The following is a 125931-nucleotide window of genomic DNA, read 5'->3' as shown; positions in this document are numbered from 1 at the left end:
ATGGGCACGGGTTAAGAAAAAAGGAAAAACTGTCTGGGTCCCTTATGGTTTTAGTAACAAAGGGTTGAGGTAAGGAGGAAACACGGGGAACCTGGAACAAAGCCAAGAGTCACAGTCCCTGTTTGATGAATACATCCACATATAAATGCTGGATGGGGTCCTCTGCCAGTGTTTTCTTTGTTTCTGAGACTTGCACCTTTAGCTCTTTGTCTTCAGTGGACATGAGAAGCCTGTTTTGTTTGAAATTAACTTTAATGACTAGGAGGAACCACAAAGGCACTACAACAGAAAGCTTCAGAGACATAACAAGAGCAGGAAGGACGGGGTTAGCGCGTGATCATGAACCTGTACCGCATTTGCAATTATTTATAATTACACACAAGAAATGGATTTATCATGCATTCTAAGAGATCAAATGAGGCATCTTACATCCCAAGTGCAGCATACACTTTCTTGAGCATTTTAGACTGCAACATATTCTTTAATGACCAAAGCAGGATTTATTCCACTATGTTTTCTTGTGTTCAGCTTGCATTCCTTGTAATCTCATTTTCAGATTTTTGGACAACACTCTTGACACTCAGTACATGCAGTTTTAAATTGAATCAGTGCGTTGGCTGTGGAACAAAGTGCAATTGTAAATCTCAATGAATGCCTTTTTCTATTGTATCTGAATAAAAGATATATATTTTTTTTTAATCAAAAGTGAGGTAACCATTGGAAACTAATTCAGGCAGACATCACAGGCTGCATTCATGCTCACTTTCAACCCTCTGCATGGTTCAGTCCAATACTTTTATAGGCTGATATTAGACAAAAGGGGTCCTTGTGTCTCCACCTGATGAATCTCGTCCACCATGCCTCTTAAAAGTGCAGCTCCTCCCCAGCTGCCACCTGTAGGCTCTGATCCGGTGCAGGGGGTTAAGTTCCTCACCCTCAATATCTCCACTTCAGCCCAACAACGGGGATTGATCTGAGCATAGATGAAACTCAAGCATGTTTTAACATTCAATTATTTTAAGTCTTCACTACATTAGTAAATACAAATAGAAGATGTTTTATTCTCCTAGAAGAGGGGTATGAAAAATAAATAATGATATTAAATAATTGTGACTCATCATGTTACCCCGGCATCATTTTAATGGTATTGGTGATTAATGCAACCTGCAGGGTGCACCCCTGCTTTATGCCTGAGAGAGCCAAGAACTACCAAACTATCAAAAAATATCAGAGGAATGTTCACAGAGAGAGAAAGGGGCTATAATCTAAGGGGAGAACTACATTTTAGAAAACATAAAGTACGAACAACAATGAAAAGCATGTGCATATCGAACTGTGGAGTGACTCTGTGGAACAGTTTGGAGCAGGAAATGAAACAAAGTATTAACATAAATCTGTTTAAAAAGAGATACAAAAATGTATTTATGAACAGATATATATGGAAGAGGAAATGGGTTAACGAGGAGTGTGAGAAACAAGCAAAATAGGAAAAAAGGTATATTATACTTGCTTAAGATATGTTTAGATATTTATGTGGATATTTGTTTAGTATATATTATATGTTGAAAGGGATAGTTATAATTATGTAATATATGTTATATATTTATTAGGTATGTAGCATATATATATATTTATAGGGATATTTATGTAGTTTATATAGTGTATATTTATATAGATTTATATAATATTTGTATTTTCTATATATCAATATAATATTTATGTAACATTTATATTTTCTATATACTTATATGGATAATTATGCTTAGGCATGTGTACGTAGTATTTATATAGACTATACGTATATGGATATTGTGTAGATATAATACTAACAATAATGTAAATTCAGAGAGTCATAAAGGGGTAGGAACTAGGAAAAAGGGTATACTTCTTCCTACTCCTTTTTTCGAACATATGTGAATATGAAGATGTTACAGTTTACTTTTTTATTTTTATTTTTTTGTTCGAAATAAAAAAATCATTCATTCATTCATTCATTCATTCATTCATTCATTCATTCATTCATTCATTCATTCATTCATTCATTCATTCATTCATTCATTCAAGAAAGGCTTCAGCACACCCCTGTTACCTTCAACAGGCGGAACTAAGAAAGTGAAGCAATCCAAGCTCAAAGAGGAAAATGAGAAAAGAATATAACTGCGGGGGAAATTTGGAGGTTGTCAGGAAACATCTGGAAGACCAGAGGGAAAAACTGCAACTGGAGAAAATAGAAATCTGTGAGACAAACAATAAAATGGAGAAAACTATTCCACAAGAAAAGCTGCTGCAGCCGTTCTTACGTTTAAATGTGGGAAAGAAACGAGAGGAAGAAAGAGAGAAAAACCTTGGAACTGAAGAAATCTCTAATGAGCAATCTGGGAGTGGAGGAAACCACGAAAAGTTAGTTAAACTTACACAGGAAGAGGCTGCAGTCACAAGTGAAAAGTTTGAAGGACAAAGAAAACAATTGGAAGACCAGAGAGAACAATTACACCTGGAGAAAATAGAAATTTGATAGACATATCATGAAATAGAGAAAGAACTTCAGACAGAGATGGAAAAGTTGCTGCACCAGCATTGAAATTTGAAGGAGGAAGAGAAACAAGTGGAAGAGGAAAAGAGAACCTCTGAGAAATCTCTAACAGCAATCCAAGAAAGGGAAGAAATCAAGAAAGAATTCAAATGACAAATGAATAGTCTGCAATAGCAGATGACAAACCCGGGAGATGGCAGGAAACAACTGGAAGAGGAGACAAAAATATTACAGCTGGAAAAAAAGGAAATCAATGAGACAAAAATGGAGGAAAATCTCTCAAGAACTTCATGCGGTGCTGCATGTGGTACCGGTCTGCACGGCAGCAAACCTGAAGATCCAGGATGTGCTTGTGGGGGTGGGGGGCGGTGTGATGATGAGGCTAAAATCGGAGGTCAGCTGACCACCTGAAAACTCTCCACTGAACACCAGGTTTTCCAGTCATAAATACTTTTTCTCACTCCGAGGATCATGTGATCAGTTTGACACATGGATGGATCAGCAAGAAGGCCAAACCTTAAATCCAAGGAGAGTCTTTGGGTTGGGCTGCAGAATATTTCATCATCAATACAAGATTTTGCAATAAATAAATGCAACTCTGTACGGAAATAAATGTGACATTAGTTAATTGAAATGATGCGGCTAGGAATGTTTGCGTTATAAAAGCTAAAAGTGGCCCAACAAAATATTATAATTTGTTAATTTAATTATCTTTAAGAAGTTGTGACATTGCTAAATAAAATCTGGTACATTTTAAATCATTCTCATAATTGAGCTTGTCTGTAAGGAACTTGGAAATGTACTCCTCGTAAACCTTTGCATCTCAGCAGTGAATGAACAGGCTCTTGATGACCTTTCTCCACTGCACCTTCCCTCACGGGAATTCTCCTGAAACCTCTGATAACTCCAGTGGACTGCAAGAATCGTGCTGTGGGATGAGGCAACGCCACGCTCAGTGGGCAGTAAGACGGTGCTTACCGTTTCTGCCCAACATGAAGTAGGGGTTTGTTTGTTTTTTGGCATGTTAAACTTTTTAAATGTAAAAGCTTTTTGATATTAAAGGGCATATTATGCTTAATATAGCCACATTATTGCTTCCCAATGTATGCTTCTTTAAAAAAAAAAAGATTCTCAATAATCATTCCACCTTGAATTCTCTTCAGTCAATCAGCCACGGCTCAATAATAACTGCTGGTCTTCGCCCCCAAGAGTCAACGGGTGAGTTAAAACCTATCCCCACACCTTGGGACTGTGAGTTTAGTTTAGTTTATTTGCACATAAAAAAAATATACAACCACCAAAAGTTCAGACGAACAGTATGTAGAAAAAAAAGGAGAAAAAAAATAAATATATTGTAACAGAAACAAATGTGCGGGAGGAACCAAAAAAACCCATAAGGGCTCGTCGAGTGGTCCTCCTATAATGAAACAAACAATATCTACAGAGATATGTAAAACATAGGACAACTAAGGAGAATGAGCTAAATTACTAGAAAAACAAAAACAGGAATCTGATGAGGGTGTGCAGAGAAGTTCTGGAAATGAGTGGTTAAACTTTGCTAAGCTGGGCTAGCAAAAACGTTGTGATTTGTTTTTTGAAATTATTTGTGCTCGAGCATTCTCTAATATGGTGTGGTAAGGTGTTCCAATAGAGAGGACCTCTGAACCTAACTGAAAATTGGGAAAAAGTAGTCCTGAAAAAGGTGGGATGGAGATTGTTTGCAGACCTAGTATTAAAGTGATGAATTTGGGAATTAAATTGAAATAAAGAATGAAAACAGGTTGGAAGTAGCTTGTGAATGGATTGATAGACAAAAAGACAAATCTGAAAAACATTTTCAGCAGAAATAGGGAGAATACTTAGGGATTGGAACAATGGGGTGGATCTAGTAAGAGTGCTTCAATTAGAGCCAAAAAAGGTTGAATCCATCAGCCACAAAAGTATAGTGATTTAGAAGTGATAGGTTGTCACAGAATGTCACTTCTGATTGTGTCTCAAACACAAATCCATTTTTAAAAGCCTGCTCTAATCATTTCTGACCTTCAAAACCAAAATCAGAGACGTCTTGAATGGCAAGGAAATTGTAAAATATGTACAGTATATACTGCTAAAAAAAAAAAGAAAAAAAGGTTAAAGGAACTGCTTTTAATCAGAGCATAATTGAACTTCTGAGTTATTGATCCGGTCAGTTAAGTACCTACTAGCTGCAGTCTGAGGAGGAGAATTATGCTTCACATTCATGTTGTTTGGTTTTTCTTTGGTGCTCTGTCATCATTTCATGTTGCCTTTTATAAAGTCAGAAAATCGTTCCAGGCAATCTTTGTTCTTTGGTCGCTGTTACCAAACTATTCACACTGAATAATACAGGACAGCTAAGTTGGAGTTATGATGAATTATAATGCACTAGTGATTTCTGGATTGTCATCTTATCGATGCAGCAGCCCAAAATCGTGCCGTGTGTACCCATCATAAATCTGAGGCCACAGAGCTCAACTGGAAAAGGTTGCACGGCTCACCTCACTCTGGGTTGGGAGTGAGTTGATTTACGACACAAATGTATGAAATAATTCATAATAACATTGCACAAATGTCCAGTGAAGCATACTTCATTACCAAAAGTATGCAGTTGTTTGAAAAGTACAAGTAACATCATATCTGTGAAATGGAGCAAATTGTCTTTGATTTCCACATTTATTTACCTGTGAGCATAAGTACCGCTTCTGGTCGTAACCGTTTTAGAATATTAATGGCTTTTCTTTTCTGAGCCCTCATCAAAAATCAGGGTTTTTTTTTGTGTGCGCCTCTTAGAAGTGGATTTATTTCAATCAAAATTAATTTATTAAGAATCCCCAAACAGCAAGAGCACTGCAAAGTAAGATTGTTTTTCCTTAGAGCCGTGTCACATTCAGTTTAGGTCTTCCAGGCCTTGTTACCCACAGAAATTCGATACTATTACAGAGCTGTAGTTTCCTCAGGCTTTGTCACCATGATGAATGGTTTACTATCCATCGTCAGACAAACACAGAGGAAAACTCCTTACGTTGGGAAGGTTCACAGCACATCAGGAGGGTGAGAAGTGGACACAGTGGGATGGATCTCAGTTGTGGAAATGAACTTTATGGAGTGACACAAGAAACCAACCGGAGCAGAAGCCAGCAACAGGATGCAGCCAGGTGGTCAAACTTCTGTATCATTATGCAAATTACTGGAACAACAGACCTCTGAGTCCCTTAAAACAGCCATTTACCGCATAAGGGGCTTTGTTTGTCAGCTCACTCACAGCTCTCATTGCACCAGCCCAGCAGGGTGCATTTTGTTTAAATTTCTTCTCTCTGTGTACCCCTTATGAGGGATGGCTGCAAATGGGCTCCAACTTTTGCAGGTAGTTTAAATCACAGGAAATATCCCTGGCTCCGTCTTGACTGAGGCTATCACTCTGCAGGACCGTGAAGCACAGGCACCATCCCGTCAGGTAATGTTCCCATCCATCCATCCGTTTTAATTACCCTGTCCTCCTGCTAGTGCTTCACTTTCCACTTCCCACTTCTGCTCACTAAAAGATTGGCTATCAACATTTCATTACCATGCCTCCGTGGCTACTATTTCACCACAGGTGAAGCTCTGTGAAAGTGAGATGAAATAAAGCTGCATCCGCTTTGTTTCTAACATTCTGCAAAGAGAATACATGCATAACTTTCTTTAAAGATTGACTCGCTTTTGAAGCCAGATAATAGCAGCCAGTCGAGTAATCTTGGTTCAGCATGAGCTTCAACTTGGAAGTGAGATGGTTGGGGCTTAGTAACACCAGACTGGGATGCAGCTGTCACTCCAAAAGCCATATCCCAAATGTTTTCATATCTTTGTGGCTTTATGCAATTTCACCTGATGGAATGTATATACAGTAAATAAGATAAGATCAAACTTTTTGATCCCAGAGCAGGAACATTCAGCCCTATTCAGTTCTCATGAAGGTCAAATAAAGCGATGGAGACCAGGCTGCAAATAGTTATTTCTGCTGTAAAGTTGGATATTTTAACGTCAGGGAAGCCAATCCTTAGTGGTCATTTGAGAAACTGCACCCTTTATTAAGTCATAAACAAACGCAATGCACTTTCAAAATAACATGAGGTAAAAGTAAAACTTCCTACTACTGCATATATAATGTAGCACACAATTTAAATGTTAATTTTATTTACCTTCATTTTTAAATGGAGAGCAACAGCATAATTCAAGAGGTTATAATTACAATTTCCAATCATTTCCCTCCTATCACACGCATCCACCATCCACAGGACAACAACAACAGGAAACTGATGGCGTAACTGTTACATCTTTATTCTCATTCTGATCCACGTTCAAGCCTTTTTCAGCCATCAGTTGCTATTTTTGTGCACTCATTTCATTTCATCCCAAGACTCTAGAAACACAGTGTAGGTCACTATGACCACTGTCACTAACTCTGCGTACATGCATAAGTTGAGCTGTCATGTCCATGTTCACAGAAATGTGCACGGATGTCTTTTTGATGCCTGGATATTAAAATGAAACAACATCAGAGAATTAAAGAGAGATAAAAACAGCTGCAACATACATCAGCTGTGCACCATTGCACAAGAAACTGAAAGAAACATGCAATTCTAATTGCTCTTCTGGTATCTCAATTGAAAATTATGGTAACATCCATGTGTATTGCAAGACTTTGACCTCACTGCTAGGGCATGCTCTCCATGACATCTTTCTGGTCTTATTAGTGTTGTATTTCGCTTAAAAGTGTTTTAATCTGGGACACAGTCACATGCGAAGGGAAAGCTTCTACAGTCATGGAAATCATTTGTTTTTTGTTTTCTGTTATGTTTACATTTTTATTCATAAAAGAATAGTTAGGGATATTAATATTCAGCATGTCATGTGGAGTAAATATTCTATGCACAAAACCATTTGAACAGAATCATTTAAAATAGTTGTACATTTTTCCTTTAAACCAGTAACATTTCTGAGTAAAACCAGAAAGGTGTTGTCCTATTTAAGAGGAAACAACAATGTAAATTTGATGCATGCCTGTAAATAAAACAGAATAAAATCTAAATGAATAAAAGCTTATGTAATTGCAAATTTCAGATTTCAGGTAATTATTCAGTGCCATGTTCAGATTAAAGGGGAAAATGATATAGAGATTTGAAAAAAAAAGAAAAGAAAAGAAAAGAAAAGAAAGCAATACGTGAGACTGTTACTCCAAAAGTTATAGTTCTAGTTACAATACCTCATAGAGCCAAACACAACCAAAAGTCAATTAAACACCGAGCACACTTGAAGGTCAAGAATCATCCAGAAAGCTGGTCAAGACTACTGATCTGCAGAAATACTAGATTCAGTCTTTATTATCATTTACCATAACCTTTTCAGATATCAAAACATAATTATTCTGCTCTTGAGACGATACTTCAGTAGCAGCACATCCTGAAGTGTGGAATTAGACTGAGCCATTATGGGACCTGTTTATTACTACGTGCCATTTGAGAGCAGAAGCCTTAGAACAGGCTGGAAGTAAAGGGCCAACCAAGACCAATGTTTATCTAATAGTGGTGCTTGATCATTTCATACACTGTAAATGTAAGACAACAATTCACATGCACTGTTTGTAGTTGATTTACAACATACCAGGTAATTCTGGAAATGGTTTTCAATCTCTATAGGTAAGCAAATTCAGAAAAATAATCTAGTCTAGTATATTTTCCAAACCTGAGCTCTTCTCGTGCTCTTTATGCAGTGCGCCTGCATTAACCCAGTCTCTTTGTTGCTACGTTGCCAGCTTTGTTGACTTTCTTGAGAACAGTTTGCAGCAGAAGCAGTAGACACCATTGTCTTTTTCTTTTTTAAATAATATTTTTATCTGGTTTTTTCCCTTTTATCACCCAGTGCTCCTACCTAACAGTCCTGGGCATTTCCATCCTCTACCAACCCCGGGAGGGCCCCGCACTGAGCTCAGGTCTCCTCCTTAACCTGAGGAGTGAGCAGGCCGCATCTTTTCACCAGACAGGGTGGGGCTTCTCCGGCCGGACGTAGCGTGGGGAAGGATCACGTTATTCCGGCCGGATCCTCCCCACCCCATCTGGCGCCCTGGTTGGCCAGAGGGGGCATGTATAGCCCAGGACTGTTGCATGTTTTTGTGAGGGTAGCTCCCATTAGCTACCCAAGGGAACACGGGGAGAACATGCAAACTCCACACAGAAAGGCCCTTTCACCAACCCCACCAGGGTGTGGGCACTGAAGTCATGGGGGAACTAACACGCACTTCAGCGCCCACAGCGTCCCCGGCGGGAATCGAACCCAGGACCTTCTTGCTGTGAGACGGCTGCACTACCAGCTGTGCACCATTGTATTTTTCAATAAGTGAGCCAGCTTCACTGGATTTTCTTCCCTGTTTACCAACTGTCTATAGAACCGTAAGTACCGTAAGACTTTTTTCAGGTACCTTGAAAACTTTTGTAGTCTCACGCTGAGCGAGCAGCCCGTGTTGCCATAGTACCGTAGGTGTAGTGGTAGTGGACGCTTCAGCCATCGGCAATCTTTAGTGATGTTTTTAATTACAGGCAATGTTCTTCAGCTCACCGGATCAGTCAGACAGGATATAGGAAACCAGTGAGCTGGGTCATCAGGAGGAGCTGCTGATCCATGCTGATGACTGGAGCTTGATGTGACATCCATACCAATCGATGCAGAAGCAAAAAGACCTAATTGGGTTTTCCATTCCAGTCACTCCACTCCCGACCTAAATGGTCAAATTCCATTGATGAATAATTAACCATTTCACAAAATTACATGATTTAATTATTAATAATATACATTATTTATTTATTGTCTAGTAAGTTTCACTGTTAAAAATCACAGCTTATGCCAAGCAGGAAGTTGGTGTAACCGTAGGCTGTATCGAACAACCTTCCACCTAGAGTAGCAGTCGTAGCTAGTGAGGCGAGGTCAGTGTTGTAAACGTAGCAACTTTGTTGTTATATTTAGCATTTTCAGGCCCCGCTTTTCAAAAAGGTGACTTGCCACTAATCTGCCGACTTTTTTCAGGTACCATTGAAAACTTTTATAGTCTCACGCCGAGCGAGCAGCTCGTGTTGCCGTAGTCCCTCCCCACACCAATGTGCTCTCATCGGCATGTTCACCTCTACTGTCCAGACTGCAAATGCACTGCACATGCCTGAATCCAAATAATAAATTAACTATTTATGTATCATTCTAAATAATATAATGATTACAATAAATACTCATTGGTGCTGCACTGGCCTGTAGTTAGGACAAAGGACGGCTGGAATTGTGACATAAAAAGGAATCAACAAAAGAAAGTTAATTGTAGTTCTAATCCTATTTACAGTGTTTTTTACTGTATTACAATCACATACAAATTGTAAAGGCATTAGCTACCATCCTTACTGAGGAGTTGGCAACACTGGCTGACCCACCCTAAAAAAACCAGGTGCAGACCCATCTGACCTCAATCACTACACGCCCATCTCCAACCTTCCCTTCATCTCCAAAACTCTGGAAAAGGTGGTTGCAGCACAATTACAGTCCCACCTCAATTCAAATAACCTCCACGAACCCTTCCAATCCGGTTTCCGCCCCAATCACAGCACTGAAACAGCCCTGGTTAAAATCACTAACGACCTCCTCCGTGCAGCTGACTCTGGCCTACTCACCATCCTCATCCTTCTGGACCTCAGCGCAGCTTTCGACACCATTTCTCACCCAATACTCCTGGACCGCCTGGCTGGCATTGGGATCACTTGTGTTGCACTCTCCTGGCTTTCATCTTACCTCACTGACCGTCAACAGTTTGTCCAACTACGGAACCATAAATCCGGGTGCACGGGTGTCACAATGGGTGTCCCCCAGGGGTCAGTACTAGGTCCACTTCTCTTCACCATCTACCTCCTACCCCTAGGTTCAATTCTCCGTCACCATGGGGTCCATTTTCACACTTACGCCGATGACACTCAGATATATATCTCCTCCAACCCCACCGCTGCCATTCCTCCCGCTTCCCTCACCACCTGCCTACACGACATCAATACCTGGATGAGCAATAACTTCCTAAAACTCAACGGCAATAAAACTGAGGCTCTTCTCATCGGCTCCAAATCCACCCTCACCAAGTCACAACCCTCTCCCGCCCCTCCCATCATCATCGTCGGCTTCCCGGTACCCTTTTCCCCCCACGTCAAGAGCCTCGGCGTCATTCTGGACAATACACTCTCATTTGCACCTCACATCCACAACATCACCCGGACTGCATTCTTCCACCTCCGCAACATCTCCAGACTCCGTCCAGCACTGTCCCAATCCAGCACCGAAATTCTGGTCCACTCATTCGTCACATCCCGTATCGATTACTGTAATGCTCTCCTCACTGGCCTCCCAACCAAACTCACCAACAAACTACAACTCATTCAGAACTCGGCCGCCCGGATCATCACCCGCATCAAGTCATCTGATCACATCACCCCCGTCCTTATCCAACTCCACTGGCTCCCAGTCCAATACCGCATCATCTACAAAAACCTCCTCCTCACCCACAAAGCCCTTCGCAACCTAGCCCCCACCTACCTCTGTGACTTACTGAAAGAATACACCCCCTCCCGTACCCTCCGCTCAACCTCTGCTGGACTTCTTTTCACTCCCACCTCACACCTTAGCAGCATGGGTGCCCGAGCATTCAGTTGCACGGCACCCAGACTCTGGAACTCCCTCCCCCCATACATAAGACAAATAGACTCCATCATCACATTCAAAACGCAACTCAAGACTCACCTGTTTAAACTTGCCCATTCACTTTGACCGGTCACCACACACTACTTCCCACCATACTGTTGTGTTATCTGTACTGTTGCTCCTCGGTTGTCTATTGTATGTATTGTGTATGTGTGTATGTATTATAATTTCTATTGTATTACTATTGTATTTCCTGTATTGTATTGTTTTGTTTTTATTCTGTAAGGTGACCTTGGGTGACGTGAAAGGCGCCGCTAAATAAAATGAATTATTATCATTATTATTATTATTAAATACATAGAGTAAACTTGAAGTGGGCTCTTCAGCATTTCAGAAACATCTGTAATTTGGAAATATTTCAAATTGGACAATGAATGCAGCTTCTATTGTTCGCAGTTTGGGAATTGTCTGTCTGGTCTGTTTTCTTTCTTTCTTTCTTTCTTTCTTTCTTTCTTTCTTTCTTTCTTTCTTTCTTTCTTTCTTTCTTTCTTTCTTTCTTTCTTTCTTTCTTTCTTTCTTTCTTTCTTTCTTTCTTTCTTTCTTTCTTTCTTTCCTTTTCTTTTCTTTCAGATTGCCAAAAAATCTGATCGGTCCTTGAAACTCAAAATAAAATGACTCAGACTCCAGAGAAAAACAAATGTGATGTAGAAATCCCCTCTGGATACTTCTAATAAATGCAAGGAAAAAAGGGGAACAAGGTTTCACTGTGTTTTGCAATGTAGACAAATTAGAAGATTTGGGGAAAAAATAAGATATAAATCTTAAAACATAAATGTTACGTGCCATAGTGCGTGTGTGTGTGTGTGTGTGTGTGTGTGTGTGTGTGTGTGTGTGTGTGTGTGTGTGTGTGTGTGTGTGTGTGTGTGTGTGTGTTTTCTTTTTCTGCTTGTTGCAGGAGCTGCTGGGACGGAGCCTCGCAGCTGCTGCCCATCAGCAATCAGGAGGCTTCGCAGGTGTGACAATCAGGAGGCTGCTATAAAGGAGAGTGGACTGGAGCTGCCAGTTCTGTCCTGCGTGGACCGTGCTGTCTGCTGTGGTTGGTGTCCATGGACTGCGTCAGTGCTCCCCAGAACTGCTGTCTCACCACCTTGCATTCTGCCAGTGTTATTTGACTTAGGCGTATCCTACAAGTGTGTAGCGAGTTTAATTTGGTTCCTAGAAACTGGTGTCTTTTCCTGAGTTTTCCTTATCGTGCTTGGTTGTCCTTCTTGAGTGGATTGTTTTTTGTTAAATGGTTCATCCTTGTCACTTTTTTTGGAGGATTGTTTTGTGTTTATCAGTTTAAGTCCTCGTTAATAAATTACCTGAATTTTGTTTACACTCCCAGCCGTCATCTTTTTCCCTTCCCGGGTAATTTTTTCTACGATTGTTACTCCTGAACCTCCTGACTGTTTGGTGCGTAACACATAATTTCAAACTCAAGATATCTGGATCCAAGGTTGCTCCTGCAGGTCTACATACATATAACCACAGACACAAAAGGAGCCAGAAACTATTCTACTACTCAGCGTGTTAAATGGGTTGGATTAAGTGAATATAACATGTAGATACTAAACCCCTATATTTTAATTATTTAGCGTTACAATTAAATCATTTTACATACAATTAAATACTTTTTTTAATTATTTTTAAATTAAAGTGCATCTTGGGATACCATGTATCCCAATCTTAACATTTCTTGGCCTATTCTTCTATTCTATTTTTCATTTTAGAGCAACTAAACTATTTTTTTTTATTATAGTTAATTAAAATCAATTAAAACATATTATTGAAAAATAGAATGAATAAAAGTGGTGAAATAAACTGAACAAACACAAAGGTTGTGCCAAGAACTGACCTGGAACAGCACCTGGTCGAAACTGCTGACTGCGACTCGTTTTCAGGTGCTGGCAACTCTGCAGAAAAATTATGAAATAAAAGTTAGCCATGTTAGATGTGTCAGATATTCTTAACAACCTCACATAGGGTATGGTTCAAAGTTCAAAGTTCAAAGTTTATTTAGACGGGACAATGCATATTATTTAACACTACATTAAGCAGTGTAAATACACCGGGTTTTAGCAGTAATGCTAGTTTCCACCCGCAGTCCCCACAAACAACCAGACACACTCACATTCACACCTACGGGCAATTTAGAATGATCAATTAACCTAGCATGCATGTTTTTGGACTGTGGGGGTTTATCCATGATCTGGGTGTACTTTCAGTTCAAATTTCAATTGCTACACTGTCATCAACTGAAGAGGCATTGACCCCTGTGGTGCTTTTCAATTACACAGTTTTTACTAGTACTTGTCTCTACACAATTGCACTCGAGTAGTTTCACTCTTGGTCCTTTACCATTAAATGTGTGACCTTGAAGAAGAGTGGCTATTGCACTGTGGAAGGTTGCTACCAGCTCATACTACCGGAGTATTGGAAATGTTTTTGGAGGTTCTTGAAACCGTTCCATGACACTGGACGTCTGGCTTCGGCAGGTTGAAGGAAACGCTACATTGCCTTCTAAGAAGGAATGACTGATATCCAACTGGGGATACTTCTGACTTGTGCTCCCCATAATCTGTTTGAAATTCATGGAGAGACTTATAAAGCTTTATGAAATGTGGCTGCACCTGGCAGTGACACGGGGTATTGAGGAGGATGCAGTACTTGTGGAAGACTTCAAATTCGTATTACTTTCCAGGTAACATGCCTGCACACACAACCTCTAGGTTTATCTCAGTATGATTTCACGACAATACCTTTTTCCAGATACTGTATGTCTCCTCTCCTCTTTGTTTAATTTTAATTTGTCATGGCTATCAGGATTTAGTGACAAATCCATTATTAAGTAATTACAAAAAAACGTTAAATAATCCAGCAGAGTGATGAATCAGTTTTTACTTGGTGGAATTGCGTCAACAGAGTTAATCAGAAAATAGTTTGTGTTAAAGCATGATAAATCCCATTATACAATTTCCCATTATTAGAAATGACAGATGCTGGTGCACCACAGAACTACTTAATATACTGGGGCTATCACAAAAGTGGGCAAAGTATTTTGCTAACTTTTTTTTGGTTACTTAATGACCCACGATTTAACAAAATGACCCACATTGCCACAGATAAAATGTCTGCTCATGGTGTTTAATCTTTTCCCACCAGTGTCTTAACAAAAAAGAAAAATCCTGATTCAGTCAAATCAGTCAGGTTTATTACAATCCACAGCAAAACCTAGAATTTACAATGTGTAAAAACTATTTTCTTTTACATCCATTATACTTATTATTTCCTACCAGCGATATCACATTGCTGTCATGCTGCTATCTGAGCTGGCCAGCTGCTGATCCAGCTGCTGGGGCAGAAGCAGGTAGCTCGGGGGATTGAAGAAGGCAGGCAGACATGGGGGTCAAGCCGGCGACTGCCAGAAACTGAAAAAGCACTCGTTAGCTCTGGCTGTTCTGGTGTTTGTAAGTGCAAGAAACACGAAAGTTAAAGAATGTTTTCAATCCTGTGGGCCGTCGTCAGCTTTGGCACAATATCTGCCAGCTTCTCAGGATAAATGTCCAGCCCGTCCAAACCTAAAGACAGTCGAGGACGTGTCTAATGCAGTGGGAGACCAGCCCAGGCGTGCTAGTCATTAGCCTCTCCAATGCTAAATCACATCAGGGAGTTGCTGAGTTCGAGACCAAAATTACCTAAAATTAACTTGTGTAGTCGCCTTCTGCAACAAGGAGGTAGACACCGCCAGTTACGCAATAGTCCTCATTTTGGCCCTTATTCCGTGCCATGTGATTGTGGTACAGATTGTCAGACGTGTTTTTAATGTGGAGCTGGCTATATACGGTATTCATATTTTACTATTGGTCATTTTATTTCAGGCTGCTTGAACCTGTATGTTTTTGTCTTTTTATATTGTTTGCATATTCCATTTTAACAGATTGTGGTGCATGGCAACACAAGTGCTTGTGTTTAAACAAGTGTAGAAACGGGCTTCATGTGTGATTGTGATGCTGTGAGTCTTGGACACCATGAGGAAAAATGAAAATGTACTTATCAATGGAGTATTTACATTTCCTGTATGATATGTGAAGGTAAATGACTGTTTTGCTGTTTTGCCTGCTTCCTCTTGCCTTGTCTTGTTTTTGGCCGCAGTATTGCAGTGTGGATGGCTGCCCCAGCGAGTGATTGCCACTAAGATTTGTATGCTGAGTAACTCTCCTTTTTGCTCTTCTGCCCAACAGAACGGTAACTGAAGCTGTTCAGGCTTGAGTTGCAGGATTTGGGTCCTGTTCTGGGTGTACTGCGCACCATATTTGTAATGGTAATGTGCACTTCCCCATTTGCTATGGTCACCATGGGTTTGCAGTGTTTGTCTGTGTGCATGTGTGGGTCTCTGTGAGTCATCGATGGCAGGAGGAACAGGTGCTGTCAACCTCTCTCCTTTTCCCGAACAGGTAATAACTGGAAACCTGAGTTTGGTTCAGCAGTAATGTGGCAACCATTACTGCCTCTCCATTGGGTTTATCCATAATTGCCCAAAGAGGGTACAGCAAATGACTGACTTCTGTTATATTTCTTATTATTAACTCAAACCTCCTTCGGCTGTTACACTGAAATAACAGTTCTGTCCGGACCTGGAAAACCGTTTTCTCTGAAAGGGCTCTAAGTGGCATAGCCCAGTATTGTTGGAGTTAAGACCTACATCACCAGTCTGGTCACATTTAGGAAACCTTTGCCTGGATTCACCTCTATTCCTACCTGTCTTGTACAATAAAACTCCATGTGAACTGTTCTACTTAAAAAGTGGAATGTTTAGTACAAGATGTTGTATCTTAATAAATCAAGCCTAATTAGAGACAAATATTACTTAGAAATAGCATCAGCATGGGGCTTTCACTGTGCTTTAATATATTTGTCTATATGTGATACATTTCCATAATTTAATCAAAGTTGTGTGTGTAGTTTTTTTTATATGTATACAAATTTAAACAAAACAAAACAAAAAAGACAAAAAGACAGGCCACAAGCCTGAATGCTCTTAGACTGCAACATTTTTTAGATCCTAAGCTTTAATTAGCAGAAAAAATAACTATTCTTCATGTTCAATCTTTTTGCAATCAGAGGATGGGAAACATCAGCCACTCTGTCAGCCTTAAAGTTTTAATTTAAGATTAAGAGCATGTGTTCAAAGGGTGGGAGTAGCACTAACACTCCCTTAGGATGATGGTTTTCCATTTGCAAATTGTACCATTTGAGCTCATTTTCCATGTAGATGTTTTTCCAATTTCTTGTGATTTTCCTGTGAATGACTTCGTTTTATGTGACGCATTACACAAGACATCTAAGTAACCGGCTGCTCCACCTACACATTGGTAGCTACCCTATTTTTTTGAAGAAGCCTATGATGAAACTTCCTGTACAGTTGAACTATATGTACTTTAACACAGGAAAGTGAGCTTTAAATGTCTATTTATGGCTTCTGTGTGTGTGTCTGTTTTAGCACACTGACAGACCTCACGAAGGTTTCATCCTGACTTGGCAACGCCGTCTCCCTGACTCTCACGGTGAGGACAGATGGCGAGGACTTACCCTGCAAAGATACCCTCGGACACACACCCTCGGACACACACCCACACACACACACACACACACACACACACACACACACACACACACACACACACACACACACACACACACACACACACACACACACACACACACACACACACACACACACACACACACACACACACACACACGCACACACACACACACGCACACACTCAATAATAATGCACAACACAAGAACCTCCTTGCACCCAGTGACACATCTCTCAATCCAGCAATGAGTCATCATGCAGAGCATCTTCTCCCACTAAGTGTCTGTATTATTGCGTGAATTTGGGCAGCAGCATGTTTTTGAGTCAGCAAGTCAGACAAAAAATGCCCACTGCTCTTTTATGGTCATACACTTCCCCTTGCTCCCGGCCGACTTCAATCCAATCTGGAGTCTAAAATCAGCTACAACTTCAAACAGCTACTTGACTTATACCAACCTGAAGCAATTTGCACTATAAAAACGATTCATGTCTGATGGCACATTATGTCTACACTGCTGATCAAAGGCTCTGATCTCAAATCCACTCCTTGTTTCTGCCCTGAGCACTGGTTTTTCAAACAATTTACAATATCTGGGAAGTCAATTTGTACTCTCTAGAATAAGTGCTGTCAGATGTGTGGATGAAAAGTATCCTGCCAGGCCATTTTGTTTGGTTATTTTACCATCACTTGTGACAGTAAGGCGTGCCTTCAAAATAAGACCCAGCATGACACTCGGCCATACACAGAATAACTCAATGATCTCACCGTGTGGGTGGGTTTCTGACTGGTACAAATGCATGCGTGAGAGATTGTGTAGGTGGACAATTTTTGTTGAATCTGCAAGACCAAACAAAACACAAACTATACCACTGTGCAGAATGCATTAGACCTGCAGCTATTAGACTTTATGTCAGAACAGGGGGCTGTAAATGCTTGAGGTTACATTTTTAATTAAATGAAAAACTGAAATGTCTGAGTCAAATTTGAACCAGCAATCTTACAATTTTTAATCTGCATAAATGTTCCCTGCTCTTGGGAGCAAATTTGAAAAGATTACCCTCATACAGCTATTTTGACAGGTACGCTCATGTGAAAAATAAAGTGCTTCTTCTTCTATTTAACACATTAGGTCATAAAAAGAGGTGTTTTGGGTCACGGCTGGGGGAGTGGGGGCAATGTGAGGTTCAGTGTTCTACTCAGAAATACTTTTTCACAAGATAGGTCCACGAATGTGTTGCTTTCTTTGGGTTTGCAAGAGGGAGTCTCTCTCAGCTTGGCTCCAGTTTGCACAGTTAGAGCTGAACAAACCACAACACCTTTGGCGAAAAATAAAACCTGAGCATATACACAGACAACACAAATAGCCCCAGCTCTGCCCAGCTGGCCTCCGGCAGGAGGGTCCCCCATTATGAGCCAGATCCCGCTCAAGGTTTCTTCCCTCCTAAAGGGGAGTTTTTCCTTGCCACTGTTTGGCTTAAGGTTTTTACCTGCCATTGTTTATGTAATATTTGCTTGGGCGACATGTTCTGAGTCTCTGGAAAACGCCTAGAGACAACTTCTGTTGTAATAGACGCAAAATAAAATTGAATTGAATTGAAATAACCCAGCACGGTGGTGGATATTTGATGACTTGGGCTTGTGCTAAAGCTACAGAATCAGGGCATCTTGCAGCCGCTTAGTCAACCATGAGCTTCTCTGTGTGCAAACATATTCTAGAGAAATATTTAAAGTCACCTGTTGATGGCTAGAAATTGGGTGTGAATGGGTCAATCAATGGGGCAATGATTTGCAACAACACCAGAAAACTTACAACATCGTGGCTAGCATCGTGTTGCAGTGGTCCAGTAAAACATTAAATTAACTGAGGCCAAAAAAATCTTCACAACAATGTGAGAGACTGGTGAGTAACATTGTTCAGGAAACTATCGATCCATCCATCCATCCATATTCTGTACCCGTTTTATCCTTTGCAGGGTCACGGGGGTCTGCTGGAGCCTATCAGCTCATCACAGGTGAGAGGCAGGTTCACCCTGGACAGGTCACCAGTCCATCGCAGGGCCACATATACATACAACCAGACACACTCACACTCACACCTACAGGCAATTTAGAATCATCAATTAAGCTATTATGCATGTTTTTAGACTGTGGGAGGAAACCTTCTTGCTTTGAGGCAACAGTGCTAACCACTAATGGCGCTTTTGCACTAGTCCCACCTCAGCTCGCTTCTACCCACCACGGCCCCGTCTTGCGCTTTTGCACTAGGGGCTGAGGCGGGTAGAGCCGCTCCAAGCAGATACTTTTTCTGTAACCATTCTGCCGAGGTTCTAACCGGGCTGAGCCGGGACTATTTCCGACGTCATCACATTACAGGCAGCTGATTGGTCGGGGGGCGGGGCCGGCAGACGTTTGAATCAGGAAGCGGGAATCAGCGCGAGAGCGACCCGCGGCTCGCTGCGATTTTATTATAAAGCGCAAATGTCTGTTTGGTGATCCAACTCTGAGGTGCAGATGTTCATAAACCTAGTGGCTGACGAGAAAATTAAAAAAGGGATGTAGACGGGCTGTTTTCTTCTCAGCCGCTCGCGGCTCCAGCTGATTTCTGATCAGCGAGCGCCGAGACAAACAAAGGTGTTGCGCAATCGAGTACGTCACCGCAGCTTCACCCCAACCTGCCCACTTCTCACCTGGGGGTGGAAAAACAAACGAGGACAAAACGGGTGGAGCCGCGACGAGCCGTGTCGGGCTGATTAGGTACCAGTGCAAAAGCGCCATAAGCCACCGTGCTGCCCTGGGAAACTATCACTTCAAGTTATTGTTGCTAAAGGTTGCTCCATAGACTCTTTCATTATAGGACATTATTAGCTTTTCACAAATGTGCTTCTGCATTTTGGCTTAATTTAAATGTGTTGTTCTTCTGAGGATGTAGTTTCCCATTTTTGATACCTGATAAGAAACTAATGATTATTAAACAAAACAGGTAAATTAAAATGACTTACACTATTTCAAAATGAAATCATGTGTTTAACTTCAATACACAATGAACAGCAAAAGTAGGACAAACTACAGTACAGACCAAAAGTTTGGACACACCTCTTTCAAACAGATGGGGAAGTGTGTCCAAACTTTTGGTCTGTACTGTATATTGGCAAAATGTTATGAGCTTCTTTAGCAGAAACAAACTGCAAAATTAAAAAAAAAAACTTAATGGTTGAAGTATTTAGTGGAAAATGTCCTATTAAATTACAGAATTTTCAGAAGACAACATGAGACCAGCCCTGGAGACTGCATCTCTAGTAAGAATATCAGTCAAGCTACCATTCGTTGGAGGTCACTAACTACAACCAAAAGTCTTGGGGAGACATTCAAATCAGTCTCTTGGGCTTAACACGATGACAGAGTGGCAACATAATCTGGACGTAAAAAGGGGTAGATGGTTTAAATTGAGGATTAATACTTGTTCGAGCAGCTTTAGTATCAACAGTTAAAATACTTTTTTCACTAGAGCAAAAGACGGCATTCAAGTCCTTCCTCTGCCAGGTAGCTGTACTTGACTTTCTGGCACTCTTGTGGCATGTTTGATTTCCTCTTCTCCATGCCACCCTCTGAGGCTGAATTCCAATCTCCACCCTAAACCCTCAAGCCCTGAACCCTGACATACTTTAGTGACGTCAGCTGGAACGTGATTAAGTGTGAGAGGGTGTGAGGGCTCCAAATGGTAGAAATAAGAATGGGACAGCACAGCAGAAACCGGAAACACGTCAGATCAAAATGTTTTTTTTTCTTTTTTTTCATAAACTTTAACATTTCAATTTACAAAATTCCTAGTCAGATCAAAATGTTACGTATCGGTATTATAAGTTTGGGAATTATCATCCTACGGATGTTTGAAAACAAAGTGGTAGCCTAAGAACAAAGAACACAATTTAAACATGCGCACAGTACAATATGTATTTCCTTGTTAATGTAGTGTATTTCTTTCAATCTACCCATACCAGCGCATCCAGTACGCCAGGCTCAATCGCCGAGTAATTTCATTTTTGTAAGAGCGTGTAAACTGATGGGATCCTGTGTTATGACCATCTAAGATTACTTTCCATTTTGAGCATGTCGTCATTTCATTTTTGTAAAGAGAGCGTATAAATTGATGGTAACCTGAGCTAAATATTTCAGTTATATTATCACTATTTACTGCAACGTTTTTGTTCAACTTGCTGAAATTGTTTAAATTTTGTGGTCATAAATAAATGAATAACCAAATTACTGCCTGACTTGTTTGTGTTGGATCTAAAACTATCTTGCTAGTATTTACATGTATGCATTTCTGTTAACGTAGGGAATCTTAATTCAAACACTGTACTCAGATTAAAGAAAAGCAACTCTTGTTTATTCAACACAGGTCAACTGAGGATTTGTCTAATATAAAATGAAAACAAAAGAAATTGAACCTCAAATTATGAATAAAAAAATGAAGAAAACTACATTGTGTCCACCATCTTACTAAAAATGTCAATTGACTTAAATAACTGGTCATCCCTCTGAGATGCAGACTTACGGTAGGTGAGCAGTAGGGGGACAGCCCTAAACCCTTACCCAGGTCGCGGGAGAGCGCACACAAGTCTGTGAGTCTGGAGATTGGAATTCAGCCTGACTCATTTTTTTGTTCTGATGTCTTTCTAATTTTGGCTTCACTGGAAACTGTCTAATGGACCGCATTTTCACGCCACGATAATTGGACAGAAATCTACAATCCAAATCAACCATTTGATTTGAATAAAGCCCCCATTAACGGCACTGATGAATCGCTCAGATTCAAAAAATGCTAATTCCTCCACGAGAGGATGTGGATTGATTTGATGAGTAGGAATGTGATATGGCTCTCATAATGAATTACTTTAAACTACATGCAAAAAAAACACTGAAGCAGCTGTCTCCGTCTCCCTCCCTCTGGGTTTAAAGTATTTCTGATTACATACTACCATACAGGTTGAAACAGGATTGACAGCACAGATACTTGCTTTCTGAGAAATTAGCCATCACTTCCAAAAGCTTGTAAACAAACATGAAACAATCAAAGTAGAAAAGAGAAACTTTAATCAAAAGGAGGCTTTGAATAAAACTCGATCATGTAATACAAACATTTGACATGACTGTGCACCACATCTACACATTTTCCGTTATCCTCTTAGGCTAAAATTATGAACATTAAGCTCTTGAAGTCTCCTCTCCCATTTTCTGTGAAAACTGTAATGGGTAGAAAGTCCCCCCCCCCCCCCCCCCCCCCACCACTAATCCCGTAATACAATAACCATTATGTGTCATTTCAGTGGGTGATGCAGTGTCTCTGTTGGCAGGTTCCATCAGCGATGTTGAGGCAGCTCTTATTAAATGACCAGATTTTTTTTTTAACTCAAAATGTCCACTTAAATCACTTTGCTGTGAAGAAAAAAAATTCACAGCTCACTCCGTAATAATTTAAGCATCATCGGGTTTGTCTGCTGGCGGCCCGCACGGTTGAAGCATCTTCTCCATCAGGTTAAAGCGAACTCGAGCTTTGCTCTCATTCTCGGCAACGGAGAAGTAGTTGAGCAGGTCAAAGTGGCCCATGTAGGAGCAGTAAGAGTCACGGTGCTGGTTGACCAGCCATTCCCACTTGGTGGTGTCAGCATGACCCGTGCCAATGTATTTAGACTGGAGATGTTCCAGCTGGCTGTGGATGTTGTATCGGTCCGTCATCCTTGATGAGATGAGTCTTAAAAGCTCTGGATGGAAAAAGGGAAAGAAAACATTAAAACAGATACATAATCAGAAAGCCATTGTGAGTTTGCCATAGAGACAAAAGACTGAAGCAATTAGAAGACAAACGACATTTCAGCATGTTATCCCGTGTTTGTGGCCCAGTATAAACAAAGTCACATTATCAAATAATGTCAGGGAAAACCGAGGTGTGCAAAGGCACAGAGTTACTGTGAATGGCTGCTCATTTGACAAAGTATGATTCAAACCACTTGCTACAGTCTGAACCTTATGCAGGTCACTCTCAAACAGAGATAAAAGTGATCCAAAAATGTTAAAATATCCAATTTTGTTCATTTAGAGTAAATGATCATTCAGAGATCACACCTGTGGAAAAACAGAATAATGGACCGCCGTTTACACCTGGAATAGGCAAATAAGGCTTTCGTTTGATTTTGAATTTACGTGATTTAAATGTTCACTTTATCCTAAAAACATTTCTGAAATGATAAAAGCAGAAACAGAAACCTCGCAGGTATTAATATTACCATGGCTGCTATGAATGGAAATAACACATTTTCTATTGTATGACCAATAATATCAGCAAGAGGATGTTTATCAGTGCTCAAGAATAAATACATAAATATAAATAAAAGCCTTCCAGCCTTTGTTAACTAAATGCTAACGATGCTAAAGCTAAGGTAAGCTTTGCTGTTAAACCAAACATCAGTGGATTCAGTTCCCTCGTGGCTAAATGTCACTTTCAATATCGTCTTAAATCTTTGTAGTAGCAAACATACTCACATTAGATCTCGAGATTTCAGGAACAAAGTTTTCAAATGAAACACGAGACACACAAACCGAGCGCAGTCACTTCCGTCCCGTTCCCTCCGCAAAAAGTGCAAGGGCGGAAACAAAGACTAAGAATGGTTCCGCTATGTCATCAGCTTGATTGGCTTGATTCATAAAACCGAATCTGAGGTTGAAGAAATTGTAAATCGTGGGCAAAGGAAAATTCAGATTGTGGAATAAAAAATAGAATACGTCTGATAGAGACGTCTGAGAATAGTGTCAGAATCTATTTTTCATTTTATTTTATTTCACTTATTTGAGGTGAGGGGTTGAAAAAGAGGGGATTAGTAAATACAGTAAAAAGAATGTGAGTGTTGTATAACTGCATGCTCTTTACTGGTCAGCCCTGGATTCCTTTAAAGTGCGATAGAAATAGAAACAAAAGTTACGTTTGTTTCTTAAAAACATAATTGGGTGCTTCTAGAAGGTGAAATCACAGTCACAAAATTATAGCAAAGTTCTTGCTGACTCAGCACTGAAACCTTGAAAACACTTCTCATTTCATAGTTTTAATATAGGGTATATACAATATCTGAATTATCTTTACCTGTTCTGTGTTTCTGCACCCTTATTTGAAAATATTAGCAGTCAAGTGGTGTTAGTTTTACTCGACTTGATAAATAAAACAAATATTAATTATATAAATACTGATGAAAAGACTACTTTATAACCTGTTATGTTTAACAAAAAGGACACTCGGTTATACTGTGAGAGATATGAGTGACCAATCATAGCAGCCTCCCCCAGCAGGTCAGCAGTGGGACCCATAAAAGGCTTAAGAAGGAGTTACAATACAATACACTGAGGATCCTGACGGGTTCAACCAGCATCCAAACTCTTCATATTGGATATAATGTCATATGTAAAAAACAAATCCACCGCAAGAGACTTTTACTAACAATGTCAAACCAGACACTCCAGGACCCCTCAGACCTTATTTGTCTGTATCCTGATGGGTCAGAGCTCGTTTGGCAACTCGAGAAGGAACAATAACTGAATTGGCAGTTTGTCAAAATGTAATGGCTGATCGGTGTATAGTTGTGAAGTTAAGTGTTTATACAAAGGTAAATTTGCACACATACACATCCTCAGATATATGTAACTGTGATCTGTGTAGCATTAATAGTCATGACATGAAATCAACAATTTGCATAAAATGTGCACTGCAGAGACTCGTGGTCCTTTTGGACTTGCAGGACACCAGTCCACCCTTTTGCTGGCCTGGATCCACAGTCTTCTTCTCTTGCCAAATGGATGTGATCCCCTTTGAATATTGAACAATAATCAGCTGTCTTTTTTGGGGGTTGGTGCTCTTAATTGCCTCGTCATCTCAGGCTTGGGAGCTTGGCTCTGCCAGGCAAATCGAAACGAGCACTGGCTTCTGCCCCTTATTGTGTATTCATCTCTCTGATGACTTTGCACTGAAAGCCTTTATTAGACAGAGCTGCAGGAACCTTTTCTTGTTTTCTCTCTCTCTCTGGCTGTCTGCCTGATGTGTTTCTGCTAAGAGCATTGGGGCACTTTCAAATTCACCATGATTTTCCATTTCTAACTTATAGATCTATTAATAGCTATACCTTCTAAGAGGAACTGTACGTTTTATGATTGTGCTGCCTTTTGCCTGACATGTATTCAATATTATTTTAAGTTCATCTTTACATACTGCAGATAATTCCAGCAATTAAATTACAGTTTAAGATCCACTAAATAATCGCTGAATGGAAGAAGCAGAAGGTCTGTGCTGTGTTATTTTAATTTCAAACACAATCCATTTGAAACAAAATGTATTTTAATGGGTTTTGGTCATTTTTACAGTGGGCAATTAAACTCCTAAGTATTTATTTATATTCTTATTATCTCTCTTTCCACTAATTTTTCCAAATCATCCTCGCTCGTAAGAGCAATTTCAAACCTTTCAGGTCTTTAAATAGTTTCCTGTGCTGTCAAATTTAATTTCACTGTCCATTCGTGCAATCCTACGGTCTTTTGACCCTAATTGTCCTCAGCCCTGCTTCACAGCATATCTAAATCCCATTCTGATGCTGATGTCACAATGAAGTATAAAAACGACAGTTCATTGCTCTGCTCAGTAAATAGACTTGCCGGACATTTCACAGACCACAACCCAAAGAAATCAGTTTAATCCCTCTTGGCAGCTCATTTTCACGTCACCTGTGTGTGACCATTCAGGACCCCGCGATGTCTTCACAGCTGTCGCAATTAATTGACCTCCTTCTCACACGCAATTTTGTAATAAATCCTGCAGTTGGACCGGAAGCTGCACTGGCAGTGGCCTGCGTTTGCCTGCACAGCAACACAGTGAACATCACCTGTTAATCACTTGGCCTTTCACTGGTCATGCTGATCTGAGCTCTTCCACTGGCCCAGCACATCTGCCCTCTCTTCTCTTCTCTTCTCTGGCGACACAGCAACTCCAGGCCAGATGGTGCAGAGGCCCCGCAAGCACATTCACCCCCTTCAAATATAAAAGCCCTCAAGTTCAATAATCCTGGCTCACTTCTCTGGCTATGAAGGTATTGTCTGCTTCTTTTCCCCCACTCCTCCTTATTCGCTGCTCAGATAGCAATGGGATGGAAACAACCAAGACGAAAAGCAACACAAAATGACCCTGCAGGGCAGAAAAACATTATTATTATGTGATGATAATGGCACATGGAAGATTGAAGTGAATGAATGCCAGACTTTTTAGAGGCCACTTTATGCCATTAAAAACATGATTCATAACAAATCTGTTCCTCATACATGTATTTATAACCCACATTTCATACAAAACAATGGAATTTGGTGAAAAGCCTGATTTTCCTTCTTTATTAATTTTTCACAAGCTTTCCAAAAACGTATTAGTGGAAGTATGACAAGGCAAAAACCCCCCACACAAATAATCACGCTTCTTGCAACCTCGGGGGGGTTTAAGACCGATGACTAACATCGACTTGTGTCCGACTGCGTACACGCTTCCATTACGGCCAGCACCTCCAGGCGGTGTGCCAGGAACGAAACAGCCTCGCTGTCATGTGTGGGGGAAACTTAATTAAAGCTTCAAGGGTGTGCACTTGTGCAAGTTTTACGACTGGAACGACGAGAAAGTGGAAACCTTTTCTGAGCCGATTGTGTTTTGGGACAAATTCCTTTTAGGTTTAACATTTAGACTTCACGCCAGAAAAAATGTGGATGCGGCAAAAAACAAGACAAAGACGGGTATTTAAAGGTCAAACGTTGGTTTCTACAGGTGACAGATGTGGGGTTTATGATCGCTGTAACTGAAATATGAGCAGCATGCCCTCATTCACTCCATAAAACAGATTATCTTCTGCGCTCAGAGCTATATATATTTATTGACCAAAAACATCAATTTGGGCTGTCACCAAGGTTACGCTGTGGTACATCAATTTCCCCCAACTTGGCCTGAAAGTCAGCAGGTTATAACAGCCCTGATGCACCCAGGCTTCTCATTTCCCATCATCCCCTGTCTCTTTCCACATCCCTCTTCAGTCCTTGTCCTCTTCCATTAGTGGCTTTCATCTCGCTGCTCACTTCAGGGCCAACTGCATTACACCCACATCCTCTTTAAAGTCCTGCAGCTTGTCATGGTAGATGCAGAATTCAATCTCATCCACACGGAAACCTCCTGCAACTCACCCAAAGCTTCAGAGATGCTTGCTCAGATTGCTGTTAAAGGGGTTTGGCTCTCAGTGCTGAAGCGACCCCTGCTATTTCCTGTTGAACCATGACGGTGACAGCATGACGTGTCTCTCACTCAGAGAGAAACTCCACTGAGATGAAATCGCAGGGGAAGAGCTCTGACAGATTTATCAGCCTGACGGCCGTAAACAGCTTCTTCTGAAAGATGAATATGTGTCGTGATTCTTCCTCTTGCTTTTAAACATCTAACATGTCACTTTTTGCCCCCGTGGCCTTGCTGTGGAGAATATCAGATGTGCCGCTTGTGGCGCATCAATCTGGATTCAACCATGAGACTGAAATGTTGAACATAAGGGATACAAGAGTTGACAACCACTAAATACAATGTAGCATGCCATTTTTTGAGCTCAGGCGTACTTTTTGGAAGCTTGTCTGAGAATTACATCATCTGATCTTGAACTAACGTGGACGTCCACGTCCAAATGTCCTGGCTGTTGCCCAGTTGTGAAGGATCCCCTTCATATTGCCTGGAAACGCTGACGTGCAGAAGAGCTAAAGAGCTGCTTCTTTATGATCATTGCTGATATCTTTCATCCTTGACATTTGTTAACACACAATCCCTTTATTGCTGCTACGTAACCATGACGACAGACAGCATAAAGTTTCAATATGTCAACACCTTCCTGAAATACTATATAATGTATGTATAACTCTTCTTCACTACAGTTGACTTTGTTTACATTGTAGGCGTCAGTGTACAATCCTGATTTTCTTCCATATTTTATTTCATTTTCCCGGTGACTCCAGCGTAAAATCCTCAAGGCCCTGATCAATCCCTGATCCGACCTGTACCATTTGTTGTTCATCTTATGTCGTATACATAATTTAAAGACCAGCTGAGGACCATCAGAGACAGAGTGGAAAAAAACCCAGGATTCAATAAACATTACTTTGATTAAATCTCAGTTTAACCTAATTTCTTTTACATCCTGGATGCAGACAAGAGCAACATTTATGGGATTTTTGTAGCATATTGTACATATTGATATTAATATTTGCATGAAAGATCAGACTAGCTTTATTTTGTAATGTAGATTTCAACCTTTGAACTTTATTGATCCAATGATATTGAAGAAAAGGTGTTATTAAATATTTTAGATGATTAAAGAAATGTTACACCTTCGAGCTCCCAGACAGGTTATACATTTGTGTCCATTAGTAGTTGAACATAAAACTCTGAATGATTCGCTTTTTCCATTTAGGACGCAAACTTTGGAGCTCCGCTGCTCAGATCTGCCTGCAGCGTAAACAACCTCTCCAGGGATGCAGCTGACAATAACACGCAGCTGGAAAAGGGGGAAAAGGTGCCACTTATCTTACTGTTTTCTCTCCATCATGTACTTGCTGGGAACAGACATTACTTTAATCTATAAAATAAAAATACCCAGAGCAGTGCTGCTACTCGATAGATTTCCATCAAACGTGCCTATGTCTTATTATTACCAAGTAAAGTGATTAAATACTGATATAATGGGGGGAAAATGGGTATTTGGGTCTTTAGACAAGAGAAAAAAACACATTAAACACAATTAAGTTGTGACCGTAGCTATTTCTTTTAGACATACTCTATAACATTATCATTATTTCAAAGTAAAGATTTTTGTTCCAAGTAAAATAAAAAAGAAATGTCTTCAAGCTCAAAATAAAAACATTTCTCTGGATGTCATTAAATTAAAAGGTCTACAGTCTGAGGAAAATGACCATAATTAGCATGTCCTTGACAAGAGTGCATGTTCAAAAATCAAATCATCATCAGTCTGACTCAGAGGGCTTGAATCTTCGGTGACGCTACAAGCTGCAAGCACAATCATTGCAGCACATTTTCTCAGTGGAAACATTTTCATCGACTGGAAGAAGCCGGCAGCGCTACACGAATAGTGGTCTCATTTCCCATGTAGAGGAGATGCAACAGACAGCGGCAGTAAATGTTTTTCCAGCACCCTGACTAAAGGAATCCTTATAGTCACATAATAACACAGCACATAAGGCAAAACTGTGATGTTAGTGAGCACTTAGAAAATACAAATGATGCTGATGCTTCCTGCGAAAGTTCAGAACGTCTTTAATTCAAAGGAACCTGTATATTAATTTAGCTGCTCTGTCACAGTTTAAAAACATATGTCAATGCAAATGCTAAATACAGTGGAATAAAATACATGCAGTTGTGTTTCATCTGGGAGGGGGATCAAGTTTGAATGCCTGAACGACTTACAGATCAGAAACAATCTTGATATTTTGCAACCACCTGGGTTTGAAAATGTAACTTCAGTGTTTGCCGGGTTTTGAGACATCACAGGTCCAGATCAGAGGATTACCCAGCTTCCCCGTCACCGTCTCTACCTCGGAGGTCATGTTAAGCCGTAGCACAGACTTTAAAAGAGGCAGAACCATGTGGGAGACGGTTATGCTTTATGCTAAAGTTTTTGAAGCATTTCATTAATATTTAGAGAACACGCCATGATTATTTCATTTTATTAAGAGCTTGGCCCATCGTGCCAACTCGTAAAGCACCAAGGAGATTATGTATGTAGCCATTAAAATAACAGTCACCTCTATTTACTTACTGGTCCAAGTGACCGATTTAAGACCCAGTTTTGATATTTGACCTATAAAACAACATTTCTCTCTGAGCTCCTCATTCCTTTCAATATTTAAAAGACAGAAGAAAATGAAATAAGACCACTAAAATTAAAACTTAAAACATTTCCATCAAAGTTGTATTGTATTATATCTGCAGTAAAACCGATTTCATTGTATCCACATGCTTGATATACATTCTGTACAAAATAATATATAACATCATAGACATGTTTGAATACTGTTAGTTCTTTTCCATCCCTGTACATCATTTGCTTTACAAGCACTGCACATTCAGATGCAGACAGAAGCTCTGTCCTCATCACTTCCTGACTGTCAGAGTGTTGTGGAGGTTGGGGCTCCATGAATGGAACACAAAAATTCAGTCCTTCAATCACTCATCTGCAGACATCCTCTCTCTAGTCAAGTGGGCAGGGGACCGAGGGTTACCGATGCTCAGTCACACATTCAAGCATTTACATGAAAGGAGAACAAGTTTATTTTCTCCTCTTCACACACTGCATTAACATGCATCTTGAGCATCTTTGTGATTTTTTTCCTCGACACTTAGAAGCCAATAACAAATCACAACACTAAATCTGGAGGCAATTCCTCCTTTCAGACTTCAGAAAGTCTTAACATCCTTCAGAGTACATATGCCATCAGTTTATTTGAAGCAGGTGCAGATTCTTCTCCTTTTGCAGTATTTCATCAACAAGCTGCATGGAGACCGGTTTAGCCAGATTCAAGGTGCATGTTTTGGCAATGTGTGAAGACGACATGAAATCTGGTTTTTAAATATCACAGGCAGCCAATTACACATCAGTAAACATTGTCGTTTTCTTTCACCATCCTTAATATCTGCACAGACTTTAATAAAGACGGACGCTTCCGGTACCGGCTATTATCTCTTAACATTTTTATATGTGTTTGCCCAACTAAACTTCAACCTTTTACTTCAGAAATGTAATCTACAATTAAATTCCTGTTTGTTCTTTGGCACCAAGTCCTCTGTGAGGGAGGCCCCTGCCAAAAGACTAGAACAAATAAAGAAAAGCCATTTTAAAAGAGAAGACTGTCTGAACATGATTTCTGGCACATTTTTTTAAAACAGAGGTTTGCATGTTACAACTGCACAGGGCATGTGGTGGTGTAGGGGATCATGAAGGGGATCATTTCCACAGCACTTCACTGTTTAAGCCTCAGGTGGCCAAAGCTCTTTCAGCTCCAGCATTTGAAAGGCAACAGCATACGCCCTTATCCCCTTCTCTACCTCCTTTGACATAGCGCCCTCTAGTGACAGAATTATTAAATTATGGCTGAAAATCAACTGCAGCGTTTCAGACTGAGGCTCGTTGTAGCACAACAAACGGCCTCTCCTCCCCTCTGACTGATGACACAGGTACTGACATCACTGTGAAAACATCAATTACCCCCACTTCCTTGTCTAGGAGGATGTCCATATATGGCTATTTATCAGGTTATATAACAAGGCATACCGTGGCAAGTACACATACTCTAACACACTGAAGCCACATTCACAACCTTGCTCATTTCTCCTTCCTGCAACCTCTCATTAAATTGCCTGACGTTAACCAACAAACAATCAAAAACTACCAACTGCTTCTGATACTCTACAATAAATAAAATGTCCTAACAAGCGAGCTATACGCGCCACGGATCTCACTATGGATATGTGCAAATGCTTAGTTTGTGCCTTTTAAACGACCAACGCCTTAAGACACGCCTGTAGCTGTCGTTACATACATAAATATGTATCGTCAGAGCCAACAGAACTTCATCACGGGGGATAATTTGGATTACTTTAGCAAGAAAAGCTCAGTTGAAGCAAATATCAGCGAGGATGAGTCAGTTCTACCACGGACCCTGCTAACCGCTGACGAGGACGGCTCTGAAACTGGCTCACCTAAGTCAAATACTGCCGTGATTAAAAGCATCAATCAGGCGTGAGCCTCCCCTGCTATGACAACCCAGAGTGCCCGTTGTGAAAAACGTCAACTGGATTTTGAAACAAATGGAGTGAAGGTCTGGAGGGCGGGGAGACTGGCGGGAGCGGTGGATGGAGGTGGTGGTCGTTGGACCGCTCATGGTCGATGGAACCTGAAATCACAATAAACGCACTATTACTTCATGAGAACACACACAGATCACCTACAATATTTATAAAATGAAGAAGGGCTGGGCGATATATCGAGATTTTAATATATATCGATATATTTTCAAACACGATATTGTACGAGACAATATCGTTTAGATCGATTTAAAAAAAAAAAAAAAAAAAAAAAAAATTACATTTTTTTTTTTAGGATTTTGATATAGCTTATTTTGTGACAAATTGACTTGAATGTTTTATTTGAGATTTGCACAAATGTTTTATTTGCACAACTGTCAACCTCAGTGGAAAAGTCTGCCTGTTACTGTCTACATTGTATTAATTGCACAGTGTATTTTAATTTAATTGTTATGCAGGAAAGGGATATTTGTTTTATTTTATTCAAGAAGCATTTTTATTGTATATATGCAGGCAGTTTATTTTTATTTCATTTGTTTTATACATTTTGATATTGTGCAGACCTCTGTTAATAAAGGTACCTGTGTGACATTTGGCACGAGGCTTTGTATTAAAACTGACTGTTTTTTTAAGGGTTTGCCTAGAAAAAAATGAAGCTAACAGAGATGCTATGCTATAATGCTTTGGGGGAAACCCCAATCAAGGCACAGAAAAAATATCGAGATATATATCGAGTATCGCCATTTAGCTAGAAAATATCGAGATATGACTTTTGGTCCATATCGCCCAGCCCTAAAATGAAGACATCAGTTATTAGAACTTGAAACATTTTTGTGGCATTTATGATGTAGCGTCCCACTGGAGCACTGACTGCTGTCAGATACGTCAGATAACCAACATTTAAACAAGTGACGCACCTTTGGAAGCAAATCCTGTGGATTGAAATTCAGACAAAACATTTTGACAGGAATGAGCAAACAGAAGCTAATTTAGAAAAAAAAGAAGATGAAGATTTACATTAAATAACCAACCCTTCGACCGTGAAGCCGTGGTGTGGGTTAATCGTGCTTAGGGGCTCATGTTACAGCCAGTGGTAAAGAGGAGACTGGATAAACTAGATATCATCCTATTCTGGAAGCAAATATCACATTTTCTACAAAAAAAACAACAGACAAACAAGATGACAGGGGATGACCTCTACAAGAGGAAAACAATCCATATTGGATTCTAACACTGGAGCTTCTGCTTTTGCTGCAGCTTCCCTGACCTGGCAGTCATCCAACTTCTCTGTCATTTCTGAAAAGATCAGTGAATGTGAGATGAAACAAGGATCTCACAGAGCTGCCGCCTCTTAGAGAATGAGAATACCGAACAAGATCTGAAACAGTCTCAGTCGGATACAAAAAACATGAGTACAACCCGATGCAGGATAAAGGGATAGTCACTGACTGCAGCCTTAACCTTTTGATTTGTTGTTTTTTGGTCACTATTTTTGGAAGTAAAAATTCCATCTTGCTTGGCGTACATAAAGTTCTAACTCAACACTGTCCTGCGCGTACATCTTTTGTTGCACGTCATTTCAGGCAGCAGGGTTTAAAAAGGCTGCCAATCGTTTTTGTCTTGTGTTCGTCTCTCTCTCTCTCTTTCTTTTCTTCTCTGCTTTGCAGGAATCTTTCATTCTCATTTTTTGACCCTCACACAAGCAGACTACGGGGTTGTTAAAGCTTTAAGAGTTAAGATTTTACAGTGTCAAGCTGCAAAATTGACGTCAACCAAACAGTAACAATTGTGGAAATGTTTTACAGGTTAATACAAGTTGTTATAACAATCTAAATTATTTTATTTCTCTGTTTATGAAATAAAACTCAACTTTGTTGGAATACTAAGTATTAACCGTGCGCTTGGTCCAGAGGGTTAATTCTCCCTCACTTTTCTATCTGAGGTTCATCAAAATTACAAATGATATGAGAAAAATAATATACAGTTGTTTAGGAAACACATTTTTAATCAAAAATATGTTCTTACGCTCTTACAGTATTTGTATTCTTGTCTCTGTACACAAACAAAATGTAACGTAGATGTAATAAACATCTACGGGAAAAAACCCGGACCTCATGACCAGCCGGAGCCTGAGGCGTTTGAACTCCAGTCGACCCAGGTGAACGTCAGGACTTAAACGAGGAAAACGCTTCAGGGGAGGCCAATGACAGAAATATTGATCAGGGAGAGCTAATGAACCGCAGAATCCACTGCGATAAATTACTAATGAAGTTTCAGGGTTGGGTTTAATGGTGGAGTCATCGACTGCTGGAGTACCTGGTGAAGTGCTTGCTGTCTTCGTGAACCTCCATCTCTCGGCTCTTGAACTCGTTCAGCTCTTTACGAATAGCAGCCTGTCGGGCAAAACACACAAACACACACACAAACACACGCAATGATAAAAACATCTTTAGGACAGGGAAGGCACCTGTGTCGTACCCTCAAAGCACACAACGTTTTTTTTACATCTCAGGTAACATCTAGCATGTGACCCAGCGATGGCATCCATCCTCTTAACTCCTCTGCTGCTTCCAGAAGGCTCCTGGCTGTTTATCTGTTACATTTAAGGTGCTGGAGGCCTGTCATTTGGACTTAAAGGAAGGTTTATAGCCACTTGTCATAAAATTGCATGGATGCAGACTATTATTGGATTTACTCACAGATTCACTGTGATCGTGCTGCGATGCTTTAGGGGAATTTTGCCATAACCAACTTAAATGTAATAAATACAACTGTCAATAATAAAAATGCTTATAGGTAAACTAATGTAATATTTGTGTCTCTGAAATTGAAGTAATATGAAAAATCCTATAAAGTATTAAAAAAAAAGGCATCAAAAACACAGTTTTGAGCTTGTGGCTGATCCCTTGTTGCCTTGAGCATCTCATGTATGCCAGCAGTAAAACATCATCACGAGAGGTAAATAAATTATACAAACGCCATTAAAAACTGTCAAGTTTTTGTTTGAGTTCAGTAAATGAGCTTTAATAATTCGGATATTATTGCACCCATTCAGGTGAAGGTTCAATGGAAGGAGGAAGTTTCCATAGCGAGATTCCACACTGGTGAAAAATGGGAAAAGAGAATGCTGAAAAGCTGAGCGCAGATGGAGAAAAACAAATCACCAGGTTCATTATGATATCTATAAAGAAATATCCATAAAAAGCCTTATTTGCTACAGTTGACAGGCTAACAAACGCTCCTGTGTCAGTGGCGACTGAACCTCACTCCACCTTGGCCTGTGATGACTTCACCAACTTCTTCACAGACAAAATCCCAAATATTAGACGAGCAGTTGGTACTGTATATCAACAGCAGGTTCAGGATATGTTCTGTGTCCACTGAAAACCCTTTTTCATTGGACTTTAAAGTTGTGATGCTGGTCTATAAATCTCTGAATGGTCCAGGACCAAAATACGTCAGTGACCTCCTGATCCAGTATGAACTTTTCCTTACGCCTCAGGTTATCTGGATCCAATTCTTAATCAGTTCCCAGAGTGAGAACCAAATACGGTCAAGCCGTGTTCAGCATCTGTGCCCCACATGTCTGGAACAAACTCCCAGAAAGCCTCAGATCAGATTGTTATTTTATGCTATGTGATGATGTTCAAATGTCTCTGTAAAGCACTTTGAATATAAATAAACTTGCCTTGCAGTACTGACATCAGGTAAGAGGTGGGAAACACCCTGGACTGGTGTCCACATATAGAAAAGGGCTTCAAATACTCCTATTCCTACCCTGAGAGAAGACCTTGCCCATGAAATGACGTGAAATCTAACCCAGGTACATTTCAATTATGACTAAGTGTAAGGCTTCTTCTCTCCCATCAAAGCTTAACTGTCTAAAGCAGAAGTTCTCAACTGGTGTGGGTTCGGGACCCACCATCACTCCTTAATAAAAAATGTATGAGTCAGATCAAGGAAAATTAAATAATGAAAATATGGTGCAGTTTAAAGCTCAGATTGTTCAGAACTGACGGTGCAACTAAAGCTCCAAAATATATAGCTGTAGCTGAGTACCAACTAATTGAATATATAACAAGCACTTGTAAACCTATTCAGTCACTTCATCAAGCTTATAAAGCTGATATAAAAATCAAACATTTCTGTAACAGCCAACATTTACAAACTCTGTTGGTGTTTTCCTCCAAAATACATTAAATAAAAAGGTGCAACAACAACAACTGAGAAGTAGTTCCAGAAAAGCTCAAAACTATGGAGCTTTTCTGTAGAGCTTTACCTGAAGAAAATACCAGCGGCCCACTTTTGGGCCCCGACTCACCAGTTGAGAATCACTGGACTAAAATATGGGCCATCTCCAACACAATATGATCAAAATTCAGCAAAAAAACAAAAACAAACATAGAATGTTGCTTGCCAGAGACTGGCCAGATGAAAGATAAATGTACATCCCTGGAGACTGCTCTGCTAGCAGCTTCATGTATAGTTCAGCGTCCCGCTACTGCTGCAGTTGAGATTTGCCGACATAAAAGTAACACTAATCCCTGTTGCGAGAACCGGTTTTTAGTTATCCGCTTGTAATATAGTCAACGGTTGTTTTAAATGCCTAATTTGTGTTTTGAAACTACTCTTTAGACTGTGTGAGCTGGTTAGCAGTCAAAGCTTTGTCAAAGGACAAGGCCACAATCCATCGCAGCCTCAGGGGGAAAAAAAACAAAAAGAAAAAAGCAGATTGTCACAAAATAGTTTTTTATGACAGATTTCAAGCCCCTTCATTCTGGCAAATTAGAGTTGTGTAAGATAGGACATAACAGCCACGTTATTAGCCCATGTTTGATTTGACAGCTGTCTTGAAAAATAGATGAAATGGGTTTTGCTTCTGGTAATATTCTCATGTTGGTGCCAGGTCTGGTGGGTTATGGACCACAGAAATGTCCTGCCGTCTATATTCTCAGACAAATACCGGATAAAGCTGTGGCAGGAGATGACAAGCTGAACATTGTGGTGTTTTCAAACTCATATTATGAGCTTTTAAATGTATGAATAGGGTAAAGCAACACAGTGAAGAGAACCGTGGAGGCAGACCTGAGGCCAATATGTGGAGAACAATTGAAGACACAGTGAAACTGTGAGTAATAATGGATTTCTGTGTTTGGAGAAGGAGAATTTAAGTCTGCACACAGCCCTGATCTAAATCCCAGCCAGCAGCTTTGGGATGAACTGAAACGGGCGATTGTGAGTCAGACATAATCTCTGCAAACTTTAGCCATGTTATTCTTATTAAATTGGGACAAATTCCTTTACTTCCAAAATGTTTTGCCTCTAAAGCCTCTAAATGGAGGTAAGTGGTTTTGATTAGGCAGAATATTTGTTTTATTCAAAAACAGGCAAATTAAATGAAAACTTCCGGCGACCACACGCTGGGTTAGTATACTATTAACAGCACAGTATGTTTCTAGTAACTTTAATATGTAAAAGAACACATTCACAAAATATGCAACTCTGACTGTAATGGATAAATTATTAATAAAGTATCATCATTAAAACTAAACTAAAAATGGCATTTTGCTTTGAGCTGTATGAACAGCAGTACCTTGTCGGCAGGAGTAAGACGCGTCCAGGGTTTGTCTGCACGCCGGTCATATTCCTTGGCGTCCGTTACTTCCACATACTCGTTAAAACGCAAGATCCTCCGAGCGACGAGCTCTGCCACTGTAGGCCTCACGCTCAGCTACACACACACAAGTAAACTTATTAAACAGCTTATACATTATTGTATTTATACAACATTTACAAGCCACTTAAGTTTTAGAATTATCCATGCCGTCTTCCATGGATATTCAAAATATAATCATTTAATTTGCTTTCATGGGTTGTGACCAGGAAATCAGTTAGAGGTATAAAGACTGAGTCAAAATTGACACTTGTCATTTCTGATTCAAAAATTGACAATCGTCAAACTACAGGACCGGTATTTCCACCTGCGTCCACTAGATGGGCTGTTCTCTCCACGTAAATGATCTTTCCTGCCTCCCTCCATCAGTAGATTAATGGAATAATAAATATAAGCAGATAAACATAACCTCTGTGGACCTTTTCTGCAGCTCCTTTAAGAGTGTGTGTGTGTGTGTGTGTGTGTGTGTGTAATACCTTTCTGGAGAGTCTCCTTTTAATCTCTTGCTTGGCTTCATGCTCCTCAGCTTCATTCTTGTCTGCATGTAAAGAGCCAAAGGAAGGGGGGGGGGGGACTATGAGCATGACATCTTGCAGTGTTTTCAAAGAAATGAAATATATAAATGTGTCAACAGCTTTCAGGAGACTCAGCATGCTCTGCTCATAAACTCCTCTACCTCAAGTGCTCCCTGGGCAGACTTAAATGCAGGTCATCTACAATTTACGACGCAGACACCGATCGCTCAGTCTCTACCTCTACCAAAAACAACTGTGGTCTCTCTCTGCTTCCTCACAGATATGTCATGCAATAAATGTCACCTTCTGGCTTCACACACCAGATTTCTGTTTTATTTTTGTTGTCATGGCGAGAAAATCAACATCTCAGACTAATCAAAATCCAACTTAACTAAAATATGGGACAAAAACACACATATTACAGCATCTCTTGCAAGGATTTTAACATAAGTGTCTATTCATGCCGCTAAAAAAACAATGGTCAGGTATTACCTTCTATTAGATATTCTTATAATTGACTAAAGCGGCATTAAATGTGAATTGTGTTATTTACTTTGTGTTGGATGATATCTGGGCTCAAACTAGATCTTTGACTTTAATTTCCTGTGTTGTGATGATGGGCTGATAGCTACCATTTTCAACAAATATTGCCCAATTACTCATCATGAAGCAGAGGAAACAGATGTTTGAATTCATCCTGTTGAACCAACAGCAAAATTACAGTTTGAAATAATAACAAGCAGTTCTCAATAACCTCTAAATGTCAGTCTGAAATAAATAGTTGGCACGTAAACAAACCCTCCAGTGAAGGGATTCCAGTCCTGCTTTCTGGCATGACAAAATATTAGTGAGGTTTATTGTTGAGCGTATCCTATGCAGCACGTATCTAAAACTGCATGGTCCAAACTTTATAACGATGACATCGCCATGGTGACTTAAGAAAATATTAACAATTGGTTGATGGTCCATTAAGCATAAAAGAAAACACATTGCTACAGTGTAGGATGTTCAAGGCTCCAGACAGTCCATCATTCTGAGTTTGGACAGACATATCCGTCTCAGTCAACTGAATAATGACACACATGGTCAGTATCTGCTAATGTAACGATGACAACATGAGCCTAACATCTGGAGCACCACGACAGCAGCAAACGTGCACGCAGAGATGCTTCAACAAAGTGGTAAGCTGGTGAACGTAGGCAGGGCTTAGGCACATGTTGAGGAGGGTGTGCATCTCATTGATGTTTTCTCAGGGCTGCCGCTGCCTTATAGCTGTCAGGAAAACTCAACTCCTCGGTTTAAGAGTGAACTTCAGACACTTACGCCTGAGGATGTTTCTCTGCTCCAGCTCTTCTGTCGTGGGTCTCTGGCTCAGCCGCCTGAAAGTACAGCACTACATTGGACACACTTTTCTTCAAGGAAAAAATGGAGAACAACTTAAAAGAATGACCAGAACTCAGTAGGGATAATCAATATTTAAACATCACAGGAATGTTTTTCTTTCTTTTTTTTTTCCTGCATTACTTCTTATTAGACACATCGTTTCAAAAGAAAGAACTGAACTTCAGTACAGATTTGTTTTCAGTCATCATTTGTACTATTACACCACCCTGAGTTGCAGCCAGAAAATAATTTGCAATCTGTTTTTACGCAACATCTCAGTCACATCTCTGATGAAGTAACACCTACTCATATATTCAGTCAGTGTGTAATTGTTTGTGTACCTGACGAGTTTAGAGCCAATCTGCTGCCGTAGCTCATGTCTTTCCGTCTCGGAGCTCCGCGGCAGGATGTTTTTCTCCTCCAGCTCCCTCTTGCTGGGTCGGTTCCCCAGTTTAATGTTCAGCGTGTCTCGTCTGCGGATCTTGCTGGCCAGAGAACCTTCGGCAGAGATGAACAAGGACAATCAGAAGCAAGATTCTGGAGGAAAGAATGAACTCAGAGGAAACCTTCAATAAAACAAATGAGCTCATCTAAAAAAATCTACATCCAGTTAATTTATTATGTCTGCTTTAATTACAAAGTCTTGCTGGCTTCAAGGTTTGGCAGCAGCAGCAGCAGCAGGATTGCACATTTTTGTAATATGCGCTGCATTACTGAGAGTAACAACAAATCAGGACTGTATGGTCACTACTTGCTTAACACATTCATAGTTTGTAAGAATCCATCGCTTTTTATCCTGGTATGAAACTGAGATTACACAAAAGAGATTTTAACTCTTACGTGACCACACACCTGGCATAGTGCATTACTTTGCTGCATGTGTTCATTTAATACCGTGGACATAAACTTAGAAATTATTAAGTACTTAGCATGTATTAAATTGTGATTAACAGTCAGAACATTTGCTAAATTTACACCATTTACAATATCCAAACATAAAAGGAAAAAGTTCAATTTTATTCTTTAGAGCCAGGAATATCTTCTGTGTGGAGATACAGAGAGACTTGATGAATTCATGAAGCAGCTCAATAGCTGTTACTATTTTTTTCTTCACTTTTATTTAAAAAAAATAAATAAATAAAAATGCACACTGATGCCAAACGAGACTGAAACTTCTGTATATGGGATGCCTTTTCAACCAGGTGAGACATCTGGCACCAAAAACTCCACACATTTAAGATGACATAACTACCTTACAAGTGATATCACGCCTGTATATATGACTGTTAAGACTCACTGATAACACAGGCGACCGTCCTGATCAAGATTAGATTAGTTCTGGATTGTCAAAATGACTGCTGCAAGAATCTATAATCCCAGACGGATATTAAAGGTGGAGAAAGAAGCCAGGTAACTGGTATAACACGGGACGCATCAGTGAGACAAATGTAAAAAAAATAACTACGGTAAATAAATAAAATAATTAAATATAATAATAATAAAAAAAAGGGCTTTGTCACATTTTCTACCCAGATTTTGAAACCATGTTTATCTATGAAACATGTTGCCTCACACACACTTTCACACAGTTAAGCAGCATAGTAACAAGGAAATCTTCTGCTCTGGTAATATTATTTCTCTTGCTCATTTCTTCATGCAGATCTGGAAAGGGTTACTGAATTCAAGTCATACTGTTTGTGTATTCATCGTCCTCCTCCTCCTCCTCTTCATCCCGGTACAGTATGGGTCCGTCAGAATCGGAGTCGCTGGTCTGGCTGTCTCTCGGCCTATCAGGGATCACCGTCACCTCCGCCTCCGCCGTTTTCACACTTGAGCCCTGCGGCGTTTCTGCTTCGCCCTCTGCTGCCCTGCAGGAGTTAATCAGAGGACGTGCACGAACAGAGATAACATCTCTTTTTTTGTAAAACTTCAGTTTGCCAATAGTCACACATTAAAATAATAGATCCATTGTTGACATAGATGCGTTCCTTACGTGACTAATGGTGCATCTTCTCCTCCCTCCCCGTTGGTCTTTTCCTGTTTCTCCCCCTGTGGGCTGCTCTCCGTCTCTCCCTCTGCGAAGGATGTTTCCTCCGTAGCCAAGTTGATATGGGAGAACTGGACTGTAGTTTTAGGAACCGCTTCTTTGTCAGTCTCCTCACCTGCAGCTGAGCCATCAGGAGCAGGTTTAGGCTCTGGGTCGTGTTGAGAAGCAGCCTGGTTTACCTCTGTCTCACGGCTAGAGGCTTTAGATGAGAGAGGCTTGTTTTCTGAAGAAGCAGGAGGGGATTTTATCTCCCCAGGCTGGCTAGGAGTCTCTGTGGAGGTTTTCTGAGGTACAGCGGAAGAAGTTGGAGGGTCTGATTTCTGGCTGGTCTTTGCATCTGTCCTACTAGACTGTGCTGCGCCACCAGTGTCCTTAGGAGCCCGAGAGCGAGCTGTTGAAGTGGGGGTGGTTTTTGTTGCAGACCCTGTCTTCTTTGGATGTGAGGATTTCGCTGAGAAGATATGGGAAAATGCAAATAAGTGTCTGGTAAGACGAAAACAGAGTGCTTGATTTTTCAAGCAGGTTGCAAAGAAAAAAAAAGAAAAAATCTAAAATTTCCAAAAGTGTGATTGCAGTTCCATTTATACACACTCAACATCTTAAATAAATCCAACTCCGATTATACGGTATAAACATGTATTTAAATCTCATTAACATGCTGCAATGCCATTAATATTTGTGTATATTTTAAAGTAAGGGAACAATGTTATCCGTCCAGGGCGCCGTGCTGCATCATGCATGTCTGTTTTGATGGCAGCTGGCTGAATGAGGCCTGATGGTGCAATAAGAGAAAAAATAAAAAAGCATCCACTGAATGTGGCAGAAAAAACAAAATCTCCCTGACTGTGGCACTGAATAGCTAAAATACAGCCTTCTGGTCGGTTATATAACCCTGCAAACTGTTATTAGTGGTATACTTCTCTTGCTCTGACTAATTAGTCGCTTGGTAAACAAGCAGAAGCCAGATGAGACCAATGTTCATGCTTTCCAGCCTTGTAGGAAAAGGCTTTAAAGAAACAATATCATGTTCATGCGTGGGTTAAAACATGCGTACAATACTTTAAATGATCAAAATGATACATTTTAACCCTTTTAATACAACCAGCAGCATTTTTTTTTTTTGCATTTCATGTCGCCACTGATTCCCTCTCTTTACAAATGGGTGGGGCAGGTTATACTGCGTACAGGCCACTGATACATCACAGAATCAATCAGAGACTGATTTAGTAAAGTAAGAATTTTCTTTTGTAATATGGAATGACAGTCCTGATCTTTACACTGCTGAAGTGCTCGTCGCTCTGATGTAAATATGTTAAGTTGTGATGTTGATAAGAAAGAAAGTAAGAAGTTTGGACAACAACATGAACCATTTGAGGCAGTTCAGCAGCAGCAGCATTCCCTGTGGAAAACAATAATTCCCCTTTGGTGTGAACTTTGTAACTGCTTAGACCTTTTACTCGGACAAGATCTAAGCAGACACTGATCTCAAAAGCATAATGTGACGTCTGAATGAAGGACGTGGATGAAGCGTAGCTGCTGTGTGGATGTCAAACAGTAATTCCTATGCAGGAACTGAACACTTTAAATGAAGCACTGGAGTGTCTTTGTGCGCTGACAAAAGCGGCCTGGGAAAAAGGAAAGAACTTAGAAGTGATTTCAACACAAAATTCAGTCTTTAGAAAAAAAAAAAAAAACAGAAACATTCAGTATTTTGGGTTCTGTGTTGCATTCTGAAACTGAGCCGTATATTACTCTCCCTCTCACACACACACACACACACACACACACACATATGCACACACGCCATCACACGTCATAAAAAAAAACAGCAGAAATACACCACTGTATCAAAGGTCATGTTGTCAAAGACATAGGACTCCAACGATACTCATCCTCTCTCAGATTCACACACCCACACAGTACAACAGAAGTGTTTCCAGAGCAACAGAAACATTTCTTATTTCCTCTTTCTCAGAAACAGACTGATGTCATAAATGAAACACATCTACAGCTACACTGCTTATTTATTTTTAGAAAGATGCCGTCGAAGGACAAAAATCAGGGAGAGTCTTTTATTTTATCTATTTTTTCCCCTTGAATAACACTTTGAGGACACAAGGATGTGTATATACTGTAGATTCTGGATGATGGCAGCTTTATAGCAAACCCTGTTTCCCTTCAAACATGGACACGAGAGCATTTTGCATGCAGGAGACGGGCAGGCAGGGACACAGACACGGCATCAGGCTTCGGTCCCAGCTAGCTGAACTTACCAGTCCCTCGACTAGCGGTGTTAGTGTGCCGTGCGTTAGCTTTGGCTGTTTGGGATGAGCCAGTCTTGACTGTGGTTTTAGTTGTCTTTTTAGCTCCCGAGGCACCGTCTTTGTGCCTTGTTGTGGTGGCAGAGCCACCGGCGGGCTTGTTGGAGGCTGGCAGAGTGGCACTTTGCTGTTTTTTACCTTGACTATCACGAGGTCTTGCCCGGGCAGGGGGTTTAGTACCACTCTTCTCTGAGCAGATCAGAGCAAACAGAAAAGAGAAGTGCAGTAGTTTGAAAGGTTTAAAAAGAGCACAGAAAGCAAGATAAGCAATGTTCATCTGTGCAAACAGATGCACAAATGGACATGTGGACAGAATAAGAAAAGATAAATAGGAAGTTAGAAAGAGCTCATAGCTGCAGACTTGTCACAGGCTTTGATAGATGGTGCGTGCACATCGACCGCCCCAGCCTCCCATGTTACAGCATGTGTGCTGCTGTACTTGCAGTTTTCTCACTTTGCACTTTTGACTATTGACAAGCATGCAGCTACAAGTTCAATGCTAACAGGGTTAAGATGAAAACATTAAAACACTTAAGCAGCATCAGACAAACAATCAGTGGCTCGTCTCCCAGAGGGAGTTAGAAGCATTAGGAGATACCACTCTGCTCAGACTGTGAATGCCCAGTGCAGACTGATGTAATGGGAGTATCTATTTGAACACATTAGACCAAGGGTCTGCAACCTGCAGCTCCGGAGCCGCATGCAGCTCTTCATCCTCATTGTAGCGCCTCCCTTTGGCCTTGAAAAAAAACCCAAACATAAATAAATGATATTTCTGAATTCATTTTTAGTCATATTAGTTTATTTTGTTGGGCAGTTATCTTGGACTTTGAGTTGATGCCATCTAATTTTAAAAGAACTATTTTTAATTTCTATATTTATTTTTAAAGCTGCTAAGCTGAAGCTACATTTTTTATTCATATTAAAGTGGGGTAGTTATTATTTTACTTTTACACAAATATAGAGTAAAATAGGCCTACAGTTCACAGTTTAATTTATTTCAAAGTACACCTACTAATGCACACTGCACTTCCGTTGTTATATTTAGTGGTTGTAACAGCTAAAATAAATAAAAGATGAAAACTTTTAAAATCTCTGTTATTTATTGCAGCTCCTGACAATTGTTTTTTGTAGAAGTGGGGGCAAAATGGCTCTTTTGATAATAAAGGTTGCAGACCCCTGCATTAGACCAACCCATAGATCTCTCAGCCAGGAAACTGCTGTAGATACTAATGCATTGCATAGCCTTGAAGAAAAATGACCTTTGCCCCTCTATGGACAATGTTGCTATTTGGTAACAGACCCATTAAATCCTTTCCACACGCACACACACACGCGCACACAAACACACACGCACACACACACGCACACACACAATACCTCCACTTTTAAGATTTAGTGCACCGAAAGAGAGACAGGATCCTAAGAGAGCCAATAAGAATGTTTGAAATTCTCACATGACTTTCAGGAGGTCATCAAGTATTTTTATGACATTTTTTGACGGGGAAAAAAAACAACTCTACAATAGGTGAGGTACGGTCACTATGCTGTGGTTTATTGTGCTGTATTTGATCATTAATAAATGTGAAAATGTTAAAATGTGGACATTGCCATATGGTAACACTGTACCATTATTAGTACTATTCCATTGCTGGCCCGGCATGTTGATGGTATCACTCTTCTAGAGTCGACTATAATAATGCACTTTGTGAGCCCTTTCTGCATTGCATATGATTATATTTGACACTCTTTTCTTCAGTTTACAGAAGGAATGCAACAACGTTTCCTTATGGAAGAAAACCAAACTAGCCCTCCCTGTAGATGGTAGCGAGGATGAATTAGGATTTAGTGAAGAAGAAAACGAGCAGCTTGCAACCCAGCAAGGAGAGAATGAGAATAATGGAGACTATGAGCCAGACAATGAGGACGGTGGGGACAGTGAGGACAGGGTGAAGGTGAACGTTACAGTTCACTATGGGTGAAAATAACCTTTAAATTGTTTTTAACTTTCGAGTTGCATCGTTATCTGTCAATGCTACTGGGGACCGTTTAGACTATAATCAGAGTTGTTAAACTTGTTGTCATTAATTTCCACTATCGTACAGTAATGTAATGTAATGTTTATTTTTTCTATTTTATAATTAAAAAAACATCCCAAACATTTTGTTTCCAACGGGCATCATGGTGCGTACCGTAGAGGGTTAAGCATCTAAAGATCTGCTGTACTATAATCCCCCATGTCACCATGTAACCTGCCATAGTTATATTAACAAATGATTTGAAAAGTAGCACAAGCAAAGTCTGTCAAATCTCTGACTGGGAAAATCCTCATTTACTAAAACAAGCATCACCAAGTCATTTATGAATCATTCAGCATAAACAGAAAAGATAAACAGTTTTATTCAGAATTGGGTTGTATCATAGATAATACTTCTTTGGAAATGGAGGATTAATGAGAAAATGACAATAATATATAAACTGTTAATGAAAAAATGTTTAGTCCTTGAGTTAAAATAGGAAGCCTACATATCAAACATGCTTTGTTTGAATTCTATTCTAAAATGTATAGTTCATTTGTTAAAACTGCTTGTGATTGTCTCCTGCTCTACTTTACCTTCCTCTTTGAAGACTTTTTCTTCGATTTAAAATGTTTTTTTCCCCCATCAACAATCATGAAAAAAACATACTCCAAAATTAAGGTCATTCTCTTTCATTCACTCAGAATTAGACTCAAGTCTAAAGCCTCTAGGAGAGAAATCCCGATATTAAGAACTCCTGTTACCACAGATTACAGATAAGAGTACGACAAATAATTAAATGTAAATAGTCCAACAATTACCTGTTGTTTTGTCCTCGTTATTAACTGGCCCGGCGGCTTGTTCCTCCAGCTGTGGCTCCGCAGACTCAATATCCACTTTCACCTCCTCTGACGTTGCGTGGCCATTCAGATTTTCTGTACTTATCGGTTCATCTGGGTGAGAAGAACAAGAGGCATTTGGAAAAACAAGTTCTGAACTTTGAGTAAGCTTAAAAGCGCACAAAATATATTTTGGGTGAAAGAAAAAGGGGAAAAACAATACAGACTTCATAAATTGGATATGAACAGTGCATAGCTTCATACAAAAGCAATAAAAATAAATAAAAACATGTGGCGGATCTTGTTTAATAGTGCAGTTATGAAGGAATTCATCTTGACTTTTAAATGACAGTTTGAAATCACTATGACCTCAAAGTTTGCGGTGGTAATGAGACTTTTGGTGGTGCCTTGGCTCCATTATCTTAACTGTCTCAATTAATTGCATCTATGGTGATGTGGATGAAAAACTGTGCCTGGCTCCACACTTTTCATCACTTGTTTCCATTTTTAAAACCCTCATACCTGACCTTTGGTCCTTTTGACTCAAATAAAACCTTATTTTTCCTAAACTGTAAGCCTGCACGTTATGCTGACCACCAACTAGAAGCCAAGTCATAACACCAAAAAAGTCTCCAGGTGGATTTATAAGTAACATGGTTTAAGCTGTACTAACTCAATCAAGAGGGAATTATTAAGGAGTCATTTTGTATGATATACAATACATTGAAAAATCCCTGACTGAGATAATAGAAAAAATAGATGAAAAGAAACAGAAATAAATGAGACAAACCTTGTTCAGCGATGAGAACTCCTTTCTTTATGAGTTCCTCCCTTGTTTGTCTGGTGGAGATTTTTCTCTCCAGAACTGAAAGACAAACAAGATCATTAGGAATACAGAATTGGGAGGAAATATTGTTTAGTCTTTTTCTTCTTTTGTACATTAACTTGCAAATGCACTGCACAATAGCTTTGTGCGTGTGTTTTGGTTTCAAGATGCCACTACAGTCTCCACTCTGTAGCAGTACAAGTCGCACGTATCAATCCACAGAGGATCAACTGAGATCATTTGGTCATCCTGCTGCAATCGAACAGCTATGTTTCTCTAAAACCTCTTGAGATCAGGATGAAAATTCCCTCTTCCTCCCTCACAGTTATGTCTCTAAACACGTTGCTTACAAAATGAACATGCTCAGAGTCTATATAACACTACAAATGAAAATATTAGTTAATACGTTTGACAGCTATCAAGTTATCATGTCCAACAACATTTTCAAACTTCATCTTCTGAAGTATTCAAATATGACAGGTAGCTTTTTAAAAGAATGTAAAGCGAGTATCTATGTGTTTTGGACATGTGACTGCATGATATAAGAATTATGAAGAAAATTTATTAACAGAGGTCTGCACAATATCAAAATGTATAAAACAAATGAAATAAAAATAAACTGCCTGCATATATAGAATAAAAATGCTTCTTGAATAAAATAAAACAAATATTCCTTTCCTGCATAACAATTAAATTAAAATACACTGTGCAATTAATAGTGTAGACAGTAACAGGCAGACTTTTCCACTGAGGTTGACAGTTGTGCAAATAACAAAACATTTGTGCAAATCTCAAATAAAACATTCAAGTCAATTTGTCACAAAATAAGCTATATCAAAATCGTAAAAAAAAAAAAATAAATAAATAATAATTTATAATCGATATAAACGATATTGGCCGGGTTTCCCAGATCCAACCTCTCTTAAGGATTTAAGAGAGGTTCAAAGAAGGTTTGAACTAAGAGAGAATCCTAAGATACGGGTGTTTCCCAGATGACTTCTTAACACCGTTCTTTAGTTTCGCTCTTTCAGACGCTCTTTGGAGCAGCTGTACGGTTCTGAAACCAAATGAATCGATGCCAGGCAAATCGATCACCGATCACTATCAGCGCATTTTCACACGCAGCACTGCTGCCTAACGCACTAATTCACTGCTGCCTGTGCGTTATAATAAAAAATTAAGATGATAAATATAATTCAATGACCCCTTTTCAACCAAACGGTGTGTTACTCCGTTATTTCTGGCTACAGTGAGGCTTTTTTTCCCCACACACGGAGACCGGGAGTAAACGGGGTGGGCGTGTGTGTGCGTTCAAAAACATGAGCCAAGAGAAGGCGAGTTTCGCAAATCGCAACGTGGAATTACAGCAAACCCTGGTTTTTCGCAGGGGTTATGTTCCAAAAAGAACCCGTGATAAGTGAAATTCTTTTTACAATTATAGAGGGCTTCAGATTGCAGAGATCATCCCCGCCTCGCACGTATTCCTCCTCTTCTGAATGATGCTGCATCCCAGCGCGAGTCGGCAGGTGGGTTTTTTCAAGAGAAGAAAATAGTTATGGGTCGTTGTCTTCGCTCTTTTTTCTTCTGGGCAAAAAGATTCTTTAATATAAACCGACACCATTGATTATATTTGAGACTGTATGAACGATTCATCAAAGGATCTCGTTCTGTCATCACATAGGGGCTCGGGCTCGGGCACGGCGCAGGTGTCCGACAGCACGTCCAGGGGACTGAAGTGCTGACGCACCAATGCGTTCATATAAACAGTTCTGCTTCGCGCACGGTGACGCGGTTGATTTGCAGCGAGAACATGCTGTAAAGCAGCCAAATTATCAAATAAATGATATTCATGATGATCGTTTTATTTGTGCGCATAAAGCATATACAGGAACACACTTGTTATTCCTTATTTTTCTTTTTTTCCCCCTTTGCTGTCACCAATAAATGCTAAACAATATAAATCTAAAGTATAAAATAAATCAAAATTTGTGCGGGGTGCATTGTTTTAATATCTCATTGCTTGGTGTGATATTGATTTGCCTGACGCGGCTCGATCTGTGAGTCTTTGTTCACTAAGATGGTTGGAAAGACTGGGTCAGCAGCATCTTTCATTTCCTTCTTAATGAAAGAGATACTTAAGCTAAGAGCAACTCTGGGAAACGCGATTTTCTTTCACAGGCTCCTTAAGAAGGTTTGAAAGAAGTCTTTCGCTGTTAAGAACTACTTAACTGATCTGGGAAACCCGGCCATTGTCTCGTACCATATCGCGTTTGAAAATATATCGATATATATTAAAATCTCGATATATCGCCCAGCCCTACTAAAAAGTAATTACAAACAAGTGCTGCAGAAGAGCACGTTAAGACCCTTTCCAGTGTGTAATCTAAATATGGTCTTTCTATAATTTGTTCGGGACACTGGCCTCAAACCCACTGATGGGACGAACTGCTATAAAACTTACACACAGATACAAACTGTTCAACAAGATTCAAATTGGATGGATGTTCTGGTTCTGGTTTTTGTATTTATTTCTGTGTCTTCATTTTCGTTCCATCCGCTTGGCAATTAATCAGCAAAAGGTACAAACAAACCATCCACTCGTTTCCTTAATTCGTTTCCTTGTCAAGATCCTCTGAGAGCTGCGCTGCTCTCATTCGTGCTTAATGCTCCCCGCAAATCAAATGCAAGATGTGACATTGGCCAGACGCTTGATATGAGGAGAGCACATCAGCAGCCACTTATCAGTTTGCTCAAACTGTGTCATAAGCACTTTCAGCCTCACACAGCACACATCCTACCTTTGGAAAGATCCTGGAACCTGTCGCTCGTCTTCTTCTTCCTCCACTTCCAAGGTTTGAACAGTTTTCCCAGTGAGGACAGCTTGCCTCGCTGCTGTCGTGATGCGTGGGCATTCTGGGTACTGGAGGCATTGTCCACCGTCACGTCACAGCTGGCCACAGAAGGTTTTTCCAGGCCATCAACTAAAAAGATACAGTTTAAGTCAGCATCGATAGTAAAATTCACAGAAGTACAAACTAAAACAGCAGACTTATCAACAGATCTGTATTTGCAGCACATAGAGCTATACTGATGAAACATGTCTGCAGGAGAATTCACATTCTACAGCAACTTGCAGCACAATAAGGTGAAACGATTGACCATAATCTACCATACACCAAGGAGTCAGGCTTTAGCATGAGTGATTCATAATTCTCTGCCTTTTCTTTTCCATTGTGAAATACAGAAACAAAAGGCGGCTGAAGATGACTTAACGTCAACATATAGCTCAACAAATACACTCGCCATAAACCATGTTTTCATATATATTCTTGTATTTTGGTTCCTTGTCTGGAACCTAGATTTCAACGGTAAGCTGTGAATGTTTTTAACCGTGCAGTTACAGCCGTATGTGTGCACGTATGTATGCACTTATGTGTCTCTTGGCGAGATCCCCATCTTTCCACAAGCCCTCGTCTTCCTGCCCAAAGGCTTGCTGTGCTGTGAACCTTCTGGAATACTGCAGACAGTGTGTGGAAGTGTGTGCGCAGGAAGGTTACAGAGGAAAGAGAGGGGCTATCTGAGACCTGACATTGGAAAGGAAAGGGTTTTTTTTTTGGTTTTTCTCCTACCAAAAAAAAAAAGAGGAAGAAACTGACTGCACAGAGCCCAGCAGGGGCTGTCAAGTGTTCAGTCTATTAATATAGAGAATAATTACAACAAATGTCATCTCAGTGGAATTTTCAGAGGTAGCAGACAAGGTAAAATCAAGTCCAGTTCAATAACATCCAATACAGTTCAATTAGGGCTGGGCGATATATCGAGATTTTAATATATATCGATATATTTTCAAACACGATATGGTACGAGACAATATCGTTTATATCGATTTATAAAAAAAAAAAAAAAATTTTTTTTTTTTTTTTTTACATTTTTTCTTTTTATGATTTTGATATAGCTTATTTTCTGACAAATTGACTTGAATGTTTTATTTGAGATTTGCACAAATTTTTTGTTATTTGCACAACTGTCAACCTCAGTGGAAAAGTCTGCCTGTTACTGTCTACATTGTATTAATTGCACAGTGTATTTTAATTTAATTGTTATGCAGGAAAGGGATATTTGTTTTATTTTATTCAAGAAGCATTTTTATTCTATATATGCAGGCAGTTTATTTTTATTTCATTTGTTTTATACATTTTGATATTGTGCAGACCTCTGTTAACAAAGGTACCTGTGTGACATTTGGCACGAGGCTTTGTATTAAAACTGACTGTTTTTTTAAGGGTTTGCCTCAGAAAAAAATGAAGCTAACAGAGATGCTATGCTATAATGCTTTGGGGGAAACCCCAATTAAGGCACAGAAAAAATATCGAGATATATATCGAGTATCACCATTTAGCTAGAAAATATCGAGATATGACTTTTGGTCCATATCGCCCAGCCCTAAGTTCAATAAGCCCAATTTTAAAGCAGATCAGTTGGAATCAAATACAATAGTTCAAATCAATTCACAACCCAAGTCATTGTAGTTCAATTCCACAAAATAGTCTCTTATAAAAACGAACTAATTAAACTATCTGAACTGTCTTTCCAGGAAAAACTAATAGCAACCTCCAGCAGAGCCAGTCTCACGTGGCATAAGACATGTCTTATGTATACAGTACATAGGGAGAGCCTATAAAGACAAGTCTCTGTTGCATCATGGTAAATCCCCCGAGGAGGCGACTAAAGTTTTATGCACACAAAGAAAAAAAGGTTTTAGGTCTAGCTTAAAAAGCAGAAAGTGTCATTTTGCTTACTGATACTACTGATACCATCATATCTTTCATCTGCAGCTTGGTACTAATCTCTTTAGAAAGAACCTTGTCCTGAGTCGGGCTTTGAAATAACTGACGAAAAACAAGTGGTGCAATGTTTTACCAACAGCCAGCATCCAGGTCATGGAGTTGTAAGAATAGAGTATTTCTTATTTACCATTCTTTCAGAGGCTGATTTAGGGATATACCGGTATAGTGATTACCTCCCGCCAATATTTACATTTTTTTCTTTATAACAGTAGTTTCAAATGTGGTGATGACAACAGAATGTTCTGACTGGTTGTAGAGAGATTTAAAAAAAAAAAAGCAAGTAAATTATACTTTTTTTGTTGTGAAAGTCTGAAAATCTGAACTGTTCACTGAATGACATTTTTTTTAAACCTTGAAGTCTTTTAAGGTGATGGTCACGTATATGACCCTAAGATATGCTGTTAAACTATGAAAAAGGAATAATAAGTCTTTTTTGTGACCTCAACTGAAGTTAGTGCTTCACCAGGAGCTGGATCTGTTTGATGGTCAGTTAGGTTGGATTATCCACAGTGGCTGTAAAACTGTACAGGTGCCATCATAAGATTATACAGAAGTACATCTTGTTTTATTCTACATGTGTTTTTCATCACTGAGAAAACCAGCTGTTTATATTACCCACAATGCAAGTCTACTTTTAACAATTTAGTGAGAAACTAAAGTGAAAAAAACTGGCGAGCTTGGGTCAGCACACCCAGGGATAACTATATTTTATTATCCAAATATGTTATAAAAGAGAGATTTTCCTTCCTACGTGGTAGCTGTATGTTAGGGCAGCTCAATTATGAAAATCTTTGTCATGGATATTTTGATCAACGTTATAATCACAATTATTTTAAATGATTATCCACTGACTTGTTGATCAAGCAGACTGAATTTACTGAACATGACAAAAAAAGATAAAAAGAATTTCCATGGTAAACTTAAGTTGTGGGCTGAATTAAATTTCAGAATAAAAAAATGATTACCGGTAAATGATTGAAGATGATTTTACATTTTACGAGTTTAAGGGATTTTTGAGAGCCTAAACTGAAAACACGATCAAACTTGAATTGATTGCAATAGCAATCAATTCAAGCTCTAACCTGTGCTGCTTTAATCCTTTCTACAATCAGGACAGGAAGAACATGAAGACTGAGAAGCGGAGATGAGAATCCTGACAAGATGAGCCACCAAAAAAGATGGATAGGTGATTACAGTGTAGTGTCAGATTCACAGATAAGAAAATAAGCTTCTAGTTATCACACAAGGACCAGAAACTCCTTGACAGTATTTTTTATTAACATTTTCTTTTAAATAAAATAAAATCAGCAAAAGTATTTTTAACATACAACTGATCAACTTCTGTATCCACTTGTTTACTCCTGCTGGTGAACAAAAAAAAAAAAAAGTAAAACTGCCCCTGTTTCATTAATATAATTTTAATTTTAAGCAACTTGAGATATTTGAAATTATAGGGTCAAAGTCCAGAGATTTGTGAGGAGTGTTAAGAATCCAATAGTTCAGGATCCCATCAAAGCCTCTAGTCACGAGGTTCCAGCAGAAATGAGGAGTGAGTGGAAAAGGTCATGTAAGCTCGTGTTTTTTGATTCCATACCACCTGATTTTTGCCATTTGTAAATGTCAGCCTCAGTCGACACAAACTAACTAGCACCTGAACCAACTTTATGCTTAATATAACTTTCTTAGGATTTAATTTGGTAATTTTTTTTGTCGGACAAGAAATCTTTTGTTTTTTCTAAAATACCTGACATGTTTTGGAGATTCCTTTCGCCTTCATCAGAGTCATCAGTGGTGAAGGCGAGAGGAATCGCCGAAACATGTCAGGTAGTTAAAAAAATAAATAAATAAAATAAAAAAAATTCTTGTCCGACAAAAAGGATTAGCAAATTAAATTGTAAACCCATTGACAAAATGAATTATTAACTAAACATTCTTAGGATTCTACAGATAGGATTTCCTTGTTCATCTATTGTTTTGTTCAACATTTGTAGAAAAAAAATGATTCACTATGGAGCAGAAATTTATACAATAACTGGTTTCCCAGGTTTTTATTCCGGTCAATTTGCGCAAAAATTAAAAAAAAAACAAAAAAAAAAAAAAACCTAAAGATAAGTACAAGAGACATAAAACATGAGTTATATTAACTCAAATAGCGCGTCTTTAAAAATAAAAAAAGTTTAAAAGCTGGATCACATGTCTTAAATTAATCTTCTTAGATTCCGACTAGACAAAAGATAAAGATTTAATATCATCAACGTGAAATTGAAAAACTGGAGATGATTTATGACCATGAAATCATGCAATTACAAATTCAACAACTCATCTGACATACACAGTGGCTCCTGGGAGGCAACAGCAAAAAAAAAAAAACAACCTCCACCAGACTAAAAGTGATTAGTGTGTTAAACAATAAAGATGTTATTAGCAAGGTAATTAGTGTGTTTATAAAACAAAAAAAAAATTATCTCAGTGCATCTCTTTGGCTCAACGGGGCAGATACGTATCCTCTTCTTAAGCTCAATAAAAGAAACTGATACCTTGTCAGTTGGTTGATTCTAATCAATATTGGCAAATTGTTCCAATCAATGCTACAGTAGATGCTGGTGGCCATCTGTAGCTCAATATGATCCGACACACAAAAGCTGAAAATGAACACCATCCAGTAAAATGCCTCAGAAGGCTAATTACCGTTGGCAAAGGATCAACGATGTCTTCATTTGCTTCTTGTTCTGCCCCAAGTCCCGTGAACAGTTTCCTATCCAGGTTTACCTTTTTCTCACAGCAAGAGAGATGCATGTCTTGATGCAAAGTGTGATGCATATATATATATATATATATACACTGTATATACTGTATACCTACACCCCTCAAAGCTCAGTTGCTGAAACCTTCGTATTCATTTGATCCCCATCTGTTAAACCTGATAAATAACATTGCCACCAGCTTTCTGATCATTTTAGTCTTAAATGATATTATCTAAAACATAAGAGGTAGTAACTGTGCCATGAGTTTTTTTTTAAATCTAGAAGTCATATGAATTTGAGTCCAGGTTTTCATAAGCAATAAGGCATTTATTGGTCTGCAGAAGCTTAACACTGGATACAATAGGATGACTGTGACAAGAAACAGATGCCTCACAAGCCTGACATGTAAAATGGGGCTCCAACAGTATAACCCAACACAACCAGTGGACACAATTACAACAGTAGACTTCTATTTGTTTAAGTATGCATTGTAAAAGTTTAAGTATGCAATGAAAATTCACCATATGACTGAACGACTATTTAAACATTACTGCTCCCAAACTGAAGTCTGCTCACCTCGCAGCATAACAGCTCGAGGGTACAAATGTACATGTCATGGCAATTAAGAATGAAGACACTGAAAAGTGCAGTGCAGAGCCACGTAACTGCCCTCCCCAGACACCAATTCTAACACTCATTCCCTCGCAGATGCACAAGAAACACACACGCACGCACACACACACATACACTCATTTCCTGTTCCTGTGTTGATATCAAATCACAACAATGGGTTCATTTCAGCAGCTGCTTTGCGCCACTAATGACTGGAAAATCAGAAACGGCAATTATCATCACCCTTAGACCAGCTATCAAACCACTAGGGGAAACCAAACAGGCACAATGAACCTTTTACTTGCAGGGCAGATGGATGATAAATAAAAAGAAAATGTATGCAAAAGCAGGAAAACAAAACAATGTTAACTTCAGAGAAGTGGCAAAAGAAAACAGGAATTGAAAGAGATAAACTTACAAAACACCTGCTTCATTTACGGTAATTTGGGAGAACCAACTCTTATTTCTTCTTTATTGAGAAAATGCGTTTTTACTTTAAGGAGATGCAAAATTACTGGAAAGAAAAGGGAAACATCTGTAACGCAAAGGAACTTTCAGTCGGTCTCCTAACGGAGTGGCGATTAGGTTACTTTTATGATGCTGTTGAGTTTTCATTTAATTTTTTCTTTTTCTCTTTTGTCCTTATTCTTTTGAGTCTTTTTCTTGCCAATGTCATGATCATTACTGTTGCTCTGTGATCTAGTTTCATCATTACTGATGAGTGACATAATGTTACAATGACAACCAAAATAAGAGTCCAAAGTTACTTTGGTTGTTTTCTGACAACAGAAGGGACGAGAGATGGTGAGAGGTAGACAATGCTTCCTAATTTAGTGCTGATGTAGTAAACGAAAACTCAAAAGCACAATATCTGTCACTACTCCTGGCAAGTACTCCAAGTCATAGGTATGGGCTGGTTCTTTATATTTGAATTCCGTCACTTGTGAATTATATGACATTTGTTGCAGCTACATTTTAATAATTAGCATTAATAATCACGATGCATTAACTTGTTGTCCCATTACCAAAAATGGTCATGTTACAGCTTAAGTAGCCATTAAGCGATTATTCATAAGTATTTGATTTTCTTGCATGATCACATTTACACAAGCAGAGACAGTTCTGGGTAATGGCCACATACAGACATTGACGACACAAAACTTTTTTTTTTTTTTTGACAAATTAATATAAAATTGTTTATATAAAGATCCAAAAAAGAGAGTATCCTTTTCTCCGCTGAACATAAGCCATACTGCACCTGTTTCCCATATTTATGTTTCCCAGATCAATAAACATATTTGAATTGGAAATGTTTTTTATTGGGTTTTTTTTTTTATTGTGGTATCCAACTGTACTAAGACCGATGATGATCTAATGTGAGATCATCATCCATATGAGCCATCTACGCTGGAGGAGAACTACTGGTCTCCATGTTCAGCGGGTCGTGGGACGTGTGTGCACCAAAACACCTTGCAGTACTGTTGCTTGCAAGTGTACTGCAGTACACCAGAGCTGCAGCCTTTCCTTCATTTAATGTTGAATAAATTGTCATATACTGATTAGCTGAATTTCATTTAAACAAAAAAGCTACAATAAAGGGTGAAGCGCTTGATTTTGGGAGTTAACAGAGTAAAGAAGACACAAGGGGCTGTTATCTACTAGTTTTGAAAGAAATTACTGTGGTTCTAATGTACGTACAGGAATCAAAGTTACATTATTCATTGAAAAACCTCCAAACATTTCAATATTATCTGAATAGATCTTCTAAGAATGAGTCCTAAGCTCTAACATGTGACTGATGAAATGAAATCACCTGAAAAACAGAAGTCCCTGGGGCTTCACTTTGCAAAACTGTTTTGTTTGTGTGTTTTTTTTCTTCAGTTTTTAACCTTCAAGCAACAATATCTCACTTATGACACACGCTATAGATTACAGCTTTTTAAACAGGGCAATAGAGCTCAAATACACACGAAGCTGAGAGTCACATAACAACTGCTGACTCGACTCCACAATTCCAAACTGGATTTCACACTGAGATGTTTTATTTGAAACAATTGTGCAAGTGAGTCAGGATTTGGATATGCAGCTGATGTGGCAATGGGTCGGGTAATCAGAAACACAACAGGCATCTCAGTGAAGGAATCCTCCACAGCACTGCAGTTGTTGCTAATAAAATGTTATGACATGTCAACACGACAACAGACTGTGAATTTGGTCAACAAAGACCCGTTTTCTATGGTATATTTGGTGGAGTCTTTGGCACAGTTTTGAAGGGTGAAAATTATGTATTGTGACAAAGCCAGCATGTTTTTGTCAGAAGTTGTAGCGGGGCATGTGTGGAGCAGGAGCAGGAGGAGGAGGAGGGGAAAGGGAGAGGCTTCCTTTCTTCACTGCAAGTGGGTTGGGAGGGAAGAAGTAGACGTCATGACTACAGGAAGAAGGATGGAGGGGAGATAGAGGCAAAAAGACACAGAGGAAAGGAAGTGAAATCAAAGAAACGAGGGAAGAGGTGAACACTGAAGGACGACAGGAGACAAAAGGAACAAGGAACGACAGGTAAAAAGGGAAAGCAACAGGAGGTGATCGACAAGAGGAGGAGGAAAGCAACTTGAGCTGCACTTTCAACACTTTGGTCATTTCTTCCAAATGTTTCCACAGCGAAGGCAGGAGAGGTAGAGCTCAAATCTAGGTGCTAATAAGGTCAAGCAGCTTGGACTGTTTAAAGAATAACAGACTATATAGAAACCAAACAGGAAACTGTGGCTTGTTTGTGTTTCAGGCCAGGGGATATCAGTTTTATGTTAATGATCTTTCAATAAGACCCTGATGGAAACACTTGTGTTCCTGCTCTTAGAAGTGTAGATTCAGCATTCAAAAGCACACCACAACATTGTTACAGAATTCGTAATGCGATGATGCAGCACATATGCATATAATAGTACATCCTCCTGTTCCTATACATAGTTGCCAAAGTGAGCTGCAAAGCTGTCTATTTTTAACTTTAAATGTAGAAAGCATCATAAAAAGTTCCAGTTTTGTTTTCATCCTGAGTCACATGTCTGTTCCTGTAAATCACAGCCTAACAGTCATAAAAACTGGAAATCAATGGGAAATGCACACTTTAATGGACTGTGAACAGGCCAAAGCGCAGCAAGCAACAAGAACCCCTTTACAATTTAAAAGAAAAAAATAGAATATGATGTTTTTCCTTTGAAAATTATGGATGTTAGACTTGGAGTAAGACAAAATTTCAGCATGCGATGTCAACATCGATCAGACAAACATACAAAGAAGAAAAAAACAGAAGCTTGTGTGATAATAAAAAAATGTTTCCAGAGTTCGCACTTTCATGACCTTTGTACATTATGATGCCTTCAAGTAGTGTTGCCATCAGTGCTCAATAAAACACTTTATAGCATCCAATTTGAGATCACTTATAAATATAGACACACACACACATATACATACATACATACATACGTATATACACACATACACATATATATATGTGTGTGGTCTGTGTGTGTGTGTGTGTGTGTGTGTATATACAGTAAAATATCACTCTGGTTTTATGAAACAGTTTGATGCACGAGGAAACACCTCTTCCAAATAAGGTCTTATGTAGCTTAAAACTAAATCACATGACTGGTCACATGCATGAGGAGCTACTTCTGCTTTAAAAGAAACATGACTAAAATTATCTGACATTAAAGATGAATAACATAAATAAACCCCCAAAGGTATTCATTTAATCCCCCTTACGCACAGGACAACTTGGTGGTTTCTACTTCTTTGAGGTTGACTTTTTGGTTAGTAACAACTGCACCTTCTCCTAATGACTCAAACCTGTACTACAACCCACAACACTTGCTCATTTCTTTTACTTGACCTTTCAAAAGTTGCCAATTGTTTATAAATATCGCTAGTGATGTCATCAAAAGTTGATTATGTCCTTTGTAGTATTCACTGTGGCTCTTTCTTTCCTTGGTGTTAAAATTACTGTCATATCTTGAAGAAAAGAAGAAAACAGAAGTAGGGGGCAACAAGGGGTTTCCCACAAATGCATTAGTCAGTCTTTCTCCAAACTATTTAGCCCAAATGAATCATTAGTTACATAAAATGGTCAAGCAAAAGTTGATTTAAAAAAAGCACCTTTGTGTAACATAACTGTTAACAACCAGGGACATTACAGTAACATTTAGTCTTTAGTTTCCAGCTGCTCTCCTTAAGTACATTTAGAGACTGCCCTCTCCAACCGTCAAAAACAGAAATGAGTGATGTAATTTCCTGTGAAGCCTTCACACAGTTGACTGGATGTAAACACCATTGAGCATTTTCACTCAACCCATTTAGTCATTTATAAACATCCAAACACACGCTTCTTGACTGTGAATTAAAAGCAAACGCTCTTGAGCCGAGCAAGTCCTCTCAATCTGCAACCAAACCCCGATGAGGGGGGAAAATAACTAATAACTAATCTGGACTCGGGTCAGTCCGGCTGCTCAATACATGAACTGCTGTTTGCAGCTCGAAGGACGTGAACAACGACGTCTTTGGCTTTTACAAGAGCAACTGACAACTTTTACAGCAGCTGGGAGGAGCGGCCCCCCGACACATTTACACACACACACGCGTCCAGAGAGCTGACGGCTGATTTTTGGTACTGCGTTACACCAACGCAGAACCTACGGCGTAAGGTACGCGGCGACGCACACCGTACAGTGTGCGTCGCCGCGTACCCTACGCCGTAGTCTCCGTAGGCTATGCCGTAACCCTACGGCGTAAGCTCTGCGTCAATTTAACGCGGGGCCATAATTTAGGCTTTAGCGGGAGACTCGACCAAGTTATTCAAAAAAGTGTTGTTTTGAGCAGTTTTTTTTTTTTTTTTTTAAGTGAGGACTTCCTGGGTAAAGATAGCGGATTTGTGTGCAAGAGAGAAGAGGAAGGGAGACTACACACGCACGCACGCACGCACACACTCACACTCACCGCTCTGAGACACGGCAGACACGGCGGTCTGACCCATATTCAGCCCGCGGACCGGAGCGGACCGGACCCGCTATCACGACTCCCTACTCCCGCATAAGCGCCGTCCCGGGTCGCCGAGTGAGCTCATTTCAAGTGGAAATAAATAAATAAAAGTTGCACGGAGCGGGATGGCGGAGACGCTGGAAACTTGGTTCACACACTGAGCTGAGAGAGAGGGTTGTGAGTGGAGCGGGGCGCTGCGACGTCACGGCCCCCGTCTCCTCCTCCATGTACACACAATCTCTCTCCACACTAGTACTTCATTTGGAACAATCAAGACATTAGATTCAAAAACTAATCTTTAAGGACTGGTTCAGAAAATTAGAATATTGTGATTTTCTGTAATGCAATTACAAAAACAAAAATGTCATACATTCTGGATTCATTACAAATCAACTGAAATATTGCAAGCCTTTTATTATTTTAATATTGCTGATCATGGCTTACAGCTTAAGAAAACTCAAATATCCTATCTAAAAAAATTAGAATATTCTGGGAATCTTAATCTTAAACTGTAAGCCATAATCAGCAATATTAAAATAATAAAAGGCTTGCAATATTTCAGTTGATTTGTAATGAATCCAGAATGTATGACATTTTTGTTTTTTTTAATTGCATTACAGAAAATAAAGAACTTCTTTAGAAGAATTTCTTTCAATCTATGGTTTTCCTGTTACTGCTAGAGAATATTCAGTTGTGTTTGATGCAATACCAGATGGTGCAAGAAGGTTATTGTGTTTTGCTCCTAAAGGTAAAAATTGTAATATTCCAATGTTGAATCCTGATGACATACTGTATATGTTGGTAATATTTGCCCTTTACTAAGTGATAAAGCTACGAATCATTGCATTACATATATTATACAGAGATATATTGTTTCTTAACCTGCAGCAGTTTTCTATTGGAATAACTTATGTAATAAAATAGATTGGAAAAACACATGAGTCTTGTCAAGAAAATGTATTATTACAAACAAAGTAAGAGAAGTTACTTTTAAGATACTTCATAGATGCTATCCAGTCGAGACCAATCTTGTTAAATATAAGATAAACATTGACACACTCTGTTCTTTTTGTGGTAATGTGGATGAAACATTATCTCACTTATTCTGGAATTGCACATATACTCATATTCTCTGGATTGACCTTAATAATTTTATAAATGCTAAAGTTTCTTCCTTTAAGTTGAGCATTCAACATGTACTATTTGGTGTATCAAAGAATGATATGACAAGCCCAGACAACATATATTTGATCAACCTTCTCTTAATTATTGCTAAATATCACATTATTCACTGTACTAAATTTGCTAGCCAACGTCCAAATATAATTGTTCTTAAAGATATATTGATATCATATTCAGACAGTCTTAAACAGAGCATAAACCCCAAAGCGGTTAAAACGAGGAGCTTATGTAAAAAATATAATATTTCCTGATTTTTTTTAAATGTATTTTTCCTCCTTAAACCTTAAACCTTCTATTTTATTTTGATATATAATTTACTGTTCTTAATTTGTAACTGCATTTTATCCTGATGTTTTGTACCTTTCCTGTATATATCTATCAATAATAAAGAAAAAAAAACCCTCCTCCTCCACCTCCTCCTCCTCATCCTCCCGGAGCGGCTGAAAAATGCCTCTCATGCCGCCGTGCAGATTAGGAGCGCTGCTGGGGTCACAGGGTGGGGAGGTCTGGCTACAACCTCCAGTTTACACAAAGAAAGACCAGAAAAATTGACAGAAGGAGGTGAAGATCTGTATTCCTGCTATATAAAAGTATTCTCCAATAAAGTTCTGCTGATGTTTACATCTGCTCCACCAGAGCTCTGCAGATGGGTATGGGAAAAAACAACTTTTGTAATATGTACAAATGTGTTACAATCGAAAGCTTCAGTTCAGTGCATTAACAATCAATGAAGGATTTTACTAGGGAGTTATTAAAATATGCATATATGACCATTCTAATCTGACAGCACACACTTTTAATAACAGACAAACTTTTCTGCTGGTTTCTGCTTCACCTCCTTGCTGTGAAAACATGGTTTAGTCAAGCAACAACCATCTAACTTCCAGATTGATGCCAGTGCAGAAATAATAAAAGTTTTAGTTCGTCGACTGGCTCCAAAAGTGAGTCAACCTCAGTTGACCTCCATGTTAAATAGTCCAACTTAATAACTCAAATAAATGTATTAACAGCCTGGTTCAAAAAGTGATTTTGGTCACCATAGATAGATTTTACATCCATGACAACTGTACGTTGGAAGAATTTAGATTTTTTTTTTTGTATCTCATAATGTAAAATGATTTAAAGCAATAAATTTATGTATAATTAGGGTTGCAGACCTTTGATTGGCGGCCGGCTTAGCCAATGACTAGCCATTACCACTTCATTGTTGGTCAACATTATGCTACAAAGCTTAGCTAAGCAGTCAACAGCTTGTGCTGACCCAGCGCCAGCGAAACACAGTCATTTCTGATTTCAACACTAACATTGGAAATAGTATACTCCTAAGTTTGCACAGCTCCTCTGGTGTGTGCCGGCTGAAGGAGCTGGTAGCCACAGCTAACTTTGATTTACATAAGGTGGACGTCTTCCAGCCGGCCTCTCCGGCCAGTTCGTTACGACCAAAGAACCTACAGTTCACATCACGGAGGGTTTTTCTCGTAATTTTCCATGGCAGTGCTGTCCAATTCTGGTCTCCGAGGCCAGCTTCCTGCATGTTTTAGATGTTTCCCTGCTTCAGCTCACCTGATTCAAATGAATGGATCACCATTAAGGCCTGTTAAGGATCCATTCATTTGAATCAGGTGTATTGAAGAAGGGAAAGATCTGAAAACATGCAGGACAGTGACTGTAGACTATGGGCTGCATAAGGAGCTGAAGTACTGTCCGTCTGTCTGTGGTATTTTGACCCAAGCATGCTGCAGATATTTCATTAAGATTGTTTGAAATCTGTGATGGCTTGCAACTATCTGGATATCAGAGACATAAAACAGACTTTAATGTCTTTGACTTAAAGTAGAAAGATAAAGAGGATAGTGGAGTGATGGATGTTTGGCTGACTAAAAATACGCCAAAAACATTTTTCTTATCGTCAATTATTCAGTGCATGTGCAGCAGTCGTTTGGTAATGCCATCACATTGTTTGTTCATTACCAAAACATAAGCCGATTCCCGACAACAAGACTACTTTTAGCTGGAATGATGTAACACAGTTAATATTCAGATACTGATTGTGTGAATGCTGACTCAGCATTCATTCATTTATGGGGTTGTCTCTGGAAGAAGTATTTGAACAGTGTGATAAATGCGTAAATGTACGGAATATGGAGTCAGAAGTTCTTAAAAACAGAATTAAAAGAGAAATAAAGAAGAAACAGCCATGAGTTCAACAAAGTATCTTAAAAGTTGATGCCAGGCAGGCTACCAGCTGAAACTCAGTGGAAGTGACGAGAGACGCAGCAGGACAGCTGCTGTTGTGGAAAGTCTCTGCAGCTTCTCTAAAAACAAATGGGTGCATGGATAACTTTAAAAGTATATTTTCAATCTGACTGAGGGCGAACAAAACAAAAGAAATCAGAAATTAAATTATTGGATCGTTTTTTTTGCTTTTGAGCCCAAAAATCATTTTCCAGATACGATATGATTCACACAAACATGATGCATTTTAAAAAAGTTTGAGGGATCTCTTTGTTCAAATGAGGAGTATGCATAATCATCTGGACCCATACAGTTTATACAGCTGCATGGGACACTTCCTCAGCCGAGATAAACCACTAATATATAAGAGACTTCAGAGTAAATCTACAACAGAGTCAAGCCCAGACAGAACACAGAACTTCACCTGGTTAAAAAAAAAAGCTTTTAGATGGTTTAATTAATGCAGAAAAGCCGGTTATTCCGAAAGGTTCATGTATTCAAAGTTTAGAAGGCACTTAAACTGAATTAAATGGAGAAGAGAAGTCTAAAAATGTATAACTAAAAAGTAGCGCATGCGAATTTACTTACCACTAATTCGCAACCCTAAATTAAAATCAGGTTTTTCCAGTTACCTTCAGAAGTCACATAATGAGTTCAATTATGCCCATCTGTGGGTAAATCTCACATAATCTCAGTATGTAGACACCTGTTGTGAAAGGCCTCAGAGTCTGAGACACCACTTAACACGACGCTCCACCCAGCCAGCAGCACGGTGAAGACGTCTCCAGGCAGGCACGGCACAAGGTGCAGATTAGGGCTATTGGGAAACACTTTCTAAATCTCTTGGAGCACCAATAAATCCATTGTTAGAAATTGGAATATGGCATCATGATTAATCTGCAGAGAAAGGGCAGACCAACAAATCTCATGGACCAAACAAGAAGGACATTAAACAGAGATGTGAAGTTTAACAGCAGATTGGGGGTCCTGATCACACAGGCCAAACCAGAACAAAGGACACTCTTCAAGCATGTGGAGGAAGGTAGTCTGCTGAAAGGGCTAAACCTGAACTTTTTGGGCCTTCGAGGCAAATGCCACATGTGGCACAAACCTTTTACCCGAAGGCGACTGAAGCATGGTTGAGACTGCATCATGACATGGGGAAAATATAGCAAAAATATTGTCAAAAAATCTTTTGAACCAAGTCTGGAAATCCAGAACAGATTTAGCAGCAAATGTAAATGAGCTTCAAGTCAGTAAGTTCAGTAAACCTGCTTTGAATGTGATTTATGATAAGAGAAGGAGAGGTCGGTGAACCCTGACCCCTGCTCTGAATCCAAAGAAAGACAAATCAGTTGGGGTTTGTAACTGTGATGGAAGGGAACAAAATATAACATATATTACACGGCACGTTGTGATGAGCGAACACTATCCAAACAAGGCCAAGCGCTTCTGCCACGGACCCTCAGCATGTGTTTGTGTGTGAGAGAGAGCTTTAGCCGTCACCAGCGTCAACAGAGTGACAGCTGAGACGTCGCAGGACGTGGGTTGACAGAGAAGAGCATCAGCATAAGTACACATGCAGTTGCCCACACGCAGGCGTTCACATGTGTACAAACACCGAGCTGCACTAGCCGTCAGACTGGTCTGAGAGGGAAGTGGGGAAAGGATTTTCCAGTCAGACCGAGACTGCCACCTGGTGTCAGCATGAGGCAAATGCATTTAGTTTAAATCGGAGGCATCACGTGATCTGTCATTACACGTCTGTTCATTCTCAATGGTCAACTTGTATGTGTCATTTACATCCATCCTCCTTTTCTCCCTTAAATCAAGCTACAGGCAAACTTATCAATCTACACAGTCCCACAAGAAAGTATGTGCTCACATCAGATTCTTTGCAGAAAGAGATTTATAGCCAGCAGTGAATTGTAAACAAAACTAATTTGGCAGGTTCACACATGAAAAAAATGAGGCAATCAGCATTAAGCAATCTTTCACAAGTCATTAAAATGTTTGTGCCATCACATTCATCACCTTTTAATAATGTCACCTGATTCTTCTGCAGCTGGTTCAAAATATCACATGATTATCTGTGTTTTTTTATGTGCACTTTTATGTGCACTTTGGGTCTTACAGTGATGCAGGCATCACCCGTAAACCATACGGCCCTGAGCCACTATAGTTGAAAACAGGGCCCTAATCAAATATTCCAGCTTCTATTTTAGTTGTAGTGGAAAAAAATGGAAAACTAAAAAAAAAAAAAAAAAAATGCAGCTATAACCTGAGAGCAGGCAGGAGAGAACCCCAGTCTGATGGGAGTGTTATTAGCGAATGAGATGAAAGCGGATAATTGAACCGACAGGAAGTCGGTGAAGAGGTGGGAGGATAAGACAGAACTGGAGGATGGAAGTACTTAGAGAAGTTAACAGAGGAAAATGACTGCGTTAGCATCGACGGGAAGGTAATGTCATACACTCTGAATCAGCAACACAATCTGAATTTGCTGAACATTATACGTTTTGTAGAGTAAACATACGTATGTTTAATAATGTACAGTTAAATACTACTGCTTAAAATAGTAAGTGGTGCTTAAAGTGATGTTTTTAGCATTAATAATTAAGTTTACTGTGAAGCTTCAATGAATATATTTAGTTTTCACCTTTTTCTGCAGACGTTATTGCAACATCATCTTTCCATCCACTTTTATACTTCACTCTCCAGCTGTCTTAAAACACACACACACACACACCACCCACACACCCTGCTACGCCCTGGTAATCTGATCAGAGTAGTATTATTGACACACAAATCACAGCTGTCATAGCTAAGGCAGAAACACAGCAACATAATGGCTCAATAAGAGTTTCTTTTTCTTTAAATTCCCTTCCTCCCCTACTTATCGTTTGGTTTTCACCTCAGTCAGAGATTAGGTGACTGAAATCATCAGGTGAAATCATCAGGATATTTTACTCTGGAAAAGCGTCAGTGTGCCAGATCCCTTTTGCTAAGGGAGTTCATACTTTAATAAATACATCAAACTTTGCTCCTAACTCCGCCGCTGACTTGATTATTAAGAATGAATAGTGTTTGCCTTCATCTCACAGGGATTTCTCATCTTGGTGAGGAATTATTTCAGCACCATGCACGCGATTCTCTGCTCGGCTACTAATGCTTTAAACCTGTCCTACGGCTCTCTACCTTCATGTCAATTACTGATCAGCCACAGGACAAAGCTCCCTCCGGGTTTTCCTTGGATCAATGTGATGCTTTTACACGCAATCTCTGCAAGAAATCAACATCCAGGGATTTCTGGAAATACACTGTATTCAAAGTAAGAGGGAAACGCATTTGAGTCCTGGAATTTGCATGTGAGGATAATGCTTTTCCGGAAGTGGGGCTTTTTTAGTCCTAGCACTAAATAACAGAGATCATCTGAAGCCGCCTGACCTTTCAATAACCAGAGAGAGAGAGGCACAGAAGGAGAGGGGCCAAAAGAAAGGAAGAGACTCATCAAATATTAAGTAGTAGCCTCAGCAGAACAAGGGGTAATAATTGTTTAAGTGCTATTTTTTGGAGCCTTGCCCCCCTACTCTTTCACTTATTTATTAAACTCAAATCCTGCCGTGCTGTAGTCGCACAGCACTGCCAAAGCCAAGCATGACCCTGCAGTTTTATAACAATGACAGTCAAAAAAAAAAAAAAGACAGAAGCCCTATGACCACTCATTGCACCTAACGTTTGATGTTTGTCATTGCTCACTTCCCATTTATGCATAGATGATTTGAGCACAATAAGTAACACCCATTAACATTCTGAACTGAAGGCTGACTGACCTTTTCAGGAGTCAGAGCTCAGACACGTCCATGTCAGCATCCTGATTCAGATTGCACAGTGTCGTTACGGTGAAGTGTGATTCGGTAAAGAACAGGCTCCGCTGAGCCAAGAGCAACTGTACGTGGATGCTGCCAACAAAGCGCTTTAAATTAGATTACAAATGTGTATGTCTTGCTTGTTTTTTGCAGGCATTAAGCCAGACCTTCATTATCAGTGGCAGGTTTTTGGATGAAGTTCCCGTAGTGGCAGTAATACCCCACATGTGCATATGTTACAGTTGTTTAAGAAGCAGTTTTCCTCGCTCCTGTCGCTACCTCAGTCAAAACGCCAACATTTCCGCCTCCACAAAGCATTACCCATTTTAGCTTTGGTGATGATATTAACTTGATCATAATTTCATGCCACAGAGAGATACTACACGTGCTTAAATTTTGCTCGAACCCTAAGCTATAGCTGCATTCAGTGGGTCAAATTTCATTGGTTTTCTTTTTTTGCAGTTTAATCACAGGCTGACATGAACTGGTCACCTGTGTGCTTTGAGAAAAAAACCTAAACTCTTATCCTTTTGAGTGCTGATGATAAAAAAAAAAAATATGAGTCAATATTGTGCTACTTTTTTTTGACACACATAAAAAGAACCAATTCTCGATTTAAAAACACAACTCTATTTCTTTATCCAAGAGCTCACGAACCCCTTTATGTCTCTTAATGTTGCAGTTCGATGGCAGGTACTTCCATTTCTCTTCCTCTTTGCATCTGCCAGCCAGCTTGACTGAAATCTGATCTCTTGTTTGTTGTATTCAGTTCGGCAAAACCCATTCGCTGCCATCACTGCTAAAATGTTCCTGGTATAAATCAATAGTTGACATCCTGCCAGACGGGCAGAGAGCTTAAGAGAAGGCAAGCTCAAGAGACAACGAAAGTGAGCAAGAGAGATAAAAAGTAGGGGTGAAAAAAGCTGTAAGAATGACTGATACTTTACTTGAGGGGGAGTACAGTTAATTGTAGCCCTGGAAGAAAGGTCTCTGTGGCACAATATGCACAATAAAAGCATCAACAGATAGAGAGACGTGTGTGAAAGGAGCCTGTACCTTTATAAGGTCATATGAGCACAGATTTACAAGAGAGCCATTGTCAATGGCAAATTCAGCTATCTTAAGCATGCTTCCCATGTTTACTCAGTCGTGTTATGTGGCTTTTAACAGCATTACTTCTTTTTTTGGAAACTCTGCGTGGTTTGTCTTAAACGGGACTTCCAGTGGTCCACGACGGCCGCTTTGGCCACCTTCCAAGGCGGCACGTAATGACACAATAAGGTCCATTTGAACAGAGCGTGACTCAAAAGGTCCGACTCGAGATGAATTTATCATAGCGTTACACATACAAAGTGCCAGAAACCAGCTAATATAAACAGATAAGTTTGGTTTAACAACCCACATCAAATAATACAGCATACTTTCTGCTGGAGGACTACTTTGATACCAGTCATCCTGTGAATTACTTAAGAAACATTATGGTTTGAATGGACAACAACTTCGAACAGTTTTTTTTTCTTTTGTCCCAAGTCCCCAAATGGTCCAAAGAAAAGCGCAGAAGCAAATTCCTTTAGTCGTAAACACGTTCAGGTTCACTTAACTTTGTCACACATTGACAAAAGAAATGACACAAAAAATCGCACATTTCGTAGCAGGCAGAGAAAATGCACATGACAGCATTTTGTCAAGTCCACTCATGCAAACCCAGACACAGTCCACATCCGCACACGCATCCACCTGCAGAGGCTGCTTTGCCTTGCAAAACACTGATTCACAAATTTGCAAACGCCACAATTTGATGTGTGTCAGCGTGTACTGAATGTTGGATTCTTTTCAGTCGTAAAGCAACGGGGGCTCTGCCTTTTAAACTTGTTGATGTGTCGTGACAACCTCTGTGAGTCTCAGATAAGACGGGCCAGATATAGGCTGACGTGCCTCTCCGGGCTGAATGATACACCGACCGATGCACTGATGTGACACTTGGTCCAACACAACCAGGCTGAAAACCAGCCGAGCCCGTCAGGAATGTTTAGTCGCAAGTTTCCTTTCTCTACCGAAACTTAGATAACAAACTAACTCCATTAGAAGCAGCGTATCTTAGACTTATGAGAGATGTTACAATGGAACTGTGATCAGACTTGCAAGCTTCATTGTGCCACTGCCAAAGAGTCTGTTAATAATAGCTTCATCAACAAATCTGAACCCCCCTCCAGAAGGATGTTTTTAGAGAGGTTGTTTTTTGCACCAATAGGAAATAGTGAAAACTGCTCATAGTTTAGCTGCTTTTATTGTCCATGAGCCAACAAAACAGAGGAGTCATAGAATAAACCAGCTCCAGACAGATGAGTGCCACTCGGACAAGTGAGCTCTTCCATCAAGGGTAAGACACTCAAACATAACAGCTCACAATGCAAATCAATCACAGGCACCTGCAGTATACTGAGTCATCATGACCTTCTTTTAAACTGAGCGGTTCTTAACAAAGCTGTTGTTGATTTACACTGTAAACATGTGTGCTGCCTGGTTTAGAAGTCAGAAATCAGGATTTACCCAGAGCATAATAATCAAGGGCTAATGCACAGGTGATGGTATGTGTGGGGGGGTTATAAGAAGAGGAAGTTGTGGGAAAACAGTCTCCTGGCTCGTATAAAAACTTAACACAGACACAAAGAGTCAGAGGCACAAGACACACGCTCAAAGATAAAGAGGGAAGTACATCTTTTCATGCAGAGAGGAAACTCACCATCATGTTCCATGATTTGACCCGGGGAATAAGATCCTTGCTTGTTCCCGACACACTGCCTCTCTGCCACCCTCCTACCCTCCACCCTTTCCCTGTCTCCCTTCCTCTCCTCCCCTCCCGCACTCTATCTCTCTCTCTCTCTCTCTCTGTACTTCCCTCCTTCAACCCTCTTCTTTCCCTCCCACCCTCACTCCCTCCTTGCCTCGCAGCCTCCCTGGCTGTCTGATCGCTCCTCCTCCTCCTCCTTATACATCCACTTGCACAAATACAGAGCATTAAAAGTTAATGTTTCTTTTCCATCTTAGGTCCTCTTCCCATCCTGCATTTGTCTCCACCTCCCTCCCCGCAGGGTTCCTGTTCTGGCTCCTGTCTGGCCCAGGAAATGTCAAAGTAACATTAAAAAAAAAAAAAAAAAGTGTCACTTTTAGAGGTTAAAATATAGAAAATCACAATCACATTTCAATTTATTTTTCAAAATTATTATTTTTTTAATCATAAACTATGACTATTACAGCCTGGTCCAGACGTATTGGGGCAGTTACATCTATAATAAGCATGTATGCCTGTTGCATGTATTTGGATAATGACCCATTTTTATGATTCTGCTTTTATACACCATTATAGTGGATTTTCATCTAAATGATCAAGATGTTATCAAAGTGTAGACTTTAACTTTGAATCAAAGAGCATTCACAAAAAAATGGCATTTACTAATTAGAAATGTTATAAATGAAGTGCCTCCATTTTTAGGAGCTCAAAAGTATTTGAACAAGTGGCCATGAAAGACCATGAAAGACAACTGAAGTGGAAGATTGCAGAACCTGTTCTTCAGTGAAAAAGTCAGAATTACTCTGGAGAACATCAGTGTATCATTGTTAAACTGTTTTGCTGTTTATTTCTGACAAAGATGTATGCATCATGACAGAATGATGCAGATTACACTCTGTAGCAGTGGCACCAGGAGAGGACGAAGGAGAGAGGTTTTAAAAGAAAAGTGAGATGGAGGCAGAAACATAAACAAGACAGCTGAGGGCTGTTTTCTCCCAGATAGACTGTCAACTAGTCTGCAAAATAACATGCAATTCTGGGGAGGTCAGTGCACTCCTAAAACAATCAGCAAGGACAGACGAACAAAGTAAAAACTAGAATAAATTCTTCTTTATCTTCACCGCATAAATTATCAAACATGGTGCTACGGTTAGGCGTGTATGATTACCACCAGTGGAACAGCCTCATTAATGTGAATATATATATATATATATATATATATATATATATATATATTTATAGTGAGACTTGAGACTTGATTGAAAGTGCTGATATTCTTTAAAGGTTGAAAAACTTAAAATACTTTAATTTATCATAGTTTCAATACTGTTAGTAGTTTTATCCTACATGACTTTGAGTATTTATTTCTGTATTCTATTGAAAACATTATTACAGTGTAAACTCATACATGAGTACCTGAAAAGCGAATAGTTAAAAATGTAGCAGTTAAAAGATATAACTGGAAATTGCAGAGGAGTGTTGGCAATTGGTTTTTGCTGTTTAAACCTGTATAAAAAGACAGTATTATTTACATGTTTTATCACCCTCACTGAGCCAGTCGGGATTTGGGGACATTTGACTCTGGTAATACCTGGTGGGTTGTTGAATGTCCTTTAATTATATTTGAGATGACACCAACACAGTTGTAATGAAGCACATTAGCTGGCTGTTTACTCAGCAAACACCATCACTTTTATATTCCTTCAACCTTGATTGTTGCTTGTTAATACAAAAGAACACAACCGAAGTCTGTGGCACCACTGCACCATGACGCATTGGATCATAAACAGAATATCAGTAATCATAGCAACAGCAAATAAATCAATACACACCGACTCCGAGAGAGAGAGCAGCCAAAGAGGAGACAGAAAGGAACCAAAGAGGTAGATACAGAGTGCAAGTAGGTCAAACAAAACCGTAAATATGTCAAATCATGACACATGTGTTGTCTTTAGTTTTACCAAATGCTATACATGTGAGACTCTTTTTTTACTTTCTTTCCTTTTGCTTTTTAGTGATTTCCATTACGCGCAAACACACAAACACTTGTTGTGTGCAGCACAGCATTGTTAGGTTGTGCAGAAACATCCTCTTCATTTACTGCTCAGACATTTCTATAAATATTAATAGAGTTGACAGCTTAATAAGAACAGAGTCGCTGATAGAAACAGACAAAGAGAGACTTGAACTTTTCAGCCAGTCCAATGAAGTGACAAAAAAGACAAACAACTGGCTCACCAGCAACAACACCCACGAATTCACACAAAGGATGGGCTCAAATCTAAAAAGCACGGCGAAGTCAGTTGGTATTTACAACAAAAAAACAACACGCAGTCCTTTCTTCTCACCATTAAATGTGAGAGACGCATGTACAGTTAAAGTTAAGAACTATCAGGGACTGAGAGTGATTATAAGAAAGAGAAAAATTACTCTATAAAAACATTTAAAAGCACGTTTGCTCCTGAAGATTTAAAAAAAACAACAGCAGACGGCATGATTTTTAATTAAACACCGAGACAAAACACTCCACTTTTATGTCATTACTCGATCTTAAGAGCTTCAGTTCGGTTCGACTACAGCCCAGCCGAGGTGTATACATGGCTTTTAAAAATTCGATATCGGTCGGATTAAGGCAACAATTCGACTTGCATGTAAACGTACTGATTAATTTTCCCAAAATGTAATACACAGTAAGCAATCATGCAACCTGCTGTATGCTAGGAAAACACAGATTTTGCAATAACAACAAGTCAAACGGCCCGTTTCTCCTTTGGCCTCACTCGGGAGGATGATGATGCCACAAAGGTCAATCTGGCAGGAAGGGGCATCCGAATGGTGGAGGCAAAAAGCAAAATTAAAGAAACACTAGTGTCAAGAAACACTTTGAGACTAACATTGAGAAATTTTCAGATCACTTATAGCTGCAAAGAAAGAAGAGGAATAAGATATTCCCATTCTACAATCCCTTGTGGATGCAAGACTTTGATCTTATGATTAATACTCAAAGTTATACTGGTTTACATCCATAAACGTGAGGACAGCAACGTGCACGTGCAGCCTGCTAAGATTGCTTTCACTTCTGTGACATTTTTCAAACATATAAGCAATGTGATGGGGATGTCTGTTCCTGCTGTGATAAACAGGGATGGACTGATTTAATTTGTTCATCTGATTTTAATTTGACTGAAGTTGACAAAGATATGAAAACACATGGAGATAAGAGTTATGGACACAGCTGGAAATCACTCGCTTCACAGAGGAGTTCGTCCTCCCGGATGTTGCCTGGAGATCCCACTGTACCTGGAACTTTTTGTTTTTTTTTTTAACCAAGAAAGAGTTGTTTATTGTAATGACGCCAAATGAATCCATCATCTAGAACAATTCCTGTCCGGAAGAGTTTATGTAAAAGTTTTATTATCAAATGTCAACTGTTTCCTAATCTTCTCAAATTACTTAACAATGGAGGAGACACAGACTTCTAGCACTCTCAAATAGTGGTTTATGTCAATGACAAATATCCCAGGAACTCAAGATTCAGGGCATGTCGCTTCAATATTTAGAAAGAAATCTGAAATGATGACAGCTGGCATCTGCTCCACCGACATGTGTAACTCGATAACATCTCACAATCAGAAATGTGATTAATCCATTAATCAATAAGGAAGTTGCTTGAGTTCATTTTCCACAGTATAACAAATTTTGCATGGAATTTATGTGTTTATTTTTTTCCTGGCAAGGCCTTGAGCTATATACACGCATAATTGCATTCTTACATAATTACACTTTCGGTGTCAGATTTTATTCCAGGGGCTGCAACAGAAGCCAACACGGGGGATAAAGATAGACTGTGTGGGCAATAACGACTGAGGAGCAGCTTCTGCACAACAAAACGTTTCAGTAAGTCGTCATTGCACACTAAAAGGGTCTGTAATCAATGTTATTTTGAACCCATGAGGAGCTGGTGTTCCTTTTGTTCGTCTCTTCAGTTCTTTCCTCCTCCTTGATCATCATCCTTGCATCCCTTTTTTTCCCTCCTCCTTCTGAACCAAGGAGTTTCAATCATTTTCTGCTCTTTGACTAACTTCCCTCTCCTCTTTGGTTGTTCTTTCTGTCTTAGCCTATTCTGCTCATTTTTCCATGACATCTTTCTTTCTTGTTTTGTACCTCTCACTTCCTCCCTCTGTTCCCTTTTCATCCGTTTTTGTTTTCCTGTTTCTTCTCTCTTTTCACCCCCTGCAATTACTAGAGTGTTGGAGCACCCATCTGGAGGACAACATGGTATTTACAGACAAGCACATTTTACTTACAAAAAGCACTAAACCCACAACTTCTAGTGTATATTGAGATATCATTAGTTGCAACAGAATAGTGATTCCAAAAAAATTGCATTGACAACTAAACATTATCATTATCATTTTTTTAATGTGATCTTCAGAATGTGATAGATAATGTTCTTTCACTACTTTTGTATTGACAAAAGCAGTCCCCTTATCAGTGTCTTATGCTGTTTTTTATAACCAAAGAAAAACATATTCATCTTGAAGCAGGTAGGAATGGAGAGATGATACAGGTGCATTTATTAGCCTCAGTGATGGAACTAGTTTTACAAAAAATAATAGTTTTTTTGATTAAAACTGGGATACATTTCTACTTATCTGACAACTTTTATATTTCTGTTTGTGTCTCATTGGACTGTTTATTCTGGTATCAAGAGACATTTCTCATCAGTGCTCCACCTCATTTAGAAATAAAAATGCCGTAATTCAATTATTATTTTACAGGGAGAAACTCTGTCTGTGTCTTCTGTATGTTAGAAAATTATTTTACATTTTATTTAACCCCCTAATCAGAACAAGTTGGAAAGATATAGAAAACTAAATAAAATGAGATGATTTGTGTAATAATGTTAGCTCTCCAACACAAGAAGGGTAATTTATTGGTGGATTGTTACATTTTCTTAATTATCATGTTATTTCAAACAAGTGAGGATAAAAAGGGGATTTCAATTTTGATTTTGTAACATTATCCACGACAGGATAAGGATATAAGAAGCAAAGATGGGCAGAGGATCTTTGCCAACAAATGTGTGAAAAAATCCCTGAAATATTTAAGAACAATGTTCCTCAGAGAATAATTGGGAAGGATTTGTCTATTTCTCCTTCAACGGTGCAAAATTTCATGAGACTTCAAGGAATTTGGATGACTTTCAGCATGAAAAGGGCATGAATGTAAGGTTAAGCTGGACATCTGCGATATCTGATCCTTCAGATCCCACAGCATCGAGAAATGAATAATCACATGGGCAAAGAATTATTTCGGGAAATCTTTGTTAAACACTACAATACAAAGCTACATTCATTAATGCTGTTTAAAACTTAACTGTACAAAAAAGAACCTTTATGTTAATCTTAAACAGCGGCGGCATCCACGTTTCTGGACTCAGATCTAATGTGAACCATCACAGAGTGGAAACTTGTATTGTGCTCAAACAAATCAGTATTCCAGATATATTTTGGAAAATATAGTCATTTGTTCTGTTAACCGAAGACAAAAAGGACTAACCAGACTGTTATTATCAACAAGTCAAGAAGCCTGTGATGTGATGTGATGTGATGGATGGTTTGGGGTTGTATCAGAGTTGCTTGGTAACATCAGTGGCACATCTGTGATGGCAGAAATAATGCAGAAAACCGCAATAAGACTTTAGAGAAACACATGCTGCCTTCAAGACCACATCTTTTTTAAGGATGTCCACAGATATTTTAACACCACAATGCAAAACGTCATCCTGCACTCATCACAAAGTAATATGAGCGCGGCAGAAGGGTTGGGTTGTTTTTGGGTTTGTTTTTTTTTTATTTCACCTGCCTGGTGAATGAAGGCTCTCCCATTCTCAGAGTCTGCATAAAGACACACGGACAAATGTGTTGGTAGCCTTCAGTTAAACAAAGGAAAAACCCCATAATGCTCACTAAAATCATTTGAAAAGGACAAAAGTAGAAATAAATGATTAAATATCAAGACTATCATGGAATTCTGGAGCATAATGTGCTGTAGAAAAGCTTTCTCTACTTAGTAATGCTGCTTTTTATTTACATAATAGCATTACACAAAAGAGGAGTCCTGGCATTGAGGATACCAAGAGATAAAACATATCACTTCTTATTTTGCCAGCAGTGGGTGGTGTGATCTGATGCTGATGAACCTTGACCCTGGAGTTCACCTTGAGTCTCTTTGAACGTTATTTAAAGGCTCTTTGGAAGACTTTTAACTATCTAAATACGGTAGTCCGACACCAGTGATGCCAATTACAGAACACATTTTAGTTTGACATCTCACTGTGGTCAAATTGTTTTCTAATCTTATCTAAGGGTACCAACGAATAGGTGAGTTTACTGAGGTGTTTTTTAAAAATATAATTCCGTTGAACCACAATTCCTAAGCAGTGTCCAATTTTTATTAGCCAATTTTCCGTAATTACTATATATTATTAATTTTGTCAGTTTGAAGTTATGTAAATTGGTTTTCCTTTCTGTAATGGTACCAACAAATCTGCCCACGAGTTTAGTGGTAGAATAGCGCCCCCTCTCGGTTGTTCAACTCATAGTCCACTTCACATCATAGCAGCGTGAGAAGTGTGCATTTTGAAGTGACTATTTATAAAATTGTGATTTCCATGTATGCTGTGTTGAACTAAAACAGATATAGAACAACTAGTAATTAAAATGTTATGCTGCATCAGAAGAAGTTTAATATAAAAGATTTACCAGTCATTCCGTGTTTAAGTTTCAGGCTCAGCTGAAGAGCCGTCCTGTAAAGGTCAAAATCCAAACCAGCAGGAGGCATAAACAACACTGGACATCTAATTTCCTAACTGTACCACTCAACAATCATTTCCTGTAATTACAGCTTTGCCATAAACACAGACTACTTCCTGTGTAAAGGCAAGCTCAATAACTGCAACTTCAAATACAAGTATGACAGCTTTATTATAATAATAAATGAATCACACTGCAGAACAAGACAGCTCTCAGAGAAACTTAGACAATTGTGAGACATCATGGGTGCAGTGAGAGAAGGGGTGTGGATTGGACAGAGAACACTTTTGCAGGCTGAAAGCTGAGGCTAAAGCGCTGAAGATGGCTGATAGGAAGTGGTTCAAACCACTGAAGCAGTGAGTCTTTGGGTGCTAGGCAGCTGGAGACTCAAGATAGTAAAACTGTTACACTGACATTTAAAAAAGATGCTGAGAACATATTGTTGGTTGACACTGTGGCTTTGGTCTCAGCACATTATTCTTTTTTTGTGTTCCAACATATTACATGAAGAGAGAGTTATGTCTGCACAACAGGAAGCAAACTTTTATTCATTAGTTATTTGAAGATGCTGTCTACAAAAAAAAAACAACCTGTGGTACACAATTTGCAAACAGAGAGAGAGAGATCCCTGTTCCTTCAAGGTGTTGCAGAATTTTATCTGCATTCACATGAAAGCATTTACATGGTTTTAATGTATTTAGTTTAGTTTGGGTGTTTGCCCATGTTTTTTTTTTGTTTTTTTTAGATGGCATTTCCATTTCCCATGTATTCCATTTGAGTGGAAGGACAGTAGTTGGTCCTACCTGAACGGGCTCCCCGGAGCCTGAACATCACTCTGCAGCGGAATCCCGAGGCGTCGCTCTGGGAGCGGAACCTGGGCAGAGGCCACAGCTGAGAGAAGCGCTTCTTCTCCGGGTAGATGCCCTCATCTTCCTCCATGCTCGCCTCCTCAGCCAGCCCGCCAGAACAGAAGTAAAGCACCAGCCTGAAGCTTCACATGAACTGCGGCGGCAGGCGGCCCCTCCTACCCCTCCCGTAAAAGCTGATTTATGGTTCCGCGTTAAATCGCCGTAGGCTCTGCGTTGGTGTAACGCGGAACCATAAATCAGCCTTAATACTCTTTTTTCTGGGTTCCTGTCTGCAGACGCCCACAGATTTTGAACGACAGTTTGATAAGAAACAAGTAGCCTATATACAGTATATATATATTTTTTTTTATTATTATTATTTATTTTGTGATCAAATGTTTTTATTTATTTATTTTTCATGATTTTCTTATTATCAACGGTGGCATCCACAATGATGTTAAACAAACATTAACACATATTCTCACCCCTTCCAAACCCACCCCTTAGACCTAAGCATTAGATGAAAACAATTGATAGTAAAGAGAAACAGAAAAAAAGACAATACAAAGATAATAGAACAAAGGACAAAAAAAACTAAAGCAAAACATAATAATATCAAAAACTGGACAAGGATAGCTGCAACAAGGTAGTCTATATCAATTTTAAATACATCTTTCAAGTTTGGTCTTAATTTTATCTGCTGCCATATACCAAAATAAAATATTTTGTTGTTTTGCATTATGGATTCGGGCTGTAGATATTTCCGGATAGATAATGTCAAAAAAGTCAGATACCAATGTATACCAAGTATATATATTTTTTAAATTAATGTTAAAAAAAATCACCTTGCATTTAGCCTTCTTAAAACTATTTACATGTGCTTTGAGCAACTTTTGAGTTGTTGCATGCATATTTATGTTCTTATTACATCTCGATAAAACAGGTTAGTTTATAGATTAATAGGTTAGTTTGCGTAGGTTTGAAATTGCACTGCAACGAAAATTACAAAATGCCATAGAAAGTAAGCACAAGTGTCTGGAGCTTTTAAACGTTAGATGTCGCTAAGTGACTGCTCTGAGTCTGGTGAGAGGATCCTGCTCTCCATCCATGTTGACGCCGGACGCCTGTTTCATAGTTCACACGAAGAGGACATTATTCTGAGAAGGACATCTCACTCTCATATATTTTCTTAGATCATATTAACTATTTGGTTGGCGTACAAACAGGAACCAATATATGGAACGCTGAAAGAGTCAAAATTGAATAAATAATTAAATAATTAAAACATTGAATACATTTACAATGAAATAAATAAAATTGGAAATACCTAAATATATAATTTATTTAATATACAATTAAATAATCAAATATGTTATTAAATTATTAATGATACAAATAGCAGTCAACTTTAAAGTACAACAGTGCAATCCACACTTTTCGGCTTCTGGTCTCTCGGGTGGCGTGGTTGTTCCTCCACTATAGCTGCAGTTCAGGTAAAATCTAGTTTTTACTTTGCACACACCCAGTTACACAGACATACACACCTGCTCACTCACCTACATACTCACTCCACAGTTTTGGGGGACAGATCATCGCAGTAGCCTAGTTTTGATTCAGTCTCAGGGACCTGAAATGGTTGCTGTTTGTGTCTCTTCCTGTTCTCGTGTCTGTTTGTTTGTTTGTTTGTTTTCTATCTTACAGATTTCAAAGGCTTGTGTGCCCTTGTGCGTTTCCCTGTGTTTCTCTCATTTCAGACTAGCAGCAGATGCCACCCTTCACCACCCCGACCCCCCCCTCACATATGTTTATATTAATTAATATATATATATTTTTTTTTTGTTATGTTATAGCCTTATTCCAAAATTGATTAAATTCATTTTTCTCCTTTTTCTACACACAACACCCCATATTGACAATGTGAATGAAAGTTTTTCGAAATTTTTGCAAATTTATTAAAAATAAAAAACTAAGAAATCACATGCACTTAAGTATTCACAGCCTTTGCCATAAAGCTCAAAATTGAGCTAAGGCGCATTCTGTTTCCACTGATCAGTCTTGAGATGTTTCTACAGCTTAATTGGAGTCCACCTTTGGTAAATTCAGGTGATTGGACATGATTTGGAAAGGCACACACCTGTCTATATAAAGTCCCACAGTTGACAGTGCATGTCAGAGCACAAGCCACGCATGAAGTCAACGGAATGGTCTGTAGACCTCCAAGACAGGATTGTCTCGAGGCACAAATCTGGGGAAGGGTACAGAAAAATGTCTGCTGCTTTGAAGGTTCCAATGAGCACAGTGGCCTGCATCATCCTTAAATGGAGGAAGTTGGGAACCACCAGGACTCTTCCTAGAGTTGTCCGGCTGTCTAAACTGAGTGATTGGGGGAGAAGGGCCCTAGTCAGGGAGGTGACCAAGAACACTATGGTCACCCTGTCAGAGCTCCAGCGTTCCTCTGTGGAGAGAGGAGAAACTTCCAGAAGGACAACCATCTCTGCAGCAATTCACCAATCAGGCCTGTATGGTAGAGTGGCCTGTCGGAAGCCACTCCTTAGTAAAAGGCACATGGCAGCCCGCCTGGAGTTTGCCAAAAGGCACCTGAAGGACTCCCAGACCATGAGAAACAAAATTCTCTGTTCTGATGAGACGAAGATTGAACTGTTTGGTGTGAATAGCAGGCGTCATGTTTGGAGGAAACCAGGCACCGCTCATCACCAGGCCAATACCATCCCTACAGTGAAGCATGGTGGTGGCAGCATCATGCTGTGGGGATGTTTTTCGGTGGCAGGAACTGGGAGACTAGTCAGGATAGAGGGAAAGATGAATGCAGCCATGTACAGGGACATCCTGAATGAAAACCTGCTCCAGAGCGCTCTTGACCTCAGACTGGGGAGACGGTTCATCTTTCAGCCGGACAACAACCCCAAGCACACAGCCAAGATTTCAAAGCAGTGGCTTCAGGACAACTCTGTGAATGTCCTTGAGTGGCCCAGCAAGAGCCCAGACTTGGATCCCATTGAACATCTCCGTAGGGATCTGAAAATGGCTGTGCACCGACACTTCCCATCCAACCTGATGGACCTTGAGAGGTGCTGCAAAGAGGAATGGGCAAAACTGCCCAAAGATAGGTGTGCCAAGCTTCTGGCGTTATATTCAAAAAGACTTGAGGCTGTAATTGGTGCCAAAGGTGAATCAACAAAGTATTGAACAAAGGCTGTGAATACTTATGTACATATGATTTCTTTTTTATTTTTAATAAATTTGCAAAAAATCTCAACTTTTTTCACATTGTCCTTTTTGGGTGTTGTGTGTAGAATTTTGAGCAAATAAATCAATTTAATCAAATTAAGAATAAGGCTGTAACATGGCAAAATGTGGAAAAAGTGAAGCGCTGTGAATACTTTCCGGATGCACTGTGTATATATATATATATATATATATATATAAATATATATATATATATATATATATATATATATATATATATATATATATATATATATATATATATATATATATATATATATATGTGTATATATACACATACAGGACTGTCTCAGAAAATAAGAATATTGTGATAAAGTCCTTTATTTTCTGTAATTCAATTTAAAAAAACAAAAATGTCATACATTCTGGATTCATTACAAATCAACTGAAATATTGCAAGCCTTTTATTATTTTAATATTGCTGATTATGGCTTACAGTTTAAGATTAAGATTCCCAGAATATTCTAATTTTTTGAGATAGGATATTTGAGTTTTCTTAAGCTGTAAGCCATGATCAGCAATATTAAAATAATAAAAGACTTGCAATATTTCAGTTGATTTGTAATGAATCCAGAATGTATGACATTTTTGCATTACAGAAAATAAAGGACTTTATCACAATATTCTAATTTTCTGAGACAGTCCTGTATGTGTATATATACTGTGTGTATGTATATATATATATATATATATATATATATATATATATATATATATATATATATATATATATATATATATATATATATATATATATATATATATATATATACACAGTGCAAACACATGTTATATATTAAATTGATTACATATTAAAATGCATATATGCTTTGGGTTTTCACCAAACTTGGTAGTAATCATTTATATATATATATGCAGACAAAAAAAGAAGAGAAAAGAAACATTTTGATTATTGCACTATGCTTTTTTCTTTCATTTTGTTTTGCAAGTTGTCCTCATAAATATATGACAGTTTTATTTCTATCTATCTATCTATCTATCTATCTATCTATCTATCTATCTATCTATCTATCTATCTATCTATCTATCTATCTATCTATCTATCTATCTATCTATCTATCTATCTATCTATCTATCTATCTATCTATCTATCTATCTATCTATCTATCTATCCCTCCCATCCTCCGTCCTTCTTTCCTCGTCAGAGTGATCCTCCTCTCCCAGCAGGATCTGTGCAGCAGCAGCAGCAGCAGCAGAGTCCTGGATCAGAGAGATGGGCTGAGACAGAGGACACTAAACCACCACCGACACCTCGCCAGCTGACTCAGGTACTTCCAGGAGGGACGCCTCGGGTAAATTAACCCTCTTTCACCAGATTTAAGTTACTAGAGTGATAATGTAGCAGGTTTCCTCCCCTCAGAGAGTCGTCTCCGTGGTCCCAGGCTGGCTAGCAGCAGTCGCCTTATTAGCCGGGGGAACATGGACAGTAAACTTCACTCACGAGTGTGGCCGAATAACCGCCCTGTAACTAGATAGTAGTTGGTTTAGTTGTACGCTAGCGGTTTATTTAAGTCGTGTAAGGACATTGTATAAGTTGTTTTGTGAGTTTGGGGGTATTTAGAGCGTGTTTGCGGCGTGCTAAGCTAAGCCAGTGGTGTGTTTGAGGCCAGGGCTGCAGCTGTGCTGCTGCTGACTCAAATGTCTCAACATTTGCTGTTTTTCAATGCTTGTCATTATTGCATTGTTATTTTGATGCTTGAGTCAGGAATACCTGTCGGTAAAACAGGTTTTTTTTGTTTTGTGTTTGTTTTGTTTTGTGGTAACCTAGGAGCAGATCAACTTGACAAAGTTTGAGTGGTTATTATGTTGCCACATGAGTAAAGCCTACGCAGAGCCTACGCCGTAGGGTACGCGGCGACGCACACCGTACGACGTGCGTCGCCGCGTACCCTACGGCGTAGGCTCTGCGTCGATTTAACGCAGAACCATAATTCAGGCTTAAGTGGTGTGAGCAGAGCCGTCCCCTGAAGTGGTGTCACCTGTCCGACCTGCCCACCTGGCCTCCAGCCACATGGGCCTTTCCCTCCTCAGGGTCTCTGCTCCTTTTGCATTGGTACCTCAGTGGGGTCTCCCCTCGGCAATGTTGTCTTTTTGACTGTCCGAGATCAACTTCACTACCTGGTGATACTAATTTGCTCTGTATGTAATTTAAAGTCACAGGAAATTAGTATCACAACTTCATCTATTCTGATTCCATTTCTAGCTATTGTTACTTTTGAGGGTATCGCAATGCTCTGAATTCACAAAGGCAATATATTGACCTTTTATTGCTTGTCCTGTAGAACAAGCAATAAAGATTATTGGTGAGTGGTGGTGAAGGAAGGGCAAAAAAGAAATCTTTTCACATTATACATTATCTTAATGGTATGACATAGTGATGCACCGAAATTAAAATTTGTGGCCGAAACCGAAACCGAAAATAATAATAAAACACTTGGCCGAATACCGAACATGGTTCTTCGCAGTTTTTCATTTATTTTGCCATTTTTTTCACCATTGCATAAATCAAATAAATTTGATTTAGGCATGCCTTTCAAAGAAAAAAATCTTTTACAAAATTACAAGGTAGAAAATATTTATTGAACATAAAAAACGGAACATTTTTTAATTTCCCAGCATTATGTTGTTTTGGTTCCACCTCCTGGTGAATGTTAGGTAAAATTCTTATGTGGTTACTTTTTGGTTGGCCAACGATTTATGTTTGTTGTGCGCAACCATTACAGGAGCGGCCAGTCTATTTCCTTATATTACAACGCCGTTATTAATTGTTCGTTTTTTTTCCCCACTTATTCCACCGAACACCGAAAGTGTTTTTTTGCCATTTTCGGCCAAACAATTTCGGTTACCGAACAATCGGTGCATCACTAGTATGATATTTTAAAGGGGACCTATTATGGCACCTAATACCTATTTTAAACAGGCCTTGAATGTCTTAAAAACAAGCTTTTGATTGTTTTTGCTAAATAAATTAGAAATTCAGCCTCTGAGCCATGTCTTTATCTTCCCATTCTCTAACTGCATTATCTATGAGGGATTCTGAGTGGGCAGGGCTATGATAATGAGGCACTGTGCTGATTGGCTGCCTGAATGAGGCGATACACCGCTACGAAAAAATGGCGGATGCTCCGGCCGGCGGAGTTAGTTGTGGACGTGTTTTCACGCATCGGAGGCCAACCTATGTAAATCGCACCCGTCGTTACGTAACGACAGGAGCAGAATCTGAACGGCTCGTAAAAGCCACATCACACTGGATGGCTCATCCGGGCGGCTGTACAGACACTGCAGAATTTTGTTGCTTTCCTCCTTCTCTGAGTTGGCAGGCTGAGGGGAGACCACTTTATATATGTTAAAGCAAGAGAAAACGTGTTTTTTCATAATAGGTCCCCTTTAAACGTGATTGTCTTAACTTTCTCTTGTTCAGTGCCTTCATGGGAACAGTGATCACACAGGAAACTTTGCTTTGTGAACTCAAACTGCTTGGCAAAGATCTGTTTTTTTAAGTATCCAGGTTTTGTGTTGGATCTGTTGGACCACATAAACCTTATATCCTGACTCAGAAAGAAAAAAAAAACTAAATATGCCACAAGATACTTATAGAAAGTGGGATGATGTGTCATAAAAATTTGCTAGTGGTTTCTAGAAAGAAAAGAAACAACAGCCCTTGCCTTGACATTAGGCTTTGGGCAAGTAGTAGTTGTTTTTTTTAGTCAAACTGATATCCCTGAAATTGAAAGTGAGGGCCTATTTGTGCAAATATGATTTGTTGAAATAAGATCATTGAGATGGATATTTATGAATTCAATATTTGTTCAGACTGACATCAAACCGAAAACCACAGTATTGTGTAAATGAGGTTCCTTTGACTCTCTTTTCCCTCATGAATAAAATTAACAGTCACACAGTGAGCTCTGTTTCTTTAGCCCAAACGTCATTGGGTACAAACCTCATCTCCAGAAAAGCTTGGAAGCTTTCTAAAACCCAACAAAAATCTAAAACTGTATATGTTTTCTTTTTTAATTTTTTTAAAATTAATAATAGATGCAAGTATAATGAAATAGACCATGAGTGACCAGCTTTATCGTATTTAGAAACTTTAAACGAATTTAGAATTTAATTTTGGCAACATGTTCAAAAAGGTTGGGAGGAACAAGAAATTAAGCTCAGAAATGTTTGTAGAATATGCAAATTTCGCACTTTTGGTTGTCACATTTGACAGGTGAGGTTGTCATGGTTAGTTATAAAGGGCGTATCCATCAAAGTGTTTGGGTTTTCAAGCAAGACTCCAAGCAAACATCGATTGTGTTGTAGTTTAAAACAAAAACAGCAACCAGAAGGTTTAAGTAGAAGCTAATTACACTTTTTTTATGGAACTTAGTTGTTGGAACCAGTAACACCCACCCTGCACTGATCATGGTAGGTTTATAACTACATCAAAATAAATAAAGCCTTAGCAAGTCTTTAGGTCTTGCAAGGGACTCCCTCATGTGTCATAGTTCATATCTTTTCAAATGTGGTTTGAGGAGGCACAACCGCTTTGTATGTGACAGGCTCAGTGATGTGAACGAAGAGTGAAGGCTGGTGTTTAGGTCAGATCACGCACAACAATTATTTCAGCACAAACTGTCAGAGTTTCCCTGATGGTAGTGGCCTCTTTCAGCAGGAAAGTGTGCTATTACACACAGCAAAGAATTTGGTCAGCAACAAAGAGTTGAATGTTTATACTTGAAATTCCCCAGATTTGTATCTGATTTCCATCAGATACATGTCCAGTTAATATAGGCCTCGCCTCTCAGCTTAAAAGATATGAGAAAGTGTTGGTGCCTGACACCATTGGACATCTCCACTGGTCTCGTCAAGTCTTCACCTTGGCATGTCCAGACGGCCCCAAGAAAAATTAGGGGACGTAGGTGGTTTTATTTATTTAATTGTTCATTTGGACTGATTAGTATACAGACTTAAGCATACATTCCTGCTGCGATAAATCAATTTTATCCAGCAATTTTCCAAATTTTATAGGCAGTCAGATCAAAAAAAAAATTGTAAATCGGTGTCTAGGAAACTCTTGACTTAATGTGTGAGCAATCACTTTTCACACGTTGTCATATGACAGAATCCCTTATGATCTATTGCAATGCCTTAAATTCATTTGTCAAAATGGCAGGAAATTCCCCATTTGCAAAAGGGGAATTTATACATATCAGGAGAGGTGCTAAATATGACCTTAATCTCAGGTTTGCATTGTGTTACTTTCCTGAAACTTGAAAGGGTTCTCTAAATACATTAATATTCTTTTCCTTTAGTGTTTGTCGTCTATTAAAGTTGCATGAAAGTATAAATCTTGCTTTTGATATCTCCTTTTGCTTTCATTTTCACGCACACCATCTGTTTAACTTTTCAATCAGCTTAGACGATTGTTACGTCTTTTTTTTTATTATTGCTATTTTGGGCTACTTTATATATACGCACATTTAACAAAAGGGGAAAGCACTGCATACATCAGCACCATCATTGTTGGCCCTTTGGTCCAAAGGTAATCAAAATATTATTTAATATTTTTCAGCTCTTCATTTTTATATTCAGAGGGAATGATCTTGCCTCATAGATAATCATTAGTCCTGCTATCTGCTTCTTTTTGCTGTTTGATGCTTAAAAAAATAAATAAATACAAAATTTAAAACCTACTATCTGTGACCAGAAGTGTATGTGCATTTGTAAGCAATGAACAAAACCTCAATATGATATGCCATGGAAGCTGAAGAGTTGATAATTATGTGAAGTCTTGGCATTGTAAATTACTGCTTTTATTTATGTTGGAAAAAAAAAATAATAATAAAAAAACAGGCAACCTAAGAACTACAAAACATCACATGGGGTGGTGTGGGACAGGGTTGTAGCAGACATGGGTATTTAGGATCTTGCTTCAACAATTGAAGAGAAGAAGAGTCTACCAGTCAACATGGTGTTCAGAAAATCAAATTACAGGACATTTTACAGTGAATTGGATTACATCCTTGAAAGAACAAAAACAAGAGTTGGTAGAATTTGTTGCAGCTGCAGAGCAGAGGTATGAAGACATGGAAGATTGCCATTAAGCCGAGTGAAGTTTTTTAGCTTGACAGCTGACCCATGGCCACCAAATTGGGGAAATGCATCAGAAATGTCCATCCTTGGCATTTGACAGAGATTTTTTTGGGGAATCCATTGAGATCTGTGGTCTTCCTGCTGATATTGCTTATGATGCTGCGCCTCTTGGGGTCCAATTTGGCTTCGTCGCAGTCGTCCAGGTCTTCATACCTCCTCTGCAGCTGCAACAAAATCTGCCAACTCTTGTTTTTTCATTAAACAAGTATATAATTCATTTAGTTTCTGAAAGCCATGATGGTTGGTAAATACTTATTCTCTTCAGTTTTGAGGTTAAACTGGAAATGCCTGAGTCTACCAACCCCATTAGGCTACTCCCTCACGTGATGTTTTGGATCTCGGGTTGCCTGTGTAATAGTCATTCTAAGGTGAGGCTCAAGATGTTAACTTTTTAACTATACTGCTGTTGCAAGGGAAAAAGCCTCTTAACAGAAGACTAAAATTTGAAAGAGAGGATAAGGATCAATGTGTCTGTTTTCAAAAACACAAGCTTTTAGTTCTTAATTTTTTTGCCTAAATGTACTATGCAGTATGCAAAGATACCTGGATGTTGTACTTCTGGAAGAGTTTCCAGTGTGTAACTGACCACTCTATCTCATGTAGTGTATCTCATCCTCATCATGCATTCAATATTAATTATTATTATTAATTAAAATAGGAATAAAAAAAATAGAATACTGCTTAAATCTATTACTAAGTCCTCCAATAAATAAAATATTCTCAAATTAAACACAATTTAAAACGTGTGTTTGTCCTCGACAACTGAGTGGTCACTGATGCGCAGCTATAAAAACACCAATGGCATTAGATCTAAATTCCTGGCAAAAGCATGTTTAGATTCCAAAGGTAGCAGTGTTGACAAGGTGCTGGTTTCTTTCCTTGCAGCAGCAATATTCACATTCATGTGGTGCCGTTTCAAATCCGTTATGAGGTTTGCCGTGTTACTAGAAACACGATTGATGTTGAACAATGTCGGCACACTGTTCTCGTATCTCGTCTTATCTACTTGTCTTTGTCCGTTGTTGCTTTTCACTGGGAAACCGAAGTGTTCCCACACAAGCGACCTTAAAGATAAGGGAGAGTCCGGTGCCGACTACAACCTTCCAGTCTGCCACTTAAGATGTCCGTGTGGAAACTCGGATTTGAAGTGTGCTGTTCTCGCAAAACAAGCCTGTTAACTAGCTACTGTTAAACGTTGTATTCAGATCGGTAAACATCTGCACCGTACCAAAAGGTCGGTATCGAAACAGTTTGGTACGAATGCGTGTACCGTTACACCCCTGCTGTTTACATTAGACCTGACCCGCTGGTTAAGATTATCCTCGGAGGCGAGTTATTCACACGCAGCACAACATGCCACCCGCGTCGGTCAATGTAGAAGGGGTGCACGACGCGCTAGATCCGCGCGTTAAATGCAGGGGATTTGCCAATGTAAAAGTGGCTAGTGTTTTACTTCTGGTTTTTAAAATTGAATGCCAGCTGAAAATGCTGTGGCATATTTGAAATTACATAGCTTTTATGAATGTAAGTACCTCATTCATTTTAAATCATCCAACTTTAATTCATCCATTTTTTTTTCTTCACAAAAGTATTTGAATTTTCTTTCGCACCAAAACCAAAGAGGGTTCATTTGAAGGTTCTCAGTGAAATACACCTCTCAGCAGACTTCTCTGGAAATTGATAGTGGTTGTGATCACTGTGGTTGCACTTTCTTTGGTTAACATGTTAAAACAGAGCTTTTTGTTTATGTACTTTGTTCATGCAACATGAGTTAAATGCATGAAATCTGCGCACCTTTGCTGCATGTCATCCCCATTCTCTCTCTATCCCCTTCCTGTCTGCAACTTGAATAAAGGCCCACTAGAGCCGCACAAAAAAAATCTAAAGTAAAAAATGCATGGAATCTGTTTTTTTCTCCTATTAGGGGAGTTTTTACCTGCGACTTTAGAAAGCAACTAGAGACAACTTGTATTGTAATAGACGCTATGTAAATAATTTTTTTTTAAATTGAATCTAATTAGGTGGGGAGTCAAATGATGAACTTCAGCTACCATGTTGTTTAGCGATGTGCCATTAAACAAAGTCATACATACGAACATTGTATTCACACACAGAATGCAATTTTATCTCATCATTGATCATATGTGGTTAAAATCCTTTGTTGCACAGACCAAACTTTTTATAGGTTGGGCATCAAATGTGAGGTGTGACATTAAAGGAGCTTGAGGCAGGATTTATGAAAAAAATCCGTATACATTTTAAGTTTTCTAGTAATAATGTCAGATGAAGCGTTCCAAACCAAAAAGAATGAGCCCTCTAGTGTATCTCTCCGTTGCCTTGAACAGGCTGTGTGCTGCAAAATGTGCTGCAATTCCGGGCCCGAATTTCCCGCACTGTCCTGCGGATGTGACGTCACATGACCCTGCATGTACGTTCTCCCCGTTCTCCCGTGCCGGCTTCGCTGTTGGCTGCAGTACCCCCGGCGGCCGTCGTGGTGAAGGGTGGCGCTATAGAGTCTCATTTCTTAAAAGGAGCCTCATGCTCTTTTAATGGTTTTTCCCTTATATGATTTATTTTGATATATTTTTCTGACCTGTAAACACTGTTAGTTTGCCATCTATCAGTCATATATGATGCTTTATTGTTGAGTAGGGGTGAATATGAAACTCATTTACATTATGTATAAAATTTTGGTAGGGATACTTGGTTAAAATACAGTACATGCGAGAGGGAAAGACTTATCAAGATTTATGACAAGGTTTTTTAAACCTGTTGATAGCATGTCTTAAGTCTAAAGGTGGTACTTTTTTTTTATCTTCATGAGGTTTTTGTGTATGTGTGGTGATACAACCACAAACAACACAGAAATCATGGTTTGGTTCTTTGACTTAGCAGAAACATCTTAAGTAGTTTGACTTGACCTTTTATAATCTTTGTAAAGGGAACTGGTTTACTTCTTCTAAAGTTGGTACTGTAATTATTCCTGGTGTTGCCTCTTGTCTTGGAAACTGGATGGTGGGAAATCTGCACAGTGTACTTTTGTGTTTTACATCTCCTTTATCAATACAATTTACTTCCATAAGTACAAAGTTCCTGCTTTTCTTCAAGATTGATGTTTCATCTATTCCAAAAGTCCTGGGCCACTTTTGATTGTTTGATTTTTGAGGAGAATGTTACATCACACTGACGTGTATGACTGCCACACAAGAAGGACATTGTGACTTTGTAAAACCAGTGAACTTCTTGGTTTTGAGCCTCTGCCAGATGTATAATTACAGGCTTCACAAATTGCGAATTGCATTGTTTTAAATTGTTGTTTTGGATTTTAAGTTTGATTAATTGTTCAGCCCTAGTGCCAAGTCTGTCAGCTAATCACATGGTTTGTTCATGATTTGTGGACCTTTTGCTTTCTGTTCTTTTCTTGCCATGGCTTTTATTATCTCAAAGATAAGAAATATTGAAATTTGTGGTTCTGCATTGAAAATTCTCCTCCAACCAAACAGATTTTGGCCACATTTGGGGAGGGGACGGGCGAGCTATTGATGAATCGAATGGGAAATGAAAAAGAATCCCAACACAACTGCAAAGCCAAAGAAAATTTGGTTAAAATTGTTTTGGGTCTCCTACAGTCAGGACAATGACCATTTTCTCCATTAGATATTAGAAATTGTATGTAAATTTGAATAAAACATTGTTGCCAGCCTATTTCAGAACTTGTCAGTAGGACATTAATTGTTGAGTCTAGTCTACAGTCACATTGAAAAGGCAAAAAAATAGCATACTCGCATCAAATGTACTTATAAGGGTCAAAGACGTATAAGGCCTCATTTGGGGCGACCGTAATTTATCTCAAAATTAATAGATTTCCATAACAAAATGTATATTTTAATAAGTATCAGTAATTAAATTAACTTTTCAAGAAAGATAGACACATGTTTCCTTTCATTTTTTAAAAAACATTTTTTTTCTTCCTCATTTTTTTTATCCCGTTTTTTTTCCCCCATTTTTACCACCCCGTGCTTCTACCTAAGTGACAGTCCTGGGCATTGCCATCCTCTACCAACCAGAAAAAACCATTAAAAACCATTTTTAAATACATTCTATCCATAATGGCAGTGTCACCCTCTTACTTACTCTAAAATTCATAAAACTGATTTAAAATGTGTACAAGGTGTATCCACTTATGCATGCTATACCAATAATTTATATTTGAACCAAAACTGATAGACATTCAATTTTGAATTAGATACAGAATTGCCATTTGTTGGTTACCCCACATGACAGGTGGTCACCCCACATGATGCTTTCAAGTTTAATCAAATATAACAGGCTAACAGTTAGCTATATGATCTAAGCTAGCTACTTCTCACCACATATCACTAACAAATGTACCTTCAAAATAAAGATTTGCAAATAAAACTAATTATTTACAGTTTTAGGGTGGTCACCCCACATGATATCAAAATGTGACGTATACACTGCGGCAGTTAGAAAGAGGATGTATTTGTAAAGGAGAGAGAGACTACTGACCTGCAGGTTGTCTCTCTGGGACCCTCATGGAGTAACTGGCTGATGCAACATCCTCTTTGAGATGATTGTCAATATAAAAGTCCCTCAATTGTATTTTTTTCATGGTCACCCCAGATGATAATTCAGACAATGAACATATTCGGACAAGATTAGTTTGTGTATTATGATTGAAATGTGTGTACAAATGTTCCATAACTTTGTCAATAAATCTAAAACAAGTTTGAAAGTGTGCCCAATAGGGCAAGCATTATTTTTAAATTGTTTTAATGTGATTTAAAACCAGTTGTCCAAACAGAAGTCAAGGCCGGACGGTCACCCCACATGATGTTTTCACACTTCAGATGGCAGAAAATGACCAATAACCAACATGTTTAAATAAAATAAGAGTGGGCACATGTAGAAGGAACGTATTAGACATACATGTTATATTTTTTATTCTTTTTAATGTTTATTATTAGGTAAAAAGTTCCATCGGACAGAAAAAGTAAGCGTCACGTCTTTGACCCATAAACTATAAGTGCTGAGCCAACTGCATTAACGGAAACTGTCAGCTCTGACACTTGGGTTTCATAAAAACAGCAATATTACACAGCAATAATAAAGTACAAATGTGCCTTTCACAGAGTTTTTGTGTTGTCGTGAGATTTATTCAGGAGTGCTGACAGTTTCAGCAATTAGTGTGGTAGCTTTTGGATAAGGTTGCTAGAAATGTTTTTCTTTATTCTACTTTACAAATGTGAACACAATCCTTAAAATGTAAATACCACCCTGCTTTCTAACAGGTGCATAAATTACTTTTCGCCAAAGGTTGAAGCAGGTCAAAAACAACCATTGAGCTGATATCTGTGAATTTAATTGACATTTAAAATGTAAATTTAAACTGACCTTTAAATTGTAGCTACTAACTAGGTGCAACAACTTCACAATATGAAAATGTCTTCTAACACGGGACTAAAATGACCCCTGGATCTGCAGTATTTCTAAAATTACACCCTGACATCTCTATTTAGTAAGTGAAGTCTGTGTTTTACTATAGTTTACCGACATCCATCCCAGAAGTAATGTTGAGGGCGCCTTGAATTTTATTAAACAATTAACTTTTATTTAACATTGAATTTGAATATTGAGTTAAAAGCACCTGACCGGACACTCAAAAGTTAGATTTAATGGACTACACGTCACAAGTGACAAAATCAGAAAATGGCATAGCGACATGTTTTAAGTTGCCAGGCTAACAGTAAACTTTAACAGTAGATGTAACCGTAGCTTTTGTTGAAGCCTTGAAGGTTTTGTGCTGTCACAGAGGCTATGAACTTGCAGCCACACGTGTCATCTCATTGTCGTTTTCCTGCTCATCTGGACTTGTTGCATAAGTCTTCGTATGAACCTTAATGTTGAATAATTTCTATGTTTATATAAAAATACAAGATCATTACAGTATATGGTATGGATATAAGCTGAATTTGTAATATACCGGTAGTATTTTTTAACTGGTCCTTGGTTTCTATTATGGATGAGTAAGTTTGGCTATTGAAGAAGTAAAATACATCAATACAAGTTGCCTAAAGAGGCATTGGTTGAAGAAGCTTAAAGTCAAGGGTAATCACCTCCAATTTAAACATCTTACCAACCTTATCTTTTTTTTTATTATAAAGATATTGTACATACCCCTCAGTGGCACATTTGAGTCCCCGTTTGTGACCAAAAATTGTCTAATACACCTTGTGACAAGGTTTCCAATTGTAAAAACAGCTTGTATCCATCATTCATTCTTTTTGCACAGGTGAGCAACCTTCACCTGTAGTCACAAACTGTAGTCACCGAAAATGGACTGACAAATAGACTGATAAATTGAGAGCTTCACCTTTTGGCTTAGCTCCTTCTTAACCATGACAAACTGATGGAGCGCCTGCATCACTTTGGATGCTGCACCGATCCACCTATCCATGTCCTACTTTTTTCTTCCCTAACTTGTGAACGAGAACCCTAGCTACTTAAAAACCTTTCACTTGGGGCAAGATCTGATCTTTGACGTGGAAAACGTAATCCACCCTTTTTTGGCAGAGAACTATGGTCTCGGATTTAGGGGTGCTGATTCTCATCCCAGCCGTTTCACGTGGCAGGACATGGCCTGATGAAGCCAATAGATCCACATCATCTGAAAAAAACAGTTTTTCAGATGATAGAGACCCAATTCTGAGACCACCAGATCGGACCCGCTCCTCGCCTGCGCCTGGAAATTCTGTCCATATAACTAATGAACAGAATGGACGACAAAGCACAGTCTTGACAGAGTCCAACATTCCCTGGAAACGAAGAACCAAACTCTAGTCTGCCTGGAAATGTCGGTCCTGGTACCCTTCAGGCGGACCGAAAGCAGGAAGTGGAATACACTGCAGGGCATTGTTGATAAACACAACCTCAACAAATGCATGTGTAGATGATTTCCATGAGAAATGTTGTGAGTCAGACGTGGAGTGAGAATGAGGGCAAATCTCTGATAGAAGTATAGTCAGACGAAAACAAATCACATTGGCTGGTAAGCGCTTGCAAGAGCAATGGAGTTCGCAAACAAACTAGCAGGGAAGTAGCACTGCTTTAGCCAATAAAACTCGTACTGAGTCTACTGAACTATTGGGTGTGAAAACGATCTTACAGATATTTCAGTTTACACGGTGATCATTTCACTCCCATTGTGGCCCTGTTGCTACCCCATTAGGTGGTACAGCTGCAGAACGAAAAGTTATGGCACACAGTGGGATTGAGTATAGGCTGAAACTAGCTATGTGAATGGTGCCTTAATATGAAGGGTCCGAATTAAGTGTAGTCTATTTGATTACCCGTTCACCTTGTTCAATTGTTTGTTTTGCAGCCTTTCTAATATTAGACCTAAATGTACGCTTGAACAACCTGCGCTTGTGCTCTGTTCCTCATTTACAGACGTGGTTCTCTTCACCAAGACGTCTCATTACAATCGGTGTTTGTGTCGCACTGAGAAAGTTGCCTCTGAGAGCTGCTCCTCTCTCATTCCTGTATGTCAAATGCGATGACTCGGGTCTATGCAGAAGCTAACTGAGATGCTCACAGCCCAGAGTCCATGCATAACAACTAGCCCTTTTGTCCCTTTTTTGCCCCCCATCTGCCCACACAGAGCTCATAATGTTGTGGAGAAAGAGTGGCTTTATCTTTGCCTTCCACAGACCCATGTCTCTCCCATATTTTATGCTTGGCCCAAAAAGACAACAGCTTATAAACAGACTGATGTGACAATATCCCTACAGTGACTCTGCGCCCACCGTCACAAGCTTTGACATTGAAACACACACACACACACACCGGACTGCTGAGAGGTACTCATATTCATTTGCTCTTTTGTTGATTAACAGAGGGCCGTAAAATTCTGGGATGTGGCTAAGTTAAGCAAGTTAAATATTGTCTATTCTCTTTGTCATAGGTTCATAGGGTATTTGTGTCATGCCTGTCAAACGTGGCTGAGCTTGTTAGTCTCGTAGTGCATGTTCTTTTTGTTTTCTTAAAAACTATGTATGTGAGTGCTCAGCTGTAGATTAAGGGAGGGGACTGAAAGGGCCGGGCAGAGGCTTGCCAAATCAGATGAGTTAGCATTTGGGAGGAGGAAGCTCGAAAAAGTGAAAAAGGAGCCGACTGCAAAGGAAGGAGGGAAAAGAGGGAAAAAAAGAGGGCAAGCGAGGGGGTGGAGGACAAGAGTGACGGTGTGTGGAGTATGTGTTACAGAGGGAAAAAAAGAGACTGAAAGAGAGAGAGAAAAAAGACAGTGAGAGAGTGGGTGAGGATGATATAAAAGGATAAAGGCGGGGTTGTGGTTTGTGTCACATGATCTGCTCGCTGGCTGTAGCCTAGTGAGCTCCAGGTGGCGGGGAGACCACAGACATAGTATATACAGAGAGAAAGAAGGAGCAAGGCGCACTAAAAAGACAACTGAAATTCCTCATTTCCTCTCTCTCTCTCCCCTCATACATTTCTCTCCTCTTTTTTTTTTCCCCCCTCTCTGCCATTCAGGACTTCCCAGTCTCACTTGCCCCCGCTTCTCTTTTCCCCACTCCCGGCCGCAGCAGGCCAGGGAATGTCCCGGCGGCGAGATGCCTTACGTGGACCGACAGAACCGCATTTGTGGCTTTCTGGACATCGAGGAGAATGAAAGCAGTGGCAAGTTCCTGCGGCGTTACTTCATACTGGACACACAGCAGGGGAGCTTGGTGTGGTTCATGGACAACCCACAGGTAATTACACATAGCTCTGTTAGCTTAGCTCTTTGCTTTATTTTTGGAAGGAATAAAACAAATATGTAAGCGTTTAATCATTTGCCTGTGCACTTTTCTTTTTTTAATTTATTGATGAAAAATTGGACAATCTATGCAGGCAACTACATGCTAGCTATCTTTCCCTGCTTATCTGTTCAGATGATTAGCAACTGCAAACCACTTCCAGCTAAGCTGTCTCCATTCATTATGAGCACAAAATTAAGTAAACTCCAAATGTTTTCATTGCCAGCCAGCCTCACGAGGATGGGATAACTTGCAATTATGTAATTCTGTCTGACAGAATTGGGAAGCTCAAATTTTAGAGACAGGATTGTCTCAGGACAAACAGTGTGTATGTGTTTGAGCTGTTGGCAGACATAGCTGTAAATCATTTAGAGGGGGAGTAGAGGGAACTTGCATTTTAAATCCAAACTCAAGATCAGTCTTTGTCTTCAGATTATTCTATGAGCACTGCAGCAGTTTTTGGTTTGTTCATTTTGATAACCGGAGTGGTCATCACTCTTTGCTCGGTGGCAATTCATTTTTTATTTTTTTTTCCCAGTGCAACTCTCCTCTTAGTTACTGGATAAAGCTGATTTTGCTACGTTGTGTTTGTTACATGAAGTATTCATAACTGTTGTAGTGCAGGAGAAATTTTAAATTATTGAGTAAGTCCCTCTCTTTTTATAGATTGAAAAGGGTTAATTTTTAATGATGTTAAATCTGGATCTCCTAGTTTCAGCAACACAGCAAGTCACAGATATAAATTGTCATGGAGTGCAGCCAAAATGTACTGTACTTTATAAATTAACTTCTTTTTTTATTTTTGCAGAACTTACAATTTTCTCCATCAGATTGCATTCTGTCTGTCATAGCTAAGGCTCCGGATGTAACAACATTAGTGTTGTGTGATTATAGCATTTGAACTTTCTTTTTTCTTTTCTTTTTCTTGGAATATAAATGTTGCTTCTTACCAACAGAACCTGCCTATTGGTGCAGACTGTGTCGGCTCCCTCAAGCTTACCTACATTTCTAAGGTCAGTAGAATTATCAGTGTAGGGTTTATTTTTTACACTACCTTGTTAAAACTGTATAGAAACTGATTTCATTTCGTTGAATTTATATGGACTGGAAGGTTAACAAGTCTTTTTATTTTATTTATCTCTTCCTCACCCCCCAAAAAAGGTCAGCGATGCCACTAAGCTGAGGCCTAAAGCAGAGTTCTGCTTTGGTGAGTAAGCATTAAGCATTTTAAGTTTACTAACCTTTTATTAGCATGTGCATGTGCTTTCTAGCACTGGTGTGGTTTATATTGTTGGTTCTGGGCAATATGTTAAATAATATTGGTAAGCTATGATTAAGGTTTTATTTTACATCACTTGCTGACTAAAATGAGTAAACGTTAATATAATGCAAGGGAGGAATGTTTCTGGCGTTCTTTTCCCCTTAAAGTTGGACAAAACCTGCTCTCTGCCCTTTCTCTCAACCCCTGACGTGCAGCCTTGTTCCCTGTTGTGTGTTTAGCCAACATTTCGAGATGGAGGAGAGAGCAGCATTTAATGATCTGGGTTTGTGTTGACCTGGCTTAACTATTGGGGAATTGTGAGTGCATAGTAGATTTCTATGTAGAGTGATGGTCTCTATGTTAACAGTTTGAATTCTATACAAAAGTCACATAAACAAATTCATTATTTAAAAAAAAAAAAAAAAAAAAAAATTCTTCATTGTGTACATTGGTGGTCTTCCCTTTCTGTTAGACTTGTTTCCACACTGCATATTCAATGCAAGACTGTGGTGGCTTTGTTTCACCTTGCCCTTCTGTTTTGTAAAGCAAACAGACAGAATGAGGAGGTAAAGGCAATAATGGCTCTGAGCTGGCAGCGAGTGACGGCACAGAATCAAGACGTCTGTGTGAGGTAGAGCCAACAGGGCAGACGCACCGCTCCCGACATCCATGCTGTTGTCGCTCAAGTGATTCTGTGAAGCTCTTCATGCTTTTTAAACTATGGCGCTATGCTCCATGGCTCCCTTAAACATACATAGCCTAAATAAATCGAGAATAGATGGGATAAGTCCTGAATGAATGTAATCTGATTGTCAGATGCATTTTCATGGTTTTCATGCCTGAACAAATTATGATAAACTGTCGTTCTTGCCATAAAGAAGTATTGATTTAGAAAGGTGAAAACGCCATGAAAGCAAAGATCCAAAGTGAAGAAACACTTCTGAATCTCTTCACCTACTCCTGTTTTTCTCTACTTCTACTACTACTTCTATTTTTTTATTTACTTAGTTTTTGTTTTTGGCATCAAAGACACATGACAAGTTACTCTTAAAGTGGATACTTGTCTCCCTTAGAGTTGTAGTCCTCATCTTTGCTGTCTGTGGAGTCTACAGAGTCCTGAACCTCAACATCGCCTCTCACACTTTCCCCTGAACGGTTCAAAGTGGTCAATTTCTTCTCTGTCCTTATTTTTCATGATAAAGATTACCTCAATTGCCAGTATGAACATGAGAATAGATGAGTTCTCTTCAGCAACAGTTGAACAAGATGTGTCTAGTGCGTTGCACAGCACCGGCTGAGAGCAGGTTTTGTGAGAGTATGAAATAATCTATAATATGTTTCCTGTACCTGTGACTGCCAGTGCTACATAGAGATAATACAGGTACTCACTTCTGAGTGCTGTTTGCCACAGCAACAGTCATCTACTCCCCAGTCTTGCTTTAAAAGAGCAGAGGATTTTGAGAAGAATTTACAAAATTTTGCACTTGGATAAAAGTGCTCTTCTTAACGATCCTTAAATTATTTATTTCATAAGAACACCATGGTATAATGAAGCGTTTCCACACGCAGAGTAAACTCAGGTGGGCCAATCATATATTTACTGACCATAAGTAAATATGGCCATATGATTGGTTTGCCAAATATTGATGACTTCTTCTCCATAATAAAATAGTTCTTTTTATTTTTTATTTCTATTAAACTGCACAACTGAATGTGGGGTATCCATTCAGTGGCTTTTTCTGAAAACATGTGCATGCAACATTGGCCCCACTTCTCCATGCACACATGACCAACATGTGATTATGTGAGACACGAAGCAACGCTTTCATATTTTACAGAGAAGGAAAATCTCCCGGTGGAAAACCAAGAGATCTTGCATTTAAACATCAGAATACAGTTAGGAGCCTTCGACAATGGTGGAGAAAGGATCTGAGTCAAGGTTGCTCATTTTTCCCATGAATATAGTCTGTCAAACGGTTAGTTAGTTTTTAATAAGGTTTTGCTTTCGCTTGTGGCCCACTTTCATTTAAATGAAGTTTGTCTGAAATGCATTGATTTTCAAAAGTTCATTAATGCATTCTGAAGTAGTGTCGAAGCATCAGAAATGTTTTAAGTTCAGTGTATTAATCCAAACGTATATAAGACTCCCCCTGAAAAATTTGTAGTTGAACTTTATCAGTTGTTACTAGTCAAATTCATCCAAATAAACCTCTGCTTTTGGTTATATTATCCTGCAAAGACTATCTCTTCGTGAAGAAGTGTACACATCCGCATGTTGCTGTCATAACACCGTTCACGGCCACCATGGAAGTGAAAAAAATGTTGCATAAATAGTAATCCTCATTAGGTTATTTTGGAATAAACCTCATCTCTGTTATTGTTTACCAGCCACTTTCCTCCTCTTCTATCCACTTCAATCACAGGAAATACAAGTGAGCGACAAGAACTTGACTACAGTGTGTGTGTGCTTGCGCGTGTGCACTGATTGCCTTGTTGAGGTTTTCACAGGATGTCGGCATCCTAACGGAACCAGATTCTGAGACGTATGGGGCTATTTTTAAAAATGCCATATGGACGCCACATGCCTTGCTGATATCTATGAATCCTGCTGCTCCTCCTCTTCCTGCATCTAATAACTCAACGAGAAAGAACATAATTACAAATTTTAACGAGTGGCCGTCACATTTTCAGGATCTTTTATAGTTAGAGAACAGAGAAGTGACTATATTTTGGTATTGACAATGTTTTGTGTGTGATGCTGGGGATTGAGAGCATATGTATGAACTTTGATGCCTGGCTCCAATTCCCAGCAGCATGCATTGTTTTATAATGTGTAACTATGAGTCAGATGTAATACCCCCGTCTCAGATTTGTCATGACCGTGCCCAGAAGACTGCTGTACTTTCCTAGCAGTTGACCTCTCCCACATACAGTGTCAATAATTGTTTTTAAAAAAGAAAGAAGAAAGAAAGAAATGGTGTCCATTATAATGAGAACAAACAGACCAATTTAGAGGGAAGAAGAGAAGTCTGCATGTGTCTCAGGGTTAAACCAGTCCAGAATCTGTTGGCGGGATGTCAAAAGGAAACAGAAGACACGAGGATAGCTTAAACACGAAAAGAGGAAGATTTATAGTGGAGAGAACTGGACTTTTCCCTTTTCCTAAATTCAAAGCTAATCAGCACTTGACTCAAACTTTTCACTATGATTGGGAATCTCTTGTGCTTTGTTCATAACTGTGGGAAATGTGTGAGCATATTTGTTAGCTGTGGGCAGCCCTTTGTCTCTTCTCCATCATGGTTCAAAGTGGGAAGATAATAGCAGACTGAGTGAGCTGAGTCGAGATCATGCTCATGGAAAAGCTGCTGGTAGTGCGTGGGAGAATCTCCTGGCTCCGAGTTTCACTTCCAGTAAAATTCCCAATAGTGGCTGTACTGTGCCACTCTATTTTCTATGCAAGAAAGGCCAAAATCTTGGCATTCAATCTTTTTACTTGCAGTGCCTCTCTTCATGTGATTCATATTATTATACTATGAATGAATCAGATAATGTCCGGAAGTAAATGTAGTCCGTGTCAGAGGTGGCCGGAGTTTAATTTCACTCTTTCTGTTTTCCCTGCTGGTGGTTTTATGATCCGTTAGTCATCAATGCTGGGATGAGGAAGTTCTTCCTGCAAGCCAATGATCAGCAGGACCTTGTGGACTGGGTCAACGCGCTCAATAAAGCCACCAAGATTACTGTAAGACTAGCACGGGCACTCTTTCACGGATTAATCAGTGCAAATGTCTTCTTTTTGTTCATTTTATGTAACATTGATTTCTTCTATTGTGTAAAATAAGTGAGAGGACTGTCAAGGAATTAGACAGAATTAGTCAGAGATGACTAACAGGATGCAGGATTGTTGTAGTGTGTTCAGAAATAACAGACTGTTTCCATTGTTCTCCATGAAGCCTTCGTTGTGCAGAGAGGAAATGGATATAAAACATGCTAGAAGCATCTTCTGCAAATGAAAATCTAGATATATATATATATATATATATATAAAAAAAACATTTTACAGTAAAACACTACAAAACCTCCTTCTTTACATGTGTGTCTTTGAACTGACCAGGTGTGTGTCTCTTTGTTTTTTTGCCTGAAGGTGCCAAAGTCAGTTGATGGCCAACAGAATTCAGAAAACCAGAAGACTTTGCCAGATGTTGTAGGGCCAAAGAAACAAGTGTCCTATAAGACAGAAATAATCGGAGGAGTGCCCATCGTTACCCAGACACAGGTAAACGCGTGCTCAACTGCATGCATCAGTTTGAGCACACTAAGAGTGGGATCAGACTTTATAGTTTCAGGAAAGCACAGTAATGACTATCACATGTTGATGAACGGCAATCGTAGATGTCAAAATTTAAGGGGTTCTTCTTTTGCTAATGCTCCTGCTCTCAAATGAGCTTCCTGACATTCACACACATGGTATTCGCTGCTGGTAGTGTGTGGGAGAATCCTTGCAATGGTCAAAAAATGCAACAAAAACGTACTCTGCACTTAAAGCAGCACAATGTAACTTTCAGCTTTTGTTGAGTTTGGCGGCTCCTTTTGGAAAAGCGGTTGTGCTTTACCAGTAGTGTGGAAGGGTTCCTACCATGCACCTCAAAGTTACATAGTGCCAGTGAAGGCGATACAGACCCCTCAGACCATGACAGAGGTTCATTAAACCTGTTGGAATTTGATGTGCCATCACAATGACTCTGGAAATATTAGATTAAGGTGGAAAAGTTACATAGTGCTGCTTTAGTGCTGCTTTAAGTAAGTTGGCCGAGAAACAAACTGCTTAACATCCTTGGCAGAAGTAACAGCTGTAGGCTCTGTGTTCATGTGACTACCTGAAGGGATTTGTTTTGCTATAGCTCTAAGCATATCTTGTCAAATCACATCACTTCCCCCCCCATTCATAACCTAACAGTAAAATCTGGCTGCTGTCTTTTTGTTGTTGTAAAATAAGAATAAATGAAGACTGTAGAAGGTCTGTTTCTGAAAAAAGACCTGGTTTCACATTGTCTCTGTTACCTGTTACCCTCCAGCATGAAGGTGGAGACGGTGCAGACAAATCAGAGCGTGAGGCCATGCATCGTTCCCACAGCCAGCTGCCGTACTTCCTGGGGAGGCCGACGCAGGAACACACCGTAATCAAGTCAGGCTACTGCGTCAAGCAGGGAGCAGTCGTGAGTTCCTCCGCTGTCTGAGTTTTCTGTTTGGCTGATGTCAGTCAGCTTTGTTCTTGTTCAGCAGCTCAGAGCACCTTTTTAAAATCTCTATTACACCTTGCTTGAGTATGCATCGTCATTATTTGTGGTAAAATTAAACATTTAAGTTGACAAATAAAGAGGGGGATGTATTCTCAAGTGAACAAAGTGAAGTTCTTGTCTTGTTTAAATTTGTGGTAAAGTGAGTATTTTAACCAAAGTTAATGAGCTTCCTTTACAGTCCATGTTATTCCTAGAAACTACAAAAACAAAGAGTCTGAACATCATTTCCCCTTTTTCCCCCACAGATGAGGAACTGGAAACGGCGATATTTTCTCCTGGAAGAAAATGCAATGAGCTACTTCAAGTCAGATTTGGTAATTAATTAATTTTGATTTAAAAAAGACAGCTTTTAATGACGGTGTGCACTGAACGTACCAGTGGATTTTACTTGAAGCCCACAATCTAAGGCAGACAATCGGCTCTCACCGTCTCAAGTTCCAGCTTGCTTTATCCACAATCTGAGGAATTCACTCCCTTTACTTCACATGTCCCGTCATGCCTCACTCCCATCCGTTGTTCTCAAATCCACAAACATTACAACCACGTAAAAGAGAGTACACTCTGTTAAATTAAGGTTTTAGGTATCATGACATAGTTTAAAATATATACATATATCATTTTGTCCTCACTACACTTAAAATGAAGTAAATAAAAGCTCAAGTGAACAACGGTCTGCAACATATTAGGCAGCAAAATAAGGCCAAAATGCAGGTTCGGTGTGTTAAAACTAAGTACATTCAATGATTCAATATCTTGTTGATTCATGCCCATTTGCAGGAGTAACCTGATGTAATTGTTTTCTGGATGACATTGTAAGTCATTACACTCTTACTCCAACGGCAGTTTAGACAGTTAGAAAGGTTAGTAGATGCTGTTCATCAATACACCTGATTGATCAGCATTGGTGTAAATGTCGATAAAAGCTCACGTTTTTGGCAGTTTGCTGCTCAGGAGCACTCAGGTGTGTTTTAACATTATGCCAGGAAGGAAAACGTTCTGCGTTGGTCTCAACAGCAGTGGTTGCTGCCAAACCAAAGGGTGAAAAGGGTTTTAAGATCATTTCAAACAATTAGGAGTGCATCATTCTGTAGTGGGAAAGGATCACGACGTTCAACACGGTCAGTATTGTATTTTCTGCACTCTAAGGCTCAGTTAAAATCCTTAATTTTTCTCATAGATCAGCAGTGCGCTTTACAATCCAGGGCGCCTCATGTATGAATCCTTGTTGTGTTTACTGACCTCAAACTAATTTTATGTTGTACACTGCGATCAAAAATCTGTCAAAATGTTTTACAGCGACTTTGTTAGCGACGAAGCCACTCCGCTTGATTGATGATCGGACCGTTCAGCTGACACGTTAAAGTCAGTCCTTGGTCGGATACGGGTTGCAACATCAGACAACGTTAGATTACTAATTATGTAGCATTGGCAAGCAACCATCTTCCAACATCTAGTCAATGTTACTATGATTAAATGTCAAGCCAACGTTAGGTTTTTAGCGTAAACCTAATTTTCAAACCTGTATTATAATCCAGTTATAATGAAATGTTGGAATACAACCTCACACTAACTTCAGGTGTCCGCTATCGCTGGCAATGATGAACCAATCAGAGAACAGGTCAAATGATTTAAAATGTGAAAGTATTTTTCTGTATTAGTTAAAACTGAACGATATTCGGAGTGATTTTGAATGAGTTGAATAAAGTCGGCTTACCTGACTGTTTTGTCTCGCTTTATGTACGTTTTATCGTGCGCCTTATAACCTGCGCGGTGCACCTTCATGCATTATAATGGTGCGCCTTATGTATAAAAATAGACCCGTCCGTTGACATTGTGCCTTATAATGCCTGATGGTCCGTAAAATAAGGTATTTACAGGAGTGGATTAGCGTGTTCAAATTAGCGTGTCAAGTTCAGACCTCACAAGGCTCAGAGAAATTGTAGAAAACCCAATAACTACATCTTACACCCTACAGGCCTTAGTTATACTGGTAAATGTTTCAACTATGTCAGGTTAAGTTCAGGTGTCAGGGAGAAAGCCTCTTCTCACTAAGTTGCATCTGAACAAACAAGCAAGAATTCTGCTTCATTCAAAAAAAGTGTTAGGTAAACCACCTCAAACCTTTTGGCAAAAGCGAGACAGCATATGGACAGAAACACCTGGGCTGTCCAGGACAGCGGCTACTGAAACCTGTATGATATCAGGTCTTGCAGCAGCACAGTGATCCCAAGGACACCAGCAGTTACATTAGAAAGGCTGAAGGAGAGAAGAATCGAGGTGCTCCCGTGACACGAAGTCATTATCTCCACATGACTGAAAAACTGTGGCGTGACCTTTTCGAGAGCTGTCCTTAAACACCCACAAACCTCAATGAACTGAAGCGACACTTGAAAGAAGTCTCTCACAACAACGTGAGAGGCTAAACGACATGAAGTAAAACCTATTTCGAGCTGTTGCCATGAAAGGTAGTCCAGCAAACTACCGCATACTGTGTCTTCGTTTTTCACACGCTGCTTCCACATTTTAACTTGCTTTTGTGAAAAATAGATGTGCAGTATGTTGTAATGTTCATCCATGGTTTTATTTACCTCATTTTAATATGTGCTAAGCGCCGTTTTCACCTTTTGATGGGTTTAGTAAAAGAGGCAGCACTTTCTTCTTCGCATGACTACATACAGTACAGTCCTCAGGACAACACTTCACCTCCCATACCCTCTCCTTGTCCGACTCTGCCCCTATTCCACGGGTTTATCCGTGTATTTAGCGATCAACAAGCTCCAAGGACACAAACAGCATCTGCCAGGTCAACAGAGCAATGGCTCTCAGAAATGTATGTTGAGTGTTTGCAGTCTGATATGCCTAGGAAACTTAATTTTCCTCTCATGAAACAAGCTCCGACTCAGGTTTCTGAAGCACAGTAGGAAAAATAGGAATTTGAATGTAGAGGCAAATAACAGGATTTAGTATGAATGATTTTTGTTTTTGTTTTTTTAACCTCAGGAGAAAGAGCCGCTGAGAATGATCCCACTGAAGGAGGTTCACAAAGTCCAGGAGTGCAAACAGAGGTGTTTTACATGTCCTAACATTTCCCTATCAGACAAAAAATGTCTGCATGATAAAGTGGATTTTAGATAAGTTTATGGAAGAGATAAATATGATTCAGCTTGTTTCTTTTTTTTTTTTAACTTTGTTGCAGTGACATCATGATGAGAGATAATCTCTTTGAAGTCGTCACCACTTCAAGGACGTTTTACATACAGGTATGTTGTTTTCTTTGCTGAAAGAGCTCCCATACTTTGCTACACCAAAAGATCTTCACTTTTATACTCTTTCAGCATTATAGCAGCAGGTTTCCTCTTCCAGTCTCATTTTTGTACCTCATTGTTTAATTTTCTTTGCTTTTTTTCTTGTGTTCATCTCGTTTTTGCCTTGTTTCCATCAGGCCGACAGTCCAGAGGAGATGCACAGCTGGATCAAGGCTGTCTCAGGGGCCATTGTGGCCCAGCGAGGGCCCGGCAGGTCCGCTGCAACAGTAAGTATTGTGGAAGACAGTACAGCACAAACTACACTCGAGTCTGACCGGAGAAACATGAAAGGAAGAGTTATTAGACGATAAAAGGCTGAACTTCAAGTAGTCTGACTCTGCAGTATGTACCTTGAACTTGGCAAAGCTTATACTGTGTCTTCCTCGTCCCTCCCCTTCACCGGCCGGCAACAAAATATAGATGTTTCCTTAAACACTACATTTCTGGACATTCTACGTGGACAATCAGAAGTTGATGGATATTAGTACACGAGAGGGAAAAGATGTGGCGCTGCTCCTCAGACGGACCTAAAGCGTGTCCAGTTCTACCTGAATTTTGAAAGTCAACAGGGTAAACCTGGTCGGAGACGAGACATGAAGCACCTCTTCAGCCCGGCTGCAGACTAAACAACCCCTCTTACCCAGCTGGTCACTTCTGGGTAGACTTGGATATCTCCTCTGCGTCTGTCTCTATAGATCCGTCTCCTGCCTCTTGTGTCTGACTTGCCTTATTGCTTGTTGTCCCTCTCCTTGCCTTTTCTCTCTTTTCCCTTTCTTATTCTTTCACTCTCTCTCTCTCTCCCCCTCTTCCTCTCTCGGTGGGACAACAACCCATCTGCTCTAATCCTGCTTTGCACTGTGTTGTTGCAGATGCGGCAGGCCAGACGGCTGTCGAACCCTTGTATACAGAGGTATACGTCCCGAATCGGGGAGTGCAGCAGCACGTATGTCAGCTCGTCCAAATCCCCCTTATAAACTATGAGTTCACCTTTTCAATACTTATTTTTTTTCTCCTTTCACTGACTGGTTGTAGACATTACGAGGCCATGTCAGACCTGCCTGTACATATTTTATTTCTTCTTTTATTTTCTAAGTACAAAGCACACGCCAAATATTGCTGTGATAACCCGGCGGGCCCTCCTCCCTCCACGCCCTTATCCTCGCTGCTTCTCTCGTTTACCCAACCTTACTCCTTTGCTTTTGTTTCTGCTGTACTGTCACATTTAAACTTAGCTGAAAGCTTTCGTCCACTGCGTTTAAATTTGCTACTGAGTAGGAGCAAACCATTGTTTGGGAACTTGGACAGACCATCAGTGGTGTTTACGTGTAAATATCAACGAAAGGAAACCTGGAAAAGTTCACATTTTCCCAAACTAATCTCATTTTCTAAAACTAATCCAGAAAAATCTGTCACAATTACTTTACTTACTCTGGTCACACTGGAAAGGGGGCATACTTCATTTTTCATAACTGTTTTTATAAAGTACAACAAAGACCATACTGTTGGAAGATTTTTAAAGAAATCCAACCTCCGTTTAGAAATATTTGCACTACAGAAAGCGTGATGTTGATGAATGAATAGTATCCTGTTGTGAAGCCACGATACAATGAATTTGTCATTTTATTTGTCGACACAAAGTATCTGACTGTGAAACGTTGTTCTCTGTTGATGGCTTTGCACCAGAGTCCTGAATAATTCACTTTTGATTGGATGGATAAGATACGGGTCACAATGTAGTTATTTGCTTATCATCTCCTCCAGTTTCACTTCCGTCAGTTCAGGAGACGAGTCACACTATCATGCCTTTTGTGTTTGGTGCTTCAAAGTGTAGTTTAATAAGATTAATTCCGCTCAAAACTGTTGACAGCAAAACCTTAATAATAAGAATAACATTTTCTATGCAGCTGCACTCCCCTTAAAATCAACTCAGTCACTCATGCATGATCAGTTTTTTCAAAAAAGATATGATGATGTTATTCCCATCGATCTTTTATCTTTTGTATGTGGAAAATATAAAGTATTTTTATCAAAATAGAATTTGTGATTTTGTTTAAGTGCTGCGAGGCCAAAGGATTATTAAGGCAGAACAAGTGCTGATGTTGTATATAACAGCTGCCATCACAGGCATGGAAACTCTAATCACACTTCCCTGTTTAAACACAAAAAACACAGTAAAGGCATTTTTTTATATTTTTTTTACTCATGTGAAATGACTGCAGACAGTTGAAATATAACCATGTCCACTTGCAGAGCTTTCAACTGTTTTCACCAGTCCGTGCACAAACATACAGCACACTAACTGCATGAATGCTCGAACCAACTTAGCTGTGAATACTGTTTCTATCTTTGTCATTATTGAAGTGCATTTCACACCTTCTGTATCTTTTTCCTTTCGTGCCCTGTTCTCTCTGCAGTCTGCTGCAGCTGTGTACCTGTCTTAGATGTGTGACATCCTGCTTGTCTCTTCTCTTCCCTCCTGTTCGCTGCCTGTATGTTTTATTTTCTCTTTGTCATACACATGTTAAAAAAAGACTAATTTCTGTGTTGACTTCCTATAGCGTTGTGCTAAGTTTTATCAGCTTTGTAATGAGTGCTCACTTGTGCTGACTCCACACATCCAGAGCCACAAACGGTTCCAAATGTGGTTGTGGATTTGCAAGGCTTAAAAGGGACTAATGGGACATCGGCTGCTTAACGAAGTGATATCTGTCGATCAGAGCTATGCAGTATATCTGATATATTCAAAATATCTCCTCAAATTTAACTTTCACTCATTTCTGGATGTTTGGATTTAGCAAAAAGCATTTCCTAACACGTGTCTAGTTCAAATTCTGGTTTTTGGCATGCATGAAGTCAAATTCCAAAATCTTGTGAGGCTTAAGTGATTTAAGGCTTAAGTCGTTTAAGTGATCAAAAACTGCCAAAGCTTACGAGGTCACCTGCTGTGACCTCATGCTGCGGTAGCAACACCAACATCGTGCGCGAGAAGAGATGGTTAAATATGTAGCCGCTTAAAGGTTTCATGGTTATGGCTGGATGATGTGACCAAAAACGTTTAAAAAAACAGAGTTGCATCTTGGTAATCCTGGATAGAATGTGATTCATAGTATATATATTATAAAAATAACACTGCTATTAAGCAACGTTTTGCCTTCTATGTACACTCTATCTTTGTCAACAGTTAAAGACTATCATCCTTATTCCAACTGTCTTAAATGTAAAATGTGGCGGGTCACAGCCCGGCTGCTGCTCTGCAGCTCAGCGGAGGGGAAGGTAGAAAACACGTGATTGTGGTGTGATTCTGGCGAGGCCAGGTGTGGGCGGTGTGGGCGGGGCAAATACACACACACACAGGTAGGACTACAGAGGAAACGGGTGACGTCAGGTTATTTCAGTGTAAAGCTGTTGTCTTGTTTTATATTCAGGAAAAAGTCGGTATAACTTCCAGTCCTGTCCTCGGTGAAACACAGCTGCCATGTTTTTTGTACTAACTGCTCAGGTGTCGCCCTTTTTTGCCTTTCACTGTCTGTACTGTGTTTTCTTCCTTTTCCTGCCTCTGTATTTTTCAGAGATTGAAATCTGACAATGAAAAGCTGTGACCTAACGAACAACCAACCACTGCTTCCAAAGGCACTCTGTTTGAACTTCCACTGCAACCTGCTGACACTACTATTCCTGTTACCTCTACTACTACTACTACTACTACTACTACTACTACTGCTACTACTGTTTCTGCTAGCCCTACAACTACCACCATCACTACACTCTATACCAATTCTTCTACATCCTTCAGCTTCTCCAACCTTCAGGGTGACTCGGGCTCCACATGCTGGTGCTAACTCCAAGTCTGTAACTGCTCTTAAACTACACCCTTCAGGACTCGAGTCGTCTCACTGACAGCATCTCACTCTCTGTTTGTCCCCCTGCAGGAACACGGCAGCCGCTCCACTTTCTACCGCAGCCCCGCGGGTCCCCCCATCCCTCGCTCGCCCATATCTGCCGTGCCACCGTGCTACCCAGAGTGGGGCGCTGCTGTCGCGTGCGGCACACGCTCACAGCCTGGCGTGGGACAGCGAGCACTTCATGAGCCTGCTGCCACGCCCCAGTCACAGCCACACGCCGACACGCCTGTCTCTGCAGGAGACGCCCCTGGCCAAGTGAGCCGCCCGCCACCGCAAACCAACATCACTAACACCGAGGAGTCACCGTGGCGACGACGGAGCAGCTTTGAGCCCCAAATGCCTGAAACCCCACTGGACCTAGATGATGCCGACCTCCCGGTGAGCGAGGTCTGACCCACTCAACTGGACCGCAGCCGGCTTGGATGAAAGACTCTGATCACACCGGTGCGGACTAATCGAAGCTGCGTCCCAAACGGATCTCTGCCGCTTCTCTACGGAGCGCATGAGAAATGAGTGGGGTCGCCTCTGAACTGTATTTGAGTGCCAAAGACATCCCAGTCCTCACCCTCTGCCTGCAAGCTGTCCCCGTTAAAACGTTGGTGTTTTGGTGTTTTCAAAACAAAACTAAAATATTTTACTTGTTCTGATTAGAATTAAATGGCAGAGCTTTATTTTAACCTTCGTAGGCACAATGAATTTTGTATGCCACTTTGTGCCAAGAAAGTAAGGGAACTTTTAAGGATGCAAGCTATTTCTTAATGACTGAATAGCGTTTAAACTGATGACTGGCTTTTATCAGCTAACAAATCATTCAATACTACACTGTGTGGTTCATTAATACACTCATTATTGTTACACTGGATGAAACAGTAAGAGGAAAATGTACAGACTAAATGCTCCGCATCAGCATTTATTCCATTTTTGTCGAAGACTTTCCTCTAACTTCCTCGTTTTAACATTTCCTGGTGAATCTAGATCCGTTGTTCTGGTCCTTGAGTTCACAGTAAACTGTTCATGACCACTCATCTGTAAATCTGCCACCAATAGTTTTTACAGTTAGTCCACCTCTGGTTGTCGTGCATCATCAGCACCTGGATCACCTGAATCAGTCTCTGCAAAATACATTTCACCGTGTCACACTTGGCAGTCTCATGATGGAGATGCAACATGGTTTTAAGTGAACAAAAACAATACAAGCTGTGTGTTGGTTTGTTGGTTTGTTTTTCTGCATTTGTGGATTGATGATAAAAGCAGGAATCGGGCAGAGCCTGACTGAAGATGATGATGTATGAACACCAGGATCGGTCACTTCTGCATGCCAACATGTTATTGATTCTTCAGGTGTTCTTTCTCTTAGTTTTTGTTTATGCTCTGGTTGTTGTGAGTTGACAAACTAGAAACAGATTTATTTTTTATATGCTTTTAGAAATGTCCTGGTCCTGTTCTTTTGTATCTGCTTTACCAGTTCGTTTTCTAGACAGCTTCCTCGTGGTGTTATTTAAAAATGTCCACTTTAATCTCGCTAAATAATATACACTAATATTTTTTTAAGTGCCTGTCGTACTTCAGTCTGCTAAAGCCATGCCATTTCACTCCCTTTTCAGTCTGGTGTAACTGGTTTGATTTGTCTATTTATTATGTGGATGACTTGAAAGAAATAAACACTGAAAGTGTGCTTATGTGTCACTGCACTGTTGCCTCACAGCACAAAGGTTCCTGAATCTTTCTGAAAGTAGTTCTCCAGGAACTCCAGCTTCCTCCCACGGTCCAACAACATGCACGTCAGGTCGATCAGGGGTCTAATATGTCCACAAGTGTGTGAGTGAGTGTGGTTGTTGTCCAGGGTGTAACCTTTCCCTTTACCCAAGAGAGCTGGGGTGGACTCCAGCAGATCCCCCTGACCTAAAATAGGACTAAGTGGGTAAAGATGACAAATGGATGCGCAAATCTTCCTCTGCCCTCTTGTGGAGAGATAAAACTCTGCACTCTGATTCATCAACAATGCTCATCGATTTGTAGTCATCAGTTCTGCTTTCAATAAACAGTGGATTGAAAACATGACCGCAAATACTCAGTGATTAAAAAGTGTCCATACTATCATCTTTATTGCCAAAATAATTAATTGCCAGTATTAAATCAGTTATTTAGTTAGTTTTTTTTTTACCTTGTCTGCATGTATACTAATGGTTAATACCAAGTCTGGTAAAACCCAAAGCATATATATGCATTTTAATCTTCTTAATTACATTTTAATCTTCTTACTTCAGTTTTGTTTTTTAAAACAAAAGACATACATTTTGAGTTTGGGGTGGTAGTCTAGTGGCTACAGAGGTGGGTTTGGGTCTGGAGGACCAGGTTCAAGCCCCGGAATGGCAACCAAGATGAACCACCCTGAGCGAGGCCTTAACCCTATTGCTCCATGGTCTGTGTCTCAGTTGTAAGTCGCTTTGGATAAAAGCGTCTGCTAAATGACAGCAGCAGTAGTAGTTTGAACTTAGACACACCGAGTTTCCTTGGCTGCATGTGTGGAGGTTGCATCTTCTCCCCGTGCTTGTGTGGGTTCCCTCCGGGTACTCGGGCTTCCTCCCTCAGTCCAGAAACATGCATGTTAGGTTGATTTATGATATTAAATTGTCCGTAGGTGAGTGCGAGCGTGCATGTTTGTCTGTATATGTGGCCCTGTGATGAACTGGTGACCGGTCCAGGGGGTCCCCCTGCCTCTGGCCTGTAAGGAGCTGGGATAGACTCCAGCAGACCCCTGTGACCTGTGCAGGATAAAATGGATGGATAGTTCCCTTGGATGTTACTTCCCAGGTTTGATTTATGTTTCGAGAGTAAAGATTTAGTCTGCAACTGGGAGCCAGAAAGGAAATTTCCATCTGAACTGTGCAGACGAAAACAGTCATTTGAATGAAGTAAAATTGCTTTAAATGTGTAGAGTAGTTCAAGAATGGACTCCACTCAAGCACATGCTTTGCATTTACGCTGATGATTAACTCATGGATGTACAGGACTGTCTCAGAAAATTAGAATATGTCATACATTCTGGATTCATTACAAATCAACTGAAATATTGCAAGCCTTTTATTATTTTAATATTGCTGATTATGGCTTACAGTTTAAGATTAAGATTCCCAGAATATTCTAATTTTTTGAGATAGGATATTTGATTTTTCTTAAGCTGTAAGCCATGATCAGCAATATTAAAATAATAAAAGGCTTGCAATATTTCAGTAGATTTGTAATGAATCCAGAATGTATGACATTTTTGCATTACAGAAAATAAAGAACTTTATCACAATATTCTAATTTTCTGAGACAGTCCTGTATACACAAATGCTCTTAATCTCATCATGAGGTGCTCTCTACAAGTTCAGCCTTCGGCTCCAAACTTTGTGCTGAAGTGTGATCATTCAAAAGTGCTAAATATGTCAAGTCTTTTTTTTATCAGTCAGATAATGAGCTATGCCATATTCTGGGCTTCAGTGTTTGTATGAACCGTTTATTGTGTTTAGTTACTGGAGTTGGTCTGGGTTGTTTGAAGCTTTTAAAGAAAAAGGTCTGCACATCCTGAATGCGTGGGGGTTCAAGGCCTGAGTCCGGGTGAGTGCTCATGGGTATTCTTCTCTGTGGCTCGGAGGCCACAGGGCTCCAGTGTGGTTTAAGGCGAGAGCAGAGCTGAAGTCACACATAGCTCCTCTAAGATCTCCGCTCACAGTTGGGACCTCGTGGTAGACTGGAGAAGAAAGATCCCGCAGACCTCAGTGCGTCCATCCTCGGCTGAGCTCACGCCCCCCTGCTTGGAGAATGGGTGTTTCTTAGACGAGGTTGTTTTCATCTGCACATTTTCCCACCATTTCTCGCCTGTGGATTGACACTTAAACAGGGTTGTTTGATACTCCGGAGGACTCCCTGATGCTCGTTCATCTTTACATCAGCCAAGAAAGTGTTTTGTTACGCATTCAAATGATATAAGTCATTTTTATCTCTCGGATATAAACTGTTTCATATGAAATCCGACTCTCCTGCTGTGTCCTGTACTGCCCCCCCTCAGCCCCCCCACATCCCGGTGCGGCCCTGTAATTGCCCTCTACATACTACTACTTGTGTTTCCGTGATCTCTGGTGCACCACGGGGGTCTCTCTCTCTCTTTTACGGCGCTGATTTACACCAGCAGTTTATTGGACTCTCAAGCCTGATTTATGGTTCCGCGTTAAATCGACGCAGAGCCTACGGCGTAGGGTATGCCGTAGTTGCGTTGATGTAACGCAGAACTATAAATCAGAGGTCACAGTTCACCACAGACTCTTAAATCCAAACAGAAATCTGCTGTGCGCCGGACTCGTACGCATAAACCAAAGATCTGCGTCTTTCAGCTAAATACTGAGAGATAGATGGCTTTTTGTTTGTTTTATGGCACGGGGAATTAATAAGAATCCAAGTGTTTCTGTCGCCAAGTGATTAACACTTAAACCTGGCAGGCCGCGTGTTAAGATAATGTCTGACATGTGTTTCTAAAACTCCATTTAGTTCCTAATAAACGGATAAATAATGCCCCCTTTTCCATTCTTCATTTTTGGCGCGAGAGAGAGAAAAATCTGGCATGTGTGCGTCCATAACTCCCCCAACCCACCCAACCTTTTCCACCCCTTTTTTCAAGTGATCCACGAGGCTTGTGTTGGTTCCAAGCCTGACTAATTCATGGGAGAGTAGTAAAACGAGCAAACAAATAAAGTGTAAGGAAATAGGTCTGCGGGGTGGAGGAAAGAGCAGCTCATGTGGGCATCCTGCTCCTTTCCATTAAACGGATTTTAATTGCGTAATTTAGTTTTTAAGCACTTGAATCAATGCCATTATCAGCAAACAAATCCTGGTGTAATGAAAGCTCATATGTGTGTTTGTTACAAGTCAAAAGAGTAATAGCCTTGAAGTTGAAGGATGTTCAGAGTCTTAATTCCACCCAGTGGTTAAAAGAGATGTCTTCACACCTCGTATTAGAAAAATGAACATACATTCTAAGAGGTAAAGTTGAAGAATTTAATGACATGTTGTCACTCTTCTTATATTTTATGGACAATCTGCCCAATGATTCTCATGAACAAAGATTAGATGACAGTTAATTCTTTACTTTTGATTATTATTACAAGTTATTTTATGTATTCACATATTTTCTGTTGAGTACTTTTGCCGAGGACCTGGAAAAAAACTAATCCCGGTGTATTTTTCATTTCATTTATTCCATTCATGGTATATCTTCTTAACAATGTTGTACAAAATTCCATGAAGTACACATTATCACCATGAAAGAAAAGGAGCAGGAAGAAGAAAACTTATGATACCTGCCCCTCTCTGTTAATACAATTACATTGACTTGCTGAACACCAATCTATCTATACATATATAAACAAGAAAACAAACAAAAATACCACTCTTCTATCTATTTTTTTTCTCTTTCTCCTTCTTCTTTTTTGTAGGCACTTATCTTTTCTTTTTTAAACATTTTCTTAAGCTGACACAAACTTGTGCAACTTTTCAGTTCCTTGCTTTGTCTATGCCATAATTTTACACCTGTAACAGAAATACACATTTATATCCCCACCAGGGGACCGTTTACTTATAGTAACTTAAATATAAAATGTGCCACAAAGAAATCAATAGGCATCACTTCCCCTCACAACTCCAACCCTGAGCTTTTCCTCTCATCCTCACTCCTCGGAGGAGAAACTCATGGATGTATTATAAACTGCACAAACGCCGCTCTTCCGTGCTGCGCGTCACTCTTACGCACCAATCACGGCTCCGGGTCCAAATGAGTAGAAAGTGAGTTGCCTGCGTGCGTAAAAGGCTGATTTATAGTCCCGCGTTACAACGCAGAGCCTACGCCGTAAACCTACGGCGTAGACCCTGCGTCGATTTAACGTGGGACCATAATTCAGGCTTAATGCGGTGCCAGCGAGAACATCGCCGCGCGTAATTGGTTGCGCAGAGATTCTCTTAAATAACTCAAAGCTGGAACGAGTCTCCCCCTCCTCCTGCACTGCCGCTCTCTCATCCCACAACACTGCAACTAAACTCCGACCTTTCGTGGAGGTCTGTTTAACGCTTTTTTTCCCGTTTTGGATCATGTTTTGGCCACTGCTTGTGTGCGTAATCGTAGCCGGCGCGTCGGTGCCGGCGGGGGCGCAGGTCTCCGGGAGCCGGTACGTGGTGGGGTGTCCGGCCCGGTGCGATAAGTCCATGTGTCCGCGGCTGCCGGCGGAGTGCGCGGCGGGCCAGACCCTGGACGCCTGCCACTGCTGCTCCGTGTGCGCGTCCGGAGAGGGCGAAGCCTGCGGCGGCAGCGGGAAGCTGGGGGACCCGGTGTGCGCGGAGGGGCTGGAGTGCTCGGTCTCCGGCGGGGTGGCCTACAGCATCACGGTGAGGAGGAGAAGCAAGAGCGGGGTGTGCGTGTGCGCCGCCACCGAGCCCGTGTGCGGCAGCGACGGCGTGTCCTACCGGAACATCTGCGAGCTGAAGAGGGTGAGCCGGCGGGCGCAGAAGCTGCAGCAGCCGCCCGTGCTCTTCATCCAGCGGGGAGCCTGCGGGAAAGGTAACAGCTCGCTTTGCCTCCTCATGCCTTTATCTCCAGTAGATTCGATTATTGCAATGCACTTTTTGCAGGACTGACAAAGCAAGTGTTGCATAAACTCCAAAACTTTTTTTTTATTATTTATTTATTTAGGATCCCCATTAGCTGTTACACTTGGCAACAGCTATTCTTCCTGGGGTCCTCAAAATATCATACAAAATACATACAAAAACATTGAATTAAAAATAAAAATACAAAGATTGCAAGATAGAACAGTTCATTACAGCATAAAAAAGTTAAAAGTTAAATTACAATATTTTCATTGTGTATAAGAAAGTCCTTCAGTCGTTTCTTAAACTGCCTTTTATCGTTAATTTCTGTAATACATGCTGGCAAAGAGTTCCAGAAAGTCATTGCCCTGTACATGACTGTGTTAACATCCTCATTGCCTCAGTTCTCGGCTTAGGCATTGTGAATTCAAAATGCTGCAGCCAGAATTCTAACCAAAACCAAGAGGTATGAACACATCACTCCTGTTTTATCCTCTCTTCACTGGCTCCCTGTTAAACAAAGAGTAGATTTTAAAGTACTTCTTATTGTTTTTAAATCTATGAATGGCTTAGCTCCCTCCTACATGGTTGACATGCTGAATACATACCGGACAGATCCCTTAGATCATCAAATAAGAGTCTCCTCATCATAGAATTCACTCTAGATCTGCTCATGGTGCTTTCAGTTAACGGTCCCACTCCAACAGTGCCCTCTTTCAAAAGCAGACTAAAAACTTACCTTTTTGTACAGGCGTTTGACTAAACCCTAAATGGTGTGATAGCACTTTTGTTTTAATGTAATTATTGTTGTTATTGGTGTTTTTTATTTTTCTCTTGACATCCTTTTGTCTGTTTCTGTTATTGTAACCCTGTCATTTTGTTTGTTTGTTTGTTTATGTATTTGAGCACATTGAGTCCATGCTCATCATGTGAAATGTGCTTTATAAATACATTTGCCTTGCTTTTGCCTTTAGATCAAGACCCAGGACCATTACCCTGCTTTAGAAACACTTTCTACTAAGATCAAGATTAGTAATACTGTCATCTGAAACAGTTAGATGTTAACGTTTCTTTCTTATCTCCATTACATGTCTTTTCTTCCATTTTTATGTTCACTTTTTTCAGCTTGAGCCCCCCCCCCTCCTACTCTTCACAGGCCATTTGTGGGCTGAAGTTTACACAGATGTTGCAGTTTCAATCTGTATTCAGTGCCACACAATCGCCATGTGTCCTGGGAAACAAGAGCCCCCTTTCAAGTGGCCTTCCCTCTTATCCCTGCATTACAATTAGCCCTGATCAGTGTACAGTTTTTACTTTCGCCGGACCGTATGAAGCCCTCCCTGGTGTAAAGCCCGGTGTTGGCTTTGGGATCAGCTCCCGCATGCATACCCTGCACTCCCATAGTTGTGATTGGCGTGATTGTCTTACAGCTCATGCCATGCTGGTGTACATTAGCTGAACAGAAAGGAATCTACATCTTGATAAATATGAGATAAGCTGTTTTTTTAATTTGGCATTGAAGCAATATTTTGGTATATGCAAGTCTGTGGTTGTGGACCTGTGCTGTGTCAGAGTGTCATTTGAAAAGCATTTCACCCTAATTTGGGTAGTCCCAGTATAAGATGATATAATTCCTGCTTGCTGCCTTCAAACAGCACAGTCCAGTTGAGAATACACACGGCACCGCTTCAATCACCGTGGCATGTGTGCATATTTGTCTTAAAACACCAAACCATTCAGGAATGAGAGATGATCACACACTTGGACTCGTTTGACTACAGGCAGAGATATTGTTTGATTCCCCAGGTTTTTAGTGGGCATGTACTTTAGCTGCAGCCCCAATTCCAAAAAAGTTGGCATGCTGGGTATAATTTAAATCTAGCAAATCTCGTAAACCCATGTTTTATTCACCACAGAGAATGGAAAACAAATCAAACATGGTTATCATGGTGTAGCATCACAGCACCAGAGATGTGAAGACAACAGTTTCTGGAGTTTTGGGAGAGGAATGTTGTCACATACTTGTTTATATCAGATTTGAGCGGCTTAACGGTCCTTTTTGTCTTATTACTTTTCGTTTCATGAGGTGTTTTCCGTAGGTGACAGGTCTGGACTGCAGCCTGGCCAGTTCAGCACCAGGACTCTTCTGCTATGATGCCAATGTGTTTGTAATGGATGCAGTATGTGGCTTAGTATGGTATTGCTAAAATATGTAATGCACAAAGAGATTGTAGTGAAGAAAGCTTGTCAGCATTGATGTTTCCTTTCCAGATGTGCAAGCTGCCCATTCCTTAGAGGCAGGCCTTTGAACTGAACTCTGATAACAAGCTGGATCTGCCCCCTCCTCTTTAGTCTGAAGGATGAGTTGTCAGTGGTTTCCAGAAATGATTTCAAATTTAGATTAATTTGATCACAGGACATTTTTCCTCTTTGCGTCAGTTCACTTTCAACTAAGCTTTGGCCCTGATCTGATATGCTTTCCTCTCTGCTTGAGCTTTGGAGCTTTAGCCTGGGTTGTAGACTTCCAGTGATCTGTCTTCTCTGACTGTGATGTCTTTAAGCATCCCTGGGCCCAATGGATTTCCATTACACAGTCATTCCTGCTTTAACTGTAACAGGAGGGGGACTTGAAGATCACGGGCATCCACAGCTGATTTTAGGCCTTGTCCCATGCCTACAGAGATTTCTCCAGATTCTCTGAATCTTTTGATGATGTCATGTGCTGTAGATAATGCGCTATTCAGTCTCCACAATTTCACGTTGAGGAACCCTATTCTGAAATTGTTTCACAATGTGTAGACAATATTGTTTTGCAGTAGTGAGTGTCTACAACTTACTGTTCAAGCCTTTTTTCTTGATCAACTTTTTTGAGACGTGTTGCCATTATCAAATTCAAAATGAGCGAATATTCCTCATTAAATGGTAAAGTTTTTCACTTTCAACATTTTATGGTTTTCAAACTCTTCTGTGACTTAAATCTGAGTTTTACTGAGATTTACAAATCATATTTTCATTTACATTTAACAAAATGTTACAACTTTTTCTGAGTGGGAGTCAGGACTTTCAGATGTGGGCATCACATGTGCGCTTGAAAACTTCTCAAAGAAGAGCTTCAGCACCTGTTGCCTCAGAGACTTCTTACTTACCTCAAGGCTTGGAAACTTACTGTATTTCCCCCGTCGCGATTCTCAGCTGCTTCCTCTCCCTTCGTTTTTCCCCTCTCCCTCCTTCCCTCCGCTTATCCACTGCTCTGAGTTTCTCTTGTCGGCCATAAATCACACTCGACAGTCACATGAAGGAATTCCTGCCGCAGATTCAAAGCCACAGTTCTTCCTCTGTCAAAGATGGTTTAAACCAAGTAGGAGACACTGAGCAAAGCCTAAAATTAGCAGCCCATATTTTTAGGAAAGGTTTACTTATACATTTAAAAAAGAAAACGTGTGGGCGCACTGGTAGCGCAGACAGTGTCACCACATTTGTTTGTCAGTCTTGTTAGCAACTTACATGGTTAAGTCGTTCCCAGGCAGCGAACCATGTCTGACACAGACTGTGGTGAGTGCTACTGATTTTCCAGGGCACTCGGAGGGGGGTTGGGGTTGGGGGGGGTTGGGGTTCTCAGCTGCAATAAGTAGGGCTGCACGATTAATCGTTAAAAAATCGCGATCTCGATTCCTGCTTGAACGCAATCTCATTTCCAAATGACGACGATTTAAATTTTTTTTTTTTTTTTTTGGATGTTTATTGTTTTTATGTTCAATGTCAGCTGTTACAAAGTTCATGCCAGTCTTTTATCAGGCACCATCATATTTTTTGTAACGTTTACCTTTTGTATCGGCAGCTTCTTAATAGCAGCAAAAGGCAATGGGGGGTTCATCCCAGCCAGAGGAATAATTTGTTGCCTCAGAACTACAGGATCTGTTACAAGTCCCCTTTCTGAAAGGGTGTTCAACTCAGGGAGGAACAAATATTGTTCAAAATTGTTATTGTTTAAATTATTCAAAGGTTTGTGTAAAGAAGACAAGAGATGTTTATTGTTATTATATTTTTGTTCAGCTGTTGCAAAGTTAAAGTAATAAGTGCAATACATTTTATATTGGAAAAAAGAGAGAATCGTGATCTCAATTCTAAGCAAAAAAATCGTGATTCTCATTTTGTCCAGAATCGTGCAGCCCTAGCAATAAGACAAGTCACACCTCAGTAGGTGCATTAGGTGTGTTCTGGTCCACACATCTCTTTTTTTTTTAAAGGAAAGCAGCATCTGTTTCTTTTTGGAGTAACTCTGGCACCAGTTGTGATTACGACTGCACGGTAAGAGCTGCAGGAGCTGAGAGTGAAAAGAAACTCGACCCCCTCAGAGGACACTGAACTACCCTGCAACCTGGCCCCATGTTAGAAAAACATATGCGTGATCTCATTTTATGTCTGGTTATTGTTGTGGTTTGGTATTTTAAAGGACCCAAGTGCAGGGAGAGAGAGGGAGGCCAGAGGCAGGAGTTCTCAAAAACAAAAGGGTTTAATCCAAAAAAAAGGCAAAACACAAGGCGCTGCAGAGCAGGATAAACAAAAACCAGGAACAGGGAAAAACGACGAGGAGCACATGGAGGGAAGAACCAGTACGGACCGACAGGGAACCAAGGAATGACAAGACAAGATATACTGAAGGGATAACGAGACATGACGAGACACAGGTGCGGACACAATCAGGGCAGATGGGACACAGGCGGGGCAAGACAGAACTGAAAGTTACAAACACTGGGGGGAAGTGTCAAACCCTGACAGTACCCCCCCCTCAAGGGACAGATCCCAGATGTCCCCAGAGTCCTAACCCAGGGTGGGCGGAGGGGGCCTGGAGGAGGGCCCAGGCCACACACGGCCAAAGCTCCGGGGGCCGCCCTCGGGACCGAGCAGACCAGCGAGAGAGCTCGGGGGGGCGTCCCCGAGGCCTGGGTCTTGGCGGGGGGCGTGACGGGGATTCCTGGCGGGGCTCTGAGACTGGACGGGACTCGGGAACCTGACGGGACTCGGGAACCTGACGGGACTCGGGAACCTGACGGGGCTCTGGGACCGCCTCAGGAACAGAGGGCTGCGGAACCGCCTCAGGAACAGAGGGCTGCGGAACCGCCTCAGGAACAGAGGGCTGCGGAACCGCCTCAGGAACAGAGGGCTGCGGAACCGCCTCAGGAACAGAGGGCTGCGGGACCGCCTCAGGAACAGAGGGCTGCGGGACCGCCTCAGGAACAGAGGGCTGCGGGACCGCCTCAGGAACAGAGGACTGCGGGACCGCCTCAGGATCCGGGGCTGACAGGAGGCGGGGAGCCGGAACAGGAGCAGACAGGATGCGGGGAACCGGAACAGGAGCAGACAGGATGCGGGGAACCGGAACAGGAGCAGACAGGATGCGGGGAACCGGAACAGGAGCAGACAGGATGCAGGGAACCGGAACAGGAGCAGACAGGATGCGGGGAGCCGGAACAGGAGCAGACAGGATGCGGGGAGCCGGAACAGGAGCAGACAGGATGCGGGGAGCCGGCGTCGGGGGGCAGAGGATCCCCGGAGCTGCCCGAGTGGGAACCCGGGTCCGAGGCGCCGGCTGCGGGGGTACCCGGGTCCGAGGTGCCGGCTGCGGGGGTACCCGGGTCCGAGGTGCCGGCTGCGGGGGTACCCGGGTCCGGGGCGCTGGCCCCCCCTCAAGGGACAGATCCCAGATGTCCCCACAGTCCACATCCAGGGCGGGCTGGGGGGGAACACGGGTCCTCGGAGCCGGCTGAGGGGGGGCACGGGTCCTCGGAGCTGGCTGAGGGGGGGCACGGGTCCTCGGAGCTGGCTGAGGGGGGGCACGGGTCCTCGGAGCTGGCTGAGGGGGGGCACGGGTCCTTGGAGCTGGCTGGGGGGGGGCACGGGTCCTCGGAGCTGGCTGAGGGGGGGCACGGGTCCTCGGAGCTGGCTGAGGGGGGGCACGGGTCCTTGGAGCTGGCTGGGGGGGGGCACGGGTCCTCGGAGCTGGCTGAGGGGGGGCACGGGTCCTCGGAGCTGGCTGGGGGGGGTCCGGAACCATCACCGGAGGAGGAACTCCAGCAGGAGCTGAGGCGTCCAGAACCACCGCTGGAGCCAGAACAGGGGGCGATGCGTCCAGGACCACCGCTAGAGCCAGAACAGGGGGCGATGCGTCCAGGACCACCGCCGGAGCAGGAACAGGGGGCGATGCGTCCAGGACCACCGCCGGAGCAGGAACAGGGGACGATGCTTCCAGGACCACCGCTGGAGCAGGAACAGGGGGCGATGCGTCCAGGACCACCGCTGGAGCAGGAACAGGGGGCGATGCATCCAGGACCACCGCTGGAGCAGGAACAGGGGGCGATGCGTCCAGGACCAACGCTGGAGCAGGAACAGGCTGGGGCTGGCGCTGGCGCCGTCGCTTCCCCTGGGGCTGAGAACCCCCGGGCCCGCCTCGAGCCAGGCGTGTTCCCCAGAAGGGGGGAACAGGCTGGAATGCGTCCAGGACCACCTCGGGAACAGGAAGAGGTGCGTCCAGGGCCCCCACCGGAACAGGCTGGGGCTGGCGCTGACGCCGTCGCTTCCCCTGGGGCTGAGAACCCCCGGGCCCGCCTCGAGCCTGGCAGGTTCCCAGAAAGGGGTCCCCATTTTTCTCTGCCTCTCGGCGGAAGAACTCAAAAAGAGTAATATACTCTTCCGCTGGGTCCATGTTGGTCGGTCCGTTCTGGGTCGGTCCGTTCTGTTGTGGTTTGGTATTTTAAAGGACCCAAGTGCAGGGAGAGAGAGGGAGGCCAGAGGCAGGAGTTCTCAAAAACAAAAGGGTTTAATCCAAAAAAAAGGCAAAACACAAGGCGCTGCAGAGCAGGATAAACAAAAACCAGGAACAGGGAAAAACGACGAGGAGCACATGGAGGGAAGAACCAGTACGGACCGACAGGGAACCAAGGAATGACAAGACAAGATATACTGAAGGGATAACGAGACATGACGAGACACAGGTGCGGACACAATCAGGGCAGATGGGACACAGGCGGGGCAAGACAGAACTGAAAGTTACAAACACTGGGGGGAAGTGTCAAACCCTGACAGTTATATTAACGATGTTGACGAAGTTCATTTTAGCAGAGAAAACTAGGACAAAAATCCTGCTGTGACCTATAGATCTCATTTGTTAAAATGAGCCACTTTTGTGGACTGCACTGTGTTGAATCAAGTCCGCTGCACACATACGGTGCATCTCCACTTACACGATGCCAGTGGAGGAGCGTGAAGCCACTAAAAGGGCAGAATAAAGCGCTGAGAAAGGACACAGTGTCTCCGGTACTTCTGCAGCAATCAGCTGAAAACCCCAAACCCCATTTGTGATTGCCGAGGGTCTGTACTTCGCTTTCATTACTCGCTGATGTTGCACAGTGTTTTCCCCGACTCCAGCCGCTGAGATCTGCTGAGTGTGCACATTCTTCCCGAACTCGTCTTTACTGTGCACATTATGAAAAACATACTTTTTTTGTGCATGTGTCTGAGTTTTTTTTTCTGTGTCGTCCTGTCGGTCTCGTCTCCTCTCCTGTTTCGGTCTGTTTTCCTCATCTCTTTAACTTTTCCCTGCCCTCATTGTCTGCGATTCCCTCGATCATAGTTGCTGCAGATTCTTATCGAAACCCAAAAAAAAAAAAAGCATTTTTAGAAAAGGCTGGCTTGCCTGGGTGGTTGGTCAGTGAATCTGGCAGAAGGATCAGGAAATATTAGGCTAGGAGATAGTCCAAAGAAAACAGACCAGTGATCTATTTGTCCACAAGGGAATCACAGGAAACGCCTTGGATGCTGGAGTTGGAGGTACAGGAACAGATTGATGGAAGCAGAAGAGAGACTTTCCAGGAGTCTAGGTAGCTCACCTCAGTTTCTAGCTGAGTTAAATCATTTGGAGATCTATATCGTAAATGCCATCCATCCATCCATCCATCCATCCATCCATCCATCCATCCATCCATCCATCCATCCATCCATCCATCCAAGGGGAACACCTTGGCAGCCGAGGCTCAGCATGTCAAGGCCCGCGCCTTTGACTGCCACCTAAAACACTTTGGGTCTGAGCTTTACGGTGTTTCCTGCAGTTGGAGGATGAACCCCTGTGACCCATTTGGACTGAGCCCGACCAGAACCCATGGGTGGAGCCCCAGTGACCCCAGAACTTGAGCTCTTGATTTTTAAACCTATTTTTAGTTTCCATAGGAATGGATTGACTCACCCTTAGTCTGGCCCATCCCCTAGGACCAGTTTGTCTTGGGAGAGAGACCCTGCCAGGAGCAATTCCTTTGGACAAAGTAGTTCCTGGAGTCGTTTCGGGAAACAAACTGTTTCACTTCAATAGTGTGCGGACTCGAAGAGAGGTTTATAAAAAAAACAACCCCAATATTTTCTAAAAGGTTTTATTGCTCAGGTCACCAACAAATCACACAAAGTTCATTTCAGTTCCATCCCCGCTCTGAGCATCCTGGGACAGCAGTTGGATTAACAAGAGAGGAGTTTGATCACTGAAGGCGCGTTCTACTTTGGGAACTGCAAGTAAGCCTCCGGTCCCAAATACTTCGTCAAGATAATATGGAACTATGAGATTTGCAAGATATGATGGAGCGTGGTCATTAAGAGCTTAGATGCATTTGCAGTTTCACCAGCTCAGTAACATCTGCTGAGGCATGACCCAGTTTCTCATTGACTCACATTTTCCTTGAGGAGTGGCCTGGTGGTGCGGTGGGCTGCACCTGCTGGTCGGCTGCGGCCTTCCTGAGGAGTTCATCCCATCCTGCTTACCCGTGTGTGTCGAGACGTGCATCCTCGGTTAGCTGGTGTTCCTATATTGGTCACTGAGACATGACAAAG

At 40.3% G+C, this 125931-nt stretch overlaps 4 protein-coding genes across 14 annotated transcripts in view; 2 read left to right on the top strand and 2 right to left on the bottom strand.

Annotated features, from left to right (window-relative positions):
• Nucleotides 1-22175: 22175 nt before the first annotated feature.
• On the bottom strand, nucleotides 22176-23532 carry sf3b5 (splicing factor 3b, subunit 5). The gene is made up of 2 exons (XM_061745009.1): nucleotides 23435-23532; nucleotides 22176-22656 (listed from the first exon to the last, which is right to left on the bottom strand). Exon 2 carries the CDS (start codon nucleotides 22628-22630, stop codon nucleotides 22370-22372), a length of 261 nt encoding a protein of 86 aa, XP_061600993.1. The 5' UTR covers nucleotides 22631-22656; nucleotides 23435-23532; the 3' UTR covers nucleotides 22176-22369.
• Nucleotides 23533-29250: 5718 nt separating this feature from the next.
• phactr2 (phosphatase and actin regulator 2) lies at nucleotides 29251-78524 on the bottom strand. Of its 4 annotated transcripts, none has more exons than XM_061744791.1 (13): nucleotides 78370-78524; nucleotides 50236-50418; nucleotides 47402-47476; nucleotides 46594-46725; nucleotides 43707-43943; nucleotides 41380-41884; nucleotides 41079-41254; nucleotides 39728-39884; nucleotides 39327-39382; nucleotides 37965-38026; nucleotides 37408-37545; nucleotides 34131-34207; nucleotides 29251-31903 (listed from the first exon to the last, which is right to left on the bottom strand). In XM_061744791.1, exons 1-13 carry the CDS (start codon nucleotides 78503-78505, stop codon nucleotides 31888-31890), a joined length of 1950 nt encoding a protein of 649 aa, XP_061600775.1. In that variant the 5' UTR covers nucleotides 78506-78524; the 3' UTR covers nucleotides 29251-31887. The 4 variants fall into 4 exon arrangements, with proteins under 4 accessions (XP_061600775.1, XP_061600777.1, XP_061600776.1 ...); XM_061744793.1 differs by lacking the exon at nucleotides 78370-78524 and adding an exon at nucleotides 70701-70781; XM_061744792.1 differs by lacking the exon at nucleotides 78370-78524 and adding an exon at nucleotides 60630-60854.
• A 4341-nt stretch (nucleotides 78525-82865) lies between these two features.
• On the top strand, nucleotides 82866-112117 carry LOC133463652 (pleckstrin homology domain-containing family A member 1-like). 8 transcript variants are annotated; one of them, XM_061745301.1, is made up of 14 exons: nucleotides 82866-82970; nucleotides 96412-96632; nucleotides 97634-97690; nucleotides 97839-97884; nucleotides 101580-101677; nucleotides 102080-102211; nucleotides 103011-103151; nucleotides 103481-103549; nucleotides 106236-106300; nucleotides 106432-106495; nucleotides 106678-106767; nucleotides 107410-107483; nucleotides 108955-109029; nucleotides 110470-110832. In XM_061745301.1, exons 2-14 carry the CDS (start codon nucleotides 96492-96494, stop codon nucleotides 110699-110701), a joined length of 1284 nt encoding a protein of 427 aa, XP_061601285.1. In that variant the 5' UTR covers nucleotides 82866-82970; nucleotides 96412-96491; the 3' UTR covers nucleotides 110702-110832. The 8 variants fall into 8 exon arrangements, 6 of the variants coding, with proteins under 6 accessions (XP_061601285.1, XP_061601286.1, XP_061601291.1 ...); XM_061745302.1 differs by having other exon boundaries at nucleotides 82869-82994; XM_061745307.1 differs by lacking the exon at nucleotides 82866-82970 and adding an exon at nucleotides 110334-110385 and having other exon boundaries at nucleotides 96177-96632; nucleotides 110470-110605.
• A 4290-nt stretch (nucleotides 112118-116407) lies between these two features.
• LOC133463649 (serine protease HTRA1A-like) overlaps nucleotides 116408-125931 on the top strand; it is a 35866-nt gene continuing 26342 nt past the window's right edge. The window contains exon 1 of the mRNA XM_061745298.1: nucleotides 116408-117031. Within this exon, the coding sequence (XP_061601282.1) occupies nucleotides 116566-117031 (466 nt within the window). The 5' untranslated portion in view covers nucleotides 116408-116565. The remainder of the gene's footprint in view (nucleotides 117032-125931) is intronic.

The sequence above is a fragment of the Cololabis saira genome, chromosome 17, assembly GCF_033807715.1.
Source record: "Cololabis saira isolate AMF1-May2022 chromosome 17, fColSai1.1, whole genome shotgun sequence".
Taxonomy (NCBI): Eukaryota; Metazoa; Chordata; class Actinopteri; order Beloniformes; family Belonidae; genus Cololabis; species Cololabis saira.
The sequence above is the reverse complement of the archived record's forward strand: the minus strand, read 5'-3'. Positions and strand labels throughout refer to the sequence as shown.

What these genes read in the sequence shown, in the direction of transcription:
- phactr2 (XM_061744791.1), bottom strand. Translation starts at nt 78,505, where the DNA reads ATGGAGGAAGATGAGGGCATCTACCCGGAGAAGAAGCGCTTCTCTCAG. An exon ending in TAACGAGGACAAAACAACAG is followed by an intron (nt 43,944 to 46,593) that starts GTAATTGTTGGA and finishes TGATCTGCTCAG; the next exon opens with AGAAGAGTGGTACTAAACCC. An exon ending in GCAGAGAAACATCCTCAGGC is followed by an intron (nt 38,027 to 39,326) that starts GTAAGTGTCTGA and finishes CTTTACATGCAG; the next exon opens with ACAAGAATGAAGCTGAGGAG.
- LOC133463652 (XM_061745301.1), top strand. Translation starts at nt 96,492, where the DNA reads ATGCCTTACGTGGACCGACAGAACCGCATTTGTGGCTTTCTGGACATC. An exon ending in GGTTCATGGACAACCCACAG is followed by an intron (nt 96,633 to 97,633) that starts GTAATTACACAT and finishes TCTTACCAACAG; the next exon opens with AACCTGCCTATTGGTGCAGA. An exon ending in GCTACTTCAAGTCAGATTTG is followed by an intron (nt 103,550 to 106,235) that starts GTAATTAATTAA and finishes TTTTAACCTCAG; the next exon opens with GAGAAAGAGCCGCTGAGAAT.
- sf3b5 (XM_061745009.1), bottom strand. Translation starts at nt 22,630, where the DNA reads ATGACGGACCGATACAACATCCACAGCCAGCTGGAACATCTCCAGTCT.